The sequence below is a fragment of the Xiphias gladius genome, chromosome 3 (genome assembly GCF_016859285.1).
Source record: "Xiphias gladius isolate SHS-SW01 ecotype Sanya breed wild chromosome 3, ASM1685928v1, whole genome shotgun sequence".
NCBI classification, from domain to species: Eukaryota; Metazoa; Chordata; class Actinopteri; order Istiophoriformes; family Xiphiidae; genus Xiphias; species Xiphias gladius.
In genome coordinates, this window is record NC_053402.1 from 19,159,531 (window position 1) to 19,298,644 (window position 139,114).

A 139,114-nucleotide genomic window follows, 5' to 3' on the forward strand; every position below is an offset into this window, starting at 1 on the left:
GAGGGCTGGATTGTTTTCGAGGGGAGAGTGATTCCCTGTCGGGGCTGTGTGAGGTGTCAGGAGAGATTAGCCGGCGTGAAGCTGGAGGAGAGAGCTTGAGATAGCTTGGATTGGACAAGTGTCAAGGGCTGGACATGCCTCAGACCTGGCAGAAATGGGATGTGACACTGGCTGCTATGCTGGTCCGCACTTCTTTGCTCTTAAGGGAGGCAGTCACCCCCCTCTTTATCATTTCCTTTATTTCCCTCTAGCATATAACAAGCTAATCACATGTACACTAGGGTAACTGAGAATGTTTGAGCCTTGTTCGATGGTACTAACATCTGTAAATCACTTTCAACTTAATTTTGAAGCCATTATCACCAAAAAAACACGACCATAAATGAACAAAATCATCTACTGGCTGTGGACTTAAAGCTGTCAGATTTTCTTGCAAAGGTAGAGGGTGAAAGATGTAAAGGGGCAGAAGGAAAACTGATTCCATGTTTATCTTCATCTTTTGACAGAAAAAAAAAACAAAAAAAACCCATCCACTTTGCAAAAGGAAGCAACATAGTTTGTGGAAAGTTTGTCACAGTTTGTCACAGCTGGTTTCTTAGAATGAAGCGTAACATTTTTTGCAACAAAAAAGTCAATGATACAAAATCTGTGAGGCAGTAAGTGGATGAGTGCAGTGACCAAAATAAACAGAAATCATAACTCTGGAGTGTGTGTAAAGTGGAGATGTCTGTTGGACTGAATGCTATCCTGGCCTTATAAAAAAAGTATGGGTTGAGATTATTTTTTCATGCATTACATTATAACCCCATTGTGGCAAAACAAAAGTCATTATATAAAAGCAATGATGTGATACCGGGAGGACAAGAAATAAAACACAGTTTGTCTGTCAGTGGTCTGTGGATGTTTGGCCAGAAACAAATTTCCGTAACAGCAGACGAACAGATGACGGTGACAAATTAATGGAAAAACCAACATAAAGTGTCTCAGTAAAGTGCTGTTCTACCTTGAGCCTCCGAAACCGCTTTTTGCTCCTTGTCCTAGATTCTCCAAGTCTCTGGACCTCTACTGGAGGGATGAACAATATTCGACCAAAAGATATCCTCTCATTTGGTGTTTTGATGATGATGGTGGAGAGCGCTGGCTGTTCAGTTGGGCTGAAATCTGGTGATTGCGAAGGCCATTAGCGATGGATTGACAAAGCCTCGTTGAAGCATCGAGGCTTTCAAGCCGACCGTGTTGAACGTGTTCATTTGGGACACGTAGAAATACCACTGTACACACTGTCTCCACAAGCTCCTCAATAACTTAGCCGTGAACATTTCAAATGAAAATATTTCCACACTGGAAACAAGAAGAAAGGCCCCATCTCAACACAAAGCTAACTTATCACTGATGATCTTGTTCCTTACACCATCCAGTGAGCCCTTGTTTCCTGTATGGAGGCATCTGCATTTGTCATGATTGCTCTCATTTATTCAGGTTTTCCTTTTAAAGCAGTGGTAAGCGATTCTGGAGAAAGACTGTTGATATTTTGAACTCAACAGCCAAACAACAACAAACACCCCTCCCTTCAGTGCTCTTTCAGAAGCCCCCCCAAATTCAGGGACGCACATTGCCAAGGCAATGACAATAACAACTGGGCTAGCTAACTCGGCTAGTAACTTTAATGGTAACAGTAACTTATACTCTACCGTCAGTGATACATGAACAACATTGGTTATTGCGAATTCTTAAAGAACAAGGAAGAAAATAAAATGGCATCTCTGATGTTATTTAGATTTTCTTCTTACTATGGTTTAATTCTACAGAAGAGCACATAGGCAGGACGCGTATATTACACAGGTGAAGATGTGTAATTCCAAGGGAAATTATAAGAGGTCTGCCGCATAAAGTAAAATATTTTCATACCAAGTTGGCAAGGTAATGTCTTCGATGTTATTTACGTCTGATTACTATCATGGCGTAGCGCCGTTCCTAGTGGGCGAGGAAGCGGAAGAGGGAGCGTATCCGGCAGAAGCAGAGGAAGAGGCAGAGGACGGAGTGCAACTGCTTCCAGCAGCCTGCCCTGTGCATGAGCACGAATGCCCCCTGTTGCTGATTTGCTTGAAAGCGTTTTGTGCCTCGTTTTGTGCCTCGGTCTGAGCCAGTTTGTTTGTTTCCCATTTACAGAGCCAGGGCTGTGTAGGAATGTGTAGGAACTGTATTGGATTAGAATCGCTGGCAATACCTTCAAATTGTCACCCATCTGTACATTAAAACAGCTGAAAAGCCTCCAAATTGGATTTCGGAGTAGTTCAGAAAAAACTTGAGGTATGATTTCATTTATAACATACAGTATCCGACAAGTTCCTGTAATAGAAGGGCAGAATTTTCTCACTAAATTGTGGTAATGCTTTTGTCTTCAACCTAATCTATAAAACCTTACACCTGAATTCTTTTCTGAGTCTGTTTGTGGAGCTCAATGCACAACAGCTCCTTTTTAGCAGTGTTTTAGGGGTCTTTCCTGTGCATGCACCTGGCACATGACAGATATTTGCCTTTTTTTTGCATTATATATGTCCCTCAAAAATTCCAGCAATAAAATGAAAAAAAGTAGCATCCACAGCATTTACACTACTTTCTGCTCAAAATCACACAGTGCGATGTGTCACTTTTTATTGATGCGAAAATTACTTTTGGGTGATTTAACAGCTGTCGGTGAGGACGCTTAATAACAAGGACTCACAAGTGTCCAACATCTCAATTTATTGCTCATTGTGGAGTATTATATAGAGCAATGATTTCGGACACAGCCATAGAGCAAAAGACAAGCGGCCAGAGCAGGTTTTTTTAATTTTTTTTTTATGTTTGTTTGTTTGTTGTTTTGGTTATGTGTATCTATGTACCTGTATGAAGCATATTAATGCATTGCATGACCTTTTTTTGTGTTTTTAATGAAGTTTCACTAAAAGGGGACGGTGAAGTAATGTGACGTAAAGTGAAGTGAGGGGCCTTTAGACCACTGATGAGAGTAAATTCTGGTCTCTTATTTGATGTGCTTTTTAAGGTGTTAATGTGATGTTGATGGTTGTATTTAATTTTATTTAGCATCCTTAACAGCAGGCTCTCACAGCAACACTGTGGGGCAGAACTGTCTGGACGGCAGCGAGTACGTTGGCAGCTAGTTCAGGTTTACTAAAGGTTTCCACTACAGCAGAAACTTTTACAATTCTGACTTGCATGCACTGTCACACCATGGTTTTCTATGTTTAAGCCTGACCTTTGCTCTCACTTTCTTTTTTTTTTCACCTATTTTCTTTTCTCCTCACCGTGCCCTGCCATTAACCTGGTATGACAAAAACAAAGGTTAGGAAAGCAGACAGCTGTTAGTAGGACCGGCTTCCTCCTGCCACCCAAGAGCCTCTCCTATACGCACACACACACATGCATTAACATACGCACAGGAACCTCTGCATGATAGCGCAGTCACACATTAACACTGTCAACCTTGTTGTGTTTGCTCCTACCACTGCACATGATTCCCTTTGTCAGTTTTTTGTTGCGGCCGAGGAGGAAGCCCATCCCAGTTGTCCCTGGATGGTCTGAAGCTGCCAGGCCAGGTGTACTCTGCAGTCACTCCCTGCGCTGGGGGAGCGGACCGAGCTGAGCCGCCCAGGCTCTTATCTGCAGGCCCACCCTTGGACTGTGTGACACTGTGACCCCACCTTGCCGCTCCGCTGCCTTGTACACACTTGTTTAAAAATTTAACAACAGATTCCTAGCCAGAGCAGAACGAAAGGTGACTTCAGACACCTCTCACCCTCATTCCTTTCTCTGACTGTAACTCTCTTTGTATTTTTGTTCTTCATAAATGTCTGACCAGAGCCTATGCTAGCCCTTTCATGCTGCAGGCAGAAAGAGACAGGATGCGATGCAGTAAATGTTTCTCACTTTCTCCGTCTCCTCATCCCTAACAGTGAAAACAACATGGTATCCTCACATGTTCTAGCACCACATCTCCAGAGAACCCACTGTAAAGAGAGATAAAATAGAACAAACAAACATCCAGCGTGCCTTTTTTTCCCCTTCAGCAGGCTCAGTGCATTAGTGACCTTTTAAAGTGCTGTCTCCCTAGTGCTTTGCACACACCCCAAAGAAGAACAAGCTACTAATAGGGCTAAAAAGCTGACACACTTTAAACAAAGATCAAACCGTTTCTTGGCTATGAGGCAGTACTTGCTAAATTAATGGTATTCAATTATGTAGCTAAGACAAAAAAAAAACATCTTTCTAGGCAAACTGTAGCCAAATGTGTAAAAGTTTGTGCAGAATGAGAACCACAAATATGTAAAAACGCTGTTTTACTATTTATATCGAGTATTAAGGTCTGTTGATACTTATTGCTCTATAATTTTGATAACTATGTAGCTTCATCCCATCATCTAAAACAACTTCCATGACCTGGTATTCACCTACTTCACATTTCATTTCTTATACAAATGGGAAATAAAAAGCTCGGACTCTGAATAAACAACAGCTATGGAGATGGGAAGAGATGAGCACACTGAAAACAACAGTATAAAACAGATTAAATTTACTGTTTGGTTCAAGGAAAAGACAGGGTTGTGGAGTACATTTGAAATGGGCAACTTGCAGAAATGAAAGTATTTGTTGTCTTCATCTACAAAATGACCTTATTGGTTGGAATCGTGGGAGGCAGTAAGCTCACACCATATGACTCTAATTGCAGCGAAGCTGTATGTGTGTGCGTGTTTGAGCGAGTTCGCATGCCCGTGTGCTTGGAGTGCAGTGGTGTTTGCGTGAGCGGACATCAGACAGAGCTACAGGGCCTACAGCAAGGAACTGCAGCAAGGTGGATAAGCTCAGAATCGCAGAGGGCAGATGTCAAAGAGGAAATATTACCCTCCACAGTACTCCCACTCGCACAGGATAGGCCCTTACATGGTACTGTATGTTTCAGAAATTAGCATGCAGATAAAATAGAAATTGTCTGAGGGAGACAGTGCAAACAGGAAATAAGTAATAATGATAAACTTCTGATAATATATAAAAGCCATCAGATTCTTGCATAACTTTGAGCAGTCTGCTTGTATTGAGTAATAACTCCCCAAATTTAGCTCAGTTTGCTCTCCCTACCTCTTGCTGTCTGATGGATGCGTGGCATGCTAGTCATGTCGCCCTGTGTCACCTGTGCTGCACTCGCTCTGGGCAGGCAAACAGAGAGAGAGCCATGGGAGGTCTGGAGGAGGCCAGAGTGGGAGAGAAATAGACATCTGTGATTAACACATACAGACACGTGTCAGTGCGGAGCATTCGCTGGGAGGCACACTGAGAGACGCTCACACACAACCTGCTCCTGACAGCAGAAGTTTCCCTAAATAAAGACACAGATAAAAGGATGAGATAATCTGTGGAGGCCATGATGAGTCCGCCAACACAGTCACACAGGAACGTGAGCTCTTGCACAACATGAGGGGAAATGAATTAATAGACTGAGTGAAAAACACATTCCATGCTGAGGTGTAATGCATACAGCTGTCTGCAAATGTGTATATACACACACACACACACACACACACACACACATACACACATGCATGCCTGGGTCTGACAGCTCTCATTGGCATGTGCTATAACGGTGAACTCTTTATAGTGTTATTTAGAAACATGAAAGGACCCCTGGAGATGTGCCAATTTAAGGAGGTTCGGGGGTTTGGAGAGGCAATTCCATTATTCTCTTCCAATACCATATGTTCAGATTAAAAAAACACTCTCTCTCTCTCTCTCTCTGTCTCTCTCTCTCTCTCTCTCTCTCTCGCAGACACACACACACACACACACACTTTTGTACTTCAACGGCATACTCATGAGGACTGTCATTGATACAATGCATTCCCTAGCCCTTACTGACAACCTTAACCATCAAAACTACAAGTCCAATCTCAACCTAACCCTTCAGGCTATCTTTAGTTTATTGGAACCGGGGTCTTATTTTCCTGATTATGGTCATCACTCCTATCAACTCCTATAATAACATTCTACTCATTAAGTTAACAGCTGGAATCTCAGGTCAAAAAAGTGAATTCTGACCGGTTGCACTTGCTGTAGTTTTGTTTGAACACATTTTTCCTGAGCAGAGAGAGATTATTACTGACATTTCAACACTGCCAGATTTATCACCAAATAAAGTGGTTTAGATGATCTTGCCAAACTACTGTCTTGTTGGCTCATGTTTCTTGCCATGTAGGACTATGTTGTTGTATTTGTTGTGTCAGATCTCAGCAAGAATGTGTAATCTTATCATAACCAAAAGAAAAAATAGCCAAAGACTACAATACTAGGAGGCAAGCTGTAATATCTTTGAACCATCAAAACTGCATGGTTTACCTCAACCTTTACCATAACTTTCAACTAAACCTAATTCTGATGTTATCTTAACCCTCAAACAACCTTTAGACAACGTGACAAAAAGGGAAAAAATGTCCTCATAAGGTCTAAAACTCAAAGGGGTTTTCACAACGCAGAAAATACAAGAGCACACCTGTACAAGACAGCAAGGTCGAATTGTTTGCTAACTGGGGATAATCTGACTAGAAGACTGTTGCTGTTCCACTGGGGTGGATTCACAGACAATGAATGCACGTCCACCTGCAGAGACAACAGCAAATGTTCGGGATAAAATCTCCCAAACTGAATACATTAACCTGGCGATTGCCTGGGAATAGGATGAGGTTTCAAATTCACATAGGAGGTAATGAGCCACTGCAAGGTGAAGGAGACCACATGGGAGGACAGAGAGGTAAAGGAGGCCTGAGAGAGAAAAAACTAAACAAACACCAATACCCCAAACTACTATCTGGCTGCCGCTTTCCAGTGCTGATCATGATGTAAACCTGAATCGTTAAGAGCACACTTTGAGGGGTCTTTGTCTCTAAGGAGTTACCTAAGCAGAAATGCGCACACACACACACACACACACACACACACACACACACACACACACACACACACACACACACACACACACACACACACACACACACACACACACACACACACACACTTGAAGGAATGGTTCCACGGAGAGATTCAGTGAGCCATCTGCCAAATTAGGCCATGAGCCCACAACTTCACTGCTCTATTCAATTTTCAATTACTGGGCTAGAGGCTTAAGCCCAATGTCTGTATACATGCATTTCAATACATAGAAGCTTCAACAGAATTGATATTTTTTCACTTGTGCATCCAATATGAAATAAGATCTATCAAGCAGACACGGCTAAGTTATTCATAATGTTTCCATAATAGATACTTACATGGTATAACTACTTGTCTGGATTTATTTTTAATTCAACGCTTAGCATGAAGATGTACAACGATGAGATGAGACTACTTAAGTGAGCAACCGACTCCTAGGGGGAACAAACACATGACAACATCGATCTACAAACATGCATACACATGATTATACAAGAATACAGTAAACTCTGTTGATTAACAGACACATAAATTCACTAACAGAGGCCCCGGAGCCAGCCGCGGAGCCGCGTCTGTACCCGGTGCCAGCTCCGCCCCTTCCAAAATGTCAGAGGTGCACATAGCACAGGGAGAGTGTGAGGTGATAAACACACCCGACTGAAAATGTCAGAGTGTCACCCGTTGCCATGACAGCAAAGTTTGGCGAGGACTGGAGTGTTTTAGCCAAAGGCCAGATTATATGCCAAAGCTAGTTGGGCCCGTGGTTTCTAGAACAACTGCATACAGGCGTGTGATATAGAAAGATGCTGGAAAATCTGCATTTCTCTGCTGCATTAATAGCGAAAAAGCAAAGAAACTAACACTCCAATGTATCTCAATTAGACTGCCAGTGGCGGTAATCAGAGTTGCTCAGCAGTTATCCTGAGGGGAATGGGCAGATGGAAGGAGGTGAAAGCTGTTTGAGGGAACATTTGGGGTCTCTGTGGTCCTTCCTTTTGGGCAATCTCCAGTAAAACCGACCCTAAGGCCATAGCTACATGTAAAACCCTTTACTACAACCTGTTTGGTCAAACCAAGGTGATACAAAATTTCACTGTTGAAACTAGTGCAACTTAGACCTGGTGCAGATAGGTTCAATGACACTACCTGCATCTCAAACGCGGAGTGAACAGAAATGTAGACTCACCTGTATGATACAATGTAATACGATACGATAGCCTTGCAATAAACAATAGCTTGAGTTTTTGTTGAAACTACTAATTTAGTTTTTTGTGCATTGACTCAGTACTATGGAGAGATTTTAGATTGTACTACCATGTCTGTGTTGTATTGAACTCCATTATATTGAAAGGGGTCCCTAATATTTTCTTAAACATATGTCCAAAACCTACTTTACATATACTGGGGAGACAAAATATCAAAAATCCTTCCCATATCATGCAATCCAACACAACATCGAAACAAACGACAGCTTTAAAAAGTATTACTGACTTGACTCAACGAGTTTTACAAGGGTAATATTTGTTACAGGACTGCTGTATTGGATTTTATTACAATCTACATGTAATGTTTCTAGCTAGCAGGATATCTAAAAAAAAAAAAAAAAAAAACTAAACAAATTTCAGTGGCATTTGGTGGAAAATTGGGGGTTCAGAGAGAATTGACTAGCTGCCTTAACTAAAGGTCTACTCAAACACTTGTTCGGGAGCTTTGGACCATAACACACAGTCTTCATTAGCAAATGTCAATCAATCAAGAATTGATTATGAATTAAATGTTTAATCTCAAAGAAATAATTCATTTTTTCCATTATCGATGTCGCAACTATATGGCGATTAATAATGCATTTCGCATTTTGGCTCATAATCCCTAAACTCTGACACGTAGAAGTATTTTTTTTTTCCCTGCATAAATTGTCCGGGTCTCCATATAGACCACTGACATTTCTGCCAACATACTGCATGATTTTGAATTCTCTGCAAAACAAAAAGGCAAGCACACACATTGCATCCAATCTTCACCAAATGTGGTAACATATTTGGATGATCCTGAAAACAGTAATTACTTTTGTGTCATTTAATACTGCTTTTGTTTAATTTGTTGCCAAAAAAATCGTATATTTACACAACGTATGAACGTATCAACTCCAAGTGAGCATGCAAAATCTGGGCCCCTATGTCACAGCTACACAGCTTACATAAAAAGAATATACAGTAAATAAAAATGCAAATGATGATATTTCCAAAGTGTTAATATATAATCCAAAAAATCTTTCTTTTTTCTAAGTGATAAATTGGACTTTGAAGTCACAGTTGCCAGCCAGTGTTTTTCTGGTTCTCTCTAGCTGTGTGAACCAGCTGCTGACTGTGTTCCTGGAGGCGGGCAAGAGGCTTACAGTTGAGTAATTATTATGGAAATGTGATAAATTACTATAGTTGGCTAAAACCTTGTGGTTGCCAAGAAAAGAAGAAATGTTAATACAAACAAATGCTATGCTAACTTCAATGCACCTTAAATTGACATTACATTAAGGCAGGTTTTGAAAGCTTCAGTTTTTGGGAATTAATTTGCAACTGTGTTGCAGGTGCTAGGGAAGGTGTGCCTGCTTGACACACACAACACTGTATGCCTTTGTAATTCCTGAGAATACAAGTGGGTCAAAAATACATGAATCTGACTGATGGAAAAACAAAATAATATCCTCACCAATCATCTGACATATCATTCTCTCTTCTTTGCCATATGTTACCAAAATTTGTACCAGGAGTTATTTACACATTATATTATATTCATATATAAAACATGACAACAATGTACATGTATGCACATAACTATTTTTTCAGTGGTATTTAGGATAAATTTGGGACCATTTAGTGAGTGTATGTATTTTGCAGTATCAGAGGATGGTCAATAGCCAGATTGCAGGGATGTCATATCAACAGCAATAATGACAGCACAAGCAACCAGATCTTGTTAACAGGTGGGTGAATATCAGAGTTACCTTTGAACATGCAGATGGCCAGTGTAGGCCATCTGCTTCTACAATGCATGAGGTGGTTCTTACAAAGTTACCTGAGGCTAAAGATGCATGTCGATGAGGGACAAGCTCAGGGGGGAACAGGAGCAGGACTAACAATTCTGATTTGCTTATTGCAGCTTTAATCGAAACTGAGCCCATATCAATGAGATGCGTTTACACATCTACACCGTTTGTTTGCATAAGGAATGCTCCCTGAACATTTTCGTTTTTTTTCATGAGCGCCGCACATTAGTACACAGCGGTTGGCAGTGGGACTTCAGCTGTGGCCACACAGGTTTCTAACGGGTGCTTGTGTTTCCCGTCAGGGTACAAAACCGTCTACGGGTACATTAGGTGAATCGAATGTGTTCCTCCTGTGAAAGACCGATCCAGCCTGAACCCCACCGCTCAACCAACGCATGCCGGGATAGGCTTTTACCTCCACTGGTGCAATAATAGATGCTGCTGGTTCAGTTATCTCCGGATTATTATCATAACGTGTCATCTTCACGGAGAGAACAGCCGTGTTTCTCAGAGGTGGGGCCCCAAAGCTGCAAACAGAGATAAGTAATCCTTATTAATTGGCTGAATTTTTTCCACAGTAGTATATTGTATGTCCCTAAACACCTACAACTACATAATATCACTGGTGATGATGTATTCATCTGTATTCAAACTGTAATATACATCTACTGTACAATTATTTAAGTTTGTTGCTTTTACATTGTCCTCTTTCTTTGCATAAAGTTTCAGTGATAATCCTATCGAAACCCTGATCTGTAACTTATTTTCTCTTTAAACGTTCAGATACATGTTAGTCCCGAGAGAGTGTGGACTTTGAAGACAAGCTTTGTTCTGCAGCTCTTACAATCTTTCGCAAACATTAGCGAATGTAAAATATGTAAACTGTCTCAAAATTCAAGGCTTTTGACAGAGGTAGTAATGGAGCAGTTATTTGCCTTGATGTTGATAAGTAACTATTGTCAATTTGACATTATGTTGGGATATATACAGTAAGTTGTGATGCCAGTCCGCAGCCACCACCACAACCTGTAATATAAGCAGGACGCCACTGTGTTTCCGCACCACAGGTATGGCATGCTAAAAGGTTTGTGATACAAATTGGAATAAGTGCCTGTCAAACTTCCTTTTCTGTTTCTTCAATGAAATATTTAAAACAAATCAAAAGCCTTCCAGTTATTCTCCAGTGGGAAACATTTTCCAGTGAGAGGCCAAAGCAGCTCATGAATTTGCACAGAGAGCACATTAAAATTATCACAGCGATAGCATATAGTGAAGCAGAGAAGCTTCTCTCTGTTATGATACCATGAACATATAAGTAAATTAAAACAGTGTTTGCTAATATACGTACTGTAGGAGCTACAAAACCATGGACAACTGATCATAGTGAGTTTCTTTTTTCAAATAGCACCTTTTCACTTGTACAAACTGGGCAGGTGGACAAAATATTTATATCTTTTTGGAGAGTAGTCTGAATTTTTTGACAGCACATGGGAGGGTATTTTTCTCCTGATTTATGTTTTATTTCAGCTGTACCTCGCAAAGTTGTGAGCAGCGTACCGGCACATTAACCCTTGAACCTTTTCATATATCAACAAATTTATTTTTTCGCTCCGTTCCTCGGGTCTCAAGCCTGACAGATACACAGTGGTATGGTACCAATCAGTTCATTTAGCCACCATTTTTGGAAGTCTAACAAAAACACATCTGTGCTTGTTTGGATGCATTTCTTTGTTTTTACTCTTATCACAGAGACTGAAAGTCATTTAGACAAGATGTACAAAAAGCACATCTTTTATCCCTCATATCTCTCTAGTTGTTTATCATTATTTGAAATGGGTTGACTCAGCCCAAATAGAATCAATTATCGGGATTTGTTTGCTATGTTTATTGGAGAAGAGACAAACGCTCAAGCTTCACCCTGGCTAATACGGGTCAGTGTTAGTGTAGAGACTGAGCCTGTATAAATCCAGAGGTTATGAAAATCCTCACACACTGAAACAAGCAAACAGAGGACTGATATTCTGACTTCTTGCAGTACCTCCAACGCGGCGTGCATTTTATAAACTCTGACAACACACTAGCTTGTGCAACACAGTCAACACAATCAGCTCCTGATCCACAAAAGGCCAAGTGTTGACTCTGACAAAGGCCAAATCGCTTTCCACTGTCTTCCAATCTCTCTCTTTCCTGTCTTCCTATTTTCACCCTGAGCTATCTGTCTCTCATCCTGTAACCTGTGTAACCTATTGGTTTGTTTTGTTTTTTTTCAAATTTGTGTTTAAAGTGTGTGTATTAGTGTGTGCAAATAACCTTGTGGTGTTTTGTAGGGATGCAACGAATGATTATTTCCGAGAGTGCAAGTTCATCTCCCAAATGTCTTGTTTTGTTTGACCATCAGTCAAAAACCCACACATAAATTCAATTACAATGATATAAAAGCAGCAAAGCGAAAAGCAGAAAATCCTCATATTTTAAAGGCTGAAAACAGCTATTTTTGGGGTATTTGAAGAGGATTCATTGAAATTCTGTTTGATTCTGCAAGAAACAATCAATTTGGAATCAATAATCACGTACAGTCTCTCTCCCCCCACTCCTCTTCTGTTGCTGAGGCTGCCTGTGTTCAAACATATACAATCCCATATTGGGCATTTGCTGCGATGCTCTAGGTGTACACGTGCACGCGCATACATGCAGCAGCGAGGCGCGGGTGAAGATATGTACATACATGTACACTTATATCTGAGTTTGGGTCTGTGGGAGCGAGACGCTTCCCAATACGGTGAGGAAGACTGTTGAATGAATGATCCTGCCTGTTTGAGGAAAGGTATAAGACGTGTCTGTAGCTGAGGGAAGCTTTGGCGAGGACCTTCTGCTTAGTTTTTTTCTCCCGAGTGACTCACTGAATGCTTGGCCGCTTTTGTGCTGTGTTGAGAGTTGTTGTGCTGTGTTAAAGAATTTTCGAGTGTAGCTTCTAAAACGAAACATTTTGCTTTTGACATTTTTGTTCGAATCCCAGACCCGCTGAGCCCCTCTCCACATTTGTTCTTGCAAAATGACTTAAACACTGAATCAATTGTGAAAATAGTTGCCGTTTTTTTTTTTTTTTTTGTCGATCACCTAATCGATGAATCAACTTATTATTGCAGCTTTAGTGTATTTAACCATGTGTCAGATAAAGGCACATGCGGAAGGCTACTTGGATATGACATTAAATTCTCATGAGGTATCTATCATTTTCAAAATGTACTTTTTACAACTTGCTGAGGTAAATGCAGAGCATTGTGTTTAAGCCTTTCCTGTATAAGGAATCTGGTGGCGGGACAAGATGAAAACGTGTGTTGGCATCAAACCCTCCAGGGGATAAATGTCCAGTGTACCTGAAGCTCTCTGCTAAAAGCTCTCTGGCTGGCTTTTACCAGCCAGTGTTTCTGCCCAGGCCACTGGATTCTTACAGGATAAAATCTCTTCTCTCCTTCTGTCTCTCCCGGGCTGTTTCTCTGTGGTGCCACAGGGGAACACTGAGACCAAGACTGAGCCTTCGAGAGCAAATTATGTACATTTAAATGATCCGTTTCCTTGAGTCTGCTCGGCTCAGCGTTGAAAAAGAGTTCAGATGGAACGGAGCTGGAACAGGAGGTTGAGAGGATGTGTGTATTCGTGTGTCGCTGTGTGTGTGTGTGTGTGTGTGAGAGAGAGAGAGTGTATCAGGGATACACAGTGCAGCCCTGAGTAGGAGTGTAAAACTTGAGTGGACCCCAGGCCCTTGCTTAGCCTTAATAGCTTTCCTGTCCACCTCCTCTTGCTGCATTAGAGTTACATTTCTACTCTGGGGGATGTTCCCTCTTTTATATATTTATTTATTCTATTTTCTGTCTCTTCCCAAATTCACCGACTTCATCCACACAGTCACTTCACAGACGTGGTGCTCCAAGGCTCACTTCAAAAGCCACCTAAACGCTCCTGCAGGGGTCTGGTAGCAATGGAGAGCCAGGGAAATTTTCAGCAACCATCAGTCCTGCTCAGTTGCAGACACGTACACACACACACACACCTGTGGCTTTGTTTCACATTCAGACAATACATCATGGAGCCTCCTTTATTTGTCAGGCTGTTCCATTATTTACCTCCTCCCCTTCCCCATCCACCTGGGCCTTCGGATGCCATTTATCATCCCTGTGAAACCTTGCGTCCGCCAGAACTTGAAAACCTGATGAATAAGTAAACTAGTTCCTCCACACTTCCACACACTTCCTGTCCTTTTCACAAGAACAAAGACAAAGAGCCGGGATGCAGTGCTGCCATCACAGCGCTAAGTGGACTCCACTGGCTGTCGCTTCTCTTCAAATTTAAAAAAAAAAAAAAAATTCCCTGACCTCAAAAAGCCTTTCTTTGATTCTTAAAGCCTTTTAGCTGCTTTCAGTTTTTTCCTACAAGTCATTAAAGTCATTAAGCAAAATGATAAGAAGAAGGCAAGAGTCAGAACACTGGCTCTTGCCTTATCCTCTGCTCTTGTACTATCTGTACTGTGGCTAAGAATACAAGATTACAAGTACAAGCCACAATCATCCTCAGTCTTCAGCTTGGCTTTCTCCATTGAGCTTCCATACGGTCTGCTGTTTGTCAGCCTGCCAGCCAGCGCTGTCTGAGCATTCCTGTCTATCCCGTGAGCTGGAGTCAGCCAAACAGTGATATGCTGTTAGTTATTCAATTACTACACCTGGCTGGCCTCCTGTCCCTGGGGCTGTTGGTGGTGGGGGGGGGGGTTTCAGGGAAGATGGGTGTGCTGTGCTACGTGGACCTGCCTGATCCCTGAAGCAGGAGAGGGGGAGACCTCCCTGCAGCATCACGCTCATTTCCCACCATAACAGAACAGAAATAGTACATATTTAGCCAATTAGAAAAACAAGAGTCCATTGTCATGTCACTTTCCTAACTGCTGCCAGCCTGTTTCCTCTGTTTGTTTTTGTTTTTTTGTTCTCGTTGCTTGTGGTGAATGAGTGTGTACATCCCTGCGAGTCTGTGTGTGTTTGAAGTAACTGATATTGTGAAAGTATTCCCATGTGGACTGTAAGCTCCCAACAACTTTTAGGCGCACTAATACCAACAAGGCTCTAAGCCGCAGGCATACCCTGGATGAAATATTTGCTGTGTCTGCCAGGAGACAAATCTATTCTCTGCTTTCGGTAAAATACTGTCTATGTGGCAATATCTTATTTGTAGGCTGAGACTAGAGTCTCACAGGGACCAATTGAAGCGAGCTCTTTCCATCCCTGTGCTTTGTGTGCTAATTACAAGGGTCAGAAAGACTGATGGCTTAACAGCGGAGGTTATAAGATGAGGTTATCAGTGTCTGACTCCCTCTCTTCCTTCCTTAGTCCCCAACTTTTTCCTTCTTCGCCTTTATTTCAGGCTTTTCTGCTTCTCCATGGGGTGCTCATCTCAGCTGACTAGAAATATCAAATCCATGAGCTGCCGTAAATGATAACGGCTGACATAGGTGAATTTCCATATCCTCTGGAAGCCATGTCAATATCGTGCTCCAGGTAGCACCAGTGGATCTACAAGGTCATGTGAAGGATCTGCCTTCTCTCCCGCTACCCTTCTGCCCCTTCAGGGCTTTCTCTCCCAATCCCTCTCTCTCTCTCTCTCTCTCTCTCTGTTTCATGCTCTCTCTCTCTCTCTCTGTTTCATGCTCTCTCTATCTTTTTCTATACGTTGACACATGAGTCAAGCCCCCTCTAGTGCTGCTCCCCCAGTAATGAGAGGGTCAGTGGTAAAGGGGTATGATGTGTATGGATAACACTGATGGCAAGTGTCACCTCCCATCACATGGCTGCTCAATTAACGCCCCACACATTAACTGGGAAAAACTTCACCCAGCGTGTTGCAAATTCAAATCAGCCCTCACCTTACACCTTCCTTACATTGCTAACCTTCTTTTAACCTTGTAATGTCTATATGACAGCAAGTTAGAAAGGAGAGTCAGGAAAACAAAAAGCGATTTTTTTTTAAATCTAATCTTCACACTCCCGACTTCACAGATGTTTCTACCTCCGCTGTCTGAACACATTGTGCCCTAGTCTTCTTTTTCATCTTCTGCAGTGTTATATACAATCTATCGTACCAATTGGAATTTTACAGCTGAGCTACGCAGATTGCTTCCACCAGGACCTCAATGGAACATTAACCCTGCACACATAACAACACTATGTATTTTCACTCACCCATGCAGTATAAATGTGACTCAATATTCATCATCTCGAAGAGCACATACAGTATTAAACCATTAATGCAACGCACGCCCTTGCCCGCCCTCCGAATGACCTAATTAGTCTCCAAATGAGATGTCGGCTGGTCTCTCATATTGTCTCATTTCACAGAAATCAGGAAGCGAATCCACCGAGACAAGACAGATAGCGCAGCTGGTTTAAGATGCGCTTAACTAGACTTCAGCACCATGACGATCGGCGAGGGGATCATCCACAGTGGCATGCACGCAAATAACGCACAGGCTGGTCAGGGTATACTGATGGAGATGCTGTACATACGTATGAACAAATGTAATGTAAGCAAACACGTACATGTGACCAGCAAGCATGCTAACACAAAGCCACTCGCTCCAGGTCCAAAATGCACAGGCTGAGCGGGGGTGGTGGTGGTGGGGGTCTTCCAGTCCCCGGAGAAGAGGGAGCGCCCGCAGGTGATAATTAACGCTGCAGTTCAGTGACCTTGCTGGGGCTCGACCAGGAGAAGAAAGAGCCTCGAAAGTTTCAGCTTGACATATTCCCCCACACACAATCTAAGGAAAGCCACAGTTACAGAACATGTAGGAAGTTTACGGTTTGTTGTTGATTAGAGTCGACAACAGAGACATAAAGCAAACAGGACGAGCTTCGGAAGCGAAATAGCATTTCATACTGATGAAAAGTCAAAAACCCTACAAGAGACTGCATGGCTTGGGGGGACAAGTTCTCTCAAACTTCCGATTGTACCATTGGTCTGTTTTTTAAGTTTGACTTTAATTCAGATTGCACAGCACACATTTAGCATTCAATTAAAATGAGGAGATTATTAGAGTTGCAACAAATCTTTTTATTATTAATGAGTCGGTCAATACTTTTTAAACTACTAATTACATTTTTTAATTAATATTATTATTTTTTAGTATATAAAATGTAATACAATTGTGAAATATGCCCATCGCAGTTTTCCCAGAGCTCGAACTGATGTCTTCAAATTTCTTGATTTGTCCAACCAGGAGTTTACAATGATATGAAACTCCTCTCCTCTCACTCCAGAAAATCCCCATGTTTGAGAAACTAACTAGTGACCGTTTTACTTAATAAAATAAATGAAATTAAAAGTTGTAAAGCAATTACCCACCCACCATACGGATGCTTAGCTGTAGAGTATGTGTAATGTAAGAATATGCTAGTATATGTTTCAATTAACATCTGATTAGTATTCATGAATGCGAAGACTATTTGACAGAAATCCCTCAATTACGCCATCACTCCTTAAAAACCTGTCACAATTTGGAAAAATGCTAGAATTGAGAACCTGGTTGACGTATATGTTTCCATAACCCAGCCATTTAATGACAAATATACAATTTTTCCAGACTGCATGGATGTTGTCTACAGTCATCCACTTAATAAATCAGCAGTGTTGTTTAACAGAAAAACAGTGTTCATTTCAGTGGACCCGTGGAGTTCAAGTCCACAGACCTGCTGGATGATGGAGCATCAGAAACCATCACTATCACTGCCGATCGCCAGCAGCCATCACTGCAACTGAGCACGTGTGTCGCCAGCACCCCCGAGTCCCTAAGGGTCACCTCCACCCACCTCCTCTCTCCACCACGGAGCTTTGGCTGTTGTGACAGCCCGCTGCTACGGGAGCATCTATTTCACGCAGACCCTGATCTTGGGTGACTTCACACTCAACCCTCAGTCTCTGATCAGATGTGCCACACATAAACCCGGCCTGATCAGCTGCAGGATCTTGAGTAAGTGCAGACCCGGGGGAGGAGTGGGAGCAGGCCTCTAATGGGCAGACATCTGGGTCGGGGCGAGCTTGAGATGAGCCACACAGACCCTCTTGATCAGATGTAAGCTTAGTCCACCTGCTGCCAGGTGACAAGCAGATGAAGAATCACTTGATTGCTTAAGGAAATGACTAATAAACAGGATGGAGATGCTAGCTTACATCAAACAACAGAATCACTAATTCAACCCTTTATTACCCTCTCCAACACAGTTCTCCTTTTCTCAGTGAGTCACCCTCTTCTTCAACACATACACACACACACACAGACACACACACATACAAATGATCAAACTCTAGTGTTATTGCAGATGTACCACCCTCCACAGGCGGATAATTACGGAGTTAGTGATGGGGTTAGGTGGAGGGTGGGGTGTGGGACAGACAGGGGGAGAGGAGGGGTAGAGGAGAGAGTCGAGCAGCACAATGATTCATCACCACATTGCTGAACACACACCCCTCCTCGGCAACATGCCCGCTCCAACCCCCCGCCAGCACTTTGGCAGCATGCCCAAGAGTGACAAGGTGACACTGGCTCTTTTTTCATGTGCTGCAGCTCCATGCCACTCCAATCAAACCGCAAGCAGCACCTCTGCTTCACAACAACACACCAGCCACTGACTGACAGGTGGAGAGGCAAAAACCAGAGCCGCGATCGGACATAAATCATTTGCTCGTTGACAACTGCTGCCAAACGTTGATTGCTTTCTGGTTATCTTCAGACCCCTTGTTTCATTGTCTCTGTTAGCGGCAACATATGTTGGGTGTAAAACAGAACCCTGTGAAAAAAAAGTCAGCATTTTTGTGTGATAACAGGCTTGGTAACTGAAATCCGTATCTATACAGCATTGCAACATATCTACTGTAACTGAAGCTTTGTGCATGTAGTAGTGTGCGTGATATTCATAGCACTGTGGATACAGAGGCTGCTGAAATGTAATGCGTAAGCAAGAGCAGAGTGTGTTAACAAAATAGACATTTATTACCTCAACGCTCTCTTAAAATTTAACAGTGGCTATTATAGACAGTTTCAATTTATGTTTTCCAATTCAACAATCAAAACCAAAGTACAGCTCCACTGAAAAGAGAGCTGGCCCCATTTCCTATAATTCAAGCTGCAAACACAGGGGACAGCTGGATATTCATTAACACTCTACAATATGTGGATGCGTTTCTGGGCTCTACAGTCTGCAATTTGAAAGGGAAGGAAATTTTTGTGGGCAAAAATCCTTCACCAGAGAGGGAAAATTACAGTCTGCCTGGCCACTGTCTCATTTCATAAATTTTACATGATTTAACTGGCCAGTCTAGTCAACGTATTTTATTGTCTCCCAAAAATAGATACCCAAGGTGACACTGTAGATCTACAAGGGCAATAACAAAAGCAACAACAACACTGCAATGTATTTTGAACACAAGGATTCCTAATATGACATTCACCATGACTCCCTAATGATTCTTCCTAATGTGTCTCTGAAATGCAGCTATTGACGCCAGTACTGTCACGTTACCATGAATTGTTTCGACGCTGACCTACTTGTGAACTTAGCTTCTCCATTTGGCCTCTTGACAGCTGTAGCTCTTACGTTGTGCATCACAATAATGGTCAAACAACTGAGACCGCATCTCATTTAAAGAATGACTGCTTATGATCCGAGGTACATCTTCATAGCCAAACATGGCGGAATTATTCAGTTGAATTAGCAGCGCCGCTGTTGAATCGTGCATGTTCAAGCCCCATATCCTGTGGTGCTAACAGAGCACTAAATAAATAACTAACCTGTGCGAAGGCAGGGGTTGTACTGTGAAAATGTAAAAACTATTGTTGAAGATGTGCTTTTTGTTTCTCAGGGGTAAAAACGGTCGCAGCAGTTGATTCACAAAATACTGTAACTTAGATTATGCTGTTGTAGCATCAGGTATCACTGGCATCGGGACATCAAGCTGAACTCATAGCATCCAGCCAAAACCCGTCTATATCAATATCTATTAGCCGTTTCAGCAAAAAGACATACATTTACGTTCGAATGACCAAGACCTCTAGCAGTCTCTCTCGTTAAGCCCTGTATTATCGCATTCATATATTTTTCAAATAAGTACGTGTGCCCCATTGTTTCCAACGGAAGCATTTCTTAAAACCAAAGAATTCCATTTCTCCAGTACTTATGATACCACACCAGGTCACTTGCTCGATTTAATAAACCAACTAGTGGTCCCAATCACTCGGAGATCGCAGTATTTATCTTGGGGTTCCAAACACTGGAGTCTACGGTTAACTCCTCAAACAACACAGACTAATGCCCAGCTTTATTACCTTTGGTTTGAGCCATGATCGGATGATCCAATAACCAACCTGAGCCTGAGAGTCTGAAACTAGCTTCAGTGGCAGCCCGAGCCTTTGTCAAGGCTCACATGGGAAGAGATGCTTGGGGTTGTTTGTCAGTGGGAAATTTATACAAACTGCACAATGAATTGAATAAATTGCTGAGAACTTACTGGGGCAAAAAATGAAAGCACACCAATGCACACAGGCTTCTAGTAAACACTGCTCAGTCTATTGAATCAGCACTGTATAGATGAAACACAGTGCAGGCATTCAGCATATCCAAAAGCAAAATGTTGCCTAGTTCATGGAAACATACTAAAAAGAGATACTACACACATATTGGCAATAAATGAATAAGAATCAAAATAAAATAAGTCCCTCATAATAAAGGGGATTTAATGGAATGATCTGAGTTAAATTCCCTATTGTGTATTTAAAGCATACTTATTATTCTTTAACAGATCATTTCTCCTCACATCATTAAGTCCCCTGTGCGCAACTGGAAGAGGTGTTCACAGCAGCTCGTCTGTTACATTACAAAACTTACAGAGGTTTAGTTATTTGGATATCAGCTATATACAGCCTTTAAAAAACTGAGAAAAAGCTTGACACGTTTAATGCAAGAAAAATAGTACATAAATGTATAAGCGGGGGAAAAACCTCTTCTGCCTCTGTCGGGAACTTCTAACAAATGGAGAACAGAAAGACATGTCCTTGTCTCAACTTTTCACTCCTTTAAACACTCAAGGACAGAGTGTGTGTGTGTGTGTGTGTGTATGTGTGTGTATGCCAATGTGTGAGTGAGTGTTTATGCAGTCCTTCATAATTCAAACAGAGCTAACTACTTCATTCCCAGCCAGAGGTATCCCGTAGCGAAGGGTCAACGCCCTCCGAAGCTATCAGATATTGCAACTACTTCACCATGAATGCAGGCCAATGCAGTATTGCAGGACAGATTGATTGGTATGTATCGAAGACACACAGTGTTACTTTGTGGGAGGCATTGTTTTTCTTCGGGCTGATGTTGATTAAAAAGTGTAGAAAAGAGAGGATCAATTTTGCAACTGACAACCTGGAGGTAAGCAGAAAATGATAATGAAGGATTTATTTGCACGGGAGAGGAAATAGATAAAGAGTATGGGAAATAATGCGGTATAGAGCAAGTGATGAGCATTATTTTTTACAATTAATACACTTGTTCAATGTGCATTTTTTTGGTGTTTTTTTTTTTTTTTTTGTCTAAATGGCAAGACAAACCTTTCTGAGTGGGAAATATAATTAAGGTTTGCTTAAATAAGGAAGGTTCAGCCACACACACACACCGACACACACAGAAAGCAAACTCTGCGCAAACAGTGGGAGGTGTTGCAACAGTTTGCCAACAGGAGACAGTCACTGTTTGGTGCATCTGGAAAGGTGCTAGCTAACGCCCATGACTTCCTATCCCATATGAGAATTGTGGATGACTTTGTTCGTCATTAACCATGCACACAAGCCACAAGCTCTGCATGTGAGCCTTGCTTCTCCTTCTCCCACTGAGACCTCCTCTCTCTTGAGTCTCGACTCACACCTTTACTCTCCCTCCTATCAAACCCGCACATCATGACACAGCATGTGACCACACGACATGTCGTCGGCCGATATATACCTCCGTTGTCACAGGCAGCAGGTGCTGATTACTAAGGATGTCACCCATTGTGCCCTGTGGTATCACACTAAGGTCTGTGATCATGATGAGCACAGAAACTCACAGTGTGTGTTCAATCCAACTGGGTGAAAGAGGAAAAGTTCTGCCAGGGAGACAGCTAATTTGCAGCCTTTCTCACACTCTCATACAGCGAGCTAATTGTTTGCCTTTATATCTTTCTGAACAGTGTGTGATGTACTGTATGATGAAAGGGAAAGTTTCCTGAAACTCCTGACATATTAAAAGCAAAGGAGAGTTAGTGCACAGTCACAGCTGAAGGTGGAACAGTTCATTTTATTTGTACATCCTCCCGAAATAGGTGGTGCTGGAAGCTTGCTGGTGTGGTGATGACTTGCAGGTCTTGCAGCAGCTACCTCTGGATGTGGCTCATTTTGTTTGTATGAAAATGGAAAGTTCTATTGGCATTTTTTCCTCTCTTTAAAGAAAATGGATACACTGTATAAAAATGGTTAATGGTTAATGGTTAATATGATAGCTTTCTCCATTTTCAAATGTCCCGTCCTCTCTTTTTTCCTCGGTCTGCAGCACTGTCAGCACAGTTTGCGATTGGTCAGCAGCCAGGTTTTATGGTAGCTGTAAAATGAAGCGTAGATTGTATGTGATGTAATGCACAGCAGATATGACGGCAAGGAAGAAAGGTGGGACATAAATACCCTTTGGTGTGAAGCTTTAGCATATTTTTGTGTGGCAAAACTTTTTGCTGGAGGCAGTAAGAGAGAAAGCTGCATGACACCAGCAGGGGTGTGCTCAGCACCATTGCACATACAGCAGCCCTTAGCCAGTGCAGTCAACTATTGCAGGAACCCCAGAACTCTGCAGAGCAGTCTGATGAAGTTGCTATGCCGTCGTCTGCTGTCACCACAGAAAAGTGGGCGGCTGTTGTCCTTTTATAAGGCAGCACCTCCAGGCGTTGAAGAGGCTCATCCTGATTGTCTGAGCATGTACCTGAGTGGCTATAAGCCAATGGAGCCTTGTTAGAGAGAGACGCTTGTGTAAAAATAGAAAGTCTAGATTTGACTCTTGGTTTTTCATCCTTTTCTCCTTTCAACTCTCCTACCATCCTCAGAGTCAGTGATTTAGGCCCAGTCATGAGAGTCTAAATCACTGACGTAAGGACGTCTAGTCAGCAATGACATGTCAACATTGCATTTTGTTTTGTAGCCGTTGTGCTAAAACTGTGTGTGGTCTCAGGTGTGCATAAAGTCTGACATCACTGATCAAGAGCTCTGATCAAGTGCTCTGCACCGTGATACAGGCTCGGCCAACAGCCGACTCCTTTTAGTGAGTCCAACAGACTTAGCCAGATGTCATTACAAAAGCCACAGCAGCTGACGCCATGCTGCTGTTGTGTTTGTCCAGGCATCAAAGTGAAGTTTAGATGCAATCTAAAAAAAAAGAAAAAAATTAAATTACTCACTCTTTTAGGGAAACTTGATCTTCATGAGTCACTAATGTAATGAGTCAGCCTCCGAATTGAGGCGAAAGTTTTGTTGAATGTGACTGAAAGGGGCCACTCTGCCAATTTTCAGCCTACATCTTATGTGAGGACATGTGGAAATCTGATATATAAAGACCCAGTGATTTCTGTGTCTGCAGAAGCTGCCATCACCGCCTCTCTGCTGTCCTGCTAGTAAAAAAAAAAAAAAAAAAAAAGTTTCTCCAGTTTACAATGAAGCATAAATTTAACCCATTTCACTCAAGAATATAGAACATGTTCAGGAAAGTGATAATCTGGCTTATTCAAGATTTAATTTATTCACTCCTGAAGAAAACAATGTTTTTTTCCCCACTGAAATGCAATCATCACTACATATATAAAAATTATGACAATGAAAGACACACTGGGGATAGTTTTATCCATAAATTACTCTCTCCTGACAATTTAATGGACAACCTAAAATTCAAACATTGATTCTGTTATCTGTGGAGCTTCTCGTCAGCGGCTTCTGTGGACCAATTTTTGGTTCTTTAATCACTCCTATTATATACAGTACTTAACTCGAGGGAAACCACAGATCAATTGCATAATCAAGTGTGCAGATGATGAGGACGGGATTCGTGCATGCTTGAGTATGCGCTGTCTGCCCATTTCTGCAGTGAAATCTTGGCTGAAGTGCTAGAGCTCAAATCCCCAAACACAGAAGCTTCCACATTCTGGCATCCACACAATTCTTACATTTTATTAAGTTTTTGTTTCAAGCGGCAGAGCAGTAGATATTGAGGTTTATCACCGTTATCCGTGAGAGGAGAATGTATGTGGCACAGCCCTCTCAGCCGAGTAGAGAGAAAGAAAGGGACAGAAATAGAGGGCCAAGAGTGAGGGCCCATTTTCATTTTAATCAGTCAGCTTGTTGGTTCAGTTGGCTATGAGCACTCTACAAACAAAACCAAATGGCAGCTCCTGGCACTGGCTGAGGCACAAAGACTTGGGGCAGAAAGATGAGAGAAGAAACATACAGAGAGGGAGTTTGGGAAATCAAGGTTTCATTAAGCTGGCCAAACACGGCAAAACTCCGCAGTGATCAGTCACTCAAACAGAGTACTACTGAAGACAGAAGACTGCGCAAAACTGGACGTTTCTCCTCTGTGAGCCTTGCAGCATCTGTGACAATGGCTGAACACACTGCAGGACTTAAAGCAACAGACAGCAGTGTTTTATTACCCTGGAAGAAGAAGTCAGATAAGGCACGTTCTTCACAGTCTATTTGAACTGGTCCATAGGGTCAATAACAGGGACGTAACTGATCTACAAATGACACGTTTTTAGTCATGATGAAGACAAATGGAATCCTTCAAACTACTAATGTCTGATAACAGCTTAATTTATCCCTCCTCTTCGTCCCTCCACAGCTCCTGATTTTAAACAGAGCCACAGGTCCATCTTTACATGTGCAAGTGCTGAGCTGGAGGCTGATGAAGCTCACGGGGCGGCCCAGGGGGATGTCTGTGTCAATCACCGCACTGTCATCTACAGAACGCGTATGCAGGTCATGCTACTCGAACATTCGACTACACGTTAAACAATTAGGGGAAAAAACTGCCTTTGCACCCGTGCTTAATTGAGAAACCGTCAAGTTCCCCAGCTGAGCGCAGCCTGACATATTGCCCAGATTACTGTCTCACTTGAAGGCTTTCCCACTAGCTAAGGGCTTGTCTCCCCATCTCTTTCCCCTGTTCACTCACCCTTCTTCTCCATCCTTCAACTTTTCTTTCACCATCTTGCTCTTCCACTATGGGATCACTCTCTGATTTTCCATGTCAGGTCTGTACCTGAGAAATAAAGATAGCAAATGAAGAATATATATTATTCCTAGCCCCATGATCTCTTGTGTAAATTATGGGCGCAACTTCTGATCATTCATTTCATTGAACTGTGGTCTGCGAGAGATAGCGGTACTATGTCTTCCCTTGGGAAATCAATCATGTGGGAACGCTGTCTGTCACACCTTAAAAGGCACAGTTCAACATTTTGGGCAAAGCTACTGCCAGCAGCTGACTAATTTATCATAGCACAAAGCCTATAAACAGGGGGAAACAGCTAGCCTTGCTCTCTTCAAAGGCAACAAAATCCACCTCCCAGCACCTCTGAAGCTCACTGGGCTAGTCGACAATTTCTGTTTGGTTAATCAGTGTAATGGCTATGGTGATTTTACACTTCAGTTTTTGTGCAGATTAAAGCTTCATATTTAGCATGCAGCCATGAGAGTAGTGTTGGTATTCTTATTTAACTCTTGGCAAAAAAAAAAAAAAAAATTTTTCCTAAAATGTCAGACTTTTCTTTTAAGAGTACCTCTGCCTTCTGTTATCGAGGGATGGGAGTGTGACCTGAAAAAAGTGCCCTGGGATGGCAGTGACAAAAATTGATGATAATGTGATATGCTGATGTCGCAATTTCTGTTCCACCTCCTTTCATAAAATTCACCCGACCTTATTACTGTGTACTGATAAGCCTCAGACCTTTTCAGATTATTCTATATATATATATATATATATATATATATATATATATATATATATATATATATATATATATATATATATATATATATATATATATATATATATATATATATATATATATATATATATATATGTATGTATAGGGTATGTCCTAATGAAAGGAATGTTATAATGCAGCATTACCAAACTGCTCTCAGTGTTAAAATCTTCCATGCAGCGAGTAGACAGAAAAGCTCAAGCCACATACTTCGGTTAGCAGCTCTAGCAGTTGTTCTGCCGTCCTGGCATTAATTCAAGTCCGTCAGTGTGAAACATCAAAGTGACAAAAAAGCAAAGTGTTTCTCAGGCCATACTGAAATGACTGGAAAGCATTCACAAATTTATAATTAAGGGATTTCTTTTTCAATCCAACAGTTATCAGAGAGACATACTGGTGAAATGACTCAAACGGCTTCGTGATAATTTGATTCTCACATACATTTCATTATTTTTGCAAAACAACAAAAAAGCACATTAAGACTATCAGTGCTGTTGCAGCTGTGGGTTTAATTACATTATCTGCTATCCTATCAAAAGCCCAATCTCACCCTAACCACACAGTGTGCTGCCGTCAGAATTGATGTCCCACCACGATAAACACTTTGAGACTTTGAACTCTTTGATAAGCAACACAGCACAGTCTCTGAAGTCTGATAGCCATTTATGTAACGGGGTGCAACATAAAAGCTGGCAAATTGCTGGGACAACTGCATAAAATCTCTGCTGATCAAGATGAATTTGAGGCAAAATCTCAGATACTCCTACTGATTTGAAAGAATTGTTTCCATGCTGTACATATCCTGCCAGCTGTTATGGCCAGTCCCCAAAGTTTTATCCATCTTTCCCAATACTTTTGACACTGCCTCTATAAAATAATAATTGTCGTGTCCTGGATATGCAATTTAACAAATAAATGGTATATGCAATCAAAGCCTATAACCTCTGAACAGATACTGTAGTAGCTAACATAGCTTATAAATGCACGCCATGCTGCTCAAGTTGTTTCAAAGCTGCTATTCTCAAGGTTCAAGGTTTTAGTGTTTTCAAAGACTTGAACACTCGGGTATGAGGATGAATAACTGTGTACATAAGACTGGGAATATGCTCCACTAAATATTATATATATATATATATATATATATACACACAGAATAATACTCAGTCTCTCACAGTAAGTGCTTACATCTATTGAAGTTTCACATGAGGCCAAACGGAACGGATGAAAGGACCTCGAGTGTCTCTGACTGACCTTTTCATGCTCCTGACAATTTTCATATTCAGTAAATGTTTGGACTGTTACAAAAATTAATTTCATACAATTTCAGCCAAATAGGTTTTAAAGGCGTGACAGTGAATTATGTCAAATGTTCTTATGATTAAAAAAATAAATAAATAATAATAAAAAAGTAATAGAATATATCAAATCTAAATATCAAACAAAATAACAAAAACGTTGTGCCATTTGTTGGTTGGTAAAGCTTGTGCATGCTGGCATACTGACAGCAGGAGACACTGGTAGTTGGTGTATTTTGTCATTAAAATGCACAATGTGATAATAAAATCATAAAATACGAAACAAATATTTTTAAGCTTCTACAATAGGTAGAGCAGACCCCGCACTTGCAAGTGAAATACTTAAAACACATGAATATCAGTTCTATATCAGCTCTTCATCCATCCATTCTTAAGTTATTTATCCTGGTCAGGGTCACAACATTTCTTCATGAAGTGTCAAATATCTGAAGGCAAACATAACTCAAAGAACATTGTTTTGATCCTCAAGTTTTTCTTTTTTCTCTTCTGTCGTATCCAATTTTTGAAATAAATAAATAAATAAGACTACAATTTAATAAATTTTCCTTGGGCTACAACTGCACTCACTCCGTAAACTCTCCAGTGTCTCAAACAACTTTTTACTGACTTGACACTTTGATGGGAGCTGAGTTGATAGAGGATAGGAAAGGCTCGGGGCTGAGGCACAGACAGACAGTTGACGGACACTTCTTAACCCCTCGGGGACTTGCTGCATTTGTCTACTTCAGGTTGTTGTACAAGTCATTGCTTTTTAATCTCGAAGTCGGACCTATTGTGGTTTTCTTCAATCACACCTTAGCAGTAACAGCAGCCGAATGTTTTCGAACGTGGACACGTCGGGAATATATACTGCAACATGAAGAAAGTCGCAATGAGCTTGTGTCCCAAAACATCGGAAACATCCCCGAAAAGACAATTTAGATCCGGAAGCATTTATGGTCATTTGTACACATAGACATAGCATGTGTCCTCGTTGTGAAAAATTTGTATATTGCATCTCTCATTATGACTTTATGTTGTAATGTGTGTGCCCACTCCCATCAGCCCTCTCATATTGAGTTATAAAGTCAAGAATAATCCTCCTCCTATACAAATCCTGTACATCATGTGGTCCTAAGGTGCTGCTTACCCCAACAAGTACCATGAACTAGCAGGAGAAGAAAGAGGTGGAGAGCTGCACAACAAAAATCTCTTTGGACTAAACTCTAATCATGGGGAATTGGTGCGATGATGCACTGCTTGTGCTTTGTTAAGCAAAGCTCATAAAACATTACAAGTACCAACTCTTATCCAAAGAGTTTCCATTTCACATGCTGCTTCAGTCAGTAAGAACATCTGACGCAGATTAGATGAATTCTAGATTTTAAAAAAAAATTTACTATTACAATGACAAATCTGGTATTGGGTGCAACCAGTATCGGTTGTTGTACATTGAAATATTCTCTATGCGACAGAGGAAACTATTGCTAGGAAACAGGTTCTATATGTGCTCTATATACTCTCTTATTTGCCTGCTGCGGTTCTAATACCTGAAAGTGGAACATAAGTAATTTACACATTATTATACCTACAACTCTGATCCACCGATACTCTATTTCATTATTTCTATTTTGTGAGACGTTATCATCGTTCCTGGTGACATTTATCTAATGACATCAATTCTGTGGATACAAATTTTCATAAATTAACAATTTTATAATTTTCCTTTACCCCCTGCTATTTTATGTGAAATATTTGTTCACTTCATTTAGAAAACAACATAACCACATTAGGTATTAATGTGTACAGTTCAGAGACACAAAGTCTAAATTTTATGTAGCATTTAGTAGAATATATATCAATTTGTTATCAATAGTCTCCAAAGTTTCACGTATAAAACATATTTTCATCTTTCTTGATGAAAGCAGCTGTTTTTAGAGGTGTTGCTGTTCAAAAATGGATTTTCCCTTTAATATTAGTCAAATGTAAACTTGCCTCGTATATTCAGTTGTGCTGCAGCGACGCCGAGAGAAGAACAGAGACTGAGCTGAATTTTTCATTTAGCTAAAACATGGAATTAGCAGGGAGGTAAGTTGTCTCAAGGTGTTTGAGGGTTTCCAATCCGAGAACAGCATGGCCTTTGCTCTGTCAATTAGCAGTTCACAAGTCGTCTTGAAAACTCCAACGGCGTTAGACCACTTAATGTAGGCCACTGCCGGCTCATTGCACACATTCTCCCAAAATTAGCCTTTGTATGTATTCATCAAGTCTTGAAGGAGCACGCAGTTGGAGCAGTTCGTTATGCTTGCATTGTCATCAAATGTTACGTTACTTAAATACTGACACGTGTGGCCTTTTAACGTCCCCAGCATAGATAGTACTTAGAATAGATGGAAGACAGACGCTGAATAAACGTCAAACTCTGAACATTTTCTTGGCATTACCCGCTGACCCATAGAGAAGCCCCTCTACCAAACATTTCTCTGTAATGCAGTGTTCAGCCTTTCACAGGAGCTGCCATTGGAGAGTGGGACTGTTAACATGCTGGAGTGAACATCAAATCCCTTTAAGAGAGGTAAAAACCTCCAACGGTCCCATAAAGGCCTGTCCTTTTTTAATGACTATCTGAATCTATTTCTAAGTATTAGTTTTACGGGGAGCCCAGAGCCCAGTGTAGGAAACAGTTCAACACGGAGCTCAAATCATTTTCTCGCAGAGTTTCTCGATGCCAAAGTGTGACGGGCTTCGGCTAATGAGTTTAGTGAGGGTGTGAAACGTGTATCCTCCTCCAACAGAAAAGGGTAGGACCGGGCATAGCATCTGTAGAATCTGCCTCGCGATCCAAGCAGCACCTTATGCTATTGTTTATGTAAGTTCACCATTTAGGAATTTCTCCCTTAAAAGATAGTGAAAGCCTGCGCATATCTTCTCCACCTTATACTACTTGGCTGCCAGCAGCAGGTTTGTAAGTTGGCTTAATTAATACATGGAAATGGCCGTGGCAGTAAGGGAGGATGTATACGAGCACACATCCCTACTCAGCAAATAACCCCTCTTTACTCTAACCGCCAGCCAAGAAGAACACATTAGGGTTTGCAGTTTATGCGATATTATTTTTCCATGGTTAAACACTACATATAGTCAAAGTAACTGACCTGGCTTTTAGAGCTTTCTATGTACAGCCAGGCAAACCTAGCAGTGATTATATATAACAAAGTTTTATCACATGAAAGATTTCTTCAGAATGACAAAAAAAAAAAAGTTTCTGCAGAGTAAAGTATGATACTCCTACTGTAATTCTGTACCATAAGACCCTGGAGAGGCAAATAAGCTCATTTTTAGCTCAATCTCCAAGGCAACAAAAGACAGCAGTAACAGCAGTGTTTTTACTGTCTACTGCCACAGACAAAACAGTAATGGAAAATAACTGAGCTGTGTATGCCATGTTCACTAATCTATCATCAAGCAGCAGGGTCTAAAATCTGTTACCGTACGTTGCTCTCAAACAGCATGGATAAATTTCATCACCGCGACCAGGCAGGATAATGTGGGTGCTTGTCAACAAGTAGAGCAACCAATAATCAAAGTGAAGTCAACACTGCAGACTACAGACTGACATTGTTGTAAATATAGCCGATGTGTAGGCGGTCGAAACTGCTCGCAAATGAATAACAAGCACAGACATGACCCGAGAGAATCACAGACACAGGACTCGGCTACTGCAGCAAGAGACGTGGTACTGTAATGGTGCCCTGGTGTTGCCCGTCACTGGATGTACTGTAAGGGCACGTACGAACAACACCCTTGTCGATAAAGTGTCTCTGGAAAAGAGGGAAAAACAAGAAACGAAGCTGATAAAAACAAATACATAGAACTTTATTGGGGGATCCCCTTGTGGGCAATGGCAATGTCACTCAAGCATTTAATTGGACGGGACTGACATTTGCAGAGCAAGGTGTCGTAGCATTTGTGTCAGTGCAGAGGCGCAACTCGCTGCCATACACACGCATCACGCTCCACTGACTCAGGAGGCGCCGCTTTCTTCCTCCGAAAGGGAAAACTCACAGTCACGCTCGGCAGAGTCAAACACATATGCTCACACATTTCAGTTAATGGGCAACTTGTGGAGACATCGAGGGGAGACTCGGATAAAAATCAATAAGCGGATCAATCGACCAACACATTTTCACCCACAGCTAAGCCTGCTAACTTCACACAAATGTCACAAGGCCCATTAATCAACTTAAATAGATATTTAAGTGCCCTTGACTCATCTACTGTATCATTCTATAATTAGAATCCTTGTATTCAAGATGAGAGGGAGAAAATGCCAAATGCTTACAATCTGTGCCTCGATTATTCTAATCAAACAGACCAGCTCTTACCATGAAACACTGAAAAATTTAAAATAACACTCCGCTCCGTTTTTTAAAAAGGCACACGCCCTCTCTATAGCACTGATGTGTAACCAGGAAAAACCAAGTGCCTGGACAATATTCATTTCTGCCGCTTGACATACACAGCAAAGCCTCTTTCATAGACGCAAACCAGAAAACTGTGGCTGAAAGCGATGAGGAAGAAACAATAGCGATGGAAAGGTATGCTTTCAAGTGTAAAAAGTGCCTGAAATGAATTGCTGAATACTAACAGCATGGTCTTTATTCAAGACTACTCATTATGCCTTGATTTGGTTCTTAGGTTGCTCTCTTTCAAAATGACTGAGACAAAAGGTATTCTGGATGTACGACACCAAAAAAGTGTGTATTATCAGATTTTTGCCCTATACAAGATGAACATATTTTCCAGATCCTGTTTTTGTGTAAAGACTTTTTTTTAACATGAGAGATCAAATCAAAATAAAGCGATAAAAAAAACATTATTTTCAAATTCAATTACCTAAATAAAATACAGTGAACCTAACAAAACACAGCCCACTGGTATTTTTAATACTATGTTACCATCTTAAGAGAATCAGCCTTAACCAGTGGATTAGTGTTTTAAGTAACCGTTATTAAAAATCATGAAAGCAGCCGGTCGAGTTAAATCCAGGTAATATCTCCCCGATGACTACTCCTATTCTAATCTCCTCTAGAGAAAATAATAAAAATAGAGACAAAGTGAAGGGAAGAGAGAGAGAGGGAGGGAGAGAGACGGACGCAGTTTAATAGAGACGAGACACACATAGCAACAGAGAGACACACTGTGAGACAGTGTTAAATACGTAATGACATTTAAGTGTAGTCCACCAATATAAGATGACCCCACTCCTTCATGTGTAATTTACTGAGAGAAAACAGTGTCACATGGGGGCCTGTGAGATATAGCACACAGATGCATGATGTGAGAGAAAGTTCAATGCCTTACACTTCTCCTGCTGTACACTTTTCACCTTCCTACACTCGAAGACAGCTGAGGCCAAGACCCCCTCGTGATCTCTCACATAGCGCTTGTCTTAATAAACCTCACATTTCGATGAATGAACAGACCAGACTTCTATTTGCCCATTTTTACGTGTCACAATATTTTATTGTTATAATAAACATCGGGAGGGGTTGAAAGGGTTGAACCATGGAACAAAATGTCCCTATTTTAAGCCCGGCTGTGGACCTACGTTGCATGTCTTGGCATAATGCATGCCCCTCCTCTCTCCCCTCACTTGCTGTCAACGCTCCAATAAAGGCATAAAATTCCCCCTCTTCTCCCTAAAAACTTAAAAATCCGGTGTTGTCCAATACAACAACTGCTTAAGTACATTTTCAGGAATACTTGTCTGACCGGTGTGTTTCTGGCCACGCTGGCAACAGGGCTCTGTTGACTGCCGTGTCGGTGTGTCTGTCTAAGATAGCTAAACAACTACGATATAGATTGCAAGGAAATTTACTGCAGACAGTCATGGTCTCCAGTAGATGAGTCCTAATGACTTGATCAGTGATCCCCTGACTTTTTCTCTGACCAGCCCTCCAACCTAAATGACCACATAGGTCGCTGATACGATCCACAGGACCGCACCAGCAGCAGGTGTACGGGACCTTCGTTGTCGCGGTTACAATAACAAACACGCAGTTAAGGTCGTGAAATATAATGTAATGCATAAGATAAACAATGCAAACTATCTGTTTAACACCAGTGTGAAAGTCCTGTGTTTTGTCGACCCATCCTTCTGCACAAACCTGCTCCTAACGCAGAGACATTCTCGCTCTATATACTACGTCACCTGACTCCCTCCTTCCCTCCCGTCATAATTACTACGGCATTAAAACGTAAGTATGGTTGCACAGATGACCCATGGGCTTCCTTTTTTACAGAAAGAGAAGTCCCTCTCTCTACCAGCAGGTTGACATTCTGGGCTTATAATGAAATGTCTGGACAACTATCTGACAGATTGTCTTAAAATCTGTCACTGACGTTCACGGTTTACAGACGATGAATCCTCGTGACTTTACCTCTAGCTCCACCATTAGGTTGACATTATTGGCTTTGGTCTCGCGGCTGAATACTTGCAAAACTGAGTAAGAGAGATACTAGCATGGCTGTAGTCTCTTACTCTTCTTTCTCTCTAATTAATGATTTAACGTCTAGTCATTTTTTAATGAGAAGATCAGTGAATCAACATCAGCGTGTAACTGTGACACAATGGTATTGCTGGTTGACAACCTTGGAAATGTCAACTTCTCGGGGATGAAGAAAGGACAGCTTCGTTTTAGCTGGATGATAACACATTTTGTGACATTATCAACAGACGTTTGAAAGGATTTTATAAGCCTATCAGTTTGAAGAATGATTTCATGGTTGGATAAAGTACTGTAATCCTTTAGCCATTTAAAAAGTGTATTAATCACCAAAGTTGGACAAACGGTTTTCATACCAGTTACCGTTATAAGAAATATGCAAGTTTGGATGTACATGTCTTTTTGCTTGTATGTGTGTGTTTGCCGCTGCTTGACTGTCTCAGGCTGTGTGATTACGTAAAGTCTGCACGCCAGCTGTAACCGATATCGCTTTATGCCTGGATCTAATAAAGCCAAGCTCGTAGGCCTGGATCTAATAAAGCCAAGCTCATAGGCTCAGTGTGTTTCCTCTAGCATGCAGTGCACCAGGGTGTGCATAATACCTTCTGTACAAACACCAAATGCTTCTCCTTCCTCCCTCATCATACATAACCTCGACTCAACTTCCAAGCTTGGAAAAGTTAGCCTCGTGAGAGCACGTTGGCACCACGAAGAGACGGGAGGGGCGGCCGTAAACCACAGTGACGACAAAGTACGCTCACTTCCTGTGTCTCACCAAGGTTGGTGGCCAGGATTTTAGAAACACAAACGTCATGAGTCCATGCCTCCTGGAAATTTTTTAATTAGTTGGATTCTTTTTTTCCTTTTTTAGATTTTACTTCTATGGTTAACTCTATTATACAAGTATATTTTCTGTAAATTTTATTTCCCATGACCATGACCCAGATAAGTGGCCTAAAATTGAGCAAAAAAATTACAAAATATTTCATTCATATAATTTAATTTAGGTTTGTACTAAATTTGACACCTAGCTAGTGTGAGCCCATGAGCTTCCTAACAACAATACTGTAGTTAGCAGTAGCAACAGTGTTTGCTACAAGTCTGATCAAACACTGGAACTCCACAAAAAGGGATTATACATCTCCCTGCACGCACACATCACACCAGTCGCATTTGTTGTTTATAAATGTAAACCATCTCCCGACAGCCTGCAACCACAAACCAAAAAAATATACATAAATATATACATACAAAATATACATACTAATGTTACTGTCTTTGGCAGGCAAGAAAAAATATTCAACACCTTTATAAATGAAATGTTAGACTTTTCAATAATTTCTGAGGATTTTTCAAGACCGGCAGATACCCTGTTCAAATGCAGAATATACACTCTATCTATCTAACTATCAAATTTTAAGGAAAAATATGGAGGACATGACCTCATTGACTTCAGATAGGAAGATTCGTCAACAAGTCCCCTCCCTCAACATTCTGCATGGCTCTCTCTAAAACCCTTTCATGCTATGGGCATGCTCCTTCCATCCTTTACTACGTCGCCCCTCCCTCCCTGTGCTCCAACCCCCAGGCCAAAAAATCTAAGCAGGTGGAGATGATCCTGTTGAGGGATGACAGACAGGCTGCCCCCTTCAAGCAGCCAGGCCCCTGTCGAAGTGGTGCTCTCCCCCTTGCATGTAATGAGGGATGACCCACAGTAGTGTTGAGAGGGGTACCACGTTAAGGATAACAGACTAGTGGATGCTATGGAGCTGTCATTGTTAAAGGTGTGCGCTGCATGCACACTTCTCAATATAAACAAGACAATAACTTCAATGAAAAATACACAACATCGTACAGAAAAAAAAAAAATCCTTCCCTCAGTAGTGACAGAGGAAACCCAGAGGGAATTGCACAGTTATAGTACCCAAACAGGCCAAGTGGAAGATATGGGAGTTCCATGATTTATAAATAAAGATGTGTTCTTTCTCACTTCTTAAATGGAGGGCCGAAGGACAGCCAGGAAAAGGAATGAAGGTGAGGGGGAGGGAGTGAGAGTGCTACTAACGTTTATGCCTCCATAAACATGGAGTTTCACTCAGCTGACACTTGTGGAGCTGCCTCTCTGGCCAGTCAGATGCACTGATGGAGATAAGCCAAAGTGACATTACTGCTACATCTGTGACAGCTCAACATTCTCCTCCATCTTTTTTTCCCGTCCACTCTCTGCCTTTCTCTGCCTCTTCTGTCTCCGTCCTCACAAGGGCACCTTGCCACTGTGAACAGAGACATCGGTGTTGTTCACCTGCCTCCCTCTGTCTCTGTCTCACCTCCTCTCTCGCCCCATATCGTGTTGTCTCTCCGCCGATCGTCAATGCAACACCTTTAATAAGATCCATCAGCCCACGGTTTTCCCGTCCTCTCACGCCCACTTCATTTACACGGGGACTGAGGATCAAAGACGGTGAGTAATTTGGGATAAAAAGAAGATGGATGTGCCTCAGTGTGAACAACATGCTCAAGAGCCCCACTGCAGACAATAAATAGAGAGGAGAGGATCTTTGGTTTAGGGACGTGTTAGAGCCTTATGCTATCTCCATCTTCACTCAGCAAACATTATCTTAAATGTTCGTGTTGTAACCTCTTCATGCCGTGTTACATTTTGATATAAAATCTTTATACTTCTACAGAGCGGGTAATTTCCAACACCAATTAATGATAGCACAGAAGAGATGACAACAGTTTGAAATTGCTATGTTAGCATGTTACTATCGGAAAATCATTACTTGGAGACATTAGCAGGGGTTGACAACACAGTCTCTGAGATAAGGAACCACGGGGAAAAGTGAGAAACGTGGTAAATCTTTCTGGCAAATGTGCTTCTGATTGTCAAAAATATCAGCACTCAACAAAAGCGCTGACACCTGACAGAAGTTACACCCAGATCTTAAAGCATATATCATTAAATTAGTACATTTTTGTTTTCCCACCACACCCCAGTCAGTCCAGTAAAGCAGAATGGAACTGTCTCAGAGCCGATTGGAGATTTTCAATGCGGTATTTCAACATGATTAAGACCTACATCTGTTTTCTTTCACCTGGATTCACACGAAGCGAGATCACCACATGACAAACACACGAGCCAGGTGGACAATAATGACAAACAACATTTCTCTCCTCTCTATCGATGGGATGACAGGAGGGCTCCAGCCGTTTTCTCAGCGCAGAGCTTATCCCAGATATGACATGCCATGATGGCTCACTGTCACCCCTTGTGTGACTATTTTTGACACAGGATAGCAAGCAGTGAGAAACACTGAAGAGAGATCTCCTCCTACTGCCATCAGCATTCAAAAAAAAAAAAAAAAGAAAAAACGTTGCCACGGTGTCAACTAATCTGTCTTATTGTCAGTGTGAACACATCAGTACACAAGTTGCTGATAAACAAGCAGTGACAGCTATCAAGAAATATCTGAACCTCTGTACTGTTTCTTCTCTTTAAAAAATTTATATCCCATTGTTCCACAGCCTGCAAGGTCCTTATATATACTGTATATACCTCTATAACTTGGACTCCCCTGACCTCAATTATTATAATACCACATCAATTAGGGGCCACTACAGGTGACAGGAATTCTTTGGTCTCCCAGCCTGCGGACAATTTATACAGTCCATCACACTCCGCTGTTGGATCCAGCTTCATAGGCCATCAGTGACTAATGGCATCATGACTAGATGAGTGGGAGAACCGCTCAGTGGCTCATCCAGAAGCCCAGGGTCAGTGGCTTCTCAACATATCAGCTGGTAGCACAGAAAAAAGCTGAGCAGTGAGCCGAACAGCTGACATCAAGGCAGTGGAAACACTTGGATTCTCCTCCCCGTCACGGCTCCACCTCAATCTATGCACATGTAAAACAGGTTGTGCCGCGTATACGTTCCGCCAGTTGGAAGGAAGCAGCGCAAATAAATAATGTACTTCTAAAGTGAAGGGTTATCATAAATAGAGCGACTGCGGCTGTTGGGGTTGGTCTGCTGTGATGGGTCTTACGGTGAAAAGTGCATCCCCCACAAGGCCCTGTGACATGGACAACTGCTGAAGGGCTGTCCCCAACAATCACATCTTCCGACAAAAGGCCCAGACCAGGGAACTGAATAACACAAAGGGCAACAGCCTAAAAATAATTACCAAGCCTGTAGAGATTCCCCGCTAAATATACAAGCCATGAATGATCATCATCAAGATTTCACATAAACAGTATTTAACATTTGAATGGGTTAATGGTGAAATAAAATACATATCAAAAAATTATTCGTTTTTAATGTGTTTTAACACTTTCTTTTTAAGTCTTCTCCTCCCATCTCACACAATGTTTGTTCTCCAATCAAGCAACGGCCTCTCCTTCATTAGAGACATTGTTTTCAAGCCACACAAACAGCCACAGCTTTGGAAAACTAGCCAAAAATATATTGTATCTCCGCAACCTCCTCTGGGTCACACTCTCAATCTTCAATTCTCTCACACTGTCTTCACTGCTCAAACCCCGCCCCCCCCCAACAAACACATATTGTATATCGCTCCCTCTATAACCTACCCTCCTGTGTTTGCCCATGGACACTTATCATCGATGCACGCAACATCTTTTCCTGCATCCCCATCGATCCCCTTATTGAAACAGGCCTCATTTGCAGTCTCCTTCTTGACATCTTTTCCTCTCCTGTCTCTTTCTTTTCAAAACTCTGACAGGCTGTGCAGATTTTGGCAGTTTGTTGTTCTCCCCTAATCCTTCGCCAGACTTTCCTCCTTCACAAATACACAAGGATTTCGGAAAAAATGCAGTCAGACATCAGATGGCCACAAAGACATTCCAGCTTGTGATATACAGTTTTTCAAATTGCAAAAAAAGTCAGCTACTTCACTGACGGTTACTGAGTTTCACACTGCGATTTACTGGTGTAGAAAAGGAAAGGAAAGTCCATTATTTCCTGTATTGTGATGACTTATGAGTGGATTATCAAAGTTATGGGCACTTACCAAACAAAGTCAACGTCATATATTCTACCATAGTAGATAGCATGCATGGTAATAATGCATATGTGAAAAAAGTTACATAAAGCCTTTTGTGGCTCCAGAGGGAGCTGCGTGACGTCTGATACATTTCCTCATGTGTCTTCTGTGGCTAAAAACTACAAGTTTGAGAATGAAAACAATCTGGGGGTGGTGAGGTAGAAGGAAGTGAGCTTACCAGACCCCTGCTCCTCAATCTCTGCTTGAGGCTAGCAGCTCGAGGCTACACCAGGTGCTGCTAGCGTTACACTTGAAAATCTGACCTAACTGTTGGCAGTCAACTTGCACTGTGGGTGATGTAGGCGCCAGGTTTTGACGAGGAAGAAGAATGCGTGGAAAAAATAAAAATTAATAGAATAAAGAAAAAAAAACCCATCCCCAGTCCTGCTTCATCAATTTTGATCATTTTTTTTTAAAACTGCATTTTTCAAAATTTGCTTCAGCAGTTTCAGGTGTCAGAAGCAGGAGAAAAATAAGGATGCACAAAGCATCGTGTCAGTATGCCATTTTTAAAAAAACTTCTGCCATAGTGAGATTTTTGACTTAAACCTATAATAACTGATTTTTTTGGCCACCTTGGGTTAGGGCTGAGCAATGAATCGGAATATATTGAAATCACAATATGGCCAAGTGCAGTATCCAAATCACCGGAACTTCAATTTTTTTTTTTATAAAGGTAAAATATGTCACAACATACCGTTATAAATGAAGCATCGTTTGGCTACAGAGATGCCCCGGCCTACAAATCATACTTTCAGGACGTAAGGGAACATGCTTGTTTGGTACAGGCCTTAGCAAAGTCCCATCATCATCATTTTTATATTTTTTTCAGTGAAAATGAAATGCAAAAATTACCATTCCCACTAAAATCATAACTCATCACAATTGCAGCATCTGTCAGAATAATCGCAACATGATTTTTTTGTGCACATTGTTCAGCCCTACTTGGGGACTGTGGAAACAAGCTGTAAACAAAACACTGAAATATTATCACCTTTTAATTTGATATGGTGAACCTTTTAGCAAACAGTTTATCTTTAACACGTATTCACACATCCACCAGATACAGAGCAATAACAGCATTCATTTGGACTAGTGTTTCTGGTAACTTGGGGAATGAAAATCCAATAGTCACTCTGCTATTAGCTCCATTTTTGTTCTACAACCGAGCCTGAGGGAAATATCTGGCTCTTTAGCTGCTAAATGCTCCACTATGTTCATCGGCAAGTTGTTAATTTTGTCTGTTTGCTGTTTGGTGCTGGACAGGTAGAGTACTTTTGGTTTCTAGACCTTTTTCAGCTGAACACATCTGCCTGCGGCGGCCAAAAACAACACTATGAGAGTGGAGAGATTGAACCAAAACAGTAAACTTGTGGGCTAGAAAACCAAAACAAGGAGCCGAAAAATGCAGTAAAGCTCTGTAGAGCTAAGTGTAGCTGCAGAGTCCAGTAATGATTTTCTGTGGGTTCATCACTTCAAGTGCACCACTTTCCATAGAGGTCCTGTGATCCACAGTTAATTTAAAAATACTGCCACTTTAAAGACATAGTTGTAAGACGATGACACATATTTGGATATTGTGTATAAGCAGAACAAACAGTATTATTAACTAATTAGCTGGTAGCATGGACACACATGTTTAAATTCAAATGTAAACTCTTTCCCCATTTTAAATCTTATAGCACTCTGGATTCCCTAAAAGATGGGGCACTATAGAAAGCACTAATCTGCAAGCTGACACACATTGTCTAGCATCCTAGTAAGTCCTACTGCTAAGTCAACCAAGATATTTCCTCTATGGATAAAACAGTTTTCTCTCTCTCTCCCTTTTTTTTTTTTTTTTTTTTGCACAAATTCACAGACTCATAACAGCAATGTCCTCCCTTTTCCTCCTTCCCTTCACTCTAATCCAGAAAATGCATATTCAGGCAGAGGAAACTAAGGGGCAGAAGAAGAAAGATGAAGAAAGTGAGTGTGAGAGGTTGCAAGGGAAAGAGAGACCGAGAAAGCGTGTGGGTCCTGCATATGAAGCCCTCCAGAGATCAATTGTACAAACTTCTCCACGAGTGCTCTCCCTTGCCCCTGTACACTCTGAACTAGCCAAATCAATGCTGAGGCATGAGTGTTGGCGTCTGTGTGCGTGCGCGCACGTGTGTGTACATGTTATTTAGACAGGGGAGGGAGCAGGGGAGGACAACTCCGAGGATGGAATAGAACGAGAGAGAGAAAATGGAGGGAATAAGAAAAGCAGGAGTAAACGATAAGAAATTCCTCAGATCAGATATTCTTAAATGTCACCGAGTTGAAGTGTCTCTCGACAGTGTTGTGTGGAATACAAAGGCGTCTTGGTAGAATGGATGGCTCTCATTGCATTCAGCGCTGCGTTTCACACTGGGTATTGCTCCTTATTATGCCACAATAAAGCCTTTTCATGCCCCCCCCCCCCAAACCTCCACCATGTCCCATTACATGTCCTCTGTTTTCCGCGATTACATCCTAGTTAGGTAAAATGCTTTTATTTGCAAAACCAAACCCTTGCACTGCAAACATGAATGTCGTCAAGTTCCTGAGTGGGGCCTCAAACAGCATTAACATTTAAACACATCTGTCACATTCATCTCTCAACTGTATTGTCACTGTAACGAAGAAAACAGCTCATTTCCTGTGTCCTCCCACTCACTTATTACACTATAATTTTGTGTGGTTTAACTCTTAAGAGTTAGTAATGATGACAAGTCCATTTACTCGCTTGCTGTGCCTCTCTAGCATGCCCCCAGACTGAATATTAAAGGAAATTACAAATTCGGAGGTTTGGTCAAATGGAGATTTGGCTGCCACATGGGGTTTATGCCACATTTGTGGATCTGAAAGGAAATGTAATCACCATGTGACTGTCTTTATTTCCAGTCATCTCCTGTATGCAGATGTTTTTGTCGTTGTTTTACACTCTGGTCAAATGCTTCTAGAAATGAACAAGAGGGATGCATATATTACATACTCTTCTTTGTGATTTTTACAACTTTTTCACTGAAGAAAGCAGACGACAGAGCAGAGTGTCTCCTTTATTAAAGGCCCCTCACACTGGGTCTTAGTGGGAGATTTTGGCTTCACGCCTCCCTGCCACGGTTTCAGTAAATCGGCTTTCTGTGGCCATGACAGTCATTAGCCTTGCCCCTGGCATTAATCCTCTAGTTTCTGTGTCTAATAGAAGCAGGAAGGGTTGGTAGCATTCACTCTATTACTGCCTCTGCTGCTGGGCCCCATAGGGGACCCACAGGCTGTGCAAAGCCAAATCCTGAGGCACCTCCTGCTCCACAATGCCTAAAAACTCCACTGACCTCATTGTCTTTAGTTGTTGCTAAGACAAGTTCTGAACCAAGTTACCAACGGACAGTGGTGGAAAGTAATCAGGTCAACTTAATCAAGAACTGTACTTAGGCATAATTTTGACGTACTATTACTTAACTGGAGTAGATCCATTTATGTTGCTTAAAGGCACTATATATAAGTTTTTCCTATCGCTAGATAACCAACATTAACATTAACAGCTGTTTACCTACCAGTCTAGAAGAAACGTTGCAAGTTCAGCATAAAACTTAATTCCTTTACTCACCAACAGCTGTCTCCAGCAGTGGAAAGCAACGCCAATGTTAACTCTTGTTTTGCTTCTCTTTTTATCACTTCTTTTCTTCCACTGAAGTTAGCATGATAACCAGCTAGCCCCGACCAAGCCGGGCTATCTAGTCACTTTCTGATAGCGAGTCACTGTCACTGCGTCCAGGTCGCCCTGAAGAATTAGCACTGCTCAGAGGGCATATTATAACCTCTTGTATTGTAAATCCAACAATGGCTGAAGCACTTGGTAAGTAAACAGCTGTAAAGCTAACATTGACTATGTAGCGAACTTACATATAGCACCTTTAACACTTCTACTCCACTACATTCCAATGGGGAATACTGTACTTTTTATTCAACTACATTTATTTGAAGAATATAGTTACTACTTTGTACTTTAAAGATTGCAATGTCATTTTAAAACTAATAAAATAAGATTATAAAATACAACACGTTGTTAAAGAGTGGTTTCCAACCACATGGCTTGTGACAAAAAAAAGTTACTGGCTGGGGCCCTTTGCCATGTATCAGATGTCTATGGGTAGAAAGCTGTTCCACCAACAAGACATGTCCCCTCTAAACTTTTTAAGTTTTATTTTAAATAACTGTATTTGTTTTGGTAACACTTCTGTGCTTTTACTTAAGCAATATTTTATTGCAGCATTATATATTTATATTTTTACATTTTTGTATTGGTGCTTTTACTTAAGTAAATGATCTACTACTATGACTGTCTTAACCATTACCTATGGAAAATTAAAAAAAATAAAATAACCATACAGTCTCACTTTGGTTGTTTTTTTCTTTTTTTCACTTTTGCATTGGAAAAATCTTAGAAATGCCATGAAATAAAAGTGACAAATGGAGAGCACCACAAGGTGATGAATGACAACCAGAGCCAAATATATATATAATCTTAAACTGTAAGCAGTTACGTGACAACTGAGAAAAATTACTGATGCAAGAAACTGCTGATGCTGTCCGTGCTCTAACATTAGAGGCACAACTTCGATGAACTCAAGAAATAGTCTGACCACAAGTTAGAACATCGGAAATATGGACTAGAAATCAAAACAAGCTAGCTGTTGTTTATTAGCTGCAGATGTAAGAGAGAGCACTGAGTGGGGGAATAAAAGAAGAGACTGTCATCGTCAGAGTCAGACGCTGATTTAATTTAAGCAGCATATCCATCAGAGCTCAGACCTAAGGCTATCTACTGATGGTGGTGATTCGAATTGTAACACATGACAGGACCTTTCTTGTCTGCAGTGTCTAAGCAAGTCCACCAGCTGTCCATGACATCCATGGTATTCTTGGTGACAAGAGATCAAATTGCAAGCAAGAGAGAAGGGGGTCCAGGAGAGGGTCCAGGTTGTCATCAGCCATTTGATCAGGCCATAATTCCCCTAGATATATGTAAACCTGCCAGCTGGGACAGCCTGGTTACTATAAAGGCCATAACTTGTAACTTATTTTCTCTATCAGCTTCTTACTATATGTAACGAGATCCAATTCAAACACACTATTTTCTACCAAAGTTGAAAACATGTTTGGTTATTTCACATAAGAATTTTCTGTATTTCTTTTTTTTAGAGCTCTTCTAGATAAACAATGAGCCAAAACCTCCTATAAAAACTCTGTAAAGCCGACTGGAGCTGCAGACTCTGGCTATAATTCCCTGTAGGTCACTATGAGCACACTGTCACATTGTTTTCACATTCGATATATTGTTATAAAAATATCAACTACAGCCATTTTAATGTTACCAAGAAACACGTCAAATGCTGGAGTCAGAATCTTCAGGGGCTTTGACCCTCATTCAGTCAGTGGAAAATTTACCAATGTGCCCTCTGTCCTCCGGTTTACACGGTATCTGCCTAGCCAGCAGCAAGCCAAATTTAGGAAGTATACATTGTTATCACAGAATGAATGCCTCTTTATAGTGTAAGTGTTACTGTTTGCTCCTTAAAGAGGCAAAGATTGAAAGAGAGTGTTTTAAAGAACAGGCGTACTCTCTACGTGATCTTGGACTCTTTTTGATCTGTGGCTGTTTTACTGCGGAATATGGGAATTTGATATATAATGGTGCCAACTACATAATACCATATACCACATTTGGGAGTGTGCAGGTGACGGATGGCTTTGATTTGCAGCCCACTCACATATCTCTCTCTGGACTGTCCAGCAAGAGGACAGCAGACAACAGCAGGAAGTGCAGAGGGACAGCCGTTAACCTTTAGGCCCTTTTCCTGGCAAATTTCAGTTCAAAGCACATCATGAGTGACTCTTCGCTTTATGTACACTCTCCTCAACAGCCGATGCGCAATTGTCAGTTCTGAATGCAACTACTTACTTTGATGAATCAGTGAAGCACACGTATCTAACTGAATATGGTGTGTGTGAGCTGCAGTGGCGTTCAGTTTGATATCACGGTACAGTCTCAGGCAGGACCGCAGTAAGCCACAACATGTAAAACACTGCTCCGATAATATTAAGACAAGCTCACTACAGGTTAAATCCGATCTTTTGAAAGCAGCCACGAGGGAAATCAGACTGTGGCACTGCTCAGACTGCAAGACGGACAACCAAAATTTCTGACATGCCAGAAATCCCCCTGATCATTCAACAGCCAGCTCATTCAAATCAGGAGTCGCAACCTCCCTTCAACTGCACATCAAATGACAACCGGCCTGGTAGAAATTCGACCTGATTCAAAAGGGACTCTGGCTTAATCCATACAGTGTCTGTGCAGCTTTATAGGCTACTAATAGGTATACTCAATGGCACATCAAGTAGACAGATCAAATGAGACTTCCTGTTGGCTAACGGCAATCAGCACACAACAAATATCTGATAGAACATCTGTTGTCTGGTCCCTCATTTAGACTTCAATTGAAAGGTGTCTGCAGCATATTGGCAGAAGCAGGATTACAACGCACACTAATTATTATGTTTGATAACGTGATGATGCATGAGATTTTCACTTTTTGGCTCACGAGGCTCGTGAGCAAAACAGGAGTCTCTAACAGGTATGCATGAACATGTTTCCAGTGTTTGTGTTTATTCTTTAATCCTGAATTTACCTACAGCGGCTAGAGGATATTTAATAGCAAAACGCAACATCTGTGCCTTCCGAACTGCTTTTGACATTTCCTCTGTGAGACATGTTCAGCTGACAGAGCACAACAAGCGCGTGTTCCTGTTTTATCCCCAATTTGATGAGTGATTAGACAAAGCCTTTAACTGTCAAGAAGGGTGGAGAACCTTTTCATTTGAATGGAGATTCTGTCGGAGGCTACAGACAAACAGATTGAAACGGACACCTGCACACACTCCCCACCCCCATGCTAGAGTCTCACGTCCACTCATTAATTCATTTATTTGTTCATTTGATTGTTTTTTTGCTCCTTTGTTTTTGCTGGCTCATTTGTTCTTTAGTTTGTTCGGTCATTTGTTCCCTGTTTGTTTTATTGTTAATCCATTCATCTGTTTATATGTCACACATCCTGAAACAGCGCTGATCATATTTAATGAAACTTGAAGAAATGACTATGATGCATCTCAGCTTTGTGTCTTGCTCATAGAGCACCAACCGGCCCCAATCTCCGACCACTAGAATTGCGAGTCAGCATAGATTTTTTTTATTTGTTGGCCCAGTAGGACAGTGTATCATTTGTTGGGAATTACACATATACTTTTAAAATGTTTGTCACTGCATTTAACTGTCTCAATTCCTGGTCTATGTTATTAAATCGATTCTTTCTTTCAGTCTTTCTTCCATTTTTTTTTCTTTCTTTCATCCTTATTCACCGTCATATGTGAATGGGATGTCTTGAGTAGGGTCAATCTTTCCTTTTTCACTCCTCACTGTCTTTGTTCCTCTTTTTATATTTTAACAGTTTCTATTTCCTTGTGTGGGCTCTATGCGAGATAAGTCTTCGAGGTTTGTAAGGAACTCTTTGTTGTATCTGCTGAATGCCGCAGACCTGACATTATTGAACGCTCTCCTGGCAAGAACAGGACATACAGAGCTCCAGGCAACACCACATGTGAACACAGACATATACGCACTGAAACCAGGGAGAAAAGGAGCTCCAGATAGGTGACCAGGGTAAGGTCAAAGTGTGGCTGTACCAAGCATCAGAGAAAGTGGGATTCTTTGATAAAAGAACGGGCATATTACAGGAGCAGCAACAGCTTACCTCTCACCCTGTGGGGCCCAACTCCAACCCACTGCTGACTACTCATAATCAATCACATCTCAGCCCAAGCCCACAATTAATCAATCAATTAAAAACCCACACAAAGCCACAGTAGTGTAATCAATCAATCCAGCCTCTGTGGAGGGCCGTTATTGAGAGCCAAGCATCAGATCCATAGGTGCCGGTCCCCTGATGCTACTGGCCTCAGTCGTATGCCTGAGTGTGCATCGAAGGAAGTAGAGAGGAATAGAGAGGTGAGACAAAAGGCTCTTGTGTGATCCACTACAGGGTAGAGAGGAGGCTCTCAACGCTCCCATGACACACCACCAGCGCCTGAATATTCATGCTGAAGAATCGGGTACCATGGAGGCGCTCAGTTATTCATTATGCTTCTGCAAAAAGAAACACACCATCCTCCCATTGCGATGGAATATTAATAGTTCCCATTAATAAAATATCCCCCTCCCCATCTTAAGTCTTGTCTTCAACTGTCTTGGCTATTGCACATATCAAGGCCTGGGACAATTGGGATATGACCATGAAAGTAAGCCAGACAATTGTCCTTTGGTCTATAAAAAAATCTAAATACTCCCCTTACCATCTGGTCCAAAGTGAGAGAAAGTCTCTTGTTCCTCATTTGGCCAAAACCTTCTATGTGAAAATAGAAAAAAACAGTGTGGGAGGGGACAGCAAGAAGAGCTCTATAGCTGTATACTCAGAGGGGGTGAATGTTTAATTTAGAGCAGCCTGAAAGTATGCTGACATTTTGCCATTGTTAGGAGAGATGAATACATGGGGCACTGTCTGCCGGAGAAATGGAAATGTGCATCAAGGCTGTTAAAAATTCAACTGCCTTCCCCACCCAGACATGCAGATCTAGGCTCGGAGTACAGTAGGCAACCCACCACGTTTGCCACTGTAAGTCTCCGTTGATTTAGCCAGTGGATGTTATTGTAATGTCATAATCTTCATGTAACTCCACATCAGTAACAAGACCCGTGTTTATGTCATTTGAGCCCCCCAACCCGCCTTTGCTTTTACTTATCCACGGAGCAGCAGTTCCATCCCTCCTCTCCCTCTTACTCCCCTGACCTCTGACATCAACGCACCCGCAAATTTTACTGAGACTCAGGACCTTAACCTTTGCAGCGATAAGGCACAGCATGCCAGAGTGCTCACTAGCAAGATCATCACCACCACAAGGCTTCCTCTGCTGTATCGTTTGAGAATAGAGGAAATAAACAAATAACAAATGCAGGCAAAGCACAGCGAACACACAAGAGGATGGGGGGGGTCTGTCAGCCTGTGGCGAAAGCATTGACACAGAGCAAGAGAGTGGGTCTTTCTCAAAATGGACACTCCACCTCTGTAGTCACACTCACAGGTCAATGAGGCACCCTTCATTAGACGTGTAGGGTATAAATACAGTGGCCAGCTTTTGGGACGAACTTTCCTCTCTCCGGCGGAAACAGGAGCTGTTTATTTTTTAGTAACCATGGTTTTGTATCAGCACATTATACACAGTGCACATAATAGTGCAAATAATAGGCTAGAGTAAGCAAGCGAGGTGGTAGACTCATTACATTCACTCCACAGTAAGTGTACGCCTATGCAGAAAAATAAAACTTACTCCCGAGCTTCTTTGGTGGCATTTCTTTTTTTTTTTATGTGGAAATCTTATCGTTTTTAACTCTCATGTTTATAAGATGCTTGGTTTTTGCAATAGTCCCTGTACGTGTGATCCTAAATAAAATGTAACCTTTAAGTTCTTAACGTCTGTATTACTAAATGTCTCTCTTGGTGTGAGCATTTTACAAGCAAATGTTTGTACAGCTGGTCGCATGGAGCTTTTGTACGGAGCGTTTTCCATGACAAACACAACACAGGCATCACACGTGGTCAGTAAGTCAGCATTATTGGTTTTATAACCCACGTCCACTCCCTGCTATTTCGTTCGGGATTGCACTTAATGTGGTGGGCCCTCCATGTGAACGCGCAATCGGAGTGGAAGTGGGTAGGGAGAGGGTGCACGGGGTGGTTTGAAAAAGGGCCAGCGAGAGAAAAAGTGAGAGAAGAAAAAGTGAGGAAGTGAGAGAGAGAGAGAAAGCCAGGGAGAAGGTCAATTACCTGCCACCTCTGTCAAACACTTCTTATAACAGCTGAGCTGTGTCCAGCAGGGTGGCTGGCTGCTTTCGGGGCCTTTCATCCAGCAGACGTGATGAGTGATGAGGGCTCTTATTCCTCACATTTAAAGTCTGTCACAATACATCCCGCAGTCCTGGTAACTTCAGAACCACTGGGCTGCATGGACCTCTGGGAAAATGTGCGTCTGCGAAATGGCAAAAGGCACAGCAGATACTTAATAAGGGACATTCAGTGCTGCATGTCAGTCTCAGCATAAGGACCCCTGTTGTGATGGTTGTTTGTCCTGTTAAACTATAAACAACGGCCTGTGTCTTGCACGGCAGAGTTTTAGGATACAAACCAAAGGGGACATTTAGTTGTTGTTTATGCTGCTACTCTGCTGTCAAGTGGTTTCAAACTCTGATCTGTGTGCACATGCGGGTGTTTGGGCATGAGTGTGTGCTCGACTGTCCCTTTGTGCAAGCAGAACTATCACCAGGCTTACAGATCTTACCTGGAGGCAGGAGGAGCAGCTGGACCGATGATGTGACCAGTTCAGCACAGAATCACAGCCCTGGATCGGAAACAGAGAAAAAGGCACAGACTGAGGTTTCAGAGTTTAAGGAAGTGTCTGGCAGCCAGAGAAACACAACAGACAAAGACACAAAAAAGGAATGAACTCCTGCCTGACCACTGGAGCTGCAGCCCAGCAGACTGTGACTGACTGACAGACTCTGAGCTGAAGATGGCGATGCGGTCACTGCGCCACACCAAGCCAACTGGCTTGCTGTAACACGATCTGTTTTTCCGACCCCAAGGGGACTCATTGAAAAACTCACTGCCATCCCTCTATCTGAACCTCACTCAGGGCTACTGCAAAGAGGAATTAGGGACGGGGTATGGTTTTGGTGGGTTGTGTTTTTGCCACATGTCAGCCCACTGAGTTTCAGGGAGAGTAGTTCTCAGAGGTAGCTCCAGATAGCCTCATCTTTACCCCCCCCCTCCTTCTCCTCCCCTGCGCCCCCGTCCCCAAGAAAGAGTGTCAGAGGATATATGGTTGAGCCAGGAGCACCTGGCAGGCCCTTCAAACTGGCAGGCAGATTGAAATTGTGGCAACACGGGCTGGGAGAAAGAAGAAAGCCCACAGATATCTCCAAAGAATGGTCTGGAATTGGTGGGTTTACTGCCAGTGCACAGGGATGAGAGGGTGATGATAGGATACTGGGAGATGGAGGCAGGAAAAGAGGCAAAAGTGGGGTAGGAAGGAATGGCAACTTAAAGAACAGGGAACTGAATCTGAGGAATCCCGTTGGTGACTACTTTATTAATGAGATAGATATAGATACAGCTTTTCTTTTAATAAAAGCTGTTTCCTGACAGAAATAAAACATTTGCAACTAATAAAGTGCTGCAGGGCACACACACTTAGAATTTTCAAATGTCGTAGGCAACATCAAGGACTGTGGCACAGTGTGATTGGATAGTTTCCACGTTGCCATGGCAATAGTTGCCACTTCCTTTGAAAATCCGAGCAAATATCAAACATGGAAGAAACGGAAGAAAGGCTGCAAAGAAGAAAAAATGAACACTTTCATAACTGATCCCTGAATGAAGCTGCAGCAGCCAAGCAAGAGCCAACACAGGAGGTTAATTCTGTGATCACACCACTTATGTCTTCCCATTTGCTGTCACAAAGGCATACATGCACGACATGTTGAGACATGTATTTTTTGTCAGTGTCAGAAACTGTGATTCTGCATGTCCACCCGTCAAGCTGGAACTCAAGCAATTGGTTTATTTTTGCTCCTGCGGCAGCTCCTTCAGTCTCTGTAACTAAAACTCCTGTCCAGCTTTGACAGATCAATGTACAATAAGACTTGTGGCGTGTTTGATTCATTAGTTATTTCAGTACTAGGTGCAGTCTGGCTAATAAGATGGATGCCAACTAAATGGACCTTCTCAGAAGCGTCTCCACCGTCATGTGTCAATTTAGCCCTTGCCGGTTTTCCTCTATTCCAAACAGTACGGGGTGTCAATACAGCAAAACACAATGCATATTATTCCCTAAATTCAAAGACTGCAACACCGAGTGTCTCCCGGAAAGATTAATTTTTTCCTGTAGTGGTCAAAATGAAGAAAAATTGATTATCAATATGCACGACCATAAGTGCGTATACTGTATACCCCTCTTCTGCCATGCATCATCAGTATCATACCCTGCTGTTTAAAATAGATTACTGTTTGTACTTGTCAGGAATGATGGATTGTCATGAACTGGATCCATACTCTCAACAACCATTTCGCCGATGAGTTGGGAGTGACAGATGGAATAGATAAACACTGTAAAGCTGACAGAGAAGGCAGTTTGCAAGAGAGCACTTTTTCGTTTTCACCGGACAACGTTGATTACACTGAGGGAAACCATGGCCCGAAGAAATAGAACTTTCTGTATATCTCCATCTTTGTTTCCTCATTCTAGCAGGGTCATAGATGCTGCTGCTCAGACGGGATTTTATTATTAGCCTGTGTAAAGAACATCAAATAGACGTAGTAGTAAACATTTTGCGAATAGAGAAAAGAGGCTGCTATTTACTCTAGGTGGATTTAAAGAACTGACAAAGGTAATTCACACACAATTGTTTTTGGGTACTGACAAGGATGATACCTCTCTAGTTCAGTGTTTAAAAAGGTGATTCCACACACAATTAATGTCATCATGTAAGATTGGTGCATGTATTGTATGTATCTTCTACTTTTGCACAATACAATGCATATGGGATGGTGTTCTCCTGCACTGAAGAGTCGCTATTTCTATAACCTGCTACACAATACTCAAGTTTTCCACTACTTTAAACAACAAACGATATTTTTTTACAATATGTCAAAGGACAATATGAAAACAATGTGACAATGTAAATGGGTTACACGTAGGGATGAACCTACAGAGAACTATCACCTGTACCTGCAGCTCCTCTTACCTTTACAGAGCTTTATGGCAAGTTTCAGCTCATGGTATAACCGTCTAAACCACAACCTCAACACACTGAATTCACTACACGGAAACGACGATTTCCTCCAAATGGCCCCCGTAATCATGTGATGCTTCCTCTCGTTACCCTCACGTGACTCGCATGTGGGAAGGAAAAACAAGGCACTCACATCAACGTTTTATAAGCACTGAAGATGGGGAGGCCCTTCTCGTCCTTCCCAAGTAGTAATCTTAGTAGGAAAACATTCCTATAAAGTCATTGCTATCACCACTCACAGATTTCCTTTGACTGTTTGTTCCTTCCCATTCCTCGGGGCCACTGTGTCCCAGGGTTATGTTTGTGACTATATTTCTAAACATAGCGACAAAGGCCATGAAAGTCTTGAGAACTGAAACTTTAAACTTTAAAAAGGAAACCCCTCATTGCTGAGTTCTGTTCTTCTCTATCCCTCATTCTGCTTCTACAAAATGCTTCACTTGTCACCACAGACTCCCAAGCTCCTTTAATAAACGCTCCAAAAGAAAACGTCTGGCTTTGAGTGGCAGAGTGTGACTGTTTAAAACCACTGGGATTGTGGTGTAATCCTTCCGAAGACGCAGGCATAACCCGCCTTTAAAGTTGCAATGTCGCTCCACATCCAAAATGAAGAACCTGGAGAGGAGGGGAGAGGCTAAGGATTGTGAAGAGATGCTCTCGTGTAAGAAAGAATCGAGTGCACATGTTAGCTTTCCAGGGAACCAGGCTCCATTTGATACATGTTGAGTGGAGAGACCCATGTGTTTTGGTAAGGCCTTATATCTGACATTAAGCTTAAAATAGAGTGAAATGTGGGTTACCTCCACTGAGGGGGTCCCATGGATGAAACTTTGAGGACTGTCAGTCAGTAGTTGCAGCTTGCGTCAAGCGAACAGGTTGCTTAGGAACCGATCATGGAGAGAACACTACTCTTATGTGTTTGTCAGAGCACCGTCATTGAACTGGAATTCAGTAACATGTTTTTAAAAAGCAGGCAAGAGACCTGTGGCTAAAGGACTGAGAATGGTCCGAGGGTTTAACTGAATGCAACTCTAGATTGTTGTGCACTGAATTGCAACCATTTTAGCATTGTCTTTCACGCTAAAGGGGAAAAAACTACTTTCCCTAACTTTCCTTTTCCTTTTTTTTTTTTTTTTTTTCTCTTTCCTTTGTTTTTCTAGCAGACAGCTGTCTGAGACAAGATGCTGCTTCCACTGGAGACCTTACTCTTTTCACTCACACGCTCGCTGGCTCTTAGTTGCCATGGAAAATCCCAGAAATGGGGCAGATAACAGTTCAATGAGGGAGCAGAGACTTCGGAGGGTCTGGAGGGAGGCAACAAATTTCTAGGGCCCGTCCTGTCAAAACCTTCAAGCTCTCCTGATGCATGAAAATGTAAAGGAACATCAAGTGAGAGGAAGATTTAGAAAAACAGAAAATGAGAGGAGAGTAGAAAAATGGGAGGAGGAAACTAATCCGTTGACTGAAGTCAAATTTGTGTGTGGGGAGTTGGCAGAATTTCAAATAACTGATATCTGACTAAAAAAAAAAATGAGGATCTATCTGTGTTGGGCATATTGTAAGTACCAGGTGTAATTTTAAGTGTGGAAAAAACAGATTGAAACCCTGATGAAATATGATCAACACAGTCAATATCTTGCAGCCAGAGAAATGACTCACTGAAATACAGAAGAAATCAGTATGATATCCTGTCTGCGATGTAAGAATTATCTGTCTATTATTAAGGTATTAATAATCTCTTAAGTACAGTGTTGATGATTAATTACCACACACGGTTAGTCAGAGCAAGTGAAAATAAGGCTGGCTGGCACCAAAAGCCCGTTTATCAACCAAACAAATCAAAATGTAATCATAAAAACCAGAAAAAGGCTAAACTTTCTCAAGGAAATTTGAGTTTGTCCCTTCTGTAGCTGAGAGATGATGCTTCAATACATTTCAGAGGCCAAAAAATCCAATAGCACTGGTGGCCATAGTGGAGATCGAACTTGGGACCTTCTTACTGGGTGTTAAAAAATGCAAGGGACAAGACTATATGCATTTCCTGTGAAGACATCACGGGAAACAGGCAACAATAAACAAGAATTAAACCACCAACTTTTGAGAAATTACAAAATACAAGATGAACTCAAAGTAGGAAAGAAGACTATGAAATATGCAAACAAAGAGATATGGGTGAATAAATAAATACTTAAGTCTGAAGCTCTCTGTCACATCAGTGTAGACTTGCTGGTGACAACCCCACCTCACTTTTTACAGAGGGTTTTGAAGTAGAACTGTCAGGAGAGGCCCCTCAGAGGTTCTTGAGTAAAACACCTGTCTGAAATCAAATTCCCTTTTATTTCCCTGCCTCCCTGAGACTGAGGAGCAAAGTCGAGGGACTCCATTGTTTGTTACAAACATGCAGCACTATGGCACATCCGATAAACTCAGCTGCCGTTTTGCTGCATGAGACTTGTAAGTTGTAATCTGCAAGATCCTAATTTTTGCAATTGGCACATCGTTGGTGCAAAGTCGTCATTGCTGAGGAGGTCAAATCCAAAACAAGTGTGTTTAGTTCTCTTATGTCTTTCTTCTTTTTGTTAATGCAGCTTTTCTTTTTTTTTCCTTTTCAGACTGTGTGGCTTCCACTGGTAATGTCAACTACCAAGTTCTTATACTGATGAATTGTTTGTTTGAAACAAATTGTAGCTGCTGCTTCTGGTAAGGTAAAATGAATCACTTCCTGTGCATCACAGGTACTTAGATAGCAGCAACAGTAAAAATGTCATGAACTGGGTTTAAGTTGAAGCACTATTGACTTATATTAATGCTTAGTAAAACGTGACAAATAGGAAATACCAATATTTTATCTACTTACTATCATCTTCCTGCATTAGATTGATTTCCATTAAATTTTGTATAGATATTCATAGTCCCCTGAAGATGAATCCCACTGACATCAGTGATCCCCTGACTTTTCCTCTAGTGAAATGTCTTTACAACTAGTAGTTGGACTGGCATGACATTTAGCACTGATATCCATGGTGCCCAGAGGATGAATCCTAATGAATTTGATGATCTTTTCCTCTGGCTCCATTAGCACATCAAAGTTTTCATTTATCCAGAGAAATATTTCAACAACTACTAGACATATTCATGTCCTCCACAGGATGAACTGTAACGGCTATGGTAATCACCTGACTTAAAATCTAGCACCACCATCAGATCCGAATTTTAATTTGTTCATCATTTAGGTTTATAACCAAATACCTGCAAAACTACAGTAATTTAATTCTCTTTAATAATCTACAGTCTGACATTAGCATTTTGCTTTAAGCACTGTTGCTCCATGGTACAGCTCACATAGCTGCTAGACTCTTATTTAGGTATAAAGCCTAATTCAAGACTTCATCTAAGTGTAAAAGAGTTTGTACCGCACTGAAAAAGTGAAGAAAATGTCTGACTCATACTTTACTGTCTGCCACTTTGTAGTCTAACTTCTGTCAATGATTAAGATTAGAAGGGGTCAAAGAGGATTGGTAGGAGGATAAAGTTGGATGATGAATGACATGAGAAGAGTGAGTGCATTTATAGCACGAAGATTGATTCTTCCAAGAGACTAAGGAGAAACAGGGTGGCTCCTGCTCTGACACTGAAGATCCTTCAATTGTGGCTGTATTCAGCCTTCCTTCCTCTATCAGCCACCAGACACTATGATTGACATCATCCTTCCATCTCTGTGATTACAGCATGTCTCCTTTCCCACCTCTGTACTATCTGTCTTCTATCTAAGCCCTAAACACAGCTGTCTGCCAGGCTCTCTCTGCTGGCTAGGTCCGAGGAGGAAAGCAGGCATCAAGAGAAGAAAGACGGGACATGTGTGATCAGACAGGCTGTGACACAGAGCCTCTGAATTTGCCAGTTTGTCACAAACACTTAAACCTACAACCAAAACTGCTCACGCGACCGCAAAGATCACGTCAGCTATAGTCCAGCATGAAGGGGAAAAAAAAAAAAGATGTAAATAAAAACTCACAAATTATTTCTCAACAATCCCCACACCTCCTTTGCTATCCTCTTTTTCTAACTGCTTAAAACAAGTGAGAGGCCCTCAAGTAAACACAGAGAGCTCTGGGGGCGAGAGAGAGAGAGAGAGAAAGAGAAAGTTTGATGAAAGACCATGGACGAGAAGAAACGGCAAGACACAGATGAAAGAGAAATGTCACACTGGATTGTCATGGGAATATCTAACAGGCATGCGTGTCCACCAGTCTTGGTCTTCAGTGCGAGAAGATGATGGAGTACAGAACAATGGCCTCTGAGGAGCAGCCATGCTCTGAGGGGCAACGGCACCAGCAATGAAGCCAACTCCCGACAGTGCTGACCAACACCACTGCCCTCTGGTATTGTGCATTTCAAGGCATTTGTGTGGTTGCATTCCATTGCTTTTCTTGTAGTTACACTCATGGGCATTCATTCTGAATGTAGAAAACAAGACGTGAAACTGCATTTCTGCTAATGGCTGCTTCATGTTCCCTCTCGACAAACTCTTACTGTACTGAAATCAATATGAACACCCAACAACATCCCTCTGGAATTACATAATCAATAAAAACTTACTCCTGATTTTGCCTTGGCATTTTTAAGTTATTATTCCATGAAAATGATACAGGATCATAAATTAATCAGAGGTATGTTTGCCAGTGCATTTGCCTTGATTGACAGATCTCTTAGCCTCAACTCTCAGCCTTGGTGGTTGTCAGATACTTTTCCCTGCTGCTGCTCCGCTGCTATCTCACACTGTGGCCCAAATTTGGATTTTCTGAGTCTGAACAACTGACAAGAGGATATTAGGTATGAATCTAAACTCCAGGCTTCGAAATGTACAAACATATAGACACCTATGGGTGATGTATAAAAAGAGATTAAAAAAAAGATTTATACACGTTTTCTTGAATATGGTCATTACAGTCAGCCATTTCACTTGTTATTCACATGGAAATACCAAGCAAGCAGCAATGAGTGGGGAGCAAGAATACTAACATCCCTCTGAGGAGAAGACAGGCTCAATTACTGATGTTAGAGGATCCAGCAAAATACGAGTTTTGTTAAATTAAAGCTTTTTTGTTTAAACACTCAGTGCCATTTTTTGCAATTATGGCATCATAAAGGATAAGAAAAGATGAGGTTATGGTAATTTAAACAATGACCAAGGCATTGTTAGAATTAGGCAACTAAAACACACATATCCACAGTTCCTTTAGGAGTTGTAAAAAAAATCCAGGAGCTTTTTGTTATAAGAAGACAGTGCTAAAACTTAAGCCACCGTGAATACTTATTCACAGTGGCTTTAACCTAACTAGCCTAACACTGTTTGAGATTTCTGTCTTCTTGTGAGCTGTATGTTATCAATACATTTCATGTTACACTAGAATAGTTCTAGTGTAATTCTTGTTGTTTTTATTGAGGTTCTGGCATCAATTAAATGTACCTCTAGTTCCGAATATATTCAGAGCCACCTTAAAAAATAAAATAAAAGAACAACAGGAGCCACAACTTTACAAACAGGATACAAAAACAAACAAAAGGGGGGAACACACACACACACACACACACACACACACACACACACACACGCACACACGTCTCCAGGCTGAACTACATTCAAATTACTAGGGTATGCTGTTAATTACTAATCGTAAGGTGCAGGGATGTCTTTAGAAATCCAGAATTGAAGAATAGTCTTTCTTGAAATATATAAGAGTTTTCCAATCGATTTAGCGTTGTGGTTGTTCCTTGCACACTTTAGCTGCCAAAATACACCGAAGAGGTGAAAGCTCCCCGTCTTATCCAAACCCTCATCCTTCAGCTCTCCAAAATGTTTGTATCTTTGTACATTTCCAAAACATATGTGCATATGTTAATCTGGACTTATCCATATGGCAGCCAGAAGTGAAAAATGATTTTTAAGTTTGAAACATTTCTTAATCTTAATCCATGTATTCAATGTGTTCAGATTCACCCGTCCATATACTGTATTTTCTTTTTGAGCACACTTATCTTTCCCAACCAGGAAACAGGTAGAGTTCCCCACCTATGCAAGTCTTCATTAATGCGCATTATGACTTTGGCGTAATTCTATGTCTGCAGTATGTCTACATGTTTTCTGTTTGTGATGAAAGTGAGATGAAGGACAAACAAAAAAAGGAAAAAATCAAAATAATATAAAAACAATTGAGCATCCTGTTTTTGTAAAAGTTTGATGCAATATGATTGCCAGCCTTCACAGAATCTCACACCAGGCCTACCCGTGATCCTTTATTGTTGTAAATTTCAATGTTTTACTCTAAATGTCTTGTTAAGTACCGCAGGCGAGATTCACCTTTGTCAAGTTACTTTCTTGCTATCTTCTTTGAAGAAGAAGTAAGAGAAGTAAAGAATGGTGTGACCGCTGTATATGGGGGAAAAAAAAGAAAGAAAGAAGACATTTTCCTCTGCACCTCCTTCTGTAAAGTCAACCAGCATCGACCAATGGGAAATCAATGCACTGACTGCTGCTGTGAGTGTCAATGAAATGTTCGGTGGTGCAATCCAAAAAACGCACCCACGTGGCTCCACACACAGTCTCAGACAAACAGAAGCAAATGAGGACATGCGGTGGCAAGCACACCTTAGCTCACACAAGCGCAGACAAAAACATACACAACAACAATTAAATAAGAAACACATCAACAGGGTGCCTTTTGGGTAGATTACCTCATTGCCAGGGATTTTTCTCTGACCCATGAGATTCTTTAAATGTTTCCATATTAAGAGAAAAGCCACCAGAACCCAATTTTAATCCAGAGATGAAAAAAAACAGACATGGAAAAATTTTTCGGGAAAAAGTGTCGCCTGTTTCACTTGACTTTGTAGGGATTTCTTTACTGTCACACCAGGGTAAACAGAAGATGCAGCTCTGTACTGTAACGCTTTAACTGAAATGACTCATATTTCTGAATACCATCTGGGTGTTCTTAACATAACCCCCACCATCTGTGTCAGCACACAAGTCCCTAAGAAATTCGACTTACAGAGGCAAATATGACTGAGTTAACATTTAGCTTCAAAACACTTTTGCATTGAAGAGAACACAGGTAAACAGCAGAGCAAGGGATGAATAAGTAGGGGAGAAGAAAAATCAGGTTGTTAATACAGTGAGTAAGAAGACATTACAGTAATTGGTTACCACTTTCACAGAGTAAAAGGATTGTAACACACTACTATTTTGCTTAAAAGTAATAGTTTGCCATTTTGGAAGAGTTAGATGAAAAAAATCGATACCACATTCATATTGGTCCATTTAATGTAAGGCTACAGCCTGCACCCGATAAGCTTGGCACAAACACTGGAAACTAAATTGAAATGAAAAATTAACATCATATGCTGGACTAGTTGTGAGAACGGTGTTCATCTTCTCATTTAACTCTCCGCCAGAAAGTGAATAAGCGTACTTTAAAAAAACTCCAACAGTATTCCTTTAAGAGCAGCATAAGAAAGTACACTGTCCATACAGGATCCAAAATATGTATTATAATCCCAAACTCCTGATTTTGTTTTCTCAAAAAAGGACCATTAACCTTATAGATGGCGCTAAGATAGACATCACTTTAAAAAAAATAAAAAAAAAAGAATTACAAGACATGAGCAATGCCTTTTCTTCAGAAAAGAGCTCTAGGCTGTGGAGGAATAATTTTACTGGTCTCATACATTATCCAACATTCAAGATATTGTCACCTCCATTGTGAATAAATAGCCTGAAAGCAGCCCAATAAGATAAGTAAAGATTATGCTAAAGATAAGCCAGGGTCACTGTCTGTGGTGCATTTGCCTCTCCGATTGTCTTTCAGGCTGCTACATTCTGAAGTCTCATTTTTCCCCCCATGCTGTTCCATTCTTAATTTAGCATCCACTGCGCCCAGGCAGATTACAATGGCCTGCAACGGGCCAAGGTGCACTCTGGTGCTCTGCTTTACAAGCAGGAAGTGGAAAAGGGACAGAGTGGTAAATCAAGATACATCCCTGGGTTGATAGATGCTGAATGGAACTGATAGAGAACATGGAGCAAGGTCGGCATCCATTAACCATGCCTCAAAGTCACAGACGGATAACTCCACAACAGAAGGGTCAGCCTGTGCTGTTGCTGCTAACACCTCTGTCTCACACTGGATGAGTTCACGGTGTCTGGCAGCATACATGAAAACACACACATGCACAGAAGCATGTAGACACGCAACAAACACGTTTGTGCATCAGACATCGGCTGGCCTAGCTCCCTGTATTGATGCCATATATTTGAGCTACTTGCGTTCCTGCGAAAAGCAATTCTGAAAATGCTGCAATATATTGTCAAGAAGACCTTCTTTAAAACGCAGTGGCCAAACAAAGAATCAAAATTGAAAAGCTCAATTTATTTTCATCACATTAAATAATTATACCAGTGACATGAGAAGGAGAAAAAAAAGAAACTGTGAAAAACAACATGGTGTAAAATGAAAAGCTCTTCCCATCTGCCCAACAGGAGTGGAGGTCCTACAACAACAAAACAATGGATGGTCTAACAGTCTCTTAGCTTTAGAAGCCAGATCTGGCCTCTTTCACTGCCGGCAGTCCTCCAGGATCCCAAACGTGTGTGGCAATGACGGCGCCAATGTCATGCTGTCACCTGAGCTGAGCCATTATTACACAGGCATTCTTAATAGCCCTATAGATTAAAGTCCAGAGGAACAAGACACCAACAGATTAAAAAAAGAAAGATAGGAAAGAGGATGATGAATAGCCTCAGATTGCCAGGCAATCATGCATAAATTACTAGGATGTGCTTAGGTATAATAACCAGCGCTGTTTTAAGTGATCGCTCACTCTCGGGGAGCTGTTGTGTAAGGAGTGGGTGGAGATGTACGGGGAAAGAGAAGGGTGGCGGGTGAAGAAAGGAGCGGGTCGCGGCTGTCTACTCAATCACATCACCGTCAAGGGTATCGCCCTGACACTGTCTCCACTCTGTGCCCCAAGCATCCACACAAATCTCCTGATAGACAGACGCAGCAGTCAAACAGCACCCTCATCCCCCCGACCAGGGCCCACAAGGTTCCCTGGGCATGTCTCTGTGGCCCCACAGGCTGCCGCTGGGAGCCCCGGCAACAACTGATTATTCAGGATACGGGCCAACAAGGATTTGCCGTGCGGATCTCAAAACAACATGTTCTGGTTGTGAATACGTCATGAAGCAGGGGGAACAGGCTGTTTTGTGCTTCTTTCGCTCTGGATGTGCTGCACTTTCAGTCACTGAGCAGATTGAGGAGGAGCACCTTCAGGAAGGTGCACAGGAACCAAACTCTGGCCACATCTGGGTCCACATAGCACAGGCTTATATTGCAAAGATCAGTATATAGAAGTTTCACAGTAACATACAGTGAAATACAGCTGCTTCACCATCATCAGACCTCTCCCCCCGTTAATTAAAGGCCCAAAAGACTTAGTGGCACAATATTAAAGAAATACACCAAGTTTTTGCGTGATGAGCCTGATGTGTGCTGAGAAAACAGTGACCAAAATCTTCCACTCGTCCCTGGTTAATTGTGCATTTTAAAGCTCCAGAACAGTAGTATGTTGACTGATAGGGCACTTATATGATCCAAACTAGGAGGACTAAATATTAGAAAATAAAAAGTGGCAATGCCTTTATTAAGTGGCCAGTAGAGTTTTAAAAAAATAGATTATCATTAACTCAATAGTGGATGTAATCGAGTTTGTTTTTGTGGGCCGCCACATACTTTTGAGATTTTCAGATCTGCATCATCTTATATAACAGTCATTGTGAAACAGGGAAAGCAGACATTATTATTTTGTGTATGTTATAATAATTACAAAATATTATTCTAAATATTATACACAAAGCTTTGAGACTTAGTGGCATATCATAACCATTTCCTTATCATTTAGCTGTTTTGCAAAGTTTTTTTTTTTAATGCCTGTGGGCTGTTATCAGTTAACATAATGCATGCTGAAGTGCCAGCATGGGGCACCAGAACAAAAATCTACATAATACACATGGGTGATTTTGGTATGTGTACTTATCCCTTGAAGGGTCAGCTGATCAGCAGCACAGTGTCCCCAAAAATGACATTTAGGGGACACATGAAGGATAAACATTTTTGTGTATCACTTTTCTCTCCCGTTCTATAATGTGCACCCAGCCACATCAGTACTACTGTCTGTGCCATCTGCAACAACTCAAACAGCCAGTGAGCCTGGCAGGAGTTCAAGCTAGCCACAGTTGACTCTCCACCGCAGGGGCCCTCACAGGGACCATCTTTCACACTGGTACAGCACTTCTGGGCCCAGGCATTTGCCTCCCTTCACCACATCCCTCTTCATCAGCAATACTTGGTGTGCTCCTCACTTAAAACATGACACCGCAGTCCCTCCTCTTCCAAATCCCCATATCTCTCTCTGATTGCTTATGGTCCAAGTGGTGTAGTAATGCTAGCACAGCAGGGAGCTGGGGAGCAAAACAAACTTGGGCCACTTAACTCAATTGTATTCACAATGGCAAATTAGGCAGAAATGCAAAAGTGGTTGCCAACCACCCACCCAATCAAGCATATGCACACACACACACACACACACACACACACACACACACACACACACACACACACACACACCAGGAGAGCATGTTTCTCCTCTGTGACTCATTATATACCTGATAATAAGCAGAAAATGTGGGTGAATGGGCAAAATTGTTAAAGGATACACTGGTTAATATCTATCTGGTACTTTGTCTCCATCGTACTCTTATACCCCACAGTCCAGAGAGAGAGAGGAGGATTAATAGTCTCACTTTTCCTCCCATTAATCCATAAAGACGCTATAGAGCAACTCTTTCCTCTGTGTTTTTCTTTCCCTCTTTTACATCCCCAATGACCTCAAGTTCAAAGCAAAAAATACAGAGCAGGGTTTGTGGTTGTACCGATGAGGGCTCTCTCCAGCAGTATCTGAAGGAAATGAGACGGCACAGTTTGAAGTCTGTCAACCCTTGTCTCTAAATAGCAGGTGGCAAAGAAACAGAGAGAACAACAGAGTAGTTGGGAAAGAGACAGAGGGTCATTATGCCGGGGCCTCGGGGAAGAGTCAGGGAGATGGGGACTCAGAGTGCCCAAATAAAAACATTCACTCAGCTCCTTCAAAGGCCACATGCATGTACACACAAAACACACACTCGAGAAGATATAGAGAGCTCATGTGGCACTGCCATGCTCGGTGCATGTGAGCTTAAACTTCAGCCCGAGGTTCATTTTAGCTTAGCCACATAGCTTAAGTCAGTTATCCAAGGTTTACTCCTCTGGACTGAGCTCCGACCAAAGGCACACCACCACACTCTGGTGTGTGGAACAGATGCCACTAACCGAGGAGCCAGCTGCCAAACTCATGGATGGCTAAAGTGCTGTGGTGTACCATCCAAGCTTGGCACCTCATACATGCAGGACTGCCATCGCTGGTCTCTGCAACATCACAAATATGCCAGGCATGCACACAAAGCATGCAACATGAAGAGGCAGCTGGCCTGAGAGGTTTGAGCTCGACTCCAGGGTATGAGCAGTCAGTAGCTAACATTCTCACGTACCACGAGCATGCAGTGCACCAAAGTACACACTCAGTGACCCATAGAGACGCACACAGAGGACAAGCTGCATCTATGTCTGTTGTAAGTGGCAGTTCGCTGCTGTACCATTAACCTTGGAGAAAGGAACTAATAAAAGTGGAATTTTGTACCCTTTCCTTTTCTCTATTTAATTTGTCCTATAAATGAATTTCCCTAAGGTCCTGTGTCTGAGTCGACCTAAGAGTAATGCAGGAATAACACAAGATTTTCACTGGTATTGTGTGTAACATTCGCAGGCGTAGATTCTAGACACTGGGTGGAAAAACAAGGAATAAAGAAGCAGGTTACAGCAGAAACAACAAAAAAAAAAAAAAAAAAATCATGCCTGCCAGTAAACAATGGTTTGGAAACACATAAAACAAAACTTTCATGGAGAAGCGGTTCTGAGAACAAAACCAAGGAGATGAGGGCTCTATCTAGCATCATCCTGACCCCATGTGCTGACCTTTGCACCTGAAATGCACTGCAAGTTTAAGTGTTTAACTCACTGAATTTTATTTGAGTATTTTAGAAAAAATACATTTATTTTCCAGTGCGGGGCATGACCGGCCAGCCGCATCACAGCAATGCAACACAAAAAAAAAAATAGGATGTGGTTCCAGCCACAAGCAGCAATGCAGGTCAAAGCGGCTGATCTTCACAAGGCAAAGCTACATGTCAACCACATTCTGCCTTACACTTTCTTCTCTCTTTATTTCAACAAGAACGCAAGACAATTGGTGTATAGAAAAAGGGGCCAACATACCTAACGAAGGAGAGAGACTGAGACCCCTCCTTTTGCACTGATTATTAACTTGGTCCGAATTAGCTAAGTCAATAAAAGCATGGAACGCATAAAGCCCTTCCTCAGCCAAAATAAGAAGTAATAAAGGCAGCGAGAGAGAAGACAGTTATTTGAGAGAAGGGCAACAAGAAGAGCAAAGGGCAGAGAAGAGGGACTCCTGCTTCTAAAGGGTGAGCTTGTTAGTAAAAGAACATGCCATAAAATCAAGCACCGACCACACGCTCAAACATACCCCCACATACAGGCACAAATGGATATGTTAACACATACACATATTCATGTGACAGGCAAATGTGTCCCTGAGTATTCTTGAAGACTGTGTTGCTGCGGCATCAATACAACTGCAGCGGTTAACGTGCCAGACTTCGCCATTTTGCCTCCCATCTATTCTGCACGCTAACCAATAGACCAAACCATGCACTTGCTGGATGGAAGAATGGGAAGGGGGGAAGGAAAGAAAAACAAAAGCGATTGATATAAATGATCTGCCGGCCGAGAGAGGCCCCCAGGCAGGGGCGAGCGAAGGTCCGCTCGATAGCAATTGATCGTGGGAGGCCCAGGCATTTGTCTTAATTCTGACTAATTAGGGCACCGGCTGACGAGGAGAGGGTCAGAGGGACACGTTGCCGGTGTGTATGTGTGTCTGTGCATCAACGGGACCTCCCAGATTACAAAACCAACCCCCCATGTTTACAAAGCGTGGAACAAGTGGAGGATTAAGGAAATCAGTTTAGGAAACAACAACCGTCACCACATTAGTGTTGCTGCCAAAATAATTCCCCTGTCTGTTCAGTGGGTTGCCTGACAGGCAAGATGGGAGTAAATCCTTCTCTCACTTTTTTTTTTTTTTATCTTGTTTGTGTGAGAACTGCTGATTATCCTCTGCCAGCACAAGTCTGGCCTTTGGTAGCCAAGAGGCAGCAGAAGAGAGATGCTTTTCTTGCCTCACGCATTCCACAGATAGACATCAAAGCCTTTTAATTGGCAGGAAAGACGAGTTAGGCTTGATCACTGGAACAAATGGGAAAAAAGAATAATTTACGTGCATGGTCCCCAGTGTGAAAAAAGATGGGGTGTGTATGCTCTTGGTGCAAGGGGGAGAGAGACAAGACGGTGGGCGCTTGAGGCAAATTGCTTCAGTGTGTAATTCTACACAAAAGTAGTAGATAGTAGTGGGATCCTGACGACGGGAGATGTGGGCTGGGAGTTTACAGGTAAAGCTCCTTTTGAAAGAGCGCAGCATCTGGGAGCAGACATTGAGCAGACGCTGAGTTACTGAGAGCCCAGCTTAGACTGTGATTTCTATCTGTCACTCCCTGAGGATGTTAGCAGTGTGAAGTGGAAGGTGGCAGGAGGGAGGTATCGCTACGAACAAGGGGCAGCAGCAGGGACAATTCCACCCGACTGGAGATCACAATCGGTCGACAGAAACACACACACACACACACACACACATTCGTGTCAAGGTGCACGAGTCGGGCCTAACACAGAACTGACCGCACAGACAAAAGTGACAAAATATCAGTAAGTAAAAGTGACAGACAGGTGGCATATCTGTATCAGACAAGATCCCATTGTGGCGGAGAGACAAAAAAGCTCAGACAGGCCGGGCTGACCTGCGCCCTTTGTCACTCACTCTGATAGGCCAGGAAAGACTGACAGATATACTTGAATATCAGCTCCTCGCTCTTCTTCTTTGACACATAAACTTCCCTGCCCTTTCCACCTCCGGCACCCAGTTCCCTGGCAGCTATTCATATCCCAGGCCGCCTCGCTCGCGCCACCGGCCCCCGCGGGCACTGCTCTATCAGGAGTTTACGAATAGAAGCACACAAACTGACGGTGGGTTTATGGATATCCTCACCCAGACTATAAATACCTCATTGGCTCCAGACGCAGTGTCGTTCTACTCACATCAAATTAACCAATCAGGGTGGACATGTCCCCTGAATTCTCTGCTCATCAGCTCAAGTGTGATGTCCTAATGACTTCCTGGCCGTCGATACCGGTCCACATAACAGTGGGCCCCGGGGAGGACAATTAGGGAGAGCAGGAGATGTTTTCCTTGATAAATGTTGTCACTGCTGGTATTGGTACTAATAAGCCCTAATTTGCCGTCGTAGCCTCTGATGACACCCGTCGTAACAGCACAACTGTAGACAGATGGGTGAGCCCTGCAAGGCTTTACATTAAAGTGACACAAATGCTTTCATTAATTTAGAAAGGTGGGCTCGACAAATATGTATCCGGTGTTGATGAGATTAGGCCTGTGTGACACTCTGGAAGTTCACCAAATGTGCCGTAGAGTGCTCCAGAAGAGAGAGAGGAAGACAAATTGTGTGTTTATTTTATGTGTTCTGAGAGTTTGCAGGCAATTTCCGCCACATAGCGTGCTATAGAAGAGAGAGAAAGACAACTTTCCACTTCCACCACAAATTTTTATCGTCACTATAACTATATTGTGGCTGGGGGTTAATTTTCTTTGACTTGAGCTTGCAACAGTGGTTTGGAACTCAACTATTTTACATGGCTAAGGGCGGTGGGTGGAAATATTTGCAAGCTGTATTCTGATTTGACCATACTTTACAGATATATTAGAAGAAACAAAACTGCAAGTTCTCACAAACAATGCCAGAAAAAGGTTGAATTTAGTTGATTCTTGTAAACCCAAGACTCCGAATTATTGCAGAGACTGATTATTAGATGATCTGTTATTTTTTGATTAATAAATGAATCATTTAGTCTATAACAGAATACCCAAAGTAACAACAAATGCCCATCCCGAGGTTATCAACAACGAAAATAGTCAAAAAACAAGGACATTCAATTTACAAGGATATGACGATGAAAGCCAGAGCATAAAGAGTTCTAATATGTGGCACTTTCACTTGATAAATGACTCAAATGATTATTCTCCTATCAAAACTGTCACAGGTACATTTTTCTGCTGATCAAATTACTGATTATCAGATAATCATTTCTGCACTGCTTGATGGCTACTGATGGTGGGAGAAAAAAAATCAACTGATGGATTTCCTATTCAACATTCATGCGTGCGTTAAGTCTGGTGCCAAAAAAAAATAACAACCCCTCTTTCTTATTGGCTCTGAGCAAAGAGACCATATAAAGACTAAGAGGCCAGAGAGACAGATCATCATGAAGACACAGTGAGAACACAGGTGGCGTGAGACTGCAGCGTGCCGTCTGATGTGTGGGTGAGTGACGGCTACCGGTAGATCGGGGTGGACTTAGCCCATCAGCAGATGCCACACCAGCGCCAGTCTGCAGCTCCAACAACTGAGCATAATCCTCATCGGACCAGTATCCCTCTCTCTCCGACTTTTTGCTTTCCCCTCTGTGTCACAGGGCTCAAAACTGCGGCCAAAACAGTCACATATGCGACCATGTTTTTTTCGAGAGTGTCCGAGTAAAAAATTAACGTGGTCGCATTCGTGCGAGTACATGATGATCATTAGGGTGTTTAGGTACCCCCTCCGGGACGGGTACTTTGCTGGCCATTGCCGTTGATAGTAGCAGTTTTTCTTCTTCGGTGGCTCAGTCAGTCTCTCCCTACCTGCACTCTCCCTGCCTGCGCTTTCATCGTGTTTCATCATCAGTGCACGTGCGTAAAATAATCCATTTAACTGTTACCCGTGTTCCGAAGATGAAGCAGTCTAAAGCTGATTATTTAAAAAAAAAAACAAAATTAGGAGAGAGAGTAGGAGGCTGGCGGAGAGGGAGAGCCAACAAGCGGTCCCAACTCAGACACAACTGATGATAAGAGTGCAGGCTGCAGGGAAGCGCTGTCAAAATCAGCCAAATTGAAGTTTGATATTCCCTCTAAAAAAAAAAAAAAAAAAAAACCATAGGTTCACACCATTCGAATATCTATTTTTTGCGTGTTATGTCGATGAGAGGGCAAACCACTGTATCCATCCATCCATCCATTAGCCATACCACTTATCCTTTGAGGTCTCGCAAGGGGGGCCGGAGCCCATGCCAGCTGACACTGGGTGAGAGGCCAGTGTCTCACAGGGCCGACATACAGAGAGAAACAACCAGCCATGCTCTCATTCACACCTAGGGCCAATTTAGTGTAGTACCCGGAGGAAAACCACACTGGCAAAGGGAGAACATGCAAACGCCACACAGGAAAAAAAAAAAAAAAAAACCCAACACAGAAAATTTGCTCGTTTCAGCTTGACCTACGTTTCATTTCCAATCAATGAAAGTGACGTCCGTCCGTCATTCAGTGCAGCGACCCAGAACCACTCAAGAACTTGTGAGGCAGACACCCGCAGCAGTGCCTTTTTTTCCCCCCATAATCGAATTACACAATCAAATTTTTTTTTTTTTTTTTTTTTTTTTCAATTAAACTATCTAATTGAATTTAGAATATTCGTTGCCCGCCCTGTGGCAGGGAGAGACAAGACTGAACCAGTGAAGAAGAAACAGTAACACTCTCAACCTCAGTGGCTAACGCAGTACCCATGATTGCGGTACGATGAGAATGCTACGCTGTGTGTGTGTGTATTGAAGGCAACGTGGCCCGTCCATTGTAGGCAACTCTACATTTGTTAATGAGTCACAGTTTAAGCTTGAAACTTTGAAGTCTCACAACGACAGTGACACAAAACCCGCAGGGACAGAGGCATCGCTTGAAACACTGAAGCCCTCCCCACTTTTTTTTGCAGTTAGATGACAGTAATCTTCCAACAGAAGAGAATGACAAAAAAAAAAAAAAAAAAAAAAAAAAAAGGCTGCACCCAGATAACGTGCAGGTGTGACCAACTGAGAAAGTCGATAGCACCAGTGTTACCACCCTACCACAACAGTAATGAAGGATGTGTGCTGCTGTCAGTGTGGCAATGTGGTGTCACCATAAACTGTCATGTGCTGATTCACTGGAGTCAATATTTACCCTGATTTGAGTAGCTTTGTTAGGCCGTCGTCTGACAGCAATTCATTTGATTACGGTCTTATTCAAATGTGGCATATGCGGGGAGGAAATCCTTGGGAATTTGCTTGGATTGGCAGTCTATTTGAGGAAATATTGCTCGCATGTAAAACGCCTATGGTACTGTCAAATATCACCCTGAAACTGTTTTGTAAAGGAGAAGGGGAAAAATTGCATTCAGCTATCAACAGCAAAATAACAATTCATTTTAAAATGAGGTGACTCGTGTCACAGCGGATAATAAGTGATGACTGCAGGGGTTGTGCCGCTTTCGGTGAGCACACAACTCAGTCAGCGTTTCGTGCATTCATTTCCCAGAGACCCTTAAAAGTGGCCTTAAGTAAAGCTAAATCTACAGTATCCATTTCCTTTTTCATATCATCTCTCTGAGAACCCCCCAAAATCATCCCTTTATGCCCCATACAAGCCAGGTCTTCAATTTAATTCCCCATCTGTGGCCAGCTTGAAATATTATCCAAGAAATGAGATCCGTGACCCTGAATACAGAGTGTGAAGCAGCACTGGGAGCAGGATGGAGACATGGCCTGATTCTGTGGCTAAGAGGCACGCCATAGTGGGGGAGAAGGCCTGGATCCCCTCCCCAAGTGGCACGGCTAAATATTTGCCCTCCTCCACTTGGCTGTCTAGACACATCCACTCAGTCCCCTTCCCATCACTCCTCTGTTCTGCTCAGAAGCGGCAAGAGCTGGCACGGCATTCCAGGCAGGGCGCCAAACCAACCACAGAAAAGTTTCTCCTCACTGCCATAGGTCACGGAAGTTCACCAACCTGAAAAGAATGGGCTTCGCATTTTTAAAACCTCTGGGCCACCATTTGTGGAGTCACACGCACACCGAGGGAGGGACGGGAGGAAAAAAAAAAACCACTGTCAAATGGTCTTTGTGCTTTTCAATGATTTGGAGAAAGGAACCCTCAGAACTCGACGAGCGGTCTCTCCAGACTTCTCTGAGTTAGTGTTCCATATTCATTACCTTTTTTCCACACTCACATGGAGGGGTTTTAATTGCCTACAATTCATGCTGAAAAGCTAGAGGAGTGCAGTGAAAGCGTCATGCCTCCTGAGAGGGAGATGTGGGAAGTCCACCACCAGCACACTCAACCTGATAGACGCATAATAAGAGTTCTCATTACACATAACCAGATTATTCCCTCGGCCATCAGCTCAAGCTAATTTTTCCCCTCCAAAGACACTTGCAGTCGCTGGGCTCCGGCAAACTTGTGAACCAGACCGCATCACTGCTATCTAGCCGCTAAAATTAAAATCCGAGCAGCCCTGCACAGATCATTAAACAAGTCAAACAAAATTTTATGCCTGGTCTCCACTTTATCCATCAGAGGTGTGGACTCGAGACAGACTTGAGTCACTAATCTGTTAACTTTAGAATGCACTAGACAAATCAACGATGAGGCACATTTTTGCTTTGACTTCAACGCCACTGACTCATATCTTTACTTGGGCTCAAACTTTTCAGCTGAAGTGACTTGACACCATCCGTGAACCAAAAGATTTTTTTATTTTTTTTAAATACAACTGACAATTATGTAGCTGTAGCTGTTGAGCGGCAACAAACAAATTCTGTGTAATGAACGACACTGTCTTTAGGTGAAACCAAGTTTGAAACACACGTGTGGACAGACACTAGAGAAGTAGTGTTAGACGCTCCAGTGGATGCAACACTTTTTTCCTCTGCGAAAACGTAACTCCTCATAGTGCACAATGTAGATGAATGCAAGCTGTTGTTGTCCACTAAGAACTTTTAACATCCAGAGTTAAATGAGAAGATTGACTCCACTCTCATGTCTGTATGGTAAATGTGAAGCAACAGCCAGCAGCTGGCTGGCTTAGCTTAGCACAAAAACTGGAAACAGGGGAAACATCTAGCCTGGCTGTCTCCAACAGTAACAAAATCCACCTACCAGCACCTCTTTAGTTCAATAGTTATTACGTTATATCTTGTTTGTTTACTTTATACAAAAACTGAGGTCTAAAAAGACCATTTGCTCATGTACCAGACTATTTCTCGGCTGTCAGCGGTAACTTTGTGGAGTCTCGGCTGGTTGCCTAGCAACTACCCCCAGCCCAGAAAGAAATACTCCAGGACATAAACCTCTGTAAAAATGCAAACTACAGTCTTTACACTTTGTATGAATTTAACAAATGAGATTTAAATGTGCTAATTAGTGAGCTTTAGGGTGCTGGTAGGCAGATTTTTGGACAGAGCCAGGAAAGCTGATTCTCCCCGTTTCCAGTCTTTGTGCTGTGCTAGCCTAGTGCTAGGTGCTCACCACAAAGTGAATGACTAGATTTCCCATAATGTCCAACTTTTGCTTTAAGCTATAGGGGCTTAGTTCTGATACTACAAAGGTCAAATGGCTTTAAGCTAACTGCTAAGTAACTTTTCTAACGTGAATTGACTGGGCCCTTCACACAATAATTGTAGTGAAGTGGCTTTCTTGGCGACCACGATTTGATGATCTTTAATTTTTGTCTTGCAGAATAAATAAGCAATCAGCATTATTTAATAATAGCAACATGAAACTGGTGGATGGACGGCAGTCGTCCGACATTTCATCTTTTCTTAAGAGTGTGCGTGCGCGCGCGCGCGTGTGTGTGTGTGTGTGTGTGTGTGTGTGTTGAGAGAAAGGAAAGGAATAAATACAGAAGAACAGAAGTATGATTCCTTAAGAATTATCAATAACAAATGCAGCATAAGATATTAAAATCATCAGAATTGTTATGTTCTGTTGTACTTAGTGTTGACAAACAATTTAAGCAGCACCAGTGACTCGTCCCTCGTATGGTGTCCACCCACCCGACATGTCTCTCAGGTCAGATCACTGACATCATCCACTGTACACTCTGAAATTATGAAAATTAATCAGAGACTTTAATAGCACTAAGCTCTAATAAATGAAATATTACATTCCTGTAAGACTGCTATTAATTTGATTTCACTCATAATTATCTCCAATGTAACAGGGTTAACTGGGAGGTCGTAAGTGGGAATCCAGGTCTCTGCGCTACCACATTCCAAAGAAATCTCCTACAGTTGGTTTAACTGGTTTATTCAATAGAATTAGCAGCATTTTAAACTTCCAGCTTTGCTGCAAGTTGAGTTACCATGTGATGAGGAAGCAAACTGCTAGAAACATGCCTGTTACACATGCTGTTTTTCATTGCTCTGCACCGCCTGGTTGTTCTGGGCTCTGGTTATATTCTGTCACATTAACGCTGGGATAGAGGATATGTTGACAGAGAGAGGACATTGCACATTGAGACTGTAGGGCTTTTCTAAGGCTGGTGGTACTGGGACATGAAGACAAGTGTGTATTTGTGTGTGTGTGTGTGTGTGTGTGTGTGTGTGTGTATGCGTGTATAGAAGTAGAGGGTTGCCTGTGGAGCGGAGCATGTGGATGCCCACCCACTCAGCCGCCTCGTGGCCCTCGTCATTTCGCATCAATCCACAGCCCCTCAATATAAATAGGACAGGCGTCCTAAAGCTACGCAATACTAAGAGAGGCAATGGCTTTATGCATCGACCCTGGGCCCCTAAGCCTGAGATATGACTATGCCAGCATGTTGTAATGACAGTTTCCTTCTCACTTGCACACCACTCTGTTAACAGGGTCACTTTTGTCATGGTTTTCCAATGTGGAACTCAATTAATGGTCAAAATTAATACATAATATGCAGCTGGGACACGCACTCTGTTGGTCTTGGTCCAACTTGAAGCATCAGGAAAACGCCATTAGCACAAAAGCGCAAACGTAAGACGTACTGAGCATGGTTCGCCAACATATCAGTCTGGTTTCACAACTGTTTAAGGGTGTTTGATGAAAGTTAGTTTGAATTTTGCCTGTAGAAAGTGAGCCAGATATCTGAGCAAATGTATCTGGGCTGTAATGAATTGAAGGTGGTGCACTAAAATAGGGAGTACAGTTCCACACGGTAGGTTCCCTGTGGCGTCACAGAAGCTTCACACTTCATTACTGCAAGGCCAGCGATGTGTGAAGCCATTATGTGGGAGCAGTTGGAAGGGGTGTGTGTGCGTGTGTGTGTGTGTGTGTGTGTGTTGGGGGTACAACTAGGGGGTGCGGGCTATGTGTGTAGGGGGGGGTGTAACAATAAAACCCCTTGCACAAAGTGCTTTCTGGAAGCAGGATCAAGCTAATCACATGGAAACATTTTAATATAGTCAAACAGCTGGGAGGTGTTGTCTGTTGTCCCAGTGTCAAATGAGAGGACGAACAAACAGCTTGCAGGGCATTTTCTTGCTCTACCGCTCTGCTTACAACTATACTTTTACAAACTGAGTCTGATGCACATGCATGGAGCAATTTGCAATGAGTTGCATAATAAATAAGCTCAAATCTATCGTCATGCAACTAAATCCAAGACTCAGCCGTATCCTCTGTCTCTACCGTGAGAGAGGTGCAAACAAATCTGTGTCCTCTACTTCCACCCAGTGGCCAAAAGCAGAATGTCACACTTGTTTATGCTGTTCTTGACAGAGACACATCTGTATATCCCAGACCCAGGTAATGCAAAAGTTAGTGGTCAATGCTAAAAATCAATGTGACCTTAAGCGACTTATCATACTTATGTCTCAGCTATTCCTTACGCTCAACCTCAGCGCCAGTGAGGCACTGCAACAAACTACTCGAAGGTTTACAATCATACAAGCCAATCGTCGAAAGAAGTCTTCCTCAGTGGAAACAAACTGTTTTTCAGTATTCTGGTATGCTGTGATAATGATCGTGTTCTGCCAAAGGCTGTTTTACTGCCAGCTGCCCACTGAAATACAAAAGAATAGCTGATTATTTTGAAGTCAGCATTTCAATTTGACTAGTACTGGCATGCCTAGTGCTCGAAGCCTCCGACTGAGTGCACGAGTACTTCTGCAAACCATGGGACAATCAAAACGTTAATTTTCAATCAAGAACTTTGGGATTCATGGCAGTCTCCCAGGGCACTCATGTGCCTGCCAACCCTGGGCATTTAGCGCTGATTGAAATTTTGGCTGCTGAAATTAATTTAACAAGCCAGGCTAGCAGTAGGACAAAGTTATCACAGACATTTTTCATTCAAACAGGCGGTTGACAAGACGCACACTCATAGACCACAAGCTGTAAATTAGCTTATAGGTGTTACTCATGAACTTGGGTTCTCAGATGTACTCCACAGCTGGCAAAATAGGTTCCGCAGTTCCTTAACGTGGAACAGTTAGACATCAAAGGTGGCAATTAGGATGATGTGGGTGAGTTGGTAAAAGGAAGAGATGATTCCAGACGACAGGGAGGAGACGTAGGGAGAAAAAAAAATTATACAAGCTGTCTGTGCAGAGACACGGGGAAGGGATGTGGCAAGCCAAATATTTTTTGGACTACTTTAAGTGCAAATATTAAATGTGGGGTAGACGGAATGCTGTGGCCAGATAGACAGGAGCATTTAGAAGGCTAACAACATTACACACATACAAGAGTTACTAATTTACATCAGGTCGTTGTGTTGCAGCATTTATCTTTATTAATGCAGTAAAGAATGTCACTGTAGATGCTATTTTACTGCGAGAATAAGCTGCAAACCTGTTTGGTTGAAAATGGTGGAAATGACAGAGGAAATTTAAGTCATAGTGAGTGACTGTAGTCTCAATGAGAACTGATACAGAAATACAAATCTGAAAGGTGCCCCGATGTTTTTGAGCGAGTTACAATCATTTTACAAGAAAAATAACAAGTGTTGTATGCATAAACTGATGTAATGATTGAAGAAATTGGTGTTTCAGAAGCGGACATGTCACCAGGACACGCCACTAAAACACGACGTACTTACACGACTTTAAATCTGTAACAAACGCCTCTTCGAGTTGTTTTCGGTTGCACTAAAAATACTTTAACACAGTCAATCAGGCATCGGCTTTTAAATTTGTATATTAGCTTATTGCAAAACGACTGCCAACATGATTCGGTTAACCTGAACTTGGACGGTTACCTCGCCATTAGTACGAAAAACCGCTGAAAAATCGAACACGTGCGTTTTTTTATTCGTTTTTTAAAAATACTGTTCTTTTTTCACAGGCAATGACAAAGGACAGCCGTGCGCCACCGAAAGACCCCAAAGGGCCAAGATGGCTGCGCCCGGGACAGACACCGGGGAGTTTGAAAGATGGCTAAATGATCGGTTGGAATCGCTAGAAGTGGACTGTGAGGTGTATGGGGCGTATATTTTAGGGGTCCTGCAGGAAGAGGAGAGTGACGAGGAGAAAGAGGATGCGCTTCAAGGGATTTTATCTGCATTTCTGGTGAATATCCCAAAGCGGCGTGTCCCGCTCAGCCGCCGAGGCTGTTTGCTCATATGTTGCCGTCTGTCTTGCCTGTCGGGCGGTACCAAGTGACAGCGCTGATGTCAGCTGTCATTTACGGCGCTAGATGTCCGCATTGACACAGTAGTTTATTCAGCTACGGTCAACACACCGCAGCTAATGACGCGAGCTACGCCAAACCCCCTTCGAAAATCTGGGATTTCTACTTAATCGCGGTCTTTAGCAGCACTGGTACGCGCTAAGCAACGTATGACTCGTGACTCGTGTCTCGTGTGACGCATTCGGCTTAGAAAAAGTACTCCAGAGTCCACTGTGCCGTCTGCTAGAGAGATACGTTTGTACAGCTGTGTTGAGGTTTTGCTTAATGTATTGATATGTGCTGCAATATTGTGTCTCTCACATTGTGCTCATTCACGGTGAGCTGAGAAAAACTGCCCCTGAATCAGACAAACCAGACGTGGGGTTCACAGTGCAACTGCATACATCATGTACTGAGCATATAAAATTGTTGGGCTGTTATGGGTACTTAAGTGTTGCTTGTCCTTTGTGTGCAGGGTGAGGACTCGGTGGAGGATGTCTGCAAACAGATCATCGAGCAGTGGACAGAGTGTTGTAGCCGATCGGCAGCCAGAAAAGATGCCGATGATGGTATTTATGTAACTTTGATTCATCCGCATTCCCCACAGTTCCTTGAATTGAAAGATCTTTTTTTCCAAGAGGCCTTGTCAATAAGAATATAATTCAGCTACCATTGAAAAGAAGTTATCAAGGTTGGCAGTATATTTGTAAATCTTGCAGAACCATCTGCATATAGTACTGTACAGTTATAAAGAAACAATCAATCAACTAAAATAACAACATTAAAAGAAATTTTGCAATAATGCAGTCCAAACTTGCACTAAAAGCCATAGACTGCAGTCATAAGAATTTGCATAATTATTTCAAAAGGAAACAGTCCAAAATCAAGCTAGCAGGCTCATCAACTCATCTGGATCTTGACTAAACAGAGCAAAGACAGCCTGCTGCTGAGTTTGTCTTCAAAACCCGTTAAACATACAGAGGGGTTAGCTCTTTGAGTCTTGAATCGTTCGCTCTGAGTTTGGAGGAGAGTGCGTGAAGACACTCTGTCTCAGAGAGAGATTCACATTTCCTGAAAAAAAAAAAAACTAAACAAAAGTAGTTTGAGAGACTGCAGAAAGGTTTTGTGGTCAGAGAATGTGTTTATGCTAAAAAGGTCATTTCCACTGAGTTTATCAGTGTTATTACTGGAGAGAGTACTGTTTAACAACGTGTACGCTGTCTGGAGCCCCAAGTGTAGATGGGTGCCGTCACGGCTCCGTCTGTTAATCTACCTTCATGTTGACAGCAAAAAAGCACATACTTCTATTGTGAGAGAAAGTTCTAAATGTTGCTGTGGGGGTTTTTTTACAGTTGGGCTGTGTTCTGTCATTCCATATTTTTTTTGTAGCCGAGGTCCAGGCCATCGCCAGCATGATAGAAAAACAGGCTCAGATTGTGGTGAAACAGAAGGAGGTGTCCGAGGAGTCGAAGAGAAGGAAAGAAGCCCTCCTTGCTCAATACGCTAACGTAACAGATGACGAGGAATATCCTTGATGTTTCTAATTGTAATGACAGGAGGGCCAGTCACACTTGCTTAGAGTAGTCCATACTTTTCACTCCAGCTACCAATGTTTCTTTGACTGTGCAGTGAGAATGTTTGCGAACATACTTAAGGGAAAAAGAAGGCACTTTTTTTTTTTTTTGGTCATCTAGTGAATGTTTCCTACAGAAATATTCAGTTGTTTCCTTGACAAAAGCACTGAAGCCGAAGAAGAGGAACCAACATGTGGAAATAACCTCCTGGGAAACGATAAATGTATCCTTTCTATAGCCGTTTATGATCAAAGGCTATTTGAAATCAACTGGAGTTCAGTGTTGCGTGTTGCAACATGAATGGATAGTGCAATAGTTGCATAACCCTGATTACATGATACACTCCCAGGCGTTTGCACCTCCATAGTGGTGACATGTAGTAATAAAACATTAGCAGAGTGCTTTTGCTTTCGTACAGCTGTCCTTCACTGAAAGTGTCAGCCCTGTTTAGGAACACCAACGTGGAGGAGGTGCTGAACAGACAAAAGCAAAAGCGGGATCAGGCTCGGGACGACGCTCAGAAGAAGAAGGAAATGGACAAAGTGCAGCGAGAGAAGGACAAACTAGCCAAACAAGATAGAAAAGAGAAGGAGAAGAAACGTACACAGAAAGGCGAACGCAAAAGATAAAACCAATAGAAAGGACACTTACTATATGAAAAGGCTATGTTAAGAGACAAAAATGAAACAACAGTCATTGCCTCTTTATAGCTAAACCTCATTGGCACCTGCAGTACGTGAAAATAACTTCAACAGACCCTCCTTGTTAAATTACTTTCTGCAGCTCTTACTGTGTAAAGAACAATATACTGGATGTTGTGCAGGTCCAAAATCCTGACTTTTTTTTTTTTTTTTTTTTCTGGGCTACTGATATGGGCGGATTCAGAAGGATGTGGTGTAAGAATAGAGCTGCAAATCTTTATATGATGATAACTGCGATAGAGTCAGTCTCATGTCGAAGGAAAAAAAAAAAGCTATTATTATTTAAGTCTCTGCCAATACGATTTCTTTCCAGCGAGTGTGAAACGTGCTTCAGCTAAAGCTTTGACAATTACGCCTGAAATGATCAAAGTACTCTCCTAAAACATAAAAGGGGTTGGTTATGGTAAAAATGGAGGAATGCTTTCAAAGCGACTCGGTCCACAGAGCTTCTGCTATTATCCTCTGTGCCAATATCTTGCAGATGCCTTTCATTTCTGAACCACTTTCTCGGTAAAGGCAAGTTTTCATGTCAAACATTTTTACTTTAATTTCAATGCTTTAGGTTTTAGTTTTACTGTCTATGCATTTTGTCTGAGAATGAGAACAAAGGACCGGTTGCTAAATTATATCTCAAATATTTCCTGTACCATGATTTGAATGTTTATAATGAGGTTCATCTTTTTAAAATAATAAAAAAAACATTTTCAGGAATTTAGATTTCTTTTATTTTTAATTTTTTCAGTTTACAGAACAAGAAAGAAGGAAAAAATACATAACATGAACATTAAAATTACAGGGAATGGAACAACCCTGCTCATTTTCACAAAGCATAGTCAGAGGAGTACTGATACAGAATAAGTCTACAGACTGTTGCGTGTTGCTTGACTTGCTTTGTAATTAACACAAGCTTTGGTCCCTGGCAGGCAAATAGTCACATTTCACTGATAAGGATATTCGATAATACTATGTGAAAATAATCTGATGGAAAGTGTGATTAATACATTTAAATGTAAAACGCAGAACTTATAAAGTTTTAGTTTGTTTTGTTACAGTTCAAAATTTTGACTAAATAGCAATAAGTTTTCTGATTACAGTATTGAATTAATAGAAGACAAATTAAAGTTTCAGAAACTACCTGAAACATTTCAGAAACAATTGTATAATTTAACATGTGCATTTGAAACTACTGATACAGAGCAAGTCTTAAAACAGTCAACTGCATCCAGAGAATTATTGTCTAACTTAGCTATGTTACATATCACTGATAAGAATATTTGTTAATCCCATATTGTATGTGTATTTGGAAAATGTGATTAATACATTTACATTTAAAACACTGAACTTTGTTTTTCAGAAGTTTGAGTACCGTCACAGTTCAAACTTCACCAAATTGCAGATAAATAGAACTTTTTTTCTGATTAAAGCATGTTAAGGTTCCATAAGAAAAACTGAAGCTGCAGAAATTAATTGGAACATTTCAGAAAACATTTTAATATTTAGCATGTTCATTTTAAACTACTGCCCTTATGATTCGTGTATTTCTTGGGAGTACCCAGGACTGAGGTTCCATTACATTCCAATAAATAAGTAAAACGATGAAGAGTTCACTGAAATCTTCCACATAAATAGTGCCTTTAAATACAACGGTGATGGAGCAAGATTTACGTTAATTTGGAACTGACACTAATCAAATGACAAATGAAATGAAGTTAAGATGCAGCAGGATAAATTACATTTCATGCATTTCCTACACAACCAAAGTTAGCCACCCGAAGCTCCTTTGTGCCAAAAAATGCAGCCATCATCAAACTTCAAATCTCATTCGTCTCGTATTTTGCAGTGATCACTGTGTTACAGGTAAAATATCACTATAGACTTGCAGGTAAGTAATGTAAAAGTATTTGTCTTTACATCACCCTGTTGCCTAAGGGAAATTTATAAACGGGGAATTCCGATTTAATTCAATCACGACCTTTAACTCATGCTTGTTGCCTGCTAAATCATAACTTAAAAGAGTATCCCTCAAATGGAGAGGAGCACCCTTCCTTTTGTGGAGTCTCCTTGTTAACACCGTGGTCCTCGCTTTTGATAGGTTTCGGCAGCGTCATCTGGAGAGCACACCACAGGGCCGTGCGGAGCTTCCTCGTGGTAGTAGCGAGGTCCTTCAGTGCGATGACCAACAACAGGATGTCTGAAACCCAAGCAAATTAGGACTGGCAGTATATCAGAAAGAGAAATGTATGTAGAACAATGCCAGTTACCTCTGTCCTCTGTGAAATGAGTTGTCTGCCGCTGGTGTTTAGACATGTTGGCAGTCTCCTCCTTGCGTCTCGCCTGGGTGATGCATATAGCCATATGATGCCTGTTCAGTGCTGTGTAGATGTTGATATGGAGGGGAATGTTACGCAAACACTCCATCCTATCCACAAGGCTTGCCACCTGCAGCACACCAGTATAATCAACCTTTACATTTCCCCCTCAGTCTTGGGAACTGATTTCTTAATGTAATATTCTACGTATATATGTTATGTAAAAAAAAAAAACAGCAGCAGTATGTACTTTGTGTAGTATCTATTTTTATCCATGTGTTGTTTTCAACCAATTCAAAAACAAAGGTGGTATATATTATCACAGAAATAATGCTATGTTGTATGCTAATTAGTGATATTTGTGGTCTGTGTAAAGAACCCACTCCACAGACACAAACAAGGCTGAGACTTGAACCCTGGACCTTCTTGCTATGAGAACACAGTGCTTATTGATGAGCCTCCACACAAACGTTACTGGACAGTAATGGTTAATATATCACCAAGATGTTCCTTAAGAATAATTTCTTGCCATACTGAGCTCTTAGTATGGTTTCTTAGAAAAGGTCCAAACTAAGGAAAACTACAGAAGGTTCCAGAGGGCTGCATTGTAAGAGGGACAGCAATTCTCTGTGGTTCACTCTTGATAGAATGGATAGAAACCTGTGCAAAATAAAGCTGCACACCTTCAGAACATTACAAGGCTGCTGTGACAAAACTCACCTGTAGATGTCAGTATGGAAGCAATCAATTCAGGGATCTCACCTTTGCTTGCTCTCTGTTGTGTTTAACAATGAGGTTGTCAACTCTTGTGGGGTTTGGTGGAGTTTTGGGTAGGGTAGTGTTGGTCACTGCTGTAGTCCGTTTCCCAAGAAATGTCTTGGTAAGGATGACCTCTGTCTAAAATAGAAAACAAATTTGAACATAATCTAACACTTGAACCACAAAAATTGTTATTTTTTTTTTTTTACAGTTTTTAAATTCAGGCTAACAAAAGAAAAAAAAAGTATAGTTTGCAGTGCTGATTTGAACATAAATATGATGAAAATGTTTCTATCTCTTGCACACATCAGAATGTTTCTCCTCTTCTCACATTTACTGACTGGTAGAGGCCATAAAGACATTGGCAATCAGTAACAGTAATAATATCCATTTTGTATATATGTGTCTGTGAAAAAGATGGTACAAAAAGGTACTGAGATTATTTTTTTTGTGAAACTGTACAGTGCACATAGACATACACTAAATGTCAAAGACCTAAAGCTGATCTGATGTTTGACAGCTAAATTGGTCCATATTAAGAATGTGGTGTTTTTGATAGCGAATGACTGGAAATTAAACAAATTCTATATAGCCAATATTATTCAATTAAAAAAAAATAAAAAAACTTTATTTGCTGTGATACCAATCTTGAAAATTGTCCCTGGACATTCTCTAACTAAACACAAAATCAGATTTAAAAAGCATACCCTCTTTCTCTCCTTCTCCAAACACCTCCACTGCTCATAGCACTCGTCCAGGTAGACGTAAAGCTGGATCACGGGTCCTCTTTGATTCATCACCATTGAGGTTGACATGGCTGAGGACATGCCATGGTAAGTGCTCTCTCCTCTGTGGGTCATCATGTCACTGACATAGGAGTTGAAAGTTGCAGGCTCATTGGCTGACATATCACATACATCCATGCCAGGGACACCGTTTCCGTAGGGCAGAGTGGATCTAGAGCTGAAGTTGGAGCTGATGGGAACGCTGGAGTGCCCTCTGAGGTCACTTACAGGGTACATGAGAGGCATGCACTGCTGTGTATTCCCCGCACTGACTATGCTGTGTTCTCCATCAAATCTCTGAGAGTGCATGCCTCCCTGAAGGTCAAAGTATGGGTTTTGCGAGAAAACCTGTTTCTTATCTCCCTCTCTCATGTGAGTGTTGGTTACGGGTCTTGTAGAGAAGCCTTCTCCCATTAATCCAGACATATGCACCACCTTCTTTTCTTTCTGCACCTGAGGCTTGATCTTGTTTTGTATCTGGCCCTGCTGGATGTGATGCTTTGAATACTGGTTAATGCTCACATTAATGTTCTCTCTGTGCATGGTCATGGTGTTTTGGTATTGGTTTGGGAGGTGTATAGATGCAGAGAATGGCTCTGGTTGCTGGAAGTACTCTGTGTTTTGAGAGCTGAAACCAGGTAGATCTTGAAAGGCATCACGTTTAAATGGTGGTTTTCTCATTCCACCATTTCTTTCCCTCTGCCCTATCCCAAATTCTCCCCCCAGCTTATTTTGGGTCTGCATTGCAGGAGTACTTTGTGTTGACACTGCAGGACTGGTGATTTTCCATTGTGAAACCATGCTGTCTTCATGGAGCATGCCAAATGTCTGCTTGTGCATGTTTGGAAAGTCTCTATGACAAAAGCTATCATGCTCACCAGCCATGAACAACTGAAAACTGCTGACCAACTGATTAATGTCTTGTGGCACATACTGCTCATTACTAATGGGCTTGGCACTGCTCTGGATGTGGTGGTCTTCATAGTAAGGATCAAAGCAGGGGCTGCTCATTTCACTTTGAGGTCTAAAGACATCACTGAGTTCAGGGAAATTATTCACAGGCTGACCATCTTCTCTGTCTTTATCAGCTGACGTGTTGTCAAATTTGCTTTGTTGTATCTGTGACAGGTACATGTTTCCTATGTTGGGCAATGGTAGACCTGGTGGCAGTTTCTGAGGACGGAGGGTGTAGCTGTCTCTGTCTCCATTAGGCAAATTAAAAAGCCACTGTTGATTGGTAGCAAAGCCACTGGACTGTTGACAAAACTCTTCAAATTCTTTGTCCATTGAATGTCCCTGTGCTTTGCCGAGAGCCTCACTGGATACATAGTTTGGAGGAAAGGAAGGGTTATGTTGCATTTTAGTCTCTGATTGAAAATACTGTAGCAGTCCTTCTCTCAATGTCTTTGGAGACCAGACGGGATTACATGTAGGTAGGCTCCTAAAAGAAAAATTAAGGATTTCCTTTAATGTGTGTGTTTATGATACTAATACAACACACATGAAATAAATTAGAAAAATGAAGATAAAAAGTACAAATGTGATCTATTTTATATCATATATTTCTGGTTGTTGAACTCTGTGGTATAAAAGCCATAAATCATTTAATACATAAAGTAAATTATATCCCCAACCCTACAAGGGGAAAACCTTAACCTTGACTTACCCTTCACTGTAGTAGCTGTCTTGTGAATCTGCTTCATCCAAAATATTTGACACTAGACCCTGTAGATCAGTCTCCCCATCATAATCAGTATTATCAGTGGGTTTCCTTCAACGAAAAGAAAATGCGTCAGAATTGCACTAACTTTCCTTTTTTCATTGAAAACATTAATTTAAAAGTACGGTTGGCCACTTTATTTGTTTTTCATCCATAATAAGACTTGCACCCAGCATATTAAACTACCTCTGAATAATAATAAAATCCAAAACATACTTTGATAGGAAAGAACAGCAGTGTGATTGCCCTACCGAACTACATTTAGGATAGCGTACTAGTGGATAATCACAAACTTATCCTAAAGATAGTTTAAACCCATTACCTGCTTTTGATACTACTCTGGGCACAGCTGATCAGTTCAGAGGGGTCATCATGAGCATTGTGAGACCAGGGCACGTAGGATACTGTGTCCTGTTCCTGCAGTGAGACAATGGGGATGGAAGCGAAGGGCAATGTCACGTTTCCGTTGTTTCCTCCACCTACATTTACATTGGCCTGAAAGAGAGCCAATCAAAAGTCAATCAAACTGAAGCTCACTTCAAAAAATTTTATTACTGTGTTTTGCTCCCTCACGCAAGGCATATTGATGCAAATTACAAGACTTATTGAAACAATTGTAGCTGCCACAGAAGCTTCAAACTATTTAAGAATACTGCTTAGACAGAATGTAAAAGACAAATGAGACAATAAAAGCCTAAATGTACAATCCATTCAGTTATAGGGATTTGCTGCTTTTTTATTTAATATCCAATTTGTTTAAATTGGGTTGTAAAACAAGCAGTTTTTAGACACATCACCTTGGAAGTTCTCAAAATGTGATTTTCATTGTTTTCTGGTAATTCACAGACCATATGATGAATCGAGAACATAACCGTCAGATTAATCAACAATGAAGATTACCGTTTCTTCCAGATTCAAACATAATAATCAAAAATAATCCTTGACCTCATATCTGCTATGAAATACGATAAAACTATGTCAAACTAAAAGTTAACACAGCAAAGAAAACACAGGACTAATGTACCTGATAGATAAATCAATAGTGTTCCACCATTAATTGAGGGTTTCTGCATTGCTTGCCATATTATATTACAAAATACACACAAAATGCAATTTAATACCTCTTAACCGTCCTACTGGTCAAAGAATGATAAGAAACTGGAAGGACCAGTATTCCACCCATGTTTCCAGTATGCAACAAAAATTTCTAGCAGTATAAGTAATGCAACAGGATTTAAAAAAAAAAAAAAAACCCAAATGGATGGAAACCAATTTCAAAAAAAAAAAAAAAAAAATCTGTTCATTTAAGATCATTTAAGTTTCTGGTACAATCGACACTTCCCCATTATGAGACATCAAGTTCCTACCTAGTGTAGCTAAACGGTAGTGACAGTGTGTGCTACAGGTCAGATTGGACTGATTGGAACCCAGTCTCACCTGTAGCTTATAAATACATGTCTCCTGACTGCCTGCATTCAGATACACAAAAAAATTATAACTGGTGTTGCTGTTTACGGCAGACAAGAACAACTACTGAAGGCCTTTATAAATGAAATTCAAGACTTCTGAAAACCTTCTAAGGCCTTTTTGAGGGAACTTAATTTAACGCCTTTTACTACTTCTCAAGACCTGCAAATATAAGTCTACAGTCTACCCTAAAATGGCCCTATCATATACCATAAACAAAGGTAATTGCTGCAAATATGCCACATCATATAAAAATATCATAACTATTACCCAAAAAATATAATTTACCTGGCGCTGGTACGTGGAAAAGAGTGAATTTGCAAATGTGCTCTGATGCCCGTCAAATGCCATTCTGAACTCCCTTGAACTTTTAAGCGATTATTCACTCCATAACTGGCCTGGCAAGAAAAAAAAAAAGGTAGTCATTATTAATAGCCGATATAAGATTATATAAGATATGACAGATGTATGGGATCAGGTAAAGGTTATTAGCGAACTGCTTTGTCAGAGAAAGCACATCAACTAGCTTGCCAATTTAGCCGTTAGTGCATTAAGCCATGCCATCTTTGCTAACTTCGGCTAAACTTTCGCTCATGTGAAAACTCTTTCCCTGCCAGCCAGATTTGGCTAACTTGGCCCGAACAAACGAAGTTATCTGAGACCAATTTACCCGTCAAACACTCGACTAACCAACCTGCCCGGAGTAAAGTAACGGGAACTTTCGGAGTTCAACAGTTTTCGCGTCAGTGGCTTACATTACCCTCAAGGTTCTCGTGCCCCCCTCTCCCCACCGCCTCCTCGGAGCTCGGCCCCACACACGTTCGATACACCTCTCGCGACCTGAGCGCAGATTGGCTGAGCCCGAGGATTCCGATTTTCGGTCCAATTAACATCAAGCAGAAGATCCGAGCTCATAGCAACATCTGGTGTCACACCCTCTTCCCTATTTAAGGCCGTGGTGTAGCTGCTTTATGGCGCAGATGGTGCTGTTCCGATGTCCTGCTCCGGTTGATCCATTTTAGCATAGATAACGTAAATTCATAGATATTCATATGTATATCATATTCACCAGAACAAAATTATTGTCTTTATTGTTATTTTTATTATTATTACTGTTTATTTATTATTATCAGTTGTTGTATTTGATTTAAACATCTGGCCATTGGATTACAAGACCTACTTGCAATTATACAAAATATGCATCTTCTGACAATACACATGCAAAAACAAAACAGAAAAACAAAATCCCAGGTTTATTATTGCTATTATTACTGTTGTTGTTGTTGTTGTCGTAGCACTTCCTGATAAGATACTATTTATGAAGGGTTTATAACCCGTCAGCAGCAGCTATGTTGCTGGTTAATATTAATTGATATTACTTAATAACGGCGGTGGGTACATTAATCAATTAATCAATTAATTATTCATTAATAACAACAACTGTTGACCACTCATCTTCTGGAAATTAGCCACAGGGCATCTGGAGCAAAATCCGTTTATAAACAGATTATTTACATTTATAACTACAGACATGATAATTATTGTAGCTCCCTATATGAATTGTTTATTAACATTTATAGGTGACAGGCTAACGTTTGCTGATGGCTTCTAACAAATTAAGAAACCCAGAACCCTTTATTTAGGGCTCACTAACATTTGTAATGGCATAAGAGATGACTTACTAGAGAGTGAAAAACATTGGGCCCTTTGTTAATGACTTGCTAACATTTATAGCTGCAGACTGGATGGCTTGGAGGGGTCTCCCTAATGAATTTAAGTGCTAGCAAAGTGTCATGCTGGAGGACGATTTTCCACAAACTGGCAAACAGAAAGTTGTTTTTATTAATGGCTTATAACTGATCTTTAAAGCATTAGTATGTGATTTATAGCTACTAATGCAGACATTAATTACATCTTTATTATTATTATTATTATTATGATTATATTGCCATCTTTATTCAATCCAATTCGCTTCAATTTTATTTATATTTATATAGTGCCAAATCATAACAGGGGTAGAGTACAGGTATAACATAAAGATGTATAACAATAATGAGACTAATAATAAAACTAATAATTATAATAATAGGCTGAATAATAATACTAATAAATCTAAATATAATAATAGTAATGATTATCATATTAATTGAAGCAGTGGGTGTTCACCACACTGACTTGACATTGACTGCATTATTTGCAATATTTTGTAGACTTGTATTCTATTCAAATCTGTTTATTTATTAATTTCAGTTTAATTGTAGCAGATTAAGTTAAAAAACAAAGTGATTTAAATTCAATTTAATCCAGTTAATCCAGATTTATTTCTCCAAGGGCATATTTTACTGAATTACTTATCATCTGGTGCCTAACTGAATACATAGAGACTGATTGGTTGATTGTCAGTTTTTAAAGTGGAACATGAACGTGACATGGACATTGAAGTGCATTAGGTGGGAAAGCCTGTCTCCTCCGAACACATATTACCTTAGAGGAGAACTTGAAAGTCTGGCTGGGCCACGCAATCCAGTTGTGGAGTCAAGTTTGAGAATATTAGCAAAACTAGTACCAGTGAACAAGCGGCCTTACCTTCAAAATAAAAGCATACCATTTGCCAAGGTGTTGGCTAATACAAAACTTAATAAAAATTTTATTAAATGTGGATTATGTCAACGCCGACCACCTCTAATGAATATTACTTTGGTGCTGTTTTTAATTTGTCTTGTAATGTATCATGTTGATACAATATGGACTGGATGGATTAATAATAATAATAATAATAATAATAATAATAATAATAAATAATCGTGGAATTTAATTGCTGATATTCTTGAGGTTAACAAGATTTTGTTTTGGTAGCCTTCAAAAACCATTTAAATATTAGTCATACTCTTTATTGAAACATTAATATTAAGTATTTATTATATTAAATATTTGGTGCTATGCCGGTACCTTGGCATTTTACAAATAACTCATATTCGGCTATTATGATTTTGTTTTGAAAGTTGTTACCGGAAGTTACATTCCTTACTGTGGCTGCCTTGACCGTGGTGAGAGAATCGGAGTTGTGGAAAAGAAAAAAGTCAGCCAGCAGCGTTTAAAGCAGAGACCAAGCACAAAGAGAGCAGCGTCCAGGTCCTCACCATCAGACTTTTTCCCTTCAGAAAGTTATTCTCGCCGCAGAACTACTCGCAGAACTGATGGTACACACTAAACAAAGTTACAGCGAGTTATTCGGGATAAAGTTCTTGTCTTAACCTTGGGAAGATGACTTTTTGCAAGACCTGGTCCGTTGCACTCCTGCTGCCTCTGCTGATATCAGCCCAGTATCAAGTGGACAACGGAATAGTCGTCCCGGAGCACGGATTTTGTCAGCCGATTACAATACCCCTGTGCACGGACATAGCCTATAACCAAACCATAATGCCAAATTTAGTGGGACATTACAACCAGGAGGACGCGGGGCTTGAGGTGCACCAGTTTTACCCCCTTGTAAAGGTACAGTGCTCGCCGGAGTTGAAATTCTTCCTGTGCTCCATGTATGCGCCTGTATGCACAGTTTTGGAGAAGGCCATTCCTCCCTGCAGGTCCATCTGCGAGAGAGCCAAGCAGGGCTGCGAGGCGCTCATGAATAAGTTTGGCTTTCAGTGGCCGGACCGGTTGCGCTGCGAGAACTTCCCTGTGCTGGGAGACGGACAAATCTGCGTGGGCCAAAACGATTCCTCCGCCGCCACCGTCCCACCCGTCATCTCCGACCCGGGGAAACCGGGCATCTCAGTGGGCTCCACACACGAGAGGCCTTTCCAATGCCCGCCTGTCCTCACAGTGCCCTCATATTTGAATTATAAGTTTCTAGAGGAGAAGGATTGCGCAGCTCCCTGTGAGCCCTCGAGGAGCGGTGGGAACATGTTTTTCAGTGACAAAGAGAGACATTTCTCCCGTATATGGATTCTGGTCTGGTCTGTGCTTTGTTGTGCGTCTACCTTATTCACAGTAACCACCTATTTAGTTGATATGCAGCGCTTCAGGTACCCCGAGAGACCCATCATCTTCCTGTCTGGCTGCTACACTATGGTCTCCATAGCCTTCATAGCTGGCTACTTCCTGGGGGACAGGGTAGTGTGCAATGACAGCTTTAACCCTGATGGCTATAAGACCATCGTCCAAGGCACCAAAAAGGAAGGTTGCACTATCCTCTTCATGATGCTGTATTTCTTCAGCATGGCCAGCTCCATCTGGTGGGTCATCCTGTCCCTCACCTGGTTCCTGGCAGCGGGTATGAAGTGGGGCCATGAGGCTATTGAGGCCAACTCTCAGTATTTTCACCTGGCCGCCTGGGCAGTGCCGGCCGTCAAGACCATCAGCATCCTGGCCATTGGGCAGATTGAAGGTGATGTGCTCAGCGGGGTCTGCTTCGTCAGTCTCAGCAACCTGGACCCTCTACGGGGCTTCGTGTTGGCCCCTCTCTTCATTTATCTTTTCATCGGGACCTCTTTCTTGCTGGCCGGCTTTGTGTCACTGTTCAGAATCCGCACCATCATGAAACACGATGGCACCAAGACAGAGAAGCTGGAGCGGCTGATGGTGCGGATCGGGGTATTCAGCGTGCTCTACACCGTCCCTGCCACCATTGTTATCGCCTGCTTCTTCTATGAGCAGGCCTTCCGCCCCCACTGGGAGCGCAGCTGGGTCGGCCATAACTGCAGGGGCCTGGCCATCCCCTGCCCTCTGCAGACCGGGCCCCGCATGACCCCAGACTTCACGGTCTACATGATCAAGTACCTCATGACGCTGATAGTAGGCATCACCTCTGGTTTCTGGATCTGGTCCGGAAAGACTCTGCAGTCCTGGCATAAGTTCTACACAAGGCTGACAAATGGCAAACATGGAGAGACCACTGTGTAGAATAAAGGGACATCTGTATGTTGCTGTGACTAATTTGTGTATTATTACCTGTTTCTCATGTGATAGGTAAGAAGCACACGGAGTAGCCGTTAGTTCTTACAGCATTTGTATTCGCCTCAGCTTAATAGCCCCACATGCATGCCAAACTGAGGGTTAGGGTTTGACAAAAGGACAAGCTGGATAAACAAGGACTGAACCTAACTGTCTGAACAAATAACAAGCACGGCTATGGATGCCATGTGCCGAAATGCTCACCTCCCCCTCTCTGGCTCTTTTTTTTTTTTTTTCTCCTCAAAGCCACCATAAACTCAAGGGGAGTGATGATCCACCAGCCAAGAACGCAGAAAGCGGGGTAATGAGCTGTGGAAGAATAACTGTTCATTCTCTCCCTAAACATTTCAAGTGTAATTAAATGAAACTGTAAATAGTATTTGTAAAAACCTAAAATTATATATTTGTATTTAAAGAAAGTAATATTTTCCGTAATTGCCAGTGTACCTGCTTTACTTTTGCACTGTAAGAAAGCCACATACCATAGATCTAAACTTGCTCCTTTTTTTAATAATCACTGGTTATAAATCATGTTTTGTTTTTTTTATGGATTAAAAGAATGTTCTATAATGTTCTTGGATGATATCAAAGAAGCTTTTCGGTTTATCCCACTGTATTTTTACTGCCCTTTAACCAAAACCACGTGCTTAGTCTCAGATATCATCAAATAACTCAATATCAATTGCTTGATTTTTGAATTCCTAGGTAAAAGGGAAAACAGTATTTTTTGTTTTTCTTTAATTTTTTTTGCCCTTTCATATGTACAGTATTCTTTAATGATTAAATACTGTCTTGATAACGAGTTACTTTCTTTGATAAGAGGAAAGCTATGTTGTTTTCTCAAGGGGGTGAGGGTTGTGTTACACCTGAACATCTGTTGCCTCAGACTGGCAGGCAACAGTAAAAGAGATTATTGGAATTCTTAACAGAAATTAGCTTCTTACACAAGACGGTAGCCCTCTGGGAAATACAAGGAATGAGTTTATACTGAGACTGTCAACTGAACACACCTTTGCTGTTAATGACTTATCCCCCACTCTGTCAGTATATTCTGAAATATTTCACATCTTCGTGTTTTGTGTCTGAGAGAAACAGGTGACAACCTGTAAGAATGTGGTGGAGGACTTCCTCACATGTGTGCACCAACATCGCCTTCGAGTGCTAAACAAAACAAGAGAGATTTTTTTTTTTTTCTCCCCCCCCCCTGTTGTTACAGAGGGCTTGGTTAAATCAACAGGAATCATCTGGCAAGAGAAGTCTTAGCTGTTGCATAGGTGTGAAAATGTTCCTGGCTGCCTGTTCGGTGAAGGGAAAACAAGGGTGTTCGGCTTTGCTGTAGTGTTGCTGCTGTGGAGCCACTCTGCTCTGTTCCAAGTTGGAATCCCCCAAGCCGCGCATGGCTGAAACCGAACCTTGTCTGCGGTGATGTCATGAAGTAGATGGGTGTGTTGGAGAAAGCTGATCCTCTTGCCTTAGAGCAGAGGCTCTGGGCGTTTTTCAGAATTGCACGCACATACAGCACCGTGGCGTGCATTCATATTGTTCCTGCAGAGGTTTAGAGGGGCACACAATGCCGCGCATAATGCTGCATAACAGACTGTACCTCTATAGGTTTCGGTGTAATTGCTGACATGGGCATATAGCAGAGCTATGGACGTCTCATAAATGTCACGGCCTGTTGGACAAGTTGATATTTGTCTTTCTTGTATCCTCATCTGGGGTTAAATAAAGATGGGTTGTAATAACAGACAAGTAAGACTGATTAAAGGTAGGAGCAGATACTCTGGGGGGGGGGACCATAAATCTACCTGTGCCTCTTCTATTCTGCGTTCTTACACCCACTCTGCCTTCACCCTCCCTCCCTCTCTGCGCTTAGATGAATGGGGGGAACGCAAGTGAGTCAGTGGAGCGGTGCTAGGCCTTTGCTTAGTGACAGACAGTCTCCTGTGTGCTGCTCACTTCAAAGCGCTGCTGAAACCTGACTAGCTCCTTGTAAACATTGCCGTCTGGCCCGAAGGCCCACTTCCTGCGCTTAACTCAACTTAATGGCTGGCTTGTTTGGCTTTGCACTGAAGCAGAGAAACGAATGAAGAGTGAGAGAATGAAGAGAGGCGGCATGTGGGTGGGGTGCTGGTGGGGAGGAGAGTGAGATTGTTTTAGGGTTTAGAGGTGGAGGGGTTTGGAGAGCATAATGGAAAATTCAGTATTATTTGGTTGCTTTTGTGTTTCTTCAGGGGAAAGCAACAAAAAAAAGGAAGAAAAAGACCATCTAAATGAGGAGAGATGTGACTGTGATCTTGGGAATATTTCAAGTAAAACTTTGAATCTCAAACTGTCAGAACTAAATGGAATCAGATGCTCTGCATTCAATTTATACCAGGAAAAAAAAAAGCTTTTCACAAAGTAATTTTCTCTCTAAACCTTGATGTGTATGATGCATGACCCTTCAAGGGAAGTTTTACAGCGATTTTACCTGTCACGCAGAGAACTGTTTGGAAATGTAAGACATTCAGGTTTATAAGTAAGCAAACCTACTGTATAGTACTGTTCATATTAACTGCACAGGAGGTGGTAGCTATCTAGAGTGGATTCTTTTCTCTTTAATCTTGGTGCCCAGTTTATCAGTGGCAACCGTCTCCCATGTTGTTGATCTCAGATCTTAGATCTTGCATGCAGCCGTTTCCTGCTTGCTTGAGGGCAAGAAGGGACAAGCCAAGGATCGGGGGTAAGAAAGGAAGAATGCTTTTCGGGTTGATATTATGATGTCGCTCTTGCTGGAAGAAGGCCTTGGCATGTTAGAAAAGGATCATGTTGATAGTCAGAAGCGCCAGTGTTCTCAGTGTTACTGTGGAGCCATTGTTCAAGTTTGTGCTAATGTACCATCAACTTTTCTTTTTTTTTTTTTTTTTTTACAGTATTACAATTATACAGTATCGGGCCTATGAAGGGGCTTAAAAGGGACAAAGGATTGGAGAAAAAAGAAAAAAATGGGGGAAAAAAAGAAAAGAAAAGTAAAAAAAAAACTACGCAGACATGTAGTAAGCCTGTTTCTAATCAAATCCTGGCACAAACTCAAGAAGAACTCATGCTCTGAAGTCTAACACTGGATTTGTTGCAGTCATACATTATCCCAACCATAGGAGAGCGGATGAGATTTTCCAGAGCGCACACACTATATCTATGTTTCATTCTCCCTTGAAAACTCAACAGGAAGTGCAATATGCTCTTTCTTCTCCTACCATGGCTTTCAGAGGTGGCCACTGTGAGTGGGATGGGGCGTCACAAGTTGGCAGGAGACTGAAGGTTTAAATGTGCATTACAGTGTCTGACTTTGATTCAGGGCCTCCAGCCATAAATACTGAGCCTGACACTCACCACCAGGAGGTCTCCTGCTTTGCTCCATTTCTCGTGTCCACTAAAATCATTTTTTTTTTAACTCCACGTCTGCCTTACTCTCGTTGGATCCAGAGCCATATTTTTCATTTAAAAAATATCAGATAAAAGCCTGAAAACATTTGACCAGTTAATATGAACATCGTAACACATAAAGGTACTTTTTCCTCAGAAACCATGGTTGTTTTTTTGCTGGTCAAAAACTAAAATTACTGGTTGAAAATAAAAAGAAATAGGGAGGATTTCATTTGTTTTAATATTACTATGATGATTTGTCCTCCTGGTCTCTCTTAGGGCTGGCATTATGCCTTACAAGTGTATCAATAAACCACAAACTCTCATATCACATTGCCTAAACAACAGTGGCAAATATAGCACAAATTGTGGGAAGGGGTTTAGCCCACCAAGCTTCCTGACTTTACGTTCTTGGTGGCTCGTTTTCATGCCTCATGCACACCATTTGTCTGGGATTTTATTGCTCATAAGTGCACAAACCACTCAGGGGTGGCTTTGACAGGAAAACAAACACAACAGACTGGAGGAGACCGACCCCGTGATGTTAGGGGAGGTTTTTCTGCCACCTGTCCGTCAGGGCGAGGGTGTGTATGGTATCAGGGTAGAAAGTGAGGGAGTGCCTCAGAGCCTTTCCTCGCTGCTGAGTAGAGAGGTGCCGACAGCTGCGTGACAGATATTTTGGGAGCCTGCAGCACGCCTGGGATAATAATGGGCTTGACTGGGAGGAGTGTGTGTGTGTGAAGGGGAGGGAATGGTTAATGTGCATCCAGACACCACAGTATATACACAATCACGCCACTCTCATAAACTTTCGGGGTGGTGGTGCAAGTAGCAAATGATAACACAAGGACGGATGGAGTGTCTGGTGTTTTAAGCCACCGTGTTGTGTGTTTCAATTATGTTATCGTTCGGTTGCTGAAATTTGATGCGGTTGTGGTTTATTCAGTTGCAAATTTTGAGCTGAGCAGCCATTGAAACTTGACAGAAAACGTTTGTCTACACACTGTCTGTCATATTTTGTCCTAATTTGTCTTATACGCATTGTCATGTGCAGCATCAGTAGAGTTAACGGCTCCTTTATTGACCTCTAATTTGAAACTGATGGACCTACAACCCGACCACTCCTCTCCCTTCCTATACAATGTTGTTGTGAAATGCCAATAGTAATTCTGAGGTTGTTAGAAGCGCCCGTGCTTTACTGAGCAAAGCCTTTTCTGATCCAGTCAGTCAGTAGGCGGACGTCAGAGATTATGATGTCTTGACGTAACAATGGGCCCACAGGGAGCTTTGGTCCAAAGACGACTCACAAAAAGTGAGTCTAGCACGCCACACCACTCAATAGCTGTGGAGGTAATCACAGAGCTTTGAATTGAAAAGTCCACCAGTCCCCTGAAGATACATTATGAGGCAGTAAAATCATTGTTATTGGCCCATTCGTACAATATTTCAGTCCTCTGAGCACCTGGATCTCCAGGTAAACTAGGTGTATTAAACAGAACGAGGTAGTACTGCTCTAATCCAGTCGCTCTCAGTCTCCCATGGGCCCCACTAAGGCCTCAGGCTTCGATGATTACTTATTGAGTGGGCTCCTCTCTGGCGAGCTCCAACCCCCCTGTTCTAATGGAGGCCCTCTTAACAGCTCTTTTTGAGGAATTTACAGCCCCGGCCCCATCCTACCCCAGTCCAGGACAGGGAAGGCAGGGAGGGAAGCACACTGCAGCCTTGTCCCAACAGAGCCAGCAGTGGAAATGTACAGCTTCAGGCAAGGTGGCAGCAGAGCTCCTGTTTGAGTGTGTCTGCCCATCTGTCTCTCTCTATCTGTGTGTGTGTGTGTGTGTGTTCACTTGGCTGTATGTGCTTCTGAGCTTGTGTTCATGTGTGTAAAGCTGAATGTCTATGAGTGAGTGGAAATAGGAGGGCTCCGGCTCTGTAGGTTCTCTCTGTAATTTCACTCTCTGCGCAGCATAATCGCTTCCATGTGGGCCCTCGCCAACAACAGAGTGGTGGAGGGGCCTCGTTGCAAAGGTGGGAGTTAAACACATAGACACATGCAGGCTCACAAATGCTCTCTCTCACAGAAAAGGATTGCCAAGTACTGGACTGCAAGAGGATTTTTTACATTTGGTGAAGTTATTAAAAAAAATTATCTGACTTTGAGAGTTACTTTTAGCCTCAGTGATTTAAAAGACTTTTTGGAGTTAACACATTTAAGAACAGAAAATATTGCATATGACCGTTTTTCCACTGGTATATCCAACCACAAACGTGTAATTTCTAGGTCTTGCATTCAACCCAGATAAAATCTTATTATTACAATCTCTCAATTTGTGAAATAGCAGGAAGTCCAGTATGCCTAATTTATCCTCATTAGTAATTTCCTTTAGAAATATTCGGAACTTTTGTGGTTTTACTTTGCATCCGGTGGGTTTTTTTTTGTTTGTTTGTTTGTTTGTTTGGTTGGCTTTTTTTTTTTTTTTTTTTTTTGTGGTAACTCCTACTGCACATGTTGAGCTGTCAGCTAGAATGCCCTGAGGACTGCTGGGCCAGACAGTCACGGTCAATGTGTGAAACCAACAGAGCGAAAAACAACAGGAACTTTTGCACAACAGGTTCAGCATTTAAAGACACCTCTAACTGAGCTCATTTGCCAGCTCAGCCACAGGGAGGATAAACTGTAAGGTACAAGAAATCCTCATAGGAATGATGGTATTTTAGGAAGCACGTACATGTCAGAAAATGTAAATACATGGGCTGTGTGATATGTTCTGAACTGAGACTAAATTTTAAAACCGACATTTGCTTAGTAGTGGATTTAGTGGTCCATTCTGTGTTTCAAAAATGGGATTACAGTAATAGCTAATGTTAATTTTGTTACAGTGAACAACCCCCCCTGCTGTTTTGGCACATATACTGCCACAATATACACTTTGAAAACACAAATTAAACATAAAGATATAACATAATGAAATTATGCCCAGGCAATAAAATAAGCAGTTGTTTAATGTCCTGGTGGTTGTGACCATGCATAAATCTATGTGTAAATGCTGGACGAGCTTTAGTTTGACAGTCCCCTAATTGCCAAAAGGAGACCCTTTGCAGAAACACATGCAGTTTTGTTGTGAGAACCAGTGAGTGGTGGTACAGCCAGCAGGCCACAGGGCAGCTTTGGCCTCTCAGTGGCCTACTACAGCCAGAGGCACTATATGACTGTTTGTACTGCAGGCCTGTCAGGGGTCACTGGTCAGCTTAAGTGTCACATTTTTCATGGCGCCTTGGCAGCTTCACAATACTCGTGCTGAAAAGTTGTATGTGTTTTGTTAGCTGCTTTTTTGGAGTGAGCGCAAAGAAGGAAATGTCAGCGGGTTCTTCAAGCCACAACTTTGCTTGTTGTGAAGGTGGTGAATAGAAAACAATTCAGGCACCAAAATAGGTCAAAGATATGGCAGAATTCCTGAAAACTGTCCATTTTCATCGTATGAATCACCGATCATGTTGATGCCCTTGGAGGCGCGTGTTTTTAATTCCAGTGGCAATATTGTGCCATTTTAGGTTCCCCTCCAAATTTTTTTATCTTCCTGAAATTCCCGATTGTGTTGGCAGTGATGGGTCCATAGTTTAGCATACAGTGTTTTCTCTTTTATACCAGAGACTAAAACACCCTCAGATAGTTGATGTGAGGCAGAACATTCATTTTTATTGCAGATATTCCAATCCGTAACCAAGCACCACCGTATGTCCTTGTTAAACGAACGTAGCTCTTGTTTCACAATACTTTTACAAATGCATAGTTTAAGGATTGCAAAAACATTAATGCATTACCAGAATGGAGAGTAAACTGTGTTAGTGAGATGATTTTACAAGGGGTTACATACATTATCTTATTGCATGTACACTGTTTGCCTCTAGATGGCGCCAGTCTCTTCTTAGTTTGCAGTAAGTGTTAAGAGACTGACATCCGACAGCAGCCTCGCTGAAGAGGTGCAATCAGTTGAACGTGCAGCTTCGGATCGTCGTTGTCGAGCGACAACTGGGAATCCTTGTTCAACCCCTCGACTGCTTGTCCAACTGAACGGCTGACCTCACCCTGTGGAAGCAGGTTTTTCGAAAAGCAAGCGAAGAGATGCGCCACCAGGGGGCACTGCAGTTCAACTGTGCAAGACTGCCCGTGTAACAGTGAATGCACGTTGTTTGATTCACGTGCTTTCAGAAATATCCTAATACTACTGACCTACTGTATATGACACTCTAAAGTTCTCTGATATGGAGACATTTAATGTTATAATATAAATACTAACATTATTTCACCACCTACTTGTTTACTGACTCTTTTCTGTGCCTCTTTGGTAACGATTAAAGAATGACGCGATGTTAGGCGTAAGCATATAAATGAGCGGTTCATACACTGTAATATTATTACCAAAAAAATGATTACTTATGACCTACTTATTGTTTGATACCTATTTTTTCATTATTTAAATAACTTTTAAACTTTTTTTTTTATTACAAAAATGTCCACAGTTTTGACATCTTTTTTTCTAATGAGAAATTTGAATCTCCAAAAAACTTCCTCAAACAGATGTCACAAAACATGTGGACAGTTTTTCCACCAATCAGAACCAACAGTCATGTGGCAGCACTATACCTTGCTTCCTATGTGGTATTTACAGCATGCAGTCTTACATTTGTAGCATTATGTGATATACAGGTGTTACATAGAACAGTTTCCTGTCACAGTCAAGTTTTTCATTCATAGGAAAACGAATCATCATTTACCTCTTGCTTTCTTTTTATCTTAGGGATTACCCATTCTTTTTAAGTTTCATGTACACTCATATTGCATCAGTTCCACCTTTGAAGCACTGAGGATTCCTATCTTCACATACCTATCTCTCTTAACTCAGCTTTGACTATCTTCAGTCTACATCTGTTGCCTCATGTTCAGATTTAGGAGCCCTAGTGGATAGTTCTGGAAGGTTTTATCACGGCAATCACAGACGGCAGACCAAACTGCCTCTACGCATACCATTTGCTGGTAAGAGCTGCAGCAAGTGGGGGGTTGGGGATGGGGGTAAGGTAAGGGGTCAGTCAGCATGTCTCCCTCCTTCTCTCGACTCCAGTATGTGGGGTAAGTGGCCCTGTGCCTAAATTACATTAATTACGCTCCTACGGGCCAAGGCTCTGTGGGAGAAATGCAGCATTATCACATTGCTTCCTTTTAATGAGCAGTTCTGCAGCTCCAGAGTTTCTGCCGACGTCCCCGGCGTGTGTTTTGTTTTTCCCCAGGAGGCTGTCATGTCTTATTTAAAGCTTTGAGTCATACCTCATCAGATTCTGTGTCTATCACAATGTGCAACATATATAAAGTGCTGATTTGTTTTTGTATCGTGACGCTCTCTTTTAACATAACAACATTTAATCGCTTCATCTGTACGGCCCATTAGCACCAATTAGAGCCCTTAATTGAATCACTTACACAGTCTCATCCCATATGTCCTATAGCAGTTTCCTGGACAGACGCGGTGTAAGGTGTAAAGATTTTTTTTTAACAGATCATCATGTAGATCCGGTTGTCAACCCTACCTTGGCACACTGGAGCACGTGGCTACGTCATAATCCCACACAAGGCATGGAGGATGTCCGTCTCCAGCAAATGTAACTTGAGATAGAAAAAGGGTATAGGCTGTCTTGTATGCATCTTCATATGTGTTTGGGAATGTGCTGAGCTATATATATGATGATTTTTCATTTTAATAGTGAAGTTCTAGTGAATGCCAGTGGTTTCACCCCATATCTTGGTTTTGGTTTTGTTTTTTTCTCAGAATAATGGCATAGGGGCTGGGCTACTTTCACAGTAGCACTTACTAAAATATGCTTTATAACAACTGCTCCAAAGTCGGCCCATACTATAAATGTATGCAATTCAACGTATAAATCTGTGTCTTTCTGTGTGCAGCCTTACGGTAAATGTTTGATTCGGGAATTTTTTTTCCCACACAGAAACTAAAACATGCCCCTCACGGTGCTTATCTGTGTGATCACTAATGTGGAATTTGAGAAACTGGGATTGGTCCAGAGAGGAAAGCGATGTTGCAATCACCTCAGCAAGCTTCTGTTGTTTTCGCTGACAATTCAGCGCTTTTAATGCAGTTTACCCGCCTCAGTAACACTGATGTACCGAGATTCAGACATGTTAAGTACAGTCAGGTTGATAATTCTTACTCACTTGCTCTCTCATGATTGCATCCCATAGTGAAGGTTGCACATTGTGTGATTTCGCAGTGCTGCACTGTTGGGTTGATCGCCTCAACAACATATGTTCATCATGAGAACCATCTCCATGTTACCATAGCAGCAGGTGGATCTGTTGTAGTAAAGTGATGCTATTGTACCAGAATCAGCCTCCCTTTGTGTGCTGGGATATACTCTCCCGGGGTAGGCGGTCACACTTAAAGCCACATAGAATTTACAAGCCTGTTGATCACAGTCACGGCTTTACAGTCCTCAGGCGTGAAATGAGCCTTTGCATTGCCAGCGTCACCGGCATCACAAAGTTCAGTTGCAGCATTGATAAGTGAGAAGGCAAACAAGGAAATCGATAAACTGCAGCACATTCAACAAACAGCACACAATACGACCTTTGGCTGGGTGGGTAGATAAGCCCCCCCCCTCCCTCCTGCTCTCTGTCTTTCCTTGTTTATGTGTGGTGTGTGTCTATTAGCCATGATAATAAAGACAGGGGTTTGAGTAGTGGGTGGGGGAGGTAGCATCAGAGCGACTCTGGACAGATAAGGAGATACCCAGCCTGAGATTGCCAAAGTAAAAGAGAAAGATTTCGGATGTAGGTGGAGTTAGTGTGGCTCAGGGGAGGGTGAGAAAAGACGGCTCGAAACATGCACAGAAAAGTTTGAGGAGTGCAGGCAGAGCAGGGCTGGCTGTGAAAAAGAGAGACAGAGGCTTGTTGCTCTCACAGAGGAGAGAGTGAGTTGCGGGGGCCCACGCAGCAGTGACGGAAAAAGGAAGTTTGATAATCAGCGCTGGGAAATGACTTTGTAAATTATTTGTTGTTACTCTGTCCAGAGGCCAGGGTGTTCTTAAACAGACATGAATGGTGATGGCAGCAAACAGCGTTATGTGTCAACCTTCAGGATGCAGATCAAGCCACCACGTGCATCATCCGCACCAGCAACTGGGCCAGGAACCATTGACACCAGGGCCTCAGAAAAACATACTGATTCAGGTAAGGGCTGCACGACAGAGCGAGAGGGAGAGGAGATTAATAATTTAAGGCTGCGTGTTTGTGTTGGAAAGAGCTCAACTAGTGACATTTACCATGTTGTGAATGTAATTGCTTGAATTGACAGGTCTGAACATGGTGATGCTTCTTAATAATTTGGTGTGCCTGCAAAACAAGAAGTTCAAGAAATTTGCTTTCATTTACTCCTGGTGACAAAACTGACATCACACCCTCCAAGTCTGCTGCTTTTAAAGTTAATATCCGGTTATGTTTGCCCTGAGTTTAAATGTCCAGTTACCTGATTGTTTATTGTATTGGGGACCTTTCACTTTCATGTCAGCCCACACTGAACATCAAATTTCCTAATGCTCTCAAAGTTTAGCTGCTTTTTAATTAATTTAATTTCCTATGAACATTTGAACACATGCCATTTCTCATCTCTTTCAGCTTGTACTAATATAAACTGGGTTTGTGGCTTTTGCTGTGAAAATGTGCTAACATAAAACAGTTTTGTCCACTGTTTAGGACGGCTATAATGTTGCGGCCTAAATGTCAAGAACATCTTCTTGTTTAAATTATTTGAGTATAAAATTCATCCGGCAGTCATCACACACAAGTGTCTGTTAGATGACAACCTTGTACAGCATCTCTTACAGGTCGAAATTTCAGGAACTGACGAAATGGACTTAAGTCAGCTTGGCCACAGTGTATATCTGAGGTAACCCAGAGTGTTTTGAAAGTTTCATTTTCAACAGCAGTAGAAAGTTTTTAGAGTAACTTGAAACCGACACCACTGACCTGCTAATAAAAGCTTCCAGCGCTGTGTAGGTAAGCCAAAAAAAAAAAAAAAAAGGGCCATGACGTGAAAGAGGTGTGTGCCTGTCATTAAAACATCAGGCTTTACAGTGAGTAGTTCAGCATTGTCAACACTGGCTAAAGGTTGATGGTAAAACAGGTTTTGTTAAACCATAACTAGTATACTGTACATTACTTAACATTTCAACGCACGATTGCATTTGGTCCATTTTTACACAGTGTGTAGTTAAGGTACTGTAATACACATGGTAGGCCCTCTACAATGGCAATTAATTATACTGGTGATAAGACCTAATGTCAGCCTGTGGTGCTGTGAAAGTGTTTGTGATTGAAACTTTACTGAATCAGCAGGGGTGCAGTTCCTGGGAACACTCATTTTTGTCTGGCTAAGATTCAAGCTTCAAGCAAGCATTCGTCTTCAGTCAAGTGAAAATAAACACCCACGTTTAATATGATGTAAGATGTGGTCCTGGAAGACTTAGGAAGAAAACACACACAAACAAATTAAAAACCACAATCGAGTCAGCATGCTTGTGTATCTTTTTTATATTAAGGCCTATGACTGATGTCAGTGCTGTGGTTTTCTGGGAAGTGGGGAATTGTATTCCTTTGACACAGTTAACGGGACAAAAAAGGAAGAATGAAAGAAGAGATGAAGTGGTGTGAACTGTTATGGTAGATGAGAGGATGGAACATCACACTTGCAAACTGTTACATATCTGCACTTCTAGACGGTATAAGTTCACATCTAAGACAAAGCCACAGACAATCGATGTGATAATACAGTAGTATTTAGCCAAAACTACATACCAAAGACAGAAATAAAGGGGGGGACTTTACTATACTTAAACTAGACTTCATAGATGCAGTTAAGTGAACCCTCCTGCTTGTGTTGCTCTTTCCTTTTGTGGCTGACTCTTCGCCTCCTTCCACCCCTCTTCACCATATCCAGGGTCTCTCAACCTGTCCCCTTGTAAATGCCTGGATCCACCCGTCTTCGTAGAGCCCCTGAAGGACTGCTGCGTGGACGAAGGAAGTGACATCGCACTACGTGGGGTACTCTCAGGAAGTCAGCCGATCAAAGTGTCGTGGTTTCACAATGGTGAGGAGAGACAATATACTCTGTCGCGGGTCGATGTTTGCTTGCGGTCAAATGTTGACCCAGAGTATCCTAAGATATCTTTTGCCTCAATTTGACATGTTGGACATATTTTGCATGTTCGGGGACATTTGGATTTTGACTGTAATTTAAACCAAAGAGTGGGTTTGAACAAAGCCCGGCAATGCAACCAGCATATGCATTGATGGATCCGCATCAGGGTTCCAGAGGTTAACAGCATCTTTCGTACCGTATCCAGCGACACTCCCGGCCCTTCCTTTCTCCCATTCCTTCTCCTCACTGTTGTTGCTCCTTAAACTAGTGGAAGAGTGTGTTTCTAGTGTGTTTGTTTGCTCCTATGGGCAGGTGAAGTGGCCCGTTTTGGGAAACGGTCTTTCAGTGGCAAGGAGGTGAATTTTGTAGTGAGGGATTGCCTGCCGGAAGATGCCGGTGCCTACACCTGCTTGGCAGAAAACAGTGCAGGGAAGACGTCTTGCTGCGCTGCTGTGTTCGTCAGAGGTGAGGCAGACACTGGGAGACACTGGGCACTGCTCCATAATGGACATTAGAGACATCTTCTTTCAATTTCTCATAAGTTCAATTAGGAGAAAATTAGTTTACAACACATTTTGCTGATAATTATAAATTCTGCCACTTGCAAGCTGTGATGTAGGGCCTCTCATTCAATGAGACTCTGAACACAATAAGTACAAACAAGCCAGAATTTCATTTCTGATAAAACCTCTTCTCCTTTACCTCTCACTCACAACCAATCCAGACTTTGAAACTATCTGTGGTGTGCAGAAACGTGTCTCAAAGATCCCCACTTCTGCATCCAAGAGCGTTACGGAAAATGGAAGGTCACCACAGTCTCCCGGAGATGAGCTACAGGCGTTGAGAGGATCTACTTGTACCTCCCCTGCAGGGTCTGATAAGCAGAGCCCAGTCTCATCTCCTAAAGGTAATCAGATAATGACTAATTTCACGTATAGGCACAAGGGGTTTGATCCTTTTTGACAATTTTAGAAGTCAAGTTACTGCTCAAAACAACACATAGGTGGCGGCTTCCTTCCTTATTTACATACAAGGTTTGATGCACCAGGAAAATATATTGGCCTCTTTACCATTGTTTTAACTTTATCCGGATATCCATGTTATATTTATAAATGAGAAGGAAATACATCATTTCCAGTCCTTGTGTGATTGGCTGTCAGGCAACATGTATACCCAACAGGAATTATGCAGGACTTCCACAACATTGCGGCTTTCTGATACACCCACTAAAAGTTCTCAGTCCCGAGTGAGCACCATGTAGGGAAGTGGCCAGAGTACAGTACAGTAAAACTTGCTGAGTCTGTAAACTGATAGCCATAGACATGACCAAGCCACACCTCTAAAGTCCCCTACTAAAAACTACCTGCACTTCATCTATCTCTGCAGAAGTCATCCCAAAGAAGAGAGCCAACTCAGGGAAAGGTGAGAAACAAATGAACTCGTGCTTTTTTTCCCCTCCTCACTCGCTACCTCTTCCAAATGGGAGAGCAATGCACCTGTCTTTGCATCATCTACTCACCTTTCTATTCCTCATTGTTCACTGTCTGATTTGGCTTGATCATGGTGATGTAACTTGTCTATTAGAGTCTGTTTTTCTTTTTTACATGTGTGCGGTTGTGGTTTGCCCTGGAGCTTCACCTTCTATTTTAGCCTTTGTTCTTGCAATAATGTTGTCGGGCTCTGAACTACTGTGCTCCCATATACTGGGTGACTTTACCTTGGGGTGTAGGCTGCAACAATAAAAGCATGAGAAGCTCACATAATAAGGTCTGAATGGTTATGTTATACTCTTACAGCACAGAGGAATGTTTTTTTTTTTTTTTTATGGTTTAAATGAGATAGAATTGGCTTTGTAAAGAAGGTAGACTGTAGATACTAAAGCTATTTAGACATAACGAAGTTGTATCAGATTGTCCAGTCAAATTCAGCACCCTGATGCCATAATATTTGAATACTGACAGCGTCAGCTCACATATGGAACTTTGCAGTCTAATGCAAAAAAATGTTAACATTACATAACTATAAGATACACTACAGTGTATGACTTCAAGTATGAGTTCTGTGTGCTTGGTTTAAGGATATTTGTCCAAGTAAAGAGCTCTAAGTGTGTGAAACATATTATGGAACCGGGAGGCATGGGTGTAGTCAAAGAACAGGTGATCTATTTTAGCATTGTTTAACACACTCGATTACAAAAGGACTCATTGTACCTGTTTGTGTGGTATAGGCCATCTTTGTTTTGTACTTTGTTTCCACTTGAGACACTTGGTCTGCTTTATGCTACAATAATAAGGGTCTCAGGGGAAGTGATACGCTCCCAGTTTTACAGTAGACTACCAACCACAGATCCCAATACCGAGTCATTTTCTCTGTCTCTATCTTTATCTTACACTCACACACCACACTGGATAATTTCCTTCCAGTGTCACGTTGTAAGAACTTAGATGATGAACTCAACCAGACTCTACAATGAACAGGCAGATTTTGAGTCAAATCACTCTCTGTGTTTTGGCTTTGCAGGTCCAGCATTACATTTTGAAAACCCCCCGCAGCACCTCAAGGTGAAGGCGGGACAGACTGCCCGTCTGTCGTGTTTTTACACCGGCAGCCCTCCTGTAGTGGCCTGTTGGATCAGAAACAAAGAGCAGGTGTTGTAATTTAAAGGCTAGTTTATATCATATCCACTGTCTGCCATTCCAACTTCATTTGTCTCCACTGTTTCTCAATATTTACCCCCCCATCCCCCTCTTTTCCTCACACATTTTATACTTGCAGATAGTGGATGGTCCAGAGCTGTGGACAGAAAATACCGATCGGAGCAGTACACTTGTTATAGCAGAGACTAAACCGCAGCACACAGGTTGCTACACTATTGTAGTGAGGGACCGCAAAAGCTCAGCACAACACACGCTCACCCTTTCTGTACTAGGTAAGACAACACACTCTCTGCAATTTCAGGACCATGTGAAGCAGATACTTGAGCACTTTATTCACCATCCTCCCACCAGAGAGACCACAGCCTCCCGCCTCTTCTCCCGTGATCTCCCGCGTCTCTGCCTCCAGCCTTGTGCTGTCCTGGTCGGGCCCCTGCTACGACGGCGGCAGCGCCGTCCTGGGTTACGTGGTTGAGGTAAAGAAACAAGGACGTGCTGAGCCTGGGGATTGGAGCGAAATCACCGCCCAGTGTAAGAGCACTTCATACAGAGTGTGTTCTGGGCTGAAGCCTCAAGAGGAGTACTGTTTCAGAGTGAGGGCCTACAACACAGTGGGAGCAAGCGAGCCAGGACCAGTGTCACCAGTGGTTAGGATGGAGCAGAAAGGTGAGGTGGTATGAGTTACTGATACCACATTTGAAATGATAGGCAAATATAATGAGGATTACATTATGGCTATTGTGTCTGCATGCATAGATTCAGACAAACTGCGAGAAGAGGAGGTCCCTCAGGCTTATACTACTGTAACTATTGACTCTTCCCACAAAGTCACGGATCACTACAATTTGCAGCAGAAACTGGGAATGTGAGTAAACCCAAACAAGTTTTTCAAGAAGTGCCAAAAGACTTATTTCACAATTTGGAATGAACAAGAAAGCTCGACATTTCAAGATAAGTCTTCCTTTTAATAAGCGTGGCAGAGGGAGGATTAAAACACATTCATGTAGAGACACGGTTTACCCTGGTAAGCTAACAAATGTATCCCAGTGCAGGCTAGAATTCACCAGTGGTTGCAGTTAATAATGGTAAGAAATGCCACTTGACTGACAGATGAAGAAATACTAATCTCAGATTAAATACTGTCAGCCTCTATCTGTAAGTCAGGAAATGGACATTGTGATGGGCTCACCTCACTACGTGACCACAGTTTTTCAAGCTCTGTGATGACATGACATTCGCCTTTCTTCCTTAAGGTCCAGAGATAAGAAAATAACTAAACTCATCTCTTCGTCAGGGGAAAGTTTGGCCTGGTGTTCAAGTTAACCCACAAAGAGACGGAACTGGTGTGTGCTGGGAAGTTCTACAAAGGCCGACGTGCCAAGGAGAGGGAGGCTGCTCGTAAAGAGATAGAGCTGATGAACTATCTCCACCACCCCAAACTGGTTCAGTGTCTGGCGGCCTATGATCACAAGCCTGAGATGGTCATGGTCATGGAGTTGTGAGTATCATGGTGAAATCCCGAAGTGGTTAAATTCATTATAGGAGCTGCAAAAACTCTGGGTGTAAACAAAAAAAAAATATAATAACAGCTTGCTGTCACTGTGATTTGTCTGTCTGCAGTATCGCGGGCGGGGAACTGTTTGAACGCATTGTGGACGACAGCTTTGAGCACACAGAGCCTGCCAGCGTGCGCTACATGCAGCAGATCCTGGAGGGGATTGCCTACATGCATCAGCAAAACATTATCCATCTGGACCTCAAACCTGAAAACATTGTGTGTGTCGACACCACTGGCACCTCCATAAAGATCATTGACTTCGGATTAGCCAGCAGGCTTGGTATGTGAAATTAAACTCTCTTAATATTCTTTTATGCATGTTATGGTATGTTTCGATATCAGATTAGTCTGTGTGATTTACGCTTAACAGATGGCAACACGCCTCTGAAGGTGATGCACGGGACTCCCGAGTTCGTGGCACCTGAAGTGATCAACTATGAGCCTGTGTGTTTGGCCACTGACATGTGGAGCATTGGGGTCATCTGCTACATATTGTGAGTCACACTCTCACTCCGATAGCCCTTTCTACACTAAAGGACATTTGACATTTTGGAAGTCACGCTTAGAGAGAGAGAGAGACGGAAAGATCAATACCACTCTCATGTCTCTACAATAAATATGAAGCTACAGGCATGGCTTAAAGTGGCTATAACCCTTTTTTCTTTTTTTTTTAAACAACAATATGAAATGACAGTGTGGCAATGTGAAAGCCATCGCTCCTGGTGATGATCCTACAGACAATTAGCACCGAATCTCTGCTCCTCACCTCAGCTTTTCAGAGCCTTATAGTGAGTTTCAGCCAGATTTTCTGATACTGAGAAATGTATCACATCAAACTAGCATCGAGTTAGTTGGGCCCATGTACATCAAACTGATCTAATCCACTTTACTCCTTCGTCAAAAGGCCCTTAGTCAATTGCAACTCCAGAGAAACACTTTGAGAAATGTACTAGAACACAATAGACTGATTGGACTGTGCTGGCGATAATAGTCATGATGGATAAACGTTTTGAATTTTAGATTTTTGATGCCACCTAGTGGATGTAGGTTGCCACAGTCAATATAATGACACTTCTGCCTCTATGTCTTTCTCTGGTTTTCAGACTGAGTGGCGAGTCTCCATTCCAGGGAAGCAGTGATACAGAGACTCTGGCCTTGGTCACAGCTGCCCAGTGGGAGTTTGATGAGGAGAGCTTTGATGAGATAACAGACGAGGCCAAAAGTTTCATCAGCTCCCTTCTCAACAAGGACACCAGGTGAATTTATTCACATGCAGCTAATGCACAGCCACCAGATACCATCTTCACTTACCCACCAGTAACCCTGTATGTGCTTCTCAGGCAGAGGATGTCTTGTGAAGAGGCCCTTTCCCATCCTTGGATGGCAGCATTTGACTCTGGAGATCTCACCACCACCAAGTGTCTGTCCAAGGAGAAAATGAAAAAGTTTCTAGCCCGGCAGAAGTGGAAGGTAACACAGTTGTTGTTGTTGTTTTTTTTAGTTTGAGGTGTTAGTTTTGCTATCTGTTTCAAACTCTTTCAATGTTTGTCTCACAGAAAGCAGGTAAGGCCATGCTTGCCCTGAAGAGAATGGCTTTACTTTCCAAAAGTGACAGCTCTGGATCTCCTACCAGCCCTGGAGGAGGTAAGACATGCACCTTCTATTATCTTCTCCTCATCAGAACCATCTTTGTTTCCTGGTCTAACCTGGCTATATAAGTGGTCCTGGGCTTTCTCCCTTCTTTCATCAACTTCCTCTTTCCCCTCTCTGTCCCAGAATCGCCCCTAAGCCCAGAAGCAGAGGATGCCCTGCAGTCTCTGGAACGCAAGATGCATGGGCCACCCCAGTTCACCCAGAGCCTTGAGGACCAGACAGTAGCTCAGGGATCCTGTGCCCGTCTCTCATGTCACCTCACAGGTACACCACGACTTCTTGTCCAGAGGTCTTCATTCAAAAGCTCCAACAGTTCCCTGTGTTACTCTTTGTTATATTATAGTTTGTTTTGTTTACCACTTGGACACTTGACTTGCTTGACTGCCTAAAGACCTGCAATTTGAAATTAAAAAATAAAATTTAAGTTTTAATCTAGTTAAATTAAGGAATAAAAAAAAAAAAATCTGCCACAAACCTTGCATATACTATTATCAGGCCTATTATTTTGAAGCACGGCTTCTAAAGAATACTGTCATTTTAATGGTCCACATTCAGACCTTTAAGTCTTGCATCTAGACTTGCAATTACTTTACACAGACTGGTGAATCAACATGAACTTAAAGACTTCTGACCCGTGCCCCTGTCCTCATCCCCTGCCGTCTATCTTGGCAGGATACCCTGACCCAGAGGTGGTGTGGCTGTGTGGGGAGGAGCCTGTAGTGGAGTCATCCACAGTGCAGATAGATTATGAGGAGGACGGCCACTGTACCCTGGTCCTCACCAAAGTTGGCGCCAAGGACACCAATGTTTACACCTGTCGAGCCACCAATGACCATGGGGAGACATTCTGCTCAGCCAACCTCACTGTTCAAGAATAGACCCATTATATCTATGTTGGGATACTATACATGACAGACACATAAATATATTTTAATGTTCTTATGTGCCTTGAACAGATGTATCTTACATTCATCCTGTACTGTGGCTGGAAATATATAATACATGTATTACTGTACAAAATGTAGTATTACATTTTGTACAGTAATTTAATCTAGTATTACACGTATTACTGTACAAAATGCAAGAATAGATGAATACTGTTACAGTAAAGTATAAAGGTTATTTCTTCATGAGAGTAGGATATGGTTATACACTGTCTTAAACAATATGTTGTTTCAGCTAAAACCGTCAATTTATTTCTTACTTTGGCTCATAGGTGAATAATTTTAAGGTTCCCTTTCAAACCTATTACCTGGCATGATGAATAAATGAATATGATTAAATTGAGATACTCCTTTTGAAAACAGGCCTGAAACTTTGCTGTTTGAATCACATATTGAAGATCTGGCTTGTGATTTCTGATATACTTTAAGCTTTTGTCGGTTGCGAAAAATTAAGGGGTGTCCAAGCTTTAACACAGCACTGTAAGTGCTAACTGCTAACATAGGAAGGCATTAACTTTTAATGATATGAAAAGATACACTCGAACCATCATACTGTACGTATACCTACACAGGCTTCATGTTATATTTTCACAGAATTGATATAAAAGATACACAACACAGTTTTTAGTGGAGTATCAAAGTCAAACCATAGCATTAACTAGGTTTCCTGTGTTCGATCAGGTTTCTCATCAGGAACATGTGTGTGGAAGGTGCCATGCTGTTGAGGAAATAATTGTTTTTTCTCATGTAAGCAAACAGAGGTTTCACTGCCTCACTTTTCACACAGTCCTTGAGTTCAGGTACTAGATCAACCCTTCGCAACACATCATGCGGGTCTTTTGTGTTGCTCTGATGGAGTTTGTCATGAAGTGCAAAATGGTGGCTCGATCTAGTTACTGGATGTCCATTTTCTCTTCTGAATGCTCGTATTTTTCTCTGAGCCACTGCAGGGGCACCTTCAGTTTTCCACAAACTGCTTTGGCCACGTTCTCCTTTGTCGGGGCCACTGGTTTTCCTTCATGTGGGTGAAATGGGGGGTTGTCAGGAACTCGTGAATTTGTGTGTGTTGCCAAACCGTGTGCAGAGTCATACAGACAGACATTTGGGAAATGTTTCCATGACAAAAGAAGGTCAGTGAAATCTCTTGGACTTTCTGTCTGCAGGTTGAATTTCAGACTGTAAACAATGCCATGGGGGCATGCAACTACAGACCATCCACCTGTAGAGGGGAAGAAAAAAAAAAGGAAAATCCTTTAAAGATTTTTTTCATTTACGCAGGATTTTCATAGTCATATTTAAATCACACTTACCAGAGGCGCCCCAGATAGATTGATACACATTGACATATGTCTGTCGATTCGTCAGTTTCTCCCTCAGCCGAATTACCAGATCTCTATGAGATCCACTCATTTCGAAACCGCAACTTTTGCACAGACTTTGAAGAGTTGCTTCAAACATGGGTGTTAAGCAAAATCCGAAGAATCAATCGTTATTCTTAGCAGTGATTTTGATGTAACATCTCTTAAAGGACCCGAGGCATGCACAGGAAGAGGGAAAGTATGCTCCTTCTCTGTCAGTACAGCTCAACCCCTCCCTGACCAAAAAAAGGAGCTCAACTGTGCACAATACAAAACTTATTTTACAAAAACCTTTTTCCTTCATGTTCCCTATGTGTGAGACGACAGGTATTTTATTATGCCAATAATGTAGCACTATATCTAATTCAATTTCAATATCATATAGCAAAAACCAAATTCTATTGAGAGCTTTCTGTAATTTTTCTGGACAAATAAATAAGACCTAATTAAATAAAGAACCTACATTTTGTTTTAGTAGTTCCTCACAAAGATGGTCTCTAGTTACGCTACTCAGTTCTCCCTCGGTCTCAGATGTTGGCATCTTTTCGAATTCAGTATTGAGGACATGGGCAGATTTGGGGGTTTTCTTCCCAATCCAAGGAGCCCAGTATTCATAACATGGACGAACCACAAATGGATTTGTTGAGGAGCCTAGAAAAACAATAGGAACAAGGTCATGCTCATCATTATCAATGCAAAATAAAACAAAAGTGTAAAAACATCAAAAATGCATAGCTACACTGAATTTCACTATTTGTTTCCAAACTATAAATAAATAGATAATTATTTTATTTAAAACTTACGAGGTGAATAAAAACGTCAATCAGCAGAATTTAAGATCAACTTTCTACAGTTTGACTTTTGTCATTTTTGGCAAACAACATTCAATCTCCTGCAGCAAAATATATTTTTGACATTGACTACATTACTTTATATGGTCTGAAAGCCACTGACAGGACAGCATGGTATGGTTTTGTGACCTGACCACAAGTGACTGTCGATTTAAGAATGATCTGTGTAGTGAATGTCGTCCTCGGTGTTCAACTTGTGGTTTCAACAACAGTAAATAGACATTCAGACATACAGTAGGATTTAACTCTGTACTTACCGGGAAAAAAGCCTCGACTAATCATTTCCAGATGTACAGAGTCCCAGAAGTCCTCTATGTTGTGGTGTCCATCAAAATCTTCGGGGGGTGTGTTCAGGTCACTCACTACAATCACATACAGATTGGATAATTGCATAAACCATCGTCCATTTGAATAAAAAATACAGATTTTAACTTCTTATCCCTTCGGTTGCTCATAAAACCTACCATCCAGTTTGGAGAGTCTGTTTCTGTGGACGTCCATAATTACAACAGCAGGGAAGAAGCCACAGTTTACACAGGAGTAACTGTACTCTGTCCTGCTCAGTGCCTCAAAGTGACAATATGCTTGGAAAATGATGCCAACTGCGGGAAACTTTTGGCCCCGAAAACTCTCCAGACAGCTGATCCTTCTGGACACTGACACATGGTTCTGTAAAAACAAACAAACAAACTGATCAATAAATTATTACACAACTTTGTTTTACGAGTAAGACCAGATATAGTGTATACATGTTTATGCAGGTTTGACATATAAGAACCTTCACAATTATTTAGTTCCTTTAACAGTTATTTTTTATAACTCATTGGGTCCTGACATTGCTATATACACACCTGTAGGCTGTGCCGCATATAGCGACATAGCTCATGAGTCAGAGTGACAAAGTCATTGAAGTTATGGAGACCATCTCGCCACTCCTGGTACCGATAGTCCATGTGGCATTCTGGGCATCTCCTATTATACGTCGAAATGTCTGCAATGCGTAGGTGGGTAAAATTAGGACATCAAAGAGGCAGCATGGGGTCAGTCAATGATGTATTTAACTTACTATGTTTCACACCGCTCATGCCGACTGTTGTAGCTTTGTCTGTGATGAGAAAACCCTCTTCTAATCTGGGATGGCCTGGACAGAGCTTGCATGTTTCTTCAGTAGGGATCAAACATACGGGATAATCTGTCAGAGCTCTTGGAGCCGTGGCGTCTCCGGGAAGAGTTGCTGGTATCTTCTTCTCTGCATAAGTGTATCTCACACTTCTGTCCAGCCCTTGGGTCGCACGATAAATGTGAGAGTGAGATGTCTCTTGAGTTGATGCAGGCAGGAGATCTTTCCTGGTTTGGAATATGTGCCATTTACCGATGCTCTTATGAGGACACGATTTACCAGGGTTTGTGCAGGGGAAATGCCAGGAGTGTTTTTTCAAGTTATAAGTGACTATAACTCTGCCAAAACAGGAGAAACTATGAATTCTGGGCTCGTGAACAGAGAGACAAAGTTGATGCGTGGAACCTCCTAAATCCACTAACACAGCAAAAGGCACGTGCTCTTTCTCTGCTGCTTTTCGCCTCGATTTGCAGGTTGCCATCATAGATTCTTCGACAATATGCAGAGACACCAATTCTTCAAGAACCTCTGGGTTAAGAAACTCCTCGTGAGCATTCTTGCGGCAGTAATCCAGTGATCGAATGTGCTTGCACAGACTGTAAATCAGCCCACTCTGCTTTGCAAGCAGCTGATACTTGTGACATTCCTCCAACTCACACTTTATCTGATGATGATTTCCCCACGTTTTACGCTATACATGTATCGGCACAGAGAACCCATTGGTAACTTTTTGAACAGTGAATATTCCATGTGCTTCATCAACACATACGTTTTTTTAGGTGCGATGCAGCAGTAACATCCTTTAGCCCTACGTGCTTCCTCTGTATATGGGCACCCAGGTTTTTCTTGTAAAGACGAAGCGAGCAGTGAGGGCACCGCGCCACCTTTAAACGTCTGACACCGTAAGAGGGCAGCTTCATTGTGTCCTGAGACGCTGCACCAGCCTCAACTGAAGCCTCGGGTGAACAGGCTTCTGTGCTAGAGGCCTCTGGTTGTGAAGCTGAGGGAATATCGCTGGATACCGTTGACGCTACGGGGGAGTGGTGAGAAACTGGGAGCGGAAGCGTGTAACAATGGTCTTGATCTACTAATGATGCATTAGACTCCATAGGCTGCTCCTCCTCCTCTGAGTTAGGCACTGCTGGTGTCACAGGTGGAGAAGGTGTTGGCGGCGACGTTGCAGGTGGAGAGAGGTGTACTGTCGATGTCGTAGGAGGAGAAGAGGGTGCTGCTGGTGTAATAGGAAGAGAAGGGAGTGTTGTCGATGTCGTAGGTGGACAAGGGAATCCTGAAATGTCCTTGGAAACGTGAATGCACGGCTGCGATGCTGATAATGGCAGTGAGGTTGGTGCCAATATCATTGGCAGGGAGGATTTATTTTGGCATCCATGCATGTGAGTTTCCATATTTTCCTTCCGTAGAATTGTTTTTTCACAGTAGGGGCAATGATAATGACCCGTTGGTCTGCATGGCGTGTTGCATCTGCAAATGATGTTACCTGCAAGCGGTCACAACAGCTTCAAAATGTAGGAATGAAAAAAAAATCAAAAAAAAACAAAACAAAACAAAACACTGCAACATCACTATTTAACCACAAGTAAATATGTGTGAGCTCTCCAGCTATGACACTCACGTTACCTTGGACATGCAATGCATTGTTGATATGGGCATCCATGTGCCTCTGGATCCTCCTGCTGGTAGTTAATTTAAAATTGGGACATAGGGGGCAGTGAAACAATGTCTGGTTGAGATCTGAGGATTGTATTTCGAACCGGCTCCCAGCCTGAACTATTGATGGGTGGACCTGTAACACAGCAATATAATGTAGCTTGTTTAACAATTTTTTTTGAATGATTTTATTGGAATAAGCAGAACATGGAACATGCATTTTAAGAAAATGCATGCATTTTTGGTGGGTTTTGACAGATGGTCAGACTACACAAAGCTATTCCGGGGATAATGACAGTCATATTTCACCATTTTCTGACATTTTATGCAATGAACAATCAACTAATTTTTAAAGAAGGAAACTGTTAGATGTATTGATAGTGAAAATAATTGCCAGTTGCAGCTTTACAGTTCTCCTATGATGGGATAATACGACCTTGCAGCAGGTTTTCTGTGTGTTAATTACTTCAACATAGAAAAAAATATACAGCAATTTGATAAAACAACTTTACTACAAACCACAACAATATAAACTAAAACAATTAAGGTCTTAAAACTAGATTTTGATACACAGACGATCTTCAAGACTAGGGCGACAAGATGGAGGATGGAGGAACTGACAGAACTGATATTTTACTTTAGTGGTGCAAATTTCTAAAACATTTGTGATTAATCAAATTATGTAGAAGAGTAGAGTACACCTGGGTCTGGCGCCCCAGGCCAGTCGCCCACTTTGCCTGGTTGGAAATCCAGTCTTGGGGACAGCATAAAAAATAAATGACAAATGACAATGTGCTTCATAATGTTCTCCAGAAGACTGGCAGATTTTTTTGTGCCTTTCAATTTCAAGGACTCTTTTGGATGCATAAACATTTGTCATTGTAAATAACTGAAAATCTGAAATCTTTTTAGTTTTGCTTGATTTATGAATATGAACCTATGATCAGAGTAGATTATTAGTCAACTGTCCTGTTTTCAGTATGAACGGATAAAAATACAGCTGTACGCTGTGATGAGCTTTAAGACATTTTAATGTTAATGTAAGGTTTTGAATTTTGTCTTTGATAGACTTGTTGGCTGTAACATTTAGAGCTGCAACGATTAGTCGATTAGTTGAACGACAGAAAATTAATCTGTCACCAAATGTCACCTCGGTCTCTGGGAAATTATAACAGGGATTTGTTTTGTTTTTTTTAAGTTTTTTTTTTTTTTTTGGAGGGGGGGGGCATTTTCCGTACAAAACGATTAATAAAGGAAATAATCGTTAGTTTGAGCCCTAACAAGGTTTTATCCACATAGCTACATGTCAACAAGAAACTAAAACGAAGCCCAAAAGTGCACTGAAATACGGTGCTTAACACTGACAACTCAAATGAGCCTCTGATAGGGTAACACACTTTGACCATGACGTTTTGAAGCGTTAACTCGCCCGAAATCCATCGACAAAATAGTTTTAAAAGCTGCTGCATCCGAGATGCTCAGTTAGACCCAGAGTATCTAGCTGCAGACAACATGGCGGACCTCCGCGCGGGGGACCTCCGTAGTACAACGATAGTCAATGTAGCTGACTGCGCAAGCGCAAAAACTTTGAAGGCCCCTAGAAGGCTGAGCTGGTTGTTCACTAGACTGCCTGTATGAAATCGGGTTGGCATACAACATATTGGACATGTCTTTAAAGTGTATCATAAATTTCGTCAAATCTGTGGATATTGGTAATTTAAAATCAGTTAACACCAGCTTGAATTCAAGGACAAGTTGAGTGACTGGTCTTGTGTTAGAGAATAGTGTTTTCCACCTTTTTTTTTTTTTATGTTTTCACAAATAGAATAAACATTTAACAATCTGAAACTCTGTTTTAAAGAGTCTTTGGTTTGTCTGGGATAATCTAGTCCAGATTTGAAAAGTCTAAGTATATTTGCTTTTGATCTAGACCTGGTCCAATGTGGTCTGGATGAAGAAAAACAAATCCTCCTTTCTGGCTTTCATGAATACAATAAAGTTTCCTCAAATTTGAAAGTTGGTTTCAAGCTTAAAAACCATAAGGCTTTAACTACAATGTCTAACAGAACAGCACATATCGACAGGGAAACAGTCTTTGACAACAACTCCCAGGCGAAAGAAGACCAAACTCTGTCCTAGTTCTGTTTTCTCCCTGTGTGTATCGTGTTTGTATCAAATGGAAGAATTCAAGGAAGTCTGTCAAAGGCTATTGTGCTGTATGGTTCACACATAGACAAGTCTATACAAGATCACACACCACAGACTGTATATAAAAATTTATATACAGGAGAGCCGTTGACATGAGTCACAGTTAACTTTAACCGGTTACATCCTTTCCATTGTGTCCAAGGAAGAGATGTAGATGTTGTAGATGACATGAAGATGTCCTTGCAGGCAGAGGTGAAAGGTAACACATCTTTCTAAACTGCCCTATGGGGTTACATAATGACCTAGATTTTTTTTTTTTCCCAAGCAACATGCAGTTTTTTTCTTTTCCTATTACACATGTTTCGTGTAGGTTAAATGCCTTCTGGAAAGCTGACAAGCCAAATCTATCGTTCACTATATCCGTGTCTGATGCAAAAAAAATAGGCTAATGCAGATATACAAAAACTTACAAGCACCAGTTTCTGTGGTTTTTAATTTATATAATTTTTTATATTTTATTGTTGTTGTTTTTTTAAACTATAACGTTCTTGTGTGCAGTTTTACCTTCGAGGACAAATAACCACACTGTTATTACACTTGTATTGTAGCTGGACAAGAAAATTTCTCCAAATAAAATCATACATTATGAAACATTATGAAATGGAAATAGAGAAAAAGACATGGCACATTGAAGCTTGATATTTATTTTATTTATTTTATACCCAGATGTGATTAATAGTCTCAAAAATGTACAATCCACTGTTTGTTCAGCTAAATACACATACAGCAGATAGTGTCACAGATTCCACTTTCCAAGCCACCAGTTAGCAGAATGAATAAAGTGAGATATTTATTCTACTGTAAAAGCATGAAGAGCCATGCAAACCTGAAATCATGATGTTAAAATGACATAGTGAAGAGCAGAAAACCACTGAAGCTGTTGTAGTTCATGGAATCATTATAGACAATCCTGTTTGCCTGGAGCTCTACGTACACATTGTCTCCCACCTCGAGGGGGGTGACCACAGCGTTGCAGCCCAGAGGACCCCGAGGTGTCCCAGACAGAAATCAGCCGTTGACCGCTCTGCACAAGGCTCACAACAGAGTTGGGAGCAGGACTTAAGTTGTTGAACTTTGAGAATCGAAAGAAGTAAATCCCTTTGACCATTGCCATGAAAATGCCTGCCAAAATAAGAGGAATGGAAAAATAAATTAAATTTCGTGAGTTCTTCACTCATGTGGCTCTCACTCTCTCTCTCTCTTTACCTCTTTCCCTCTGTGGCATACACTACCTGTTGAAGGATTGTAGCTATTGGCAGTGTCTTGTAGCGCAGTGGGGTCGCAGTGGTGAAAGGTCCAATGTTTCCAGTGCCAGATTCCCTGAGAGCTGCAGAAAAGGCCACCTGAGGCGTGCCTGAGAACACCAAATTACCCCAAACACGTGAGAGGTATACACAGGAGTTTATACACGGAGGAATTATATCCAATTATTGTATCCCATAAAAGCATTTGCTCTATGATACCTCCAGTAAGGCTCCGTAGCTAAAGGACTTCTTTTTCAGCGTTTTGCAACACTAAATTTTTCCACCATGTTTGTGATTTTCTCTTCCACTGCTCCCAGGTTTTGGCTTATGGAAGTGAGGGAGTAGATTTCTCAGCAGCTGGCTGATGTTCTGCACTGATGGACTTTGTCATTTTTTTCATTGACCTGCTTTTCACATAGACAGCTGCTGAATGTGGCGAGCGGGACTGCAATCTTCTTCATCCTTCTGGTTTGGAATCTCAGTCTATATGCAGTCTTTCTCTGCTCCCGCTCCCCTTTTATACTTTATCTGACATTGCGCAAAACCAGAAATTCGAGTTTCAGGAAAAGCCCATGCCCTGCTCTCTTTATTGAGGTCTTAGTTGAGAAAGTTAGGCAAACACACAAATGTCCATATTCCCTTTGATCCAAGTGCTTGAGTTCAGTTGATTTATGATATTGAGCATTCAATACCATGAGTACTACATGAATCAGTATTCAACATAGCTACTGGAGTTTCATGTTAAACTGTAATAAGTCATTACAATTTAATTGAATTTAGAACTGAGACATTACAACTAAAAGGCATTTGTCCCTTTCTCCATTTGCTCTTAACATGTCAACTTTGTAAGGTCATAATATGTAAGTGCCGTTTTTACATCCCGATCTCTGCTGCCGCAGACAGTCCAAAGAATCAGGTTTTACATATTTAAAATGAGCTGAGTCGGCGAGCCATTAGCAGCAGCTATAAATATTGTTTGAAATGAGATGGGAGCATAATATCCGATAGCCTTATCATTCCGGAAAAAACCTTTCACGTTAAAGGCGACACCATGCCCACAACTTCCACGTCTCACCATGACCTTTTTTTTTTTTTTTTTTTATTGTCCAGTAGACACTCAGCAATAACACAATACCAGTTGATGTGATTGGCTTTCAACAGTCAAACAGTAAACTGTATGTTCCAAGTTTAAGTTGATGTTATTGCCTTAAACCAGACTTCAGAAAAATACATATATACTTTGTTAAGCTTGGTTTCCTATGATTTCTCCCTTGCGTCTTTTTTCTGTCTTTCTGAATACGTTCCAGCAAAGTTTCCTTCAAAATACAACTGTACTCTTTGCTGGGCTAAATTAAAGACTGATGGTTACCAATACTGTCATCCAATACTGTTTGTAGAATGTATAATGTGCTTTATTTCCTACATTGGACTCCTCAGCCATTCTGCAGTAACTGGTTAATGTATCCACGATGTCTTATTTTGTCTAACTTTATCCATGACTGATTACATCTTCAAGACGGCCCCATACGAATCTACCAGTTCTTAACTTGAGCCTCTGTGCACATTTCGGGTGGATCCATTCAGATGATTTGGAGCATAGGGCCCGTCCCCAGGATATTTCCTGAACTCTATCAAAGATCTCAAGACTTTTAAAGAAGATCTTCAAACCCAATGTCTGGAAAATCCAGATTTTTTTAAATAATGCTGCAAGCATTATTTAAGCAGAACGATTACACGGAGTATTTACAGTAGTACCAAGTGTAACAGTTTTATAAATAAATTTAACAAACAGAAGCATATCACTGTTCTACAACTTGTAGCCCACAGATATGACTGTCTACTGAAAAATGTGCGCACTGCATGCACTGACAGGAATTTCACTGTTTCCTGAAACAGACATTTTACTCTCTCCCTGGAAGTAGATTTGGGATGCTGAATCTTGAATATAGGCTGCATATAGTCTTAACTTGTTTTAACAGCATTTCAGTGACTATGTTTAGATTCACACGCTGAAATACAGTCATTAATGCTGCTGAGCAAGATCTTTTAAATGTAAAATAGACAATTAAAAATTTACAGTTTTAACCTAAACGCTTTCTAAACTGCAAATCACAAAAACAATTAGACTACTACTGGGCCGAACTACGAGGTCACAATAATTGGTCTATAAATAAACATACATTGTATCTGCTGGATTTCTTCCTCTGCTGCCACCAGTGCTTTGTCTCCATCAGGTTAGAGATGAATGAATATATTTAAAAAATTTTAAGTAACATACAGTAGGATCCCAGCACAAGTCTGCTAAACATGAGTTGGCGGACTACACTGAATAACAACAGTATTAGTTAATACCAGTATTAACTCATTGACTCTCTTCTCCACCCCAACACAGGCTCTGTGACTGCTACGTTGATGTGGTCTTTTTTTCATTCACTAGTCCTGCAGAGTGAACATAGTCAGAGTTGACTGCACTAATTCTGATCAGCTTTTCTGGAACCTGAAACTCTTGAGTTTCCCCATCTCAGGTTTAGTCAATTCGGAGTCCAAGGTTAGAGTCAAGGTTTGTTCAACCTACTCTCTGGAACAGGGCCCTGGTTGGGAGGGAAGTACTGACTGTAGCCTCAGGTCATTGGTACTGTACTCATCTGTTCCTGGATGAAACATCCTTTTTTTTTTTTTCCTCCATACTCTTGCTCATACACAAAAAGGAGAAAGCGGTTTCGGATTAATTCCAGTACACTGGAAATACTCGCTTTCTTCTTATCTTGCCCAATTGTTGGGGTCAATTGCAAGATTCTCAAAAAAGAAATAAGGAAATAAAACCGTATATTTAAAATAAATGCTATAAATGATACTTGGACATAGGTTTACCAAAATACAAGAGCTTTTTAATTCCACCGACAGACAAAATTCTGGACAAGAAAAAGCTCTTAACCCTTTCAGATGTTTCAGCACTGAGCAGGATTCACTTGGCTTGTACGGTATTCCCACAATTTTACAAAGAAAACATGTGTTCGAAATTATGATTTGAAACAATGCTTGAAATCTGTAAAATAAATATACATGTATGTACAAGAAAGTAAATAAATTAGCTTGTGTCTTATAAATAAATAGTTTTAAGTATATTTCATGTGCATGTCAACTCAAAAAGAAGATATGAGTGAGTGCAAGAAGAAGATCCAGTCTCCCGTGTAAGACAAGTGTTGATAGTAGATAAGAGCGGCAGGCTGGCAGGGTTTGGTTAGAGGTCCAAGTGGATATGGATGGAGGGAAGATCAATTGGGGGGGGTTAGCCTCATGCGGATCGCCTCCTCAATGACACCTCCTGCTGGTTCCTGTAAAGCATTGCTGCCCGTGACTCGAAGGCACTGACCATCTGCTTAACCACTTCGTCAAAGAACACGTTGGCCAGCTGAGAGTGCAGAAGAGACTTGAACTCAAATGACACCTAGAGAGAGCAGGAGGGGGACAAACATGTCAGCTAACGGTCTGCGAGACTCTAACTCACTTGGGAGTTAAATTGATTTCTTGCAAGTGTAGTAAGTAACATTTTACTAGAGGTGGAAATTGCAGTTGATCTCCAAAATCAAAACCCCAGACATCTTTGGCAGAATTAAAAGTCAGACTTTACTTTCTTAAAACGTCTACCGATAATCGGCCCCACAGCATCTGTTATTTAACACGTTCTACCGAAATCTAACCACTTCCTGGCTGACCCTGATGTAATCTGAGCCAACATTAAGGTTTAACTCCTGTCAGCGGCATAACACTGTTCCCTGCCCTGAAAGCTATTTCAGGCCTCCAGGGACACCAGCATGCTACTCACGGTTAAATTTACCGCATAATCTGATTTTACTCAGCACTTCCTTTGAGTTGGTAATCCATTCACAACAGCACAGAGGCTAAGACTTGAAATTAGTGTCTTCGTAAGCCTGTGATCTGATCTCTCAAGTCCCACGGGCAAGTTGTTCTTCCATTGATCACTGGCTTTTTTTTTTTTTTTAATTTCGTGCATTCGCTTTCATTGCTGTTTTATTCCCGTCATTGTTTACATTATTCCACTTTCACTGCAGAATTCTACTTCCACCCAGATATTCATTCTACCTTATACACTTACATAGAAATCCACTTTGCAGGAGTCTGGTAGGTCTTTGGCTCCAGGGGCAAACTTCCATATCGTTTCAAGATGGCTGAAGAGGGATCCATCAGTGCACACAGCCTGTTTCAAAACAAGTCAACCTTTATTTATCATTGATTGCTAAAAGGCAGTGAGCACATACCCCGGCTGTCATCTCTGCTCTCTGGAGGAGCCCAGAATCAAGAATCAACTCCATCTGCTGATGAAAAACGACAGTCTATCTGCAATACTGTGCACACTGCAAAAATAGTAATAATAGTAACAAGATAAAAAGAGTGTCACACTAAGCCATGAATAACTTAATACCAAAAAGGTATTTCTGAAGAAATAGACATTTTTTAAAGAGAAATATGATGCTGTGGCGGGACCAACAGGGAGCTGATACAGCTGAGAGATGCCAATGTGAAAGCTGCAGCTCCTCTAATGCCTGCCCATGCTGGTTCAGAGAAAACTTCCGCTGTACTGACGCCACTAAGAAAATGCTTGGACTTCTGTTTTCAACAAAAAGTCCAGCTATTGTTTCTTAAACATTTACACAAATTTCACTTTTAATACGTGTCTTGGTAGTGATCTTAAGACATGTCCAATTGCTAAAAAAATTCCTAGCAATTTGCAGGACTGCGGGAAGTAGTAAAGTAAGTCCAAGTGCCGAAATGGCACAAACATTGGCCGTACTGTTTGAATTTAAAGGGACTTTGGTTGGTTCTGGATCTACAAGACAAGGACTTACTCTGACTTGGTGGTTTGGGACGACCGTGACCTCAGAGGTGTAGCGCTCCACAATGGGGGGAAAACCTATTTCGAGCTCCGCCCGGACGACACCATTGCGCCCCCTCATGACCCGAGACTTCTTGCACCAGGGGACAAAGTGCTGGTACTGGTCTACACTGGCCACCACATTGTACATCTGCTCTGGAGTATACCTGGGCACACAGTGACATGACGACATCCGACAAGATGATATAACCATTTTCAATTTCTTTTTAATGCTCAGGCTCTAAGGTTTACTGTTGCTTTTTTTATAGGTACATTTTTATGTAAGTTTTTCAGTGCTCTGAACTAGGGCTGCAATTTTCAAATAGTTTCATTAAAATTAATCAAGTAATCGACTAATCGTTTTAATCGTGTCCAATGTCGTGTCTTCAAATTGCTTGTTCTGTCCAGCTGACAGTCCAAAACCTACAGATTAAACTTCCTGCGAATTACTGTCTCCTTAAATCAGTCGTTTTTTCAACATATTTGAGCAGGGGCGCTCACCTTGACGTCCGGCACTCGGTGTACTCCGTCCTGCGGGCGCTGACGGGAACAGCCAGGCTGATGAAGCTGCGGCTGGGTGTGCTGACGGCGTTGGCGGGGCAGAGAGGCAGGCTGGCCCTCCTCGCTGCCAGGGCCCCGCAGGAGCCCAAGTGTCTGGGGGGAGGATATGGATACTTTATTTCTATTTGTTTTATTTATATATCAGTCCTCTTCTAGGGGAGAGGACATTTACGGACTAAACTAGATGTTTGAAGGCCAACAGGGTTTTTCCTATCCTTTATTTATTTATTTTATATATATATATATATATATATATATATTTATATATTTATATATTTATATATTTATATATATAGATATAGATAAAAGATTTGTCTTTAAATGCATGGTTCAAAATAACCACAAAGTAGAGTGACAGTTAAGTGTGTCTGCCAAGTGTTTCCCTTTCACACACCTTTCTCAAACACTGGGTCTTGAGGCTACCGTTCTGAATGAAGAAATAACTCGGTAAATTTAAAGATTATGAAGATCCAGATGATACCAAGAGCTGCGTTTTGACGACCGTCCGCCTCATACAATTCAATCTAAACAAGCGCACTTGAAATTCCCCCAGTATGTCGCCTACCTGTACGCGCACCTCCGCGGGAAAGTCCAACTGTGGCTCACCTGAAATTCGCTCGTTTGGCGTTCCCTCGCACGACTTTTGAAGAGTGGGCCTCGGACATCTCCAGCAGCGCCCTGACGAGGAGAGGTGTCGTTTTGTTGCTCATGGTGGAGTTCGCGGGGCTGCACTAACGCGGGCTCCTTGGAGAGACGAACGCGACCGCGACCCGGCTTTGTTCTGGCTGATCAGTCGCTCCACCTGACCGGTAGGCTGGAGAGAGCGGTGACGTAGCGGAGAGGCGCCATTGGCTCTGGCCAATCGGAGAGACAAGGCGGATAGCGTTGAGGTTGATCAGTTGTAGGTGGTTTGAGACTCGGGAAGGTCACAAGTCGGGTAATAATAATAAAAAAAAGACCTTAAACGGGAGTCCGAGATTTACATGGAAAAGTTGAGAAGCCGTGATTTCCGTGACTCGTGCGCGGCCTCCATAAAAAACCAATTAAATGTTTGACCCCTTGCAACCCAAACGTAAATGAAAGGGAAATACAGGGGGGGGGGTTCTGTGAGCAAACCAAAGTCTAAATAATAGCTAGTGAGCAATGAGCCGAGCAAGCACACGCCGTGCACATGGTGAACCTGGACTTTGGTGCTACACTGGAGAAAAGGTCATCAGCTACACTCTTTAGATTAACCTTAGTAATGTTCAATCCAGAGCAACAACAGTGGGCTGATGAAAGTATCACCAGACAGCAGCTCTCTAACACAGAGAGGAAATTAAAATGTTCAAATTATGATAGTAGAAGAACTAAGTTTACTGTTAATATGGTCTACAACAGCCTTTATCTAACTCTCATTGTACTGATCTACATAATACAACAGGCTCTGAGAGGCTGACACCTCTTAGAGTGCTGCTGTATTAAGTGGCTGTGTGGTAACACAGCCAGAACAAGGCAGTGCGGGATCCATTTCAGGATCCTCAGACCGGAATCAGGGCACTTGATCAGGGAGGGATTTAAGGAACCTCAGTTAATCCTATCAAGAATTGGCCCGAAACGTAGCTCCTTGATGTACAGACAAGATAACCTGTCTCGGGTTATAGGAGAACAGACTCAACGGTTTACCAGGCCCAGACTGAGCCAAAAGGTACACAGGTAATGGATACTGGTCCAGCTGGGGCTCTTTCAGTCTTTGATCCCTACACTTTAAGCAGTACAGTTATTCAAAAGCCCAATTGAGGCCGGTTAATGTCATACTTACAACTTACTTAAGACAATTCAGAAAGATTTAGCAACATTTCTTAACTTTCCATAGATATTAAATGACCTCTTTTAGAATTCTATTGAAAAAAAAGCTACTAGCGGTCATTCTCTATTTCTAACTTCTTGAATCACAGTATTTATATTAGAATTTTTGTTTGTGTGTTTGTTAATGCCTATTTGTTTTTGCAGGGCATTCACGAAATTAACTACCCCACTCTGGTGTCATTTAGCCACTCTATGTGTGTCACTGGTTTGTGAGGATGTCCCAATCTGCCCTTTCAGTTCATTTGCTTTTTAACAGATGTATTAATCATTGACAGGTCTTCATTAAACCGGTCAATGAAGGTAACAGTATGTCTAGATTTGAAATATTTCCCCCTGTGTAGAAAATATATAAGATCCCTTTCCTACAAGCAGACCTGTCTGATAAAGACTCGTGAGGATTCCTGTTGGTTTTCAAGGATTAAAAAGACACATCAAAATCCAACCCCCATAGTATAAATGAGGCCATCTTCTTGTTTGTTCCTTGTGGCAGTATGAGCACAGGACCAGAGGACAGAGAGAGAATCCTCTTCTAGGGGAGAGGACATTTACAGACTAAACTAGCTGTTTGAAGGCCAACGGGGTTTTTCCTATCCTTGGAAAAAAATAAAAGTGCTTGCTCTCTTCGGCCACATGCTGCATTTCCTACCGTACTTTCACATATTTTTTGACATGACTATAAATACTTGTGAAATATGCCTTGTGACACTTCAACTTTACTGTTTACTATTCAATGTTGCTTCCCATTACAAGAGACCGAGAAGTTACAGGGTTGACAACAACATGTACACCTGTACAGTACAATCTCTGAGGGGTTTAGTTCATTTTAAATACTTTATTCATTTAGAACTAATTGGGCAAATTGGGTCAAGTGGTGAAGCCAATAACAGAAAGGAAATAAAACTTTCAGTATCATTCATACAAAAATCCTGCACATAGCTTTAACTGCCTGTGGAGAAAAAAATCCTTGGAGCTTGATTTCTTTCTTTCTTTTATGTTTTAATTTCATGCTTTTGAGCACGTAAGTTGTCCCCGTTTGCTTAAAATAGCCAATCACATATTACATAAGTATGTTCCTAGAGTGTTTTCACTTTAACAGTGTGTCCGGAAACATCCCAGTAGAAATATGCCTACCAGTGTGTGTGTAAGAAAACTATCAAACGTCTGGAATGCAAAAGCTGTTGTATCACTCAAAGAATAAAACATAATCCTTATCAAATATTTCGCCACCAACCAGAAAATGTTCTATTTTTATAATTTTTATGATAAGGAATGTAACTTTTGATAAGTGACATACAAAAATAGAAGCATGGAGTCATTTCCTTCTGTGAACTCTACTCACAAAACTCTGAACCTACTGCCCTTTCCAGTTGAGCAACGACATTGAGTCAGAGTGCATCTACTTAATTCCAGATATCTAAATTAAAACAGTAAAATATTAACCTCGGCACATAAAGTAAAGGAAGACCAGGTCTGCGCATGAAGTAGAGGCTTGCATGTGCAAGAGTGGAAGTTATTGTTCCTCAGCTGAGAAAATAGTTTCACTCATTGCACGGATGCACTGCGAGCCATCTGGCTCTGTGATCTTCAGTTGGGTCAAAGGTGGAGCGACACCGCTGGTGAAGTATCTGAATGCAGGGCTGGGTGACTGGATGGCATCTAGAAATACCTTAGAGAGAAAGACAAACACACAACAGCTGTTAGATATAGAGGTTGTCTTACGTTGATACACTGAATTTTGTTCATTTGTTGTGATGAACTTGCTCAATGTATATAGGGCAAGTTAATCTCTCTCTCTCTCTCTCTCTCTCTCTATATATATATATATATATATACACCACTTTTCCCATTAGCTTGAATGGGAAAAGTGGTCCACCTGCTGTATGATAGAGGTGGCTGGTTTAATTTATGTTGATTTTACGTGGGAGGCCAGAGAATTAATTCAGAGTTGTGTGAAAGGATTAAATAGCTCGTAAACCAGCTCTTAAACTTAAACTCCCTCACATACCAAGAATTGTTTCATGTGTCTCATGGGAAAATTTTAATGTTTTAAGATGCTGCCTTGTTTTTTTCTACCCCAAAATCAATTAATTTAAGAGAAAATACTGAATTGTTATAACTCTGGGGATTTTTTTAATAAAAAAATAAATAAAAAGCTATTAATATAAGTTTACGTGTCAGCCAGCAGCAAAACTGTTTATAATTAGCTTTAATATAAAAATACTGTCATCAATAACATCCTTTAAACACGCGCATTTCAAAAATGAAGTGTTCTCACCAACATCATCAATACATTTTACTAATGCAGTCATGATCTGATATAAATGTACAACATACCTTTACAATGTCCTCAGTGTCCTGTGCTGCGTTTTGGAAAATGGAGCCACAGTGCTGCAGATATTTTTCATAGAGACTCAGTGTGTGGGTATCGACCTGCTGGAGAGACGTGTCCCCAAGCTCCACCTTCTGCAGGTTGACCAGGAAGTCCGTGTTGACTGGACCGCACTCAATGAGACTCACACTGCAGGATGAAGAATCGAGTCAACAGTCTTTCCTAATGATCAACAATTTTTTGTCAACAATCTTTATACACCCAGCAGTCTTCCCTGTCCCCTCAGGGGAGAGGACAGAAGACAGGGGAGCAAGATGCGGCAAACTTTCAGACTCACTGGATATTGAAGTGTTGCAGGAGGACAGCCAAACTCTCACATGCTCCCTCTATTGCGAATTTGCTGGCACAGTACACCTCATTAAAAGGGAGACCTGTGAGAGAGCATTAAGTACCATGATGGGATATTTTGGCAATTTCATGCATGGCAGCAAGCTCTAACACGCTTTCTATCAAATTATTATCGAAAACTGCACATGTGGAACGCTGTTGACATTCAGTGACTCCTCAACCGTGTGCTCGTCTCACCGTGAAGCCCTCCAGTGCTGCCGGTGACCAGAATGCGACCCTGGCCCTGAGCCTTCATCTCCGGTAGGAAGGCCTGGATGGTCTGGATGGTACCTAAGAGGTTGACCTCCAGAATCTGCCTCATCGAGTCCAAGGACTGCAGCTCCAGCGGCCCCATCAAGCCCACACCAGCATTGCACACTGTAAGCAGTGAGGATAAGCTCATTAACACACACAAATTCCAAACCTAATTAGAACACACAGGGACAGGGGCATACCCAGAATGTCCACTCGTTTCTCCGCAACCCTGTCCCTCGCATCCAGTATGGAATGCCGGTTCGTCACGTCCATTTGGAGAATGTCCAAGGTGTCTTTGTGGAGGCCTTTCACAGACTCTAAAAGACGCTCCTTCTTGGCCAGGTTCCGCATTGTGGCATAGACTAAACAGAAAGCAGCACTCAGTGACATGTTTTAATACATATGTAAAAAGGAATAAACACATTGGACTGAAGCACAAGTACAAATAAGAAATATTGAATGGCTTTGACACAAATGTTTTGTCAAACATCAAAAAAGTAAAACATATATACAAATTACCTCTTGCAAAATGTCAAGTCTAATGGGTTGCTTTGTGAAGTCATTTGTTAGGTCAAGTACCAAATACGCTCAATGAGCATTTTATAAGGCACACCTGTGTACCTGCTTATTCATGGGGGTGGCTGGGGCTCAGGAGGTAACCGCAAGGTTGGTGGTTCGATCCCCTCCAGTCCGCTGTGTCGAAGTGTCCTTGGGCAAGATACTGAACCCCAAAAAGTGTGTGTATAGAAAAGCGCGGTATGAATGTGTGTGTTAATGGTAAAGTAAGTGGTAAGTAGTGTCGATAAGACTAGAAAAGCACTAAATAAGTGCAGCCCATTTACCATTAATCAGCCAATCGTGTGGCAGCAGCGAGATGCATAAAATCGTTCAGATACAGGACAGAAACTTCAGTTAATGTTCACATCAAACATCAGAATGGGGAAAACACAGCAGAAGACCATGTCGGGTTCCACTCCTGTCAGCCAAGAACAGACGTCAGTCTGATGAATCTGGATTTCTGCTGAGGTCAGAATTTGGCATCAACTGCATGAATCCATGGAGCCAGCCTGCCTTGTGTCAACAGTCCAGGCTGGTGGTGTTGTAATGGTGTGGGGAATGTTTTTCTTGGCCCACTTTGGGCCCATTAACACCAGTCAATCACGGTTTGAATCTCACAGCCTATCTGAATATTTTTGCTGACCATATGCATCCCTTCAAGGCCACAGTTTACCCATATTGTTGGCTACTGCTAGTATGATAGTGCACCATGTCGCAAAGCAAAAGTCGTCTCAAACTTGTTTCATGAACATTTGAAAATGACAGTGAGTTCAGTGGACTTCAATGTCCTCCCCAGTCACCAGATCTGAATCCAACAGGACACCTTTGGGATGTGGTAGACCAGGAGATTGGCAGCATGAATGTGCAGCTGACAAATCTGCAGAAATGATGTGGTGCAATCAATCATATCAACAAGGACAAAAATCTCAAAAGACTTTTTCCAATATCTTGTGGAAACCATGCCCCGAACAACTGAGGCTGTTTTGAGAGCAAAGGAAGGCTCTACCCCAGGAGTAGTATGGTGTCTCGGTGGGGTTTAAAGGTCCTTCACATCAACATTCCCTGACCCAGTGCAAGCTCTCTAAGAATTACAATAAAAGACCACAGTGGGTTGGTGTCAGCTGTTGTTACCTTTGAATGTTTTGCCGGGGTAAGAGGCTAGCTGAACAGCCAGGCTGAGGCCGATCCCCGAGGAGCAGCCTGTGATCAGCACCACCTTCTTGTCCATGGAGCCCGGCACACCAACGTTCTGCTTGGATAGAGAGCAGCTGGAGCAAAGTGAGGAAGACACCTTTGAAATGAGCCAGACACTAGAATGGAGGCATGTGAAAATGCTTCTCAGTTTTTTCATGTCTTTTCCTAACACAAGGCCAATCCTAATCCTAAACATCTGCCTTTTATCAGGCACCTGGAGACCTCCCATTTTTTTTGCATGTCCTTGATAGTATAGTTTTTTTTCTTTTCTTTTTTTTCTACTGAGACATGGGAAATATTCCCCTCTTTGTGGGGGCACTTGTTTGTACTTGACAGTGTAAATTTCAGGTACTTATTTACTTCAATTAAATGTAGGTTCTGAGAATGATATCAATGCTCAGAAAGAAATGGCTTTTTTACCTTGAAATTGCACCACTGTCATGAGCACCAGGTGGCAGCAAAACATCAAAATATCTGTTCTGTAGTACATCATGAATAAAGCTATACTGAACTCTTGAGTGCTCCGTTGACCACACTAAGACAACGAGGCTGAGAATAGCCAACAAGGAGCACAATGGTTTTTGAGTTTAAGGGTTCAAGGAGGGAAATCAGTGTGTTCCTCACAAAAGATTTCTGATTTGGAGACCTTGCACCCTTTTCCCAGGCTTGTGTTGAGGGAAATTGTTTCCGCCAAGTCTAACAGAGGCTCACTGATGCCATTCAACTCATTCAGGCTCATACAGAACACTTGTCAGGTCATCCAGCAGTGCCTTTAACAGTTCTTTGAATGTGGGACATAATAATGTCAGTTCAAAGATATATTTATTAGCTTTCAACTACATGTCAAAGTCTTTATTGGCTGATGAAAGCTCTGAAAAAGCTAGTTAGGAAGCTAGGACCTTTTAAATTGAGAATACTTTCTCACACATACTGTTGCCAAGATTAAGAATGACGTTTAATGGCTGAAATTTGAAAATTATGTTAAAGTAGAGTCTTGAGAAAAGAGAGAAAGGTCTGACAAGTCAATGTTTTCAAGATCAGGAGACCCAAGGGCTAAACTAAGATACTTTTCATTGTCTAAATTAATCTTAATAAGTCTTGTCATTTGTGATCACAGGGTTTTAGGATTTAGACATTTCAAACAAAGGCATTGCAAATCAGCAAATCAAATTTAGCTACACTGGATGGGAACTAAGAGGAGACGTTTTAAAAGAAATTTCAACCAAAGCTTGAAACCAGCAGTGTTATGCAGTTCAAGTAATCCATCATACAATTTCTTAGCAGCGACTGGAAAATATGTAGTGCGATTAGAGGACACCATCATGTGCATGTGAGTGAGATTTCACTAGGTGGCGAAAAAACCTCAGGTACAGTCTGCTTTTCTTGTAACCACAGCTTGATCCTTTGTGCTTTGTTACAGCCGTCTGCCTTATGAAAATCTGTATAAAGTAGTAATCATGAACATAGCATCTTCCTCTTCCTATCTTCCTATTATAAGCTGCCAAGAAACACCTGACATGGTGGTGGGTTTGGATGAATTATTGTGTAAAAGAAATGTTATTCATCCACAGGAAATGTCATCTAGATTGTAGACTAAGCAATATGAAATTTGGCTTTTTTTCTGTTATGGTACTTCTTGCATGAAGGTTTTTTTGCAGCTTCAATATCAGAGCCAATGTTTATGTTGATGTTGTGAACAAGTCTAATATACAGTAATTTTTTGTCACAGTCCTCTCCTACCGAGTTGCTGCAGCCTCCTTTCTGCATTTAACTTGTTAATTTCCCATGAGGCCAGTCAAAAAAAAAAAAAAAAAAAAAAACTTGCATCTTTATGCAAAATTTCAGCAGCCTGATTTGAAAGGATTTCTTCTGCAGATGGGAACAAACCAAGTAGGAATTTCCTGCCATTTTGTTGCATTCCACCCCTCGAGATGGCATCAGCTTGGCTGCGGTCCCAGAGTCTGTGGGACAGATAACAGCAGGCCTTGAACCTCTTTCAAATATCTATAACTCCCAAACATTGTTAAAAATCTTGAACAGCTTGAGTTTTGACAGTTTTATGGTATACTGTATGCATCAACTTGTTATTTTTGTTAATGCTTATCTTGCTCAGGGTCATATGGCTTTATACTTTGCTATATGCATACGTGCATGTTGCATTATTACTGATTTTGTATAAGAGGTGATGAGGCACATCCAAGTTTTTGTGGCTACTGTGTGTTGCTTTAACTTGAGTGAAAAAGCAAATTCCATCAGAAAATCCACACTCGTTTCATTCTGTATTGAGCTTTCTGTCTCCTTTCCTCTTTCTCACCTTTGCACAGTCAAAAATCACTCAAAAATATGGGCTGAACTTCATCTACTAATTTTCTCTGAGTCCTGGCAGCATAGTACTGTCTATGGTCCATGGTCTAGTGCACGCAGGCTGCTTCCTGCTACACACGGCCCTCAGTCTCCCTGTGGCCCAGTAATTACAAAGAGAAGGTCAAGTGGAGGTGCACAGTGGTCTGGAAAAGCCTTTAAGACACCTTTTGGACAAGTTTGACCCACAGCGCTGAGAGTAAACAGACTTCTGAAGACCTTACAGCTGCTCAAGGAAAGAGCAAGGACATCCCACGTGCACAGCTGTGTGTATTTGTGGCATTTTTTGGGAGAAAAAGTAGTGTTTGTTGGAACTGGTGGAGGCAGCGGGCCTGCCTCGTGCTCAAGGGGGAAATGCATGAGATGGAGCAGTCATGGAAAGAGGTATCTGCCACACTGCTTCAGGAGGAAAAAGCATAACAGCTCCCCAGTTTGAGGCCATTCACGTGCTCCCCCTTTGGAGGACCAGGCTAAGTGAGGCACGTTGTGCTGTGCTATTCCAGGACAGAAACATGTAATGAGTGCAGGGTGTAGACACAATACAAGGTTTGTAATATCACTGAGCAGCTGTCCCATGTGAGACCGATGAGCAGAAGTGAAACAGCTAAAGACGTGTTGTGGTAGATGTGGAAAGGCTTAAATGTCACGCTATACCTGGCAACGAAGTTAAATGAGGTTAATTTTACTGAAGGCAGTTCAACTGAACTAAATTATGCAGACCTCACATTTCTCAGTGATGTTTGCCTAAACCAATTTAATGGGCCATTGAAGCTGATAAGCTCAAACTTCTTGCTAATCTTAAAAACTAGAGTATAAACACAATTACCAAGATACTGCACGTCACTGATTTCCAACCAGGGGTACTTGGGTGCAGTTGTCAGGGTGTAAGTGGATTGCAGAGTAGCTCAGTAATATAATACGTTTAATGTTTTTGTTTTTTGTCCACATTCTGAGTTGCAACTAAGAATGCATGAAAAATAGTGAGCAAGCTAGCTGAAAAGCAATGGTTAAAATAAAGCAGATAGCTAAAAGTAATGGATAAACAGTTCACTTAAAGTAATGGATAAACTGGTTGAAATAGTTAGTTTAAAGTACCGGATTGGTCGAAGCTTAAAGTAATGGTTAAGTGGTTGAAATACTCAAGTATTGGATGAATGGTTGAAATAGCTAATTGGTTGAAAGTGTTAGCACAAATGGAGCCTTAACCAAACAAACCTGATCATTCACAGTTCAGTTGCATCATTGTAACATCCTATATATCCACTCTCATATCACTGATAGTTAAATACTACCCAGTTTAAACGAACCCCTTTTCGGACACGACGGGTGATGTCGATGGAGGGATACTTGAATTCATCTGACAGGGCTGTGGGGATACGTCTGGCACAAGGTTGGGAACCACCTGATCTCTCACATTATGAAAGGATACACTGAAATACACTCATTTTTCATTCATCTACTGGACAAGTAACCCTATTTTCAGATCCTGTGACTTTGTGTGCTATGCAGGCCAGATTATCCTTCGTCATTTCGGTCAGTAATATCACTCTTACACAATGTGCAAGTCAGTGAATAAATGCTGAGAAATGCTAACAACAGTAAGGCTAGTTTCCCTTTGAAGACAGGAATGTGACAGAAATTTGATACTTTGTCCTGTGTTTTTGTCTGGTTTTTGTCCCTTTGCCACTAGGTTCATGTTACTGCAGAATCCCCATCTGATATCAAATTGATTCAACCTCTACCTGTCTGAGAGGTTTGTTTCACCTTGTATAACCACCGTTTGACTGCTCTGAGCTAGACCTGATGGATTTTATGATTATAACTATGTGTCTGCATCTGATGAGGTAGGGTTACTGTCTCTGACCTTTTCCTGCCTCTCTCCTCAACACACAGTTACATTTAATCCATATCCTTTTCTTCAGCCATGGTTCTAATAGTTCATCAAAGTCAGCAGTCTCTCAAATCTTTTACTTTCAAAATGTTTTGCCTGGCGACATGTTATTTCTAGTTTATTCCCAGAGTTTCCTATATTCCAGTATCTTCTATTTCACTTATATACAGTATGTCAAGTAAACTGTCAAAGTTTGAGAGAGGTTTTGTGCTTGTGTGTGTTGCAGTTAGACATGGCCCTCTTATAATAGATGTTGCAGCGACATGTGGTGAATAGAAAGTATCCTCTGTTCTGTGAAACCCATCCAGCGTACAGGACATATGGGATTAGAGTGAGAGATTGGAAGAATTCCCTCCTGTAAGAATTGAATCGCGGATGATAAAAACCCCGAACCAAGAAGCTATAACCACTGACGGATGAGAGATGTGGCTCCAACAAATCATTCTGTTGTGACGACCATGGAGCATATGGCCGGTTTGCTTCAATAAACTGTAAAAAGAGAGCCTGAGAAATGCACAGTGTATTTTTCACAAGGTAATATAGACAGACTGAGGCTCGCTCCTTTCTGGTAAAATCATCATGGCTGAAACAGGAGAAGATGTGTGGAAAGTATGAAACAGCCATACAGCATACAGAGGCAGACTCAGCACATTTTCAATTTCTGATCTACAAAATAGAATTCCCTGAAACCATTTTAGCATTTTAGCTAAAAGATTTATTCCTACCTAATAATGTTAGAACTGTACATACATACAAGTTTTATCCCTAAGAATGGGAGAAATGCAATCTGTCTGAAAGCATTATTAGTGCCAAGACAGAGAGAGTATATATACAGTCATCAATTACAGTCTTGCTTGTGGAAACAAGGAAGGGGTCCGGCAAAGTCAAAGGTCACTCAGGTCCTGTCGTGGGAGGGGATTAGGAAATCATATTTTATAAATGTATATTTTCCCTGAGTTTTTGATATACGAGGTATGAGGTTGTGCAGGGTTTATAGCGTTCTGCCCGACATGAGGCTTTACGTCAGCTGTGACCCTCGGGGCCACTGCCCTACCTGCCCATTTGGCATTCCACAGGACAGATTTGTATACAAAACCTCAGAGCTCCAGGAAATGGCTGGGATTGTGTCATGGGAAATGTCCCCTCTGTTTTGAATCGGCTGCTCAAGGCATTCTTTCTCGCTGTTATATTGGGGACATCCTGTTCCTGCTCCTTTCTGGGCCTTCAGGCACTTAAGTCTGTCCTGGGACTAGACCTGACCTGTATAGAGCTCAGAGCAGTGATAACTTAGTCATAGCTTAAGCCGGAGGTCAAAGCAGGACAGTTTCGATGTCTGTGCATAGCTGCTGCAGCTGCACCATCATGGGTACTTTTGTTTGTTCGACAGGCACAAGCATATCTGAACTTTGTATCGGAGGCTTGTTCTGGTGCGAGATCCAGCTCATTAGATAACATACACAAGAAAATTCTGACTGTCTAAGGGCCGATCTCATCAGCAGAGGTTTGCTGGGTGAAATCCCTGGTCTGGCTGGGAAAATACAGTCGGAGACAGCCGATGATTGTAGATTCAAAGGGGAGCTTCAAAAGGTCAGTGGTTGAATGTGAGGCGGAGTAGTACTCTGGAATAAAAAATATACAGTACATTCCTTAAAAATTGGGTGGATATATATTGAGACTTTCCAGCAGCAGCACAGACTCCAGTGTTGTATCTTTACTTTCTCGGCTCTCTGTCTCTATGCTCCAGGTGGAGCAGGCGGAGAATGCCAGGCACTCCATGCATCAGCACCCAAGCCTGTGATGTGGTGAAGTCAAGTGACGGGTGGTGTGTTGGGGCACAGCAAGTGACTCAGCCATGCTGGCGTGTTCCAAAAATTTTGTTAAGACTTCTCGGAAGTAAATACAGGCATGCTGTAGCACTGCCACTCTCTCTGCACAGTTCTCACGCCAAACGGCGTCTTTCTGCCCTCGCAGTTTGCACTTCCTCTTTCTTCTTCTTTCCTGCCAGTGCCCCCGAGACTCTCTCTCTCTCTCTCTCTCTTTTCTTCTGAATCATATCTAAATAATGCTTCTCCATGTACATTCTTGCCCTCCTCCAGACACTGATGAAATCAGTGGTGCAATCCACCCACCACCTGGTTACCTGGATACCCTCTGATTACAGCTGGGTCTGGACACACTGTAACTAAGTGTGTAGACATAACATGATGGATTGTGTTAGCATGCATGACAGTAAGTGGCAAGACCTCCCACAAACATAAACAACCACCACACATTACACGCTTTTTTAAAAATACTGCAACATCTCACATTTGGCACTCACACGTGTCCCTGCCTCTCTTTTACCGTAGATCTTTCTTCTGTTTTCTGGCGCAAATGTTTACCAAACCCACTTCCCCTCACTCGCAAATGCATACAGCTCACCTAAAAGGAGAGTAGCATGCTCTGCAGTTAAGATATTCAGTCCTTATACCTGAATAACGACGTTTTGTCCTGGTGTTAGTCTTGGAGACGGCATTGTTGCTGTTCTTTTTTGTTCTCTGCTGGTCAAGGATACCCCACCTATTTTACCAGCTTGCACAAGCTTGCTGTTAAAGGAAAGCTGCAGTGAAACCTTGGCAGACAGTCTTTCATAATCACTGTTGCCTTAGAAAGTTATGGGAACGCAGATTGCCATTGAGATTGCCAGCCCGTACCATTGTTGCACAATCACTGCCTTGGCTTGCAGTTGGCAGGGCCCAAGAACACAGTGACACAAAGTTTTACACCTGTGGCCTGCAAAGCTGCTATATGCCTATCACCCTGAGCCCTTTTTCTCTCCCATTCTCTGATTGAAGCTTTTAGACGATCATATTTCCTTTGTCATCTGCTCTCCGCACAGGCCCAGTATGTCCCACACTCCCACATCTTAGAGCTAGTCCTTGTTATTACCTTAACAAATACTTCTCTCAAGCCCCTGAATAGAAAGAAATGTGGTCTGTCTTCATTTCTAACATCCCTGTTCTGGTTTGTCGGTATGTTTTTCTGACACTGCGGTGTTCTCATTGCTTGGCTCCTCAACGGTTTCGTTCATGCTACATTTGAGAAAAAGCTGCAGTAAAAGACAGATAGCCTTGCCCTGCAATAAAAGCTGAGATAAAACTCCACCTCGTATCTTTCACATAAGTCCGCCTGCTCAGAGTATCTGTTTAACATGTTCGGCATATGCGTTGTTTGTTTTTCTGTTTCACTTCCTGCTGTGCTTTGTATCAATTTCAATTTACAACAGGCGGTGAAAGTAAACTCATTTCCAGGGCTAAGGGACATTTTTAAAAGGTTTAAAGTGAAAGGTCACATTTGAGGTCATTAAAATGCCCAGATATCTGTCTTTAGCAATATTTCATATGATGGTTGATGTTTCCTTTTTATAAAGTACAAAAGCCAATTGTTTATTCTGATAACCACGTCAGCAAAGTCTAAAAGCAACATAGATTTAAAAAAAAAAAAACAGTAAGCCTAAACAAAAACATCACATTAATTTTATAAAGGATCTTGGTCAAAAATATGCTTTTTGTTGTCTTATGGTGATCACTTCTTTTTTCTCTTCTGAACTTACAGGAGCTGGAGGGGATCCAGTTTCTCTCTCAAATGCTTGCTGACAGACTGGGACCGGGGACTCTGAAGGCATCTTGTGGTTATTGTATAATTCATATCACCCAGCTGTGGGAAACGTGATGCTGTTAATGTCTTGTCACACAGAAGAGCTAGCAAAGGTAAAAGCCAATTGGCATAGTTGCTATTAAAAAATAGAAAATTAAAGAAGAATAATATGCTTCTTAAAATCTAAAAACACTGTCTGGCTACCTCTGCACCTGAGAGTTATTTATTGGCACAGAGATCCTAAATAAAGGGTGGAGTATGTAAATTAACAGTGTAGAAGTTAATTTCCACACTGCCTCCCAGTCTGAGCTGAGGATGCATATACAAAACATTCCCAAGGACCATCCGGGTGTTATCACCTGTCAACATCACTTTCTTCACATAAAATGACCAAGATCAAGAACCAAGTCCCTTAAGTGTGCTTCTGCTTACTGCAAATGGTGTTGCGTGCTTATCACACATTTCTCCTTCTTTTGTCATTTCAGTGGCCTTTCATTATATTGCAAATGTGGCTGAGAGTTTCTCCTGTCTTCCTGCTCTTGTATTAACAGTCCGCCCACACTCGAATGCTGCTGGGCTCAAAGGGATTGGAGCGAGAGTTAAAGGCTAAGGTACATTTCGACAGAGGTAGAAGGGGTCACTGGGACGGGCCGGCAAATTTCTCAGACATCCTTTTGGTAGACAGCATTTGAATCTGTCTTGTGGTTATGAGACGAGAGAGCAAGGGTCAAAAGAAAGCTCTGGGAAACGTGCTGTGCTGCATGTCCCTCCCAGAACTGCATAAGTCGTCCAACATAAGCAGATCACTCAGCTGTATCTGGGGTGAACATTTTAGCTGACAGTTTATCATACTTAGTAATTATTACATAAGGACTTTTTGGCCTATAATTTGGGTTTAGAAAGCTGACTTCTGTGGAGATAACGTAGCAGGATGGAGGAGAGAAGCCCAAACGCATGATTATTAGCTGCTGGTTATATAAGATGGTTTTTTTCCGTGACTTCGCCAACCCGAGAAATCAAGTTCAATTGTGGGAGGGACAGGCATGGCAATCTCATTGATGGGCATGTCGGGAATGCCATGGCATGACAGCCTAATATAGGCAATAAACTGAGCTGATGAGCCAGTGTGATTCTCAGGAACATTCCAGCTTCTCTTAGTTTCTGCTCATCAAGCTGTTATGAACTCACCTTCACATTCCTTGTTTGCAACTCATTTGGATGGTGACAGGTTTGGCGTGTCTGAAAGTTTGGTCGGTGCTCATGTCCCTCACGCCCTTACACTCAA

At 41.7% G+C, this 139,114-nt stretch overlaps 6 protein-coding genes and 2 long non-coding RNA genes across 13 annotated transcripts; 3 read left to right on the forward strand and 5 right to left on the reverse strand.

Moving 5' to 3' along the window:
* Positions 1 to 22,375: 22,375 nt before the first annotated feature.
* LOC120788092 lies at positions 22,376 to 75,468 on the reverse strand. Its single transcript, XR_005707188.1, has 5 exons — positions 75,210 to 75,468; positions 49,420 to 49,479; positions 48,909 to 49,110; positions 25,285 to 25,371; positions 22,376 to 23,486 (listed from the first exon to the last, which is right to left on the reverse strand). It is a non-coding gene; the product is annotated as an uncharacterized LOC120788092 (long non-coding RNA).
* On the forward strand, positions 74,899 to 78,767 carry ccdc43 (coiled-coil domain containing 43). Its single transcript, XM_040123603.1, has 6 exons — positions 74,899 to 75,009; positions 75,455 to 75,678; positions 76,254 to 76,347; positions 77,168 to 77,303; positions 77,520 to 77,575; positions 77,794 to 78,767. Exons 1-6 carry the CDS (start codon positions 74,931 to 74,933, stop codon positions 77,979 to 77,981), a joined length of 777 nt encoding a protein of 258 aa, XP_039979537.1. The 5' UTR covers positions 74,899 to 74,930; the 3' UTR covers positions 77,982 to 78,767.
* moto (minamoto) lies at positions 78,765 to 85,959 on the reverse strand. Of its 5 annotated transcripts, none has more exons than XM_040123601.1 (8): positions 85,854 to 85,959; positions 85,382 to 85,491; positions 83,949 to 84,121; positions 83,573 to 83,677; positions 81,829 to 83,347; positions 81,125 to 81,259; positions 80,315 to 80,492; positions 78,765 to 80,244 (listed from the first exon to the last, which is right to left on the reverse strand). In XM_040123601.1, exons 2-8 carry the CDS (start codon positions 85,442 to 85,444, stop codon positions 80,054 to 80,056), a joined length of 2,364 nt encoding a protein of 787 aa, XP_039979535.1. In that variant the 5' UTR covers positions 85,445 to 85,491; positions 85,854 to 85,959; the 3' UTR covers positions 78,765 to 80,053. The 5 variants fall into 5 exon arrangements, with proteins under 5 accessions (XP_039979535.1, XP_039979534.1, XP_039979533.1 ...); XM_040123600.1 differs by having other exon boundaries at positions 85,849 to 85,917; XM_040123599.1 differs by having other exon boundaries at positions 85,788 to 85,874.
* A 2,310-nt stretch (positions 85,960 to 88,269) lies between these two features.
* On the forward strand, positions 88,270 to 90,282 carry fzd2 (frizzled class receptor 2). Its single transcript, XM_040121877.1, has one exon. It carries the CDS (start codon positions 88,358 to 88,360, stop codon positions 89,993 to 89,995), a length of 1,638 nt encoding a protein of 545 aa, XP_039977811.1. The 5' UTR covers positions 88,270 to 88,357; the 3' UTR covers positions 89,996 to 90,282.
* Positions 90,283 to 100,171: 9,889 nt separating this feature from the next.
* Positions 100,172 to 109,805, forward strand: mylk5 (myosin, light chain kinase 5). 2 transcript variants are annotated; one of them, XM_040123813.1, is made up of 18 exons: positions 100,172 to 100,432; positions 100,532 to 100,691; positions 102,457 to 102,606; positions 102,970 to 103,122; positions 103,382 to 103,564; positions 104,044 to 104,079; positions 105,178 to 105,305; positions 105,433 to 105,586; positions 105,666 to 105,977; positions 106,068 to 106,176; positions 106,606 to 106,809; positions 106,932 to 107,149; positions 107,240 to 107,363; positions 107,973 to 108,125; positions 108,210 to 108,339; positions 108,426 to 108,513; positions 108,646 to 108,786; positions 109,195 to 109,805. In XM_040123813.1, exons 2-18 carry the CDS (start codon positions 100,556 to 100,558, stop codon positions 109,398 to 109,400), a joined length of 2,625 nt encoding a protein of 874 aa, XP_039979747.1. In that variant the 5' UTR covers positions 100,172 to 100,432; positions 100,532 to 100,555; the 3' UTR covers positions 109,401 to 109,805. The 2 variants fall into 2 exon arrangements, with proteins under 2 accessions (XP_039979747.1, XP_039979748.1); XM_040123814.1 differs by lacking the exons at positions 100,172 to 100,432; positions 100,532 to 100,691 and having other exon boundaries at positions 102,539 to 102,606; positions 102,966 to 103,122.
* Positions 109,806 to 117,543: 7,738 nt separating this feature from the next.
* LOC120785717 lies at positions 117,544 to 119,010 on the reverse strand. The gene is made up of 3 exons (XR_005706639.1): positions 118,135 to 119,010; positions 117,904 to 118,025; positions 117,544 to 117,793 (listed from the first exon to the last, which is right to left on the reverse strand). It is a non-coding gene; the product is annotated as an uncharacterized LOC120785717 (long non-coding RNA).
* A 1,771-nt stretch (positions 119,011 to 120,781) lies between these two features.
* si:ch73-141c7.1 (coenzyme Q-binding protein COQ10 homolog, mitochondrial) lies at positions 120,782 to 124,209 on the reverse strand. The gene is made up of 5 exons (XM_040120610.1): positions 123,977 to 124,209; positions 123,311 to 123,463; positions 122,784 to 122,976; positions 122,033 to 122,134; positions 120,782 to 121,363 (listed from the first exon to the last, which is right to left on the reverse strand). Exons 1-5 carry the CDS (start codon positions 124,078 to 124,080, stop codon positions 121,211 to 121,213), a joined length of 705 nt encoding a protein of 234 aa, XP_039976544.1. The 5' UTR covers positions 124,081 to 124,209; the 3' UTR covers positions 120,782 to 121,210.
* Positions 124,210 to 124,356: 147 nt separating this feature from the next.
* hsd17b1 (hydroxysteroid (17-beta) dehydrogenase 1) lies at positions 124,357 to 130,101 on the reverse strand. The gene is made up of 6 exons (XM_040120600.1): positions 129,879 to 130,101; positions 128,390 to 128,551; positions 128,133 to 128,312; positions 127,885 to 127,978; positions 127,553 to 127,736; positions 124,357 to 126,884 (listed from the first exon to the last, which is right to left on the reverse strand). The coding sequence occupies exons 1-6, from the start codon at positions 130,096 to 130,098 to the stop codon at positions 126,729 to 126,731; spliced, it is 996 nt and encodes a 331-aa protein (XP_039976534.1). The 5' UTR covers positions 130,099 to 130,101; the 3' UTR covers positions 124,357 to 126,728.
* Between the last annotated feature and the right edge of the window lie 9,013 nt (positions 130,102 to 139,114).

Bases quoted from the DNA above. Each gene is read 5' to 3' on its own strand.
- mylk5 (XM_040123813.1), top strand. From the start codon at position 100,556: ATGAATGGTGATGGCAGCAAACAGCGTTATGTGTCAACCTTCAGGATG. The intron at 103,123-103,381 runs GTGAGGCAGACA...CAACCAATCCAG, and splicing joins CGCTGCTGTGTTCGTCAGAG to ACTTTGAAACTATCTGTGGT. The intron at 106,177-106,605 runs GTGAGTAAACCC...TCTCTTCGTCAG, and splicing joins TTGCAGCAGAAACTGGGAAT to GGGAAAGTTTGGCCTGGTGT.
- moto (XM_040123601.1), bottom strand. From the start codon at position 85,444: ATGGCATTTGACGGGCATCAGAGCACATTTGCAAATTCACTCTTTTCC. The intron at 83,678-83,948 runs GTAATGGGTTTA...TTTTCGTTGAAG, and splicing joins CAGAGTAGTATCAAAAGCAG to GAAACCCACTGATAATACTG. The intron at 83,348-83,572 runs GTAAGTCAAGGT...TTTTTCTTTTAG, and splicing joins GACAGCTACTACAGTGAAGG to GAGCCTACCTACATGTAATC.
- ccdc43 (XM_040123603.1), top strand. From the start codon at position 74,931: ATGCTATTTTACTGCGAGAATAAGCTGCAAACCTGTTTGGTTGAAAAT. The intron at 75,679-76,253 runs GTGAATATCCCA...CTTTGTGTGCAG, and splicing joins GGATTTTATCTGCATTTCTG to GGTGAGGACTCGGTGGAGGA. The intron at 77,304-77,519 runs ATATCCTTGATG...TGACAAAAGCAC, and splicing joins AACGTAACAGATGACGAGGA to TGAAGCCGAAGAAGAGGAAC.
- hsd17b1 (XM_040120600.1), bottom strand. From the start codon at position 130,098: ATGAAAAAACTGAGAAGCATTTTCACATGCCTCCATTCTAGTGTCTGG. The intron at 128,552-129,878 runs GTAACAACAGCT...CTTTCTGTTTAG, and splicing joins CCCCGGCAAAACATTCAAAG to TCTATGCCACAATGCGGAAC. The intron at 128,313-128,389 runs GTATGCCCCTGT...CACTGCTTACAG, and splicing joins GAAACGAGTGGACATTCTGG to TGTGCAATGCTGGTGTGGGC.
- si:ch73-141c7.1 (XM_040120610.1), bottom strand. From the start codon at position 124,080: ATGAGCAACAAAACGACACCTCTCCTCGTCAGGGCGCTGCTGGAGATG. The intron at 123,464-123,976 runs GTGAGCCACAGT...TCCTCCCCCCAG, and splicing joins GCCAAACGAGCGAATTTCAG to ACACTTGGGCTCCTGCGGGG. The intron at 121,364-122,032 runs GTAAGTGTATAA...TGCTCTCTCTAG, and splicing joins CCTGCAAAGTGGATTTCTAT to GTGTCATTTGAGTTCAAGTC.
- fzd2 (XM_040121877.1), top strand. From the start codon at position 88,358: ATGACTTTTTGCAAGACCTGGTCCGTTGCACTCCTGCTGCCTCTGCTG.